At 42.0% G+C, this 144179-nt stretch overlaps 2 protein-coding genes across 10 annotated transcripts in view; one reads left to right on the forward strand and one right to left on the reverse strand.

Moving 5' to 3' along the window:
* LOC109721452 (GLABROUS1 enhancer-binding protein-like) overlaps positions 1 to 175 on the forward strand; it is a 16292-nt gene extending 16117 nt beyond the window's left edge. The window contains exon 2 of the mRNA XM_020249100.1: positions 1 to 175. This exon is cut by the window's left edge and continues 197 nt beyond it. The gene's annotated coding sequence lies outside the window, so the exon portion shown is untranslated.
* LOC109721232 (phosphatidylinositol 4-phosphate 5-kinase 1-like) lies at positions 30215 to 119503 on the reverse strand. 9 transcript variants are annotated; one of them, XM_020248708.1, is made up of 12 exons: positions 118990 to 119499; positions 117444 to 117513; positions 115953 to 116079; positions 103788 to 103911; positions 102614 to 103711; positions 97446 to 97613; positions 96047 to 96212; positions 76683 to 76793; positions 76411 to 76598; positions 59851 to 60005; positions 33670 to 33841; positions 30215 to 30823 (listed from the first exon to the last, which is right to left on the reverse strand). In XM_020248708.1, the coding sequence occupies exons 4-12, from the start codon at positions 103808 to 103810 to the stop codon at positions 30535 to 30537; spliced, it is 2370 nt and encodes a 789-aa protein (XP_020104297.1). In that variant the 5' UTR covers positions 103811 to 103911; positions 115953 to 116079; positions 117444 to 117513; positions 118990 to 119499; the 3' UTR covers positions 30215 to 30534. The 9 variants fall into 9 exon arrangements, 6 of the variants coding, with proteins under 6 accessions (XP_020104297.1, XP_020104296.1, XP_020104299.1 ...); XM_020248707.1 differs by having other exon boundaries at positions 103788 to 103918; XM_020248710.1 differs by having other exon boundaries at positions 102614 to 103681; positions 118990 to 119498.

Consider the following 144179-nt stretch of genomic DNA (forward strand, 5'->3'; position numbering starts at 1 on the left):
ATGAGGATAAAACTAATTTGGATAAGAATAGACCAACTTTGGATAAGGATAAGGAGGTTATGTGGTTCTTTTTGAAGTATTTTGTTTTTATTTTTTTGTAAGTTTGAAAGGTTATTAATAAGAGTCCTATTGGCTCTTGTAGAGGTAAAAATATACATTTTAATGTAACAAAGTTTTTCCACCAAGTGCTCTTTGTATGTTTTTTTTTTTTTTTTTTTTTTTTAATCTTTTAATAAAATCTGGTTTCAGATATCCAACAAGGAGGCACTGAGACATTGCTTCCTCTTTCGATGAATTAAGTAGTATTAAAGCGTATGGCCTTGGTGCATGATAGGAACCAGAAGCGTTTACAAAGCTAATGGCGAAAAGCTCTCCATCCTCGACATCTTTCGTAGGCCATCGACGAGGAAAACAAAGAGTACAATGTCAGCAAACGAGCAGACAGCGATGCTGTCTGACCTTGCCGCTCAGGTCGCCGCGCTATTTGATGATATGAAGACCGTTTTCGATTAGGTCAAGGCCTAATCTGCAGCATCATCGACAATGCCGGCGGAGAAAAGCGGTAGGTTCTTAGGAATCCCTCATCTGAAGGCGCGCGTGAAGCCAATGAAGGGTATTGCCGAGGATACCTTGGGTGCGCTAGACGACGATGACTTCGATGATGACATGAGTATGGTGGTTCTGTCACTTGCAAAGGGAGGACACTACTGTTCAAGGTTGAGGCCAAGGTTGAGATCCCCAGCTAAAACGGCACTGTTGACGCTGAAAAGCTGGACGCTTGGCTTGACCAGCTAGAAACGTACTTCGACCTCTATATTATAACAACGTGGATAATGTGATTTTCGAGCAGCTAAAGCTGGTGGGTTACGCATTGACCTGGTGGAAAGCTACTCTCTAAACTTCCGCCGATGAGAATTGAAGGTGTCCGTAAACCGTGCCGGGTCTGATAATTAATATACTGTACTTATACCCTAAAAAGAAATAGTTAGAAAAAAGAATATATATCCTACCTATTTAATTTCGGGTCGGGTTCAGGTCAGGATACTTAAGTTACTCCCATCGGGTTTATTTGTGCGGGTCTAGATAGTGACTACCCGTATATTATCCGTTCAAGACGGGATATGGATCGGGTCTAGATCGGGTATAGATACCCGTATAAATATACTTTTTTATAGACTTTATTAAGTAGTCTATGGACAAACTATAAGACTTCCCATAAAAAACTCGCGTTCTAATAGGTTGTAACATCCAATAAAATTCATTCAAAAGAAAAAAAAAATTCCAATACATTGGTCCAAAATATATGCATCTACTATTATATAGTTAAATTGCATACATGAAACATTACAGTGGAAAAATAAGTTTCTAGTTTTTTAATTTCATGAGTGAACAATAACATAATAGTTAGAATAACTAATAAAATAGTTATCAAAATTTTTCTCTTTGTCGATTTATTTTTTTTGCAAGATTTCTAGCAACAAAAATATTGAACCTGTCAAATAAACTATATTAGAATGTACTATAAAAGTACTCAATAAAGAAATTTTAAAAGTTTACCTTTAAAAATTGCTCATATCAACCAAAAGAAAAATTTTGATAACTATTTTAGAATGTACTATAAAAGTACTCAATAAAGAAATTTTAAAAGTTTACCTTTAAAAATTGCTCATATCAACCAAAAGAAATGAATAAAAGAGACGGTTAGAGTTTCATTAGGATGAAAATACGTAGTGACCCCCCATCTATAAGTTATATTAAAATGGGTTTTTTTTGCATCTAGCACTCTAGAAAAAATTTATTTTAAAACTAGTCCCATCAAATTTATATTTGCACTTTTGGCCATAATCCTGCCACGTAAATGCCACGTCAGCGCCACGCGAGCGGGGCTGGACTAGGGTGTTAAGTTGAACATGGTGAATCATTTACCGTGTCCAAATACGGTAAATGGTTTACCGTGTCTAGAGAAATAGTATTTTTCGCAATATCTATTAAATATAATGAATCCACAATGTTTCTTGCCACGTGGCAAGAAACCCTTCATTCTTTAGTTAATAGATAGAAAATTTTGTTTTAGTTTTTTTTAATAATTCTCTCTCCTTTAATTCCCACCCCTTCCCCTCCCTTCTCCATTATATGATCTATTAACGTTTCATGAATTAATGGTAATCTACATTAACATTTAATCAATTAATGGCAATTATAATCATAATTGATTACTCTACCAACTTTGAATATCTATTAAACTTTTCATAGCCACCATTTCATTCTTTCATTTTTTTAATAATTCTCTCTCCTTTAATTCCCACCCTTTCCCCTCCCCTCTCCTCTACGTTATATGATCTATTAACGTTTCATGAATTAATGGTAATCTACATTAACGTTTAATCAATTAATGACAATTATAATCATAATTGATTACTCTACCAACTTTGAATATCTATTAAACTTTTCATAGCAACCATTTTATTTTTTCATTTTGCTTTTTTTTTATTTTTTTTATTTTATAGACAAGGCGTCACCATGAGGAGAAGTATTGAAAGGTAATTCGTGTAAAAATTTGTAATTCATTGAATGATTGAGATCGAACTTTCAGATGAATCGATTACTTATTGCGAAAGCAAAAAGAGACTTTTTTATGAATTCATTCTTTTTTTTTTTATATATGTACCTTTTGGTTTTTCTATTTTGGGTGTTAATTAGGTGGGGTTTATGTGATTTGCAAGCCTGAGCTGAGAATCTTAGATCATTTCCTTCTCCTAAATGAGTTTGAAGGTATTTTGGTTTATCGGAAAGATGTGAAAACCTTTTTTTTCTGATTTGGATAAAAAATTTAAAATTTTTATCATTAAATTCTTCCAAATTTTGCTTGATTTTGCTCAACTGTTCCTTCTTTTTTAAGTTGGTTTTTTTTTTCTTTTTTTCACTTGAATTACAATTTGTTTTGTTGCAGTTTCTTCTCCCGCTGGGTTTCCTGATTACCCTCATAGAGGTTGGTTTGGAAAAATGGCAACTTATTATTGATGGTCTTATATTATAGGGTATTTGTTTCTGTTCAGGTGTTGTTGTATTTAATTATGTTTTTTTTTTTCACGATTTGATACTGTTACATACATACTAGAAGTAACTCAAGTTACACATATCTGTTATAATTCAGATTGGTTTGTAGTAGATGCTTATAAGGTGTTCACTGAATTATTTCTGTGGGGTTTCAGGGCTCATTCACTCATCAAAATTTTGCTGGACATAAGGGCATAATTAGGCCCGGAGAAGTGCAGGTTTAGATTTGTTTGGCTTTTTTTTTTTTTAATACTAAAAAAAGATTGGTAAAAATGTTTACTGAGAGATCCTCTCTAGCCCATTTGAAATAGGCCCTCAATTTTATTTAATTTTCAATTAACACTCGCTTGAACTTTAACAATTCCTTTTATTTGAATTGTTATGTGTAATCAATTGTAAATTTTGTATTTATCCTTACTTATAATTTTATTATTTTTTTGACTGAAATATTGAGTTTAATTATATAGATTGTTGAGTTAATAAGTATAAAAATGTAATCTTTAATAGTATTTTACCGATTTTTACAGCCCATTTAAACTAATATTTTTTATTTTATACAAATAATGATTGTTTCGATAATATCTATCCGCCGCATCGCGCGGGTGACTACACTAGTAAATATTGAAAAGACGAATATGGAGTAGGGATGTCAATGGGTATGGATACCCGAAATATTATCCGAACCTAAACCCGAATAAATTATTTATATACATAATTTATTTTTATTTATTTATACAATATATAAAATATTTAATAATTTATATAAAATCCGTTCGGTTCGAGTCCCGATTTGGGTTTCGGGTTTTTGATCGGGTATGGATATGGGTATGGATTTTTAAAACCCGCCGGGTTCGGATTCGGGTTCGGGTTTTAATTTGATTTTCGGATTCGGTCTCAGGTTTTTTAAAATCCGATCCAAACCTGACCCGTTGACATTCCTAATAGGAAGAATATAAGTACGGAATACAGTGAATCATTCACCGTGTTTGAACACGGTGAATCATTCACCGTGTTTGATAGTTTACCGTGTCTAGAAAAAATATTGTGAAGAATATAAATATTGAAAAAGAGAAAAAAAAAAAAGAGGAGAGTGAAACACGGTGAACCATTCATCGTGTTCAACTTGCCAAGCAGGCTCCCAGTCCGCCCATGTGGCGTCTGCGTGGCGTCTGCATGGCAGGGATATGGTCATTTTTATAATTATAAATTTGTTTGGGCTAGTTTAAAAATAAAATTTTTTCAGGGGGGCATTTGCAAAAAAAGCCCTATTAAAACTGATCCTTCAACTTCAAAAGTTTATTTTTTTTATTTATATTGGATATTTTATTGGGTCCGGGTCCGGGTCCGGGTCCGGATTTGAAAACTATTTCAGACCCTACCCATTTAAAAGTTGAGTTCTGGTCGGATTCAAATCGGGTATGGACATAAAATATCTGGACCCATATCCGAAATTTTAATGGATAATTTTTTTTATTCGTATACTATTCATTTTTTATCGGGTCCGGATCGGGTATAAGATATCGAATATTTTGAACAGCTTTAACCAGAATTTCATGTAGATCAAGTGACTGATCCGTCAGGAATTGCACCCCATGGGGTATGAAAAGGAAATTATAACGTAGCATATGTTCAAATTAGTGAAAAAACAGTAGCTGAATTATACAAATTTTGATTTCAGTAGGTCTCTGCATCTTGAAAAATTATTGCTTGCACTTGGTACATCCATAGGTACATGCACCATGATTTCACTTGTTCTTGATGCACCTTATAATAGTCAATACAAAAATTTCGTCTTAAGGAAAAAGCTACAATTTATTGGTTTTAGGAGACTGATCAATATAAAAAAATTTTCTTACGGAAAAAGCTATAATTTTGTGGTAGTCCAGGCCTCCGATACTTTGTTGGAGCCCTGGTCTCCAATGGCCCTGCAAAATTTAGGTTTTTATTTATTTATTTTTAATTATATATTTATTTTTTAAAAGAAATATAAGTACCAAAAAAAAAAGAGAGTAAATTGTTGGCATGGGCAAGGTAACAACATATTACGTTTTTCTCTTCTGGCATTTTAATCCAAAATGAAAATTTCAATAATAAATTAATAAAAAATAAATTACGTTTTTCTGTTACCTTCTTGTTTTGGATAATGTATAAATTTTTAAAAAATTATAACGGAGCATATGTTCGTGTAAAATAGCTTATATTTATTTATTATATATTATATATAATAATAATAAATTGAGTACGTATTTGTAGTACACTTTATTAATTTTTTTTTTTGTATTTTACAACTTGTTTTATTTAAAAGAATACAAAATTATACTATATTCCTTTTGATTTTTAAAACTAAAATAGTTTCATCTTTCTCCAAAAATAATAGTTAATTTTTTTTCTTTAGATTGTAATCAAGCCATTTTTTGATATTTTGTTCCGTTATTAGCCAAACTCCTAATCCGTTGACTAAATCAAGTGTCCTTAGAAAAATGCGCAAGGAAGTAAATCGGCTTCAGACAGTGACTTTCGAAGTTTGCGCCTACAATTGAATCAAGCGATTCGACTGATAAGGGATATGACTAGTCAAGTTCAAATGCTATACTGTTTATTCAGCTTGGCTGAAATGAGTTGAATAATGCTAATATATATTATTAAAAAAATATTTATCGAAAGGTAGATGCCGCTAAGGTGTAAAGGAACAACTAACTTAGAACTCCTAGGAAAACAAAAAATGTAAAGGAAAAAGAGATTATAAATAGCCTACTTCTAGAAAGCAAAAAAATACACGAAAATAAATTGGTCTTCTTATTCTTAGGAAAAAAAAGACCTTTATGTCAGGCGTCTTCTGTCTATTTATGGTACCACATGTTGTTTATTCAGTTATTCCCCACTATCGGCCACGTCCCAAATTCTACGGACCCCTTTCAGCCGATCCTAACTGCATCAATTTTAACCGCTTTTCGATTTTTAGGTGCGTTATTCTCAAATCCTAGCGCACCACATGTTACCTATTTCAAGCCTTAGGAGCTATTTCCGTGTTGCATCTCGGTTCACCACATGGCACAACTTTTATAGCACCAACAATTGCTCCCTTGGTAGCTCCCGAACGATCGATTGTTCGGGTGATTGACGTCATCTTTTTTAAGGGCTCGGATTATAAGGTCATCATTTCAAACTCTAAAATTGCCTTACACCATCCATTCTCCTCAGTTGTCCCTTCTTTTCGTCATTTTGACGGCTACGATTTTTCACATTCTTTTTCTCTTCTGAGACATTAATTAGGTCATTTACGGTCGATGTCATCTCATCACCAAATCCATCTTTTAGAAATTCCTTTCGACGGCTTCGTTTCTCTCATGCTTTTTCGTTTCCCCCACTTTTTCATTTTCTTTTCTCTCAATCTGAAATTTCTCCTCTCAAGCCTCTTCATTTTTTCCTCCATTCTTTCTCTTTTCTTAGCTTCTAAGCTTTCTGTCACACCCGAGACCCAGCGGAAGCTCGTCCGGTGGGTGTCCAGAGCCAAAAGTCGCACTTCTTCAGCTTGGTATAAAGCTTTTCTTTTCGGAGAATTTGCATCACAGTCCTCAAATGCTCCTCGTGCTCTTGATCACTCCGAGAATAGACCAATAGGTCGTCAATGAATACCACGACACATCGATCCAACAATGGCCGGAAGACCCGATTCATCAAGTCCATTAATGCTGTAGGGGCATTTGTTAGTCCAAACGGCATTACCGTAAACTCATAATGGTCATAATGCGTACGAAATGCCGTCTTATGCACATCCTCTGGCTTGATCTTCAACTGGTGGTACCCCGACTGAAGATCGATTTTCGAATATATCCGGGACCCTTGCAACTGGTCGAACAGATCATCAATTCTAGGCAACAGGTATTTGTTCTTGATTATCACCTTGTTTAGCTCACGATAATCCACACACAGCCGAAGCGTTCCATCTTTTTTTTTTTTCCACAAATAGCACCGGTGCTCCCCTTGGCAACACACTCGGCTTCACAAAGCTTTTGTCAAGTAGGTCTTGTAGTTGAGTTTTTAACTCTCTTAACTCCGCTGGTGCCATTTTATACGGGGCCTTCGAAATTTGCGCCGTCCCGGGAACCAAGTCAATGACGAACTCGATCTCCCGGTCCGATAGCAATCCCGGTAACTCCGCCGGAAACACGTCCGAAAATTCACATGCTATCGGAATATTCCCAAGTGCTGGGGGCTCCTTTTGAGTCTCCACCACTGATGCCAAGTAGGTTATACACTCACTATTGATTAGCTTCCTCGCTTTTGACGCCGACACCGTCACCGCAAAACACGAGCTCTTGTATGCACGATAAATCACTTCCTCCTGACTGGGCTCACGAAAAGTCATTATCTTGCTTTCACAATCAATGACGGCATAATACTTCGAGAGCCAATCAATCCCAAGAATTATGTCGAAGCCTTCCATTCGGCTCAACACAAGTAAGTTCGTCGGCATAATCCAATCACCAATTTGCACTGGAAAAGCCGCACATTCCTCGTTTACACTAAAGGTGTGTTGGGGTGCATAAACCCACCAAGCGTCCGGACTCTCCGAAATCTCAATATCAGGAGCCAAGCTAATGAATGAATGAGATACGCCAGTGTCAAACAATGCTTTAGTTCTGGTGCCATTAATTAAAACAATAACTGCCACAACATCGTCGGCTACGACAGGCTCCTCCACTCGAGTAGCAAAAACTCGACCACTCGGTGCCGCCCGAGATCCCTCTGGCTGATGCGGTACTGATGAGCATCCAGCTGACATAGTAGATGGCAGTCCCGCGAGCTGTCTTGGGGTGAACTAAACTGATGCAGCCATCGGGGCAGGCGATGCTCTATCCGGACACTCCCGGCTAATGTGTCCAACCTGGCCACACCTAAAACACCTCCCTTCACGTTGTGGGTAGAACGGCGGCCGATGGTCCCCGCCGCAAGTAATACATCGAGTAGGTCCCCAATTCCTCGACTGCTGTCGTGGATACCGAGGGTGCTTCTTAGGACTCGACTGATAAACTATACCGTAAATTCTGGAAAATAAGTAAATGTCGAATTTAGTCAAATGCACCAAAGTGCCCTGAGTGTGGTACACTTGGAAATTACCGAAGGTGTTAAAATGTATGAAAAAGTGCAGTTGTGTAAGGTTTTCGAGAGCTACAAGAATCAAATTCTGCCAAAACTGCAGATTTTCAGCTCTCGGGGGACGGCCCTGGTGGATGGAGAGGTTCCCCGACGCGTATGAAATGAGACAGCGAAAAAATCGGCTAACGTCCTGGAAATTAGGTCTCAGGGACCCGGTCCCTGCCTGAAGATACCGGTCCCGAGAGACGGTTCCCAAGGTGAGACCGTTGCATGCCGCGCACGCAGCTCGGGCTGCGCTGGGACGCCTTCGGGAACGGTTCCCTGAAGGAAGAGACCGGTCCCTGCACTGCCGCAGATCAGCCAGTTCGTGGCGTGTAATAAGAGAAAGTGAGGGGTTTAGCTGCAAATTTTGCACACCCATAGAGTTATAGTAAGGGGACAAATGAGACATTCCTCTCATTCTCACCCTCTCACACTCTCTTTCTCTTCCCTCTTTCTAGAAGACAACGAAGGGCGAGAAGAAGACAAGCAAAAGAAGGAAAATGTCACGCCCCGAGACCGCTGCCAATTTGTTCGGCCACCACGCGCGCATCGAACAGACGCCGACCACGCGACAGAGTCTCCCCTGTCCGCCCTAAGGCTAAGCAAACGATCATGTAACAGAAATTTACCAGGAATCAATTTCATAGTATATAATCAAGAGCACAACAAGTGCTACAAGTAAGAGCAAGGCAACAAGTATAAGCATACAAGTAACGATAAGAGAGAAGAGCTATCTATTACATTCATTTGATTTACTACATTTAAAAATCCTTTTACATTCTTCCAAACACATAAATTCAAGACTCAACCCTCACCCTATTACATACGTCTACTTCTCAAATACAAGAAGGGGTGACGGGCTTTGCCAGAAAAAGGAGGTAGTTAGTGCCTATAGAACGCCGGGCTCTTTTACCGCGATCTCACGCTCACGGGGATACCCGAAACTGAACCGTGGTTAAATGGCGAGTGATGAACTACCTGTCCTTAGTTGCCCAGTGGTTCTGGCCGCCAACGTCCGACCGATCTCCCCACGTAAGGTCCAAGCTGGGCACAAGTACGATATCGATTAGATAGATAGATAAGGAGCTGTAAATGGACGGAACCATGAAGAATATTCTACTTGCCAATCACTAGATATATGAATGCATGTCCAATTGAATTTGGTAAGCAACTTAACCTGTCTGCATGTCCAAAGCGTGAAGCTATGTCACTCGTTCGATTAACGATCATTTACTTGTTCATTAATCTCATGGCTTGACCCGAAGGCTTCGCCGTACAGCTCACTAGCATTCTCGACACGTAGGGGAGATCACTCACACTGCGGACTCGAGACCGTCATGCGGGCCATATAGGCAATCCTGGGTGACAACTTCCGCGAGGCACACTGTGTGGGCTTCCATCACAAGATTTAACAGACCGGTGAGCATATCATCCTCTAAGCTCAGGAGATACCCGTCCTCTAGCGGTCACAATATCATATGTCCATAGGTGTGCCCGATACACTATTACTAGACTGGTCCGTTTGCTTTGCTATCGACTAGATGCCACAGGTCGTTCATGGCTTTGGATTTTCTATTGACTAGATGCAGGCTCGTTCATTGTTCATCATTTTCATTACATTTATAGGTTATATCTGCACCCAAACCCTTAATCATCCCCTATATCAAATACTCAATGTTCTTGGCTACGATAATCACAAGGAAGGCATAAGAAGGCAATACAATACTAATCCTATAATGCAATAATACAAGATGCACAGACTCGAAATGTATTAAGACATAAGGAGGGAGCCCGATTGCTTCGGATGGACCCACACCTTTGGCGATGCGCGTAGTAGGAGAAGCTCTGACGTTGCGTTCTTGACGCCGCCTGAAAACTCCTCGTGGCAAAGCGAAGCCTCGAGTACCCGAGATTCGGCCGATAACTCCGCACTCGACTCTCGAGATCGGTAAACCGTCTTCCGCCGACGCGCTCAGAGACCCAACTAATTAAGCATCAAAACCCTAGATTTCAAAAAATTCCCATTTCCGTGCACTAGAATGGCGACGGTAAGAAATCGGGGTGGGTTGCGAGGCTGTCGAATTGCGAGCTCGAACTTCTATTTATTCTTCCTCTAGGTTCCATTTGAACATTCTAAGCACAAACCCATTACACCGTAAAAATTGTACCATGAGTGGAGTTGAGCTCACCTCTAAGGCAAGCCTCAAGCTTGCGCCTAGCTTGAAGGATGAGATGGGAAGAAGACCTTCTTCCTCTTCTTTTGGATTCTCCTTCCTCTTCTTTTCTTTTCTTTCCTTTCTTTCGTTCCTTCTTCTTCTTCTTCCCCTTCGTTTCTTTTAGAGCGAGAGAGAGGGAAAGACGTGTGGTGATAAGCAGAGAGAGAGAATGCCCAGCTGAGAGGAAAGGAGAGGGTCCCCCACCTCTAATAAGGCCATTTTGTAACTAGCCCCCTCAACTTTTCATCTTTTGATTCAGCCCTCTCTGGGCATTTTCGCAGTGAGAGACCGGTCCCAGCTCGGGGAGCGGTCCCGAAGGCTGCCATTTCGAGCAGAAGGATTTTCTGCCGTTCGGGAACCGTTTTTGCTTGAGAGACCGGTCCCCGGAGACCTTCCTTGTCCGAGAGACCGGTTCCGAAGAGCTGCATTCTCGGACTTAGCCAAATTTGGCTAAGTCTCGCCAGGCCAACGTTCGGGAACCGGTCCCTGCCCACCAGGATCGCGTTCACAGAGACCTCCGCACCAGCATGGAACCGGTCCCTCCCTGCAGGGACCGGTCCCGAGAGCAATTCTGCTCCAGTGCAAGTTTTGCACTTGGTGCTCTCGCGGGCCTTCCTTAATGCACTTTATGCATTATAAACACCTTCGGACTTTCCGAGCCTACGCACTCGACAACTAGTCGATTCTGGTCGAAGTCTAATCTTGAGTTTCGGAATTCATTTTACTTACAAGAAAAGAAGAAAAGAAGGTGAAGAGAAGTTTTGGAGCAAGAGAGCTTCATCTCCTTCTTCTCTAGTGCCAAGAAAAGGAAGTCTACAAGTAAGCTTTGGCCCTAATGTAGTAAAAACCTAGAAATGGGTGTTGAATGAACCTAGAAATGGTTTCTAATGGAATATCTTAGTAGTTTGAAGCTTTCTTTTTGCTTCTTTAAAGATTCAAAAACCATGTTGAGCTCAAGGTGAGCTTCAACCCACCTCTAATGGTGATAATCTAATCTAGGGTTTGGAGTGAGCTAGGAATGGTTTAGATGAGCTTTTTAGAGTATAATGAAGCTACTTTTGCTTCCCTTTTAGATCAAACCCTAGGTTTGATATGATGTTATGAGCTAGGGGCACCCAATTGGGGCTTTGCTCATGAGGGTTTCTAAGTGCAATTGACCCTCTAGAACCTAATTGGGGGTATTTCGACGCGTGGTGTGCTCGGATTAATGCACGAAAAGCCCATATAAAGTTATGGCCAAAATAAGCTCTAATTTGGCTTCGTTATGCGCAGGTAAAGAACGAGGGTCTAAAAATCCCAAGAAGATCATCTGGAGCACCTTTGAAGCCTACGAGTGTGGTTGGTGCTTCTCAAACTTATTGAACTTCTCTCTTATGCTAACGTGTCATTCAATTGAGCATATGTTATATACTTGTGCATGCATCTGTAGGGTAAAGTGATGATGAAATGTGATGTTGCATGATTGTGAGTACAACTTGCATAATATGATGAATAAGAACTAGTGGTGAATGTCGAAAGCCCTATGTGTAATATGCATGGAAAAAGTAGCACCCAAAGTGAGCAAAAGAACGAGTGACACAATGACATAGATCGATGGCATTTGATAAAGTTAAAGTGAAAGGACACTAGAGATAGTGTGAAGTAAAAGAACCAATGTAATGTAAAGAATGATGAAAATGACAATATTTAAAGTTAAAGTAATGTGGCGGAGTAAAGAACACGAAGTGCTAGAGGTAGCCAAAAGTAACGGATGTAAAGAATATAATTGCTAGAGTTAGCAAAGTAAAAGAAAAGTAGGAGACAATGATTGCTAGAGTGCAACATAAAGTGAAATAAAGAACACTAGAGTAGTGTTAAGTCAAGATTGAACATACATCCTTTGAGTTAAGGATTCGATCACACTTGCTTATGAGTTCCGTGCTCGAGGCGGTCGTCCCCCTTCGGGCGATGCGCTCCGGAGTATGCATCCGGGGTTGGAGTAAACCCGTAAGGCGGTCCTAGCGGCGTCAGTTCTTGATGATGCGCTTAATGTGAAGCAAGATTAATGTGGCGAAACCCCCGGGTTAGCCTTGAGATTAAAGAATAAAGAATAAAGAACAAAGAGCAAAGAACAAAGAACAAAGTGTAAAGATAAAGAACGAAAGAACTTGCATAATCTGCATATGTTAATGTTGAGCATATTCCTTGCTTTATTGTTCAGGCATATTAGTATCATGTTATAGGTTGGTTACTATATTTCAGCTTATCCTTTCTATTATGCCTGAGTTAGTCCTAGTGGGAAAGTCGGTGATGTTGAGGCCGAACCCACTGGGAACTTTGTTGTAGTTCTCACCCCACTATTTCCACAGAGCCGGGACCGAGCGAGCCGGCGAGCGACCGAGGTAAAGGTATCGCGCCTTAGTCAGAGGCCACCCGAGTTGGGTTTACATTTTGTTAGTGGACACCCTTTTATCATCTTTTGTACATGATGGTAAATGATGTAAAGAAAAGAATGTAAAATGTATTTTGAGGTAAATGTGATGTAAGAAAGACATGATGAAATGGTGTAATGAATGTAAGAAATCGATAAATTGTAAGTTGAATGTAATGTACATGATCTAAACTGAATCATAGTACTTGTGAATGTTTAGTTTCCTTTTCTTTCACTAATGGCTATTGCTTACCCTCGTGTTAGCCGTTTGTGTATGTTTCCGATAGTGCTTTTCTCTATTTATGAAAATGTGCATGTGATGAGCCGTAGGCGGATAGAGGAAACTCTGTCCGTTCGGCGTCTGTTTGACGTGCTCGGGTCGGGCCAAATTGGCATCGGTCCCGGGGCGTGACACGATCGACCCCCGACACCACTCGCAGTCCGCTTCTTTTCTTTGTCCCTTTTCTTTTCCAGAGACTCACGTTCCACATGCGCATAGGCATTACCGTGCTCCGTCTACAACGCTCGATGCAACACCTCCGCAAAGGTCGTGAGCTCGAGAATATGCACCACCTTGTAAATTTTCGGCCGAAATCTATGTTCAAACCAATCGGCCCTATCCTTATCATCCCGAACTATATCAGAGACACCGTCGATGATGTGAGAAAACTCCCGCTCATATTCTCCCACCGAGCGGTTTCTTTGTCTTAACTTCTGAAATTGATTATAAAGATTCTTCTTTTCACTATCAGGGAAATAATTTGTAAACATTAATCCCCGGAACTCCTCCCAAATCATAGGCGGAAGGTTGGAAGGTCGATCCTGCTTCACCTTCTTCCACCACACGTTCACCGTCTTCTCCAAACAGTGCGTGGCGAGATGCATCTTAACTTTCTCCAAGGTGTAAAGATTCTCGAAGAGTGTTTCTATCGAGTCGATCCATGACTCCACCATCCGCGGTTCCACTTTTTTCCCGTCAAACACTGGCAAGTTAAACTTCTTAAACATCACGAGGGCCGCGAGTGCACGCTCCCTCTCCGCCTCCATTGCAGCACCCTGGAGATTTTAGGTACTCGAGCCGGTTGCCACCACCGATGGTGCAGGTCGCACCACTATAACACACTGGACTTTTGCAATTGCGAGGTTCGAGTGTTTGATTTGGATTTTGAGCCTTTCCACGTTTTCTGGAGGGTCGTTGACAATGTTCCGACCCACAGCTCGCATTCCAAGATTTTCGGTTTTGTCCTGGGAGTTTTAGCTCTCGGGGACCGATCCCTGGAAGGGAGAGACCGGTCCCTCGTAGCTGGTCGCGGCTGGCAGCTGATGCAATCGGTCCCTGGCCACGAAGACCGGTTTCTGTAAGCATGTTTGCGGGAGGGTCCTGAGGGACCGGTCCCTGGGAGGGAGAGACTGGTCCTTCTGCCCGAAAACTGCTCAGACCAGGCTGTGCTTTGGTTTTTGAGTTGAAGGGTGTTTTTGCATTGTTGCAACACCTATATAACTCACCCTAGCCCCTTGGAGAGCTCTCTTGAGCTCAAACCAGTGGAGAATAAGGTGAGTTCTTCTCCCTTTGATTTCTTCTTCATTTTTGATGATTTTTGTTGGTTATGATCTCTCCTTTCTTCTCCTCCTTGCATTTTGTTGGGTTTCCTTCATTGTTGAAGACTTGGAGCTTGGAGAGGAGCTTGTTTGAGAGGAGATCTTCAACCCTACTTGGTTTGGAATTTGATTTGAAGCATCTTGAGAGGTGAGTAGCACTTTTCTACTCCTTAACCTTTTTTTTGCATGAGTTTTTGAGATGAAACCCTAGATTTGGAACTTATGGTTTATTTTGAGAATTTTTTTGATTAGAGGCTTTTGAAACCTAATTGATGGGTTTAGAAACCTTGTTTAGGTTGGATTTGAAGGCCTTTAACTCTCTTTTGGAGATCGAGAGAGCTTTCTTCGCATCCGGTGAATTTTCTTCACCATAATTTGGGTTGTTTAATGTTTGAACATATGATTGTTCGCAACGTTCGTGTATCCCTCCTTTTGTTACCTTTAGGGTATTAGAAAAGTGGTGGACACCTTCGTCGGAGCAAACGAAGGGTTTCGAATAGTTTCGGTGGGTTTGACTTCATGAAACCGGGGCAAAATACCCCCTATGGGTGTTATACTCGTCGTAACGTTAAAATTCATACATATTCATGTTAGATAGAATTTTTATGAATTTTAGAATACTTAAAATGCATGCTTTAAGTATTATAAAAATTTTACTCTATATAGTAGAGTATTCTCGGGGTTTTGCATGCATGTGAGAAGTATTCATGTTAGCAATTGGGGAACTTGTCTTCTATATTCAAAATGACTTAAATTATGTATTCATAAACACCAAAATCATGCTTAGACTTGTTGAACAAAAATGCCATAAAGGGGCACTTTACCTAGTAAATTATGAAACTGCAACATAGAGATATAGTGATAGGCCATTGGACATCGACTATATTCCGTGTTTTGGACATGATGACATAGTGATAAGCCATCAACATAGTTGCTATATTCAATGTTTTAGACATGATGATTTGAGACTTGAGACAGACATATATGCTTACTTGCCTTTGTGCTCATTTGCACATACTTGTGAGGGTTGCTCTCTACAAGCCGGCACTCTGAAGATAGCCGTCGCGATACATACTCGCCGTACGGGATTGGGCGCCGAAGTGGATTGCCGTGGGCAAGGCTCATTCCTAGAGTGGGGATGTTTACTACCATGGGGCCATTAGGCACGGCACCGGCAAGACAGCCTACAGGTGGGTCTTCAGGCTAGACAGCCTTCAGGTGGGTCTTCCCAGATTGAAACTTTAAATAGTTAACATGCCAAGTGGACATTGACTAGAATAGTAAACATTGACATTTTACTATTTCGTTGTAGACATCATGGTATATTGTATATTACGGCCTATTCATATATAGAATAGCTTTCTTACTTATGCAATTTCATGCTAAGTATAGATATCATGTTGTAGTAAGTTTATATGTTTATTCAAATGTCGTTTATATTGCTTTTACTTATCTACCTACCCCTTTTTGCTTTGGACCTAATGGCGCATTTCACTGAAGTCAGTAATTGCCCACTTTCACTGAAGTCAGTAATTGCCCACTGGGAACAATTATTTAATAGTTCTCATGCCCCCTGTTTTGTAGTTTTCTTTCAGAGCCCTCTACACTGGTGGAGGCACGGGATCGCGGCAAGGGGATCGCTTAGTTAGCTAGCGAGGAGCGTTTCTTTTGCTTACTAGGTGGTTCTCTCTTTATTTTGTATCTTGTAGAGAGAGATACCATGTATAGAGACCACCTTTGTACCACTTATAGCACTTGTACTCGAATTTTTGTTGTTCTACTTTATGTTTTATCTTAGTGGATATTTACTTTTGTTGTACCCTTCTGTTGTAGAATTTAGCAGTACTTTGCTCTGATATCGCTAGATCTCTTTGTATTATTATTTTTATTTATTGTTTTATCGTAGACGCCTTATATGTATTAGACATATGGCGGGTCTGGACACGTGCCGGGCGGGCTTCCGCTGGGCCCCGGGGCGTGACATCCACGACTGGTATAGCCGCCACGGCCACACCTTCGGTTGCACTCAGTATCACGACAGGGGTCGCAGGTCGCTTGACGCCCGTTTGAGCCATCGCCGCCTGCTACTGCGCGCTTTCTGGAGTCGTTTAATTTGCTCCTCCTCGCGTTGCACAGACTCCACTTATTGTCGAACTATTCCCACAAGTGCAAATAATTGCTCTTGGAGCTCCCTATCACCGCTCGCTCCGGATTGGTCGGGGGCCGAACTCGGCTCCTCCATCCCCGACTTTGTTCGAGGTCTACCACGTGGAATCGCTTTCTGAAACGTAACAACCACATTAATTATCTGACCTACAACGCTAACATGTTGTTACGACACAGCCAACAAAACCAAATCAAGCAAAGCATTCAAGTGAATCCATTCTCAGCTCTAGGCATTATGTTGTCAATCGCCATCTTAACCCCTGGAGTTGAGAACAAATATCAACTTGGATCAGTCCCTAATTACCGTTAGAGACATACTAACAACCAACCCAATCCGCATAGCTTTTGCTATAACTTATTCCATGTCGCTCATGTCCTTACATCCTTAAGGTTTTCATCCTAAGGTTTTCTAGGTCCATCCTAAACTTTCACTTTTTCTAGGCTCTGATACTATCTTATCTGTCACGCCCCGCGACCGCCAATTTGGTCGGTTCGGGTACGTCCACAGACGTCGAATGGACAGCACCTCCCCTATCCGCCCAAGGCTCTACACAAATATCAATACGTATAACAATTTACGCAAGCGAAAATTCAGATAGACATGACTTGCACGAGAGAAAGCAACAACCAACAAGTGAAAGTACTACTACTATTATCACATCCACATATGTATCTTGATTACATTTAACCAAATACAAGTATACTATAATTTACATCTATTTTTTCAAAAATATGTGCCATTTACATCATTTATACATTTTTCATCCCATTACACTTTACATCATAACCCAAAAGATTAAACAAGGGTACCATTAATGCACGGGTGTCTACTACCTAGGGCGCTATGCCCTTGCCGCGATCCTCAACCGGCTCGCTCGGTCCGGATCTGAAAAATGATGGGGTGAGAACTATAAGAAGTTTTCAGTGGGTTCGTCCGCCGAGCCCGCCGACTTTTCCATTAGGTCTAACTAGACATAAGTAAAGAGAACATATAGATAGATAGCCATTTTTAATCAAATGCAGTTACTATGCCCGAACAAGAATAATAAACCCATATATATATAATGCTCATGATGCATACCAATTGCCATTATCGATATCCAATCCTCTTGGCAAACCCATAGGTTTAGCCCCAAAACTCACCAACCAAATTTCTACAATCAGGGAGATACTCGCTATGACCCGACGGGACCGTCTTCTAGGGAGATACTCACTATGACCCAGTGATGACCACGTCGGAGCTCATCGCTCGAAGGGAGCGACCGCCCTTAAACATAAAACTATAGGTGAGTATGATCCAATCCACAATCATGAGGATACCATATCCACTAATGCCACAACACACAAGGTGTTTCATTTACTAGCATTCAATGCCATAAGGTGCTATTTCAATCATTTGTCACAATGTAACTATGTTTTCTAGCTTGGCTAGGTTTATGTCTCAATTCATATATCTATAGGATTCACAAGTGTCCAATGTTCCATTACCAACTCATATGCATCTTTATACTAAAAGTATGCAAGAAGTACTAATATATTACCATTCAACCCTATAATGCATGAATTCTACATATACACATATATGCTCAAATGGTGACTTACACATAAAGAGAAATCCAACTATTTCCGATAGCACCACCCACCTCGTAAGGATGCTAGGGTGCTAAAATTCGAGTTTTCCAATTTATGATTGCCGCTTTCCCCCGACCCACGACAAACGAAACCGAAACAAAATTTTTCCTCAATATCTTGACGTAGACTTATCGGAATTCCAATCCGAGTCTCCCAACGCGTCGGTTTATACTCCAATTAGGGCTACGAGAGATCAAACCCAAGTTAGATCTCAAACTTAACAAAATTTCATTTTTGACCCTAGGGTTTGTTAGATGTATGCTCTATAAGCCAACCAGGCCGACACATGTATTCTTTCTAGGACATAATTTTGTATTTGATTTTAAAATATTATGAATAACTTTGGGTTTTTATTTCCATTCATGTTGTGTATGTGTCCATGAATCGTCCAAGGAATTAATAAGATGATGACATATATTTTCAAGTGTTGAGAATTTGAGACATGTGTCATTGGTGATTAATTCCNTTCAAGAGAACCCGATTCCACGATCATCAAATCGAGGCAAGGATTTATCCGCGAAAAAGGTAATGATTCGATCTTACTTTTCTCCTTTAATCTTAAAGAACATGAGGGATCCTAATTGCGTGGTTTTTGAGATTAGATCTCGAGAGTTTTTCAAAATCAAATTTGTTTGATTTTTTTTTTCCGCTGCGTTTTACCGTACGCAATTTTCTAACAGGGTTTCCATAATCCACGAGTACCCAATTTTCTGAAGATTTTTAGTTTAACCTAACATATCATCTTCTAGAAACCACAACTAGAAGAGATTTAGCCAAACCCTAACTCATATTCACATGTACTCACCTCAAGTTCAAGCTTCCTCCTCAACTCCTTGCACAAGAGCCAAGCCTCACTCCCAATAAGTCTTCTTCTCCTCTAAACTCCACCCTTTGAGCAAACCCTAGAGAGAGGAAGAGAGAAAGAGAGAAAAGAGTGTGAGCTCCTGGAGAGAGAGTTTCCACTCTTGTGTTCTCATATGAGGGGAATGGGACCTAAGGCATAAGACCCATATACCTAAAGTATATAAGGCGTCTATTAAAACCATACTACAAAAATAACAATCAACAGAAGTATCTAACATGGTATCAGAGCATAAAATGTACAAAATGTATTAGAAGTACTAAAAGTAAGAGTATAAAACTGTAAAGTACAACTCTCCAACAACACATATACATCACACGGACACCAAAATAGCTAAATATATACATGTGGTAGTCTCTGTACACGGGTAGAACATCACACTCGTCCACACAACCAAAACAGCGAGATGATCACCTAGTGGGACTCCAAACTATGCCTAGCTAGATGCGATTCCCTTGCCGCGTGTAAGGAAGTGAATTCTCGAAATGCGAGAGTTGAACTTCGTTTAGAATCGATTGATTGTCGGTTGGGTATGCTTCGGAAAGACCGAAGAAGTCGGAAATGCGAAAAGTACATTGTAGAGGGTCTAGGAGAGCAAGTTGGAGCCATTTTGCATAATTGCAGAATTTGCTCTCGGGTACCGGTTCCTGGTGGGAGGGACTGGTTCCCGTAAGCTTAGTGTGTGATAGAAAATTGCTGCGCACAACTTTTGCTCTCAGGGTCCGGTCCCTCAGGGGGAGGGGACCGGTCCTCGTACTTGTAGAATCGGCAGAAAAGCTCTGCCCGTAGAAGTTGCTCTCGGGGACCGGTCCCTCTAGGGACAGACCAGTCCCAGTAGCCGAAAAATGCCCTGAAAGGGCATTGCATAACTTGCAAAGTTGAAGGGGTTTCTAACATTTGGGTATGTGTGGGGTTAAGTGGAGGGTGACCTTTCTCTTCTCTCTCACTTTCTTCACACCTAGTCCTAAACCTAACTCCCTCTCATTCTAAACTCTCTTTCTCTCTCTCTAGAAGGTAAAGAATGAGGAAAAGTTGGTGGAGATCAAGATCAAGATAAGGGTTTTCTTCTTCTTCTTCTTCTTCTTCTTCCTCCTTGGCTAGGAGCAAGATTAGAGAGGTAAGCTTCTAAGCTCAACCACGGTAGTTCTCTAGGGTTAGCCTTATCTGTTCTAGAAATGGGTTAGATGGTACTCTAACATGCCTAATAGATGATTAATGCAAGAATCCAGCGTTTTGTTGGAGTATTTTGTAATAGTTCCAAACCTAGGGCTTCAAAATAGGGTTTTGCCTTGTGGTAGGGTTTGATCTAATTGGAGCATGTGTAAACCTAATTGCTAGGTGTTTAAACGCGTTGGCGAAGATGGTTCGGCGATCCGTCGAGCCTGTGCAGAGTTCTTGGTTAAGAAGACCGTCCGAGCTTCGTTTCCACTTGAAAGGCCGAGACGACGTCGTAAAGTTCGCTGAATCACATTCCTAGAGTTGTGACATCACCAAGAGGTGGGGGGTGTCATCCCGAAGCAACCGGATTCCTCTTTATGTCTTAGTGCATTTTGATCTTACATCTCTTACATATATGCATTGTAGGATTGTGTTGCATTTCCATTTCCTTATGCTTTTCTAGTTGATATCATAGTATGAGTGGAACACATGATATAGTGGATAGATAAGGATTGGGTCTTGATGTTGAAATCTTATAGTGCCAAGACGAGAGATGAACTTGATGGTTGTGTAATGACATAACGAGTGGCATATAATAGTGTAAATAACATGATGAGTGGTATGAAAACTTAGTGTAGAAAACACTTGTGAACCGAGGGATAGGTGGATTTCCTAGTTGTGAGATATTGCATGAGACACTATGATGTTGAACATAGGGGATAGTTGGATTCCCGTGTGGATGTTAATCCTAATTGACAGAGTATTCTCAGTTGACGAGGATTGGATCATACTCACATAGCCTGTTTTATGCTTATGGTGGTCCACATAAGCCGTGCACTCCGGAGTTAGTCACACGAGGGGGCAGTAGTTAGCTGTCCGGGCAGTAGTTAGCTGTCCTCAGGCGGTCTCGGGTGAGTGAAGGGTTAGGGACTCCTCACTTATGAGATTTGAGATGTAAGTTGAGGGCGAACCTTCGGGCTAGTCAAAAGATTGAATAAAAAAGAGAATGGCATCACTTTTGGACATAGTAGCATGTTAGTGGATTACTTACTATGTAGTGCATGCATCCATTATACTTGATTGGGCATGGTAGCGTAGTTTCTTACTATGTCTTTACCGATTTCATATCTATCTATCTATCTATCTATCTATCTGCTTATGCCCACTTGGATCTAGTGGGGAGACCGGCGGAGTAGGCGGCCGAACCTACTGAAAATTATGGACGATAGTTCCTACCCCACTGTGTTGTAGGGCCGAGTACGAGCGCTCTGGGCGAGAATTGCGGTAAGGGCGTAACGCCCTAGTAGTAGAGCTTTCCTATTGCATTAGTAGCATCCTATGTATATGAGAGTAGATGTTGTATAGGTTGTGAGAGGCTTTTGGAGAGTTGTGGATGTACTTGTATTTATGTTTTGGAAGATATAAATGTAATCGTATAAATGAAGTGAATGTGATGTAATAGTTTAGAATTCTCTCTTTTTGCACTTGTATGTATACTTGTGTCACTTGCTCTTATTGTATAGCACTTGTGGTGCTTCTCTTGTTGTTGCATGGATCATGTATGTGCTTGAATTGTTCTTGGGCAAATTCTTGTACGTGATCTCCTTGTTGAGCCTTGGGCGGACAGGGGAGGTGCTGTCCGTTCGGCCTTCGTTCGATGTGCCTGTACCGGACCAAATTGGTAGCGGTCTCGGGACGTGACACCTTGATCCCTAACCTCTCCCGCAGTGGATGGCTCTGTAAATAAAACAACAACAACAACAAATAGGGCGTGAGAACTATTAGACAATAGTTCCCATTGGGTAAGCCGCAAACCTCAGCAAATTACACCACTAGTTTCATGATGAATAGAAAGAAAGCATGTACAGCTACAACATGATAGGAATAACAATGATAATAAGCAACTAATGAGTAGTAGAACTATTATATTTCTAATGCAACAACTATAATGCAACAGGTAAAATAACTACTCTACACAAGTAAGCATGCTATATCATCTCATAAATGCACACTATCTAGTAGTAACCGTTATATCAATACAATTTAGCATCTTTGTTCAATTCATAAGTATCTACACAAGATAGTCGCGCTTGCGCCGCGCCTAATGGCCCCGTGGTAATATACACTCCCCATGGCAATTCACTTCGACACTCAATCCCGCACGGGCGAGCACAATGTCGCTTAGACTAACTCCGGAGTGCCGGCTTGTGGGGAACGACCTTCATAAGCATGTGCGAATGAGCACAATGGCAAGCAAGTATGATTCACAGTACAAGACTCTCAATCGTCATGTCTCAAACATAATATGTCCCCTACCGACCTATAGGTCGGGATCTAAGTACAATATCAGGTGCTAGTTATCAACTAGATCATAGCTAGTAACATGAAATTCATGCTAGTTTATCAATTAAATGCCAAGTTTAACTTGTCTACTCAAGTATTCTAACCATTCTATAGTACATGTTTCATATGTTCAATGCATATACAACAACCATTAGGTTATAAAAACAACATGCCATTCTTGCTAGTCTAAGTATAGCATATTCACTTACGACTTGTCTACACAAGTATACTAGTTATTATGCAAGAAGTTTAACATCTTTACCTCTCTACTATATAGAGTATAACTTTGGCATATGAGGTAAATGTCTTTATCACAGCCAACAACTTATTTATACCGTCGCTAATAACCATATACACAATCTAAACATGTATATAATTTTATATGTCAAGAATAAGAATATAGGGGGAATTCATCTATTTCGGTGAGGTCAAACCCACCAAATACACGTCGACTCTTGTCGATCTCGCGAGCGAAGGTATTCTTTAGCCTCCAAGCACCCTAACAATCATACTAATTAAGTTAGAAGCTTTAACCAAGCATCACATAAGAACTTCACATAATTCCTCCACTTAGGTAGAATCTTATCTAATATAGAATTCAAACTTAATCTCCACGTCAATTCAGGCTGGAGCATATCAAAACCAACCTACAAGAGTCACTAAAACTCAGCCAAAGTGGTTCAAACAAACCTGCTGTGAGGTAACACAAAGAACTTCACCAAAACATCTACTACAACATCAAAACTAGTGAAAATAGTGGCTAGCTCACCTTCCAAAGCTCCAACTCAATTCCTACATAGTTAGGATCGAAGAACCATAGCCAAAATACTTCTTCTACAGCTGCTACAAGCCTCTCCAAACCAGCTAGCAGCAAAGAAGTAAAGAACAAGTTCAAATCCACTACTACATCTACTAATACCTCAAAACTAGTGATTAGTTGAGTTACTCACCTTGCGAGACTTCAACTCAGTTACTTGCTGAGTTAGAACAGAGAAATACCACCAAAACTCCTCTTTCCACCTTTCTATAGCAGCTCCAAACCCTCCAAACCAGCTAACAACAAAAGGAGAAGAAAACAAACTCAAATCACTAGTTTTCCACTTTAAAATGAAAAAATCCTAGAGAGAGAGAGAGGAAAGCTCTTACCCTGCTTCTCCAGCTCAAACATGGTCTAAGCAGCTGTGGAAATCGAGCTGGGGGGTTAAATGGATAACCATTAGGGTGAAATTACCAAAAACTCCTTATCTACGCAGCTGCTGCATTGGGTACCGGTACTCAAGCTATGAGGTACCGGTACTCAATACAAAAATCAGCATTTCGCATTTTCAATGCTATTTCACTTCTCTGGCCACTTAATCATTCAGGTGACATGTCGAAAACCTCTCGACAATCCCTCACAAGATTTAGAATAGTTTCAATTACTATTCTAACACTAGAACTTCGCAATTTGTTAAAGTTCAGTGTACTACACTCACCCGTCCTAAAAAAGAGTTTCTTTCGCGAAACGAAGAAAACAAATACTGTAAGTTTCCAACTGAAAGAGATGGGGATAGTGCTCTTGCATTGCATTTTTCAGCTCCCAAGTGGCTTCGCGTTTGTCGTGATTGCTCCAAAGCACTTTCACATAGGGTATGTCGCGATTTCGCAACTTTTTCACCTCACGAGCTAAAATTTTCACTGGTTACTCTTCAAAACTCAATTCTTCTTATAATTCCACTGGGGTAATAACCAAAATGTGGCTCGGATCAAAAATATATTTCTGAAGTGCGGACACATGGAATACATTATGCACCCCTAATAGGTTCGGCGGCAAAGGAAGCCGATACGCTAGCGGGCATATCTACTCCAATACTTCATAGGGTCCAATAAATTGAGAACTTAATTTTTCTTGAATACCAAATCTTTTAACTCCCTTTGTTGGCGAGACTTTTAAAAATATATGGTCTCCAACTTGAAATTCCAACTGTCGTCGGCGCTTATCAGTATAACTCTTTTGTCGACTTTGTGCTGTCACCAGACGTTCTCGTGCAAGTTGAACTTTAGATTCAGCTTCCTGCAACACATCCGGACCCAAAACTAGTCTCTCACCTACTTCACTCCAATGAAGTGGTGATCTACACTTTCTATCATAAAGAGCTTCAAACGGTGCCATTTTAATACTTGCTTAATAATTGTTGTTATAAGTAAATTCTGCCATAGGTAAATACTGTGGCCATTCACCCTGAAAATCAATAACACATGCTGGTAGCATATTCTCAACAGTCTCGATAGTACGTTCGGACTGCACATCACTCTGGGGGTTTAAAGCAGTACTAAAATCTAATCAAGTGCCTAAACCATCGTGTAAGCTCCTCTAAAAATGTGATATGAATTGGGGATCCCGATCTGATACAATAAAAGCAGGTACTCCATGTAGTCGCACAATTTTATTAAGGTATACTTGTGCGAGCCTCTCTTCTGACCAAACAGTATGAATTGGAATGAAGTGGGCAGATTTTGTCAATCTATCCATAATTACCCAAATCGCGTCGTGACCAGCCTGTGGCGAGGCAAATCCACAATAAAATCTATAGTAATCCTTTCCCACTTCCATATTGGTATAGGCAAAATTTGAAGCTTTCTTGCTGGAAGTCGATGTTCAGCTTTTACCTGCTGGCATGTCAAACATCGTGCTACAAACTCTGCAACCTCCTTTTTCATCCCAGGCACCAATAAGTCAATTTCAAATTCTTATACATCTTTATACTTTCAGGATGTAAAGCATATGGTGCCCGATGAGCTTATGTTAGGATTTCCTCTCTAATACTTGATTCTGCCGGTACACAAAGTCTGTTGCGAAATTTGAACAATCCCTGATCATCCACTTGAAAGTCACCAACATAATCGGCGGTGATTTTCAATCAAATGCTTTGCAATGATTCATTCTGAGCTTGTTTTTCTTTAATTTTATCCATCAAGATAGGATGCACTATTAATGACATTAGCCGCCAGGGCGTGTCAGGAGTTATAATTTCTAAATCCAACTGTCTCATTTCCTTTACTAATGGTGGTTGCGAGGTTATAAGCATCGCCAAATTTTCAGTCGACTTACGATTTAAAGTATCTGCTACAACATTTGTTTTTTTCGCGTGATAAAGGATTGTCAAATCATAATTCTTGAGCAACTCCAACTATCTGCGTTGTCTCAAGTTTAATTTCTTCTGAGTAAACAGATACTTTAAACTCTTATGATCAGTATATACCTCGCACGTACCATTTGCCGTTCGCACCGTTCGCCGTATATTCCCGCTCGTATTCCCTCACCGAGTGGTCTTCTTGCTACAGCTTCCTGAACCTATCTTGAAACTTTCTTTTTTTACTGTTGGAAAGATGAGCAGAAAATATCAATCACTGAAACTCTTCCCAAGTCAAAGGAGAAAGACTACGCGATCGGTTTCGCCTAACGCCTTTCCACCACACCTTTACCGACTATTTCAAATAATGCACGGCTAGGTGCACCTTGTCCCGCTTCAAAGTGTACAGATCCTCAAAGAGAGTTTTCATGGAGTCGATCCACATCTCCACGATCCACGGATCTACATTCTCTCCATTAAAGGTAGCCGGATCAAATTCCTTGAAGGTCATGAGGGCCGCCAAAGCTCGCTCCCTCTCCGCCTCCACCTCTGTACTATCAGGAGTCGGATTGCCCAACCCCGACGGAAAAGTCTCCGCTGCAACTCCCGGTCGTACACGACGGGCCGCAACTGGTATAGTTACCAGCTGATCCACCGTATTTTGGAGTCTCTTGATCCACTCCTCCTTGCGCATGGCAGCTTCCTGCTCATGCTGCACCACATCATCTTGTTGCCTAACTATTCTCACGAGTGTGGCCAACTGATCGTGAAGTTCGAAGTCTCCGCTCGCCTCGGATTGCTCAGGCACATCACTTATCCCATCCTGCGCCGATCTGGTTGAAGATCGTCTACGCGGTGTAATCGTTTCCTGAAACATGACAACTCGGTCAATTCTCGACCCTCTAGATCAAGTACACAACGATTAACATAAATCCAAACTCAAATAAGGTGAAAGTCATACAAGAAAGCCTATTGTCATCACTCGGTTTCATGTTGTGCGCGTTCAACATGAACATACTTGGTTGAGAATAAACCACACCTTAAATCTACCTCTAATATCCTTTTTAGAGGTGTACTAAACTTGATCCAATCGATTCATTTTTCGCTACAAATCATAAGTTCTCGTCTCTCGCGAGCCTAAGTTCCATATGGTTTACTATCGTAAGGTCTTCTAGATCCATTTAAACCATTTTTATACTCTGATACCATCTTATCTGTCACGCCCCGAGACCCGTCTCTTTAGTCGGATTTAAGCGCGCCGACAGACCGCTGAACGGTCAGAGTTTTCCCTGTACGTCCAAGGCGTCGCAACAGTACAAGTCAAGAGATTCCAAACAGGAACAAATTTCCCATATTGAATGAATAAGAAAGGTACCGAAAATATAAAGTACTAAGCTATTACAAGCATTCAGCTCATTTACGTCCAATTTACATTTTACATTTCTTTTTACTTCCAAATACAACCAATTATTACAAATTATTACAATTTGATTTTTTCTTTTCATTTGCACTCCCCTATGCTAGACTAACTCGGGGTACTGCTATCTCTGGTCACAGTGGTAGGGCGCTATTTACGGAGCTACTCCCTTTTCTCGCGCCGCCGCGTCGCTCGCGTGTGGATCTGAAAAACATGGGGTGAGAACTATATAAATAGTTTCCAATGGGTACGGCCACCCAAGGGAAGAGTTTGACCCACCAGGTCCAAAGGAGGCAACAGAGCAAGTTAGTCCGACATATATGTATAATCATATAATTTCATGCAACTAACCACTATCATATTTTTGCCTCACAAATGCAACAATGCAAACCATGCAACCATGCAAGTAGATCAACTGATTATACTCTCTATCATTTGCCATTCTCTCCTAAAATTACTTTTATCTTAGCCAACTATGCCACCCGACTCAGTCTTGAGTAAATCATCCGCGGAATACCACGCATAGCCAGGCTCGAGGTGAAGGACGTCTCACATGCACATCAGTCTTAAATCCACTCGACTATAGGTCATTCATCGGGTAAGGAAATACCGTCGAACCCTTGACCATAAGTCGCACACCGGGTGAGGAAAACCACACATACCTGTGTCCACAAATGTCATACCGGGCGAGGAGAACCGCACATACCCGTTGAATCACTGCCGGGCGAGGAGAACCACACATACCCGTAGTTATGATTCACTTGCGCTCATCCGCAAGTATCATCTGCTGCCGAGCGAGGAGAACCACATGTACTCGCAGCTACCAATCCTAGGGATTGCGGAATCCACTTTTCAACTCTCAAGGGTTAATCATATTGCCTACAATGTCGACCTCTCTAAGTTCGACTCATGCATATCCTAGTGGCCACTTTACCACTATAATCCACAATTTAGGTTTAACCACATTAGGTTCCATACCACTACATCTCATAACCTAGATTCAACCACACTACGTTGTCATTCCCATCTAGATTTACTTTATTCTAGGTTCAATGTTCAAACTATGTTCAATGACACTAGGTTCAATGCCACTTATGCTATTTGTTATCCTAGTTGTCCACACCTAGGATTCATAGTTTACATGCCATAAACTCCAAAACCCCCAATTTCAAACCCTAGTTTTTCTCATTTCTCCGAATACCCTAAAACTATGGAGAAACATGCTTAGAATAGTTTAGGAATCTCTAGAATACCATTCATAAAGGATTTAACAAAAATCCCAAACTTTTAACCAAATGCGAATCTCGAGTCGGAAGCACGGAGAGTCACCAAGCGCTCGAGGGCTTGAACCACCGCTCCCAACGCGTTCCCGAGTTCGCCCTTCGCCAAAACCCAAGTTTGGGAGAGATCAAGAGAGGAAAGAGGAGAGCTTGTGAGAAGAATTTTTCCTGTTCTTCTCCTGTGTGTGAAGGAGGAAATGAGAGAGGAGGGTTGGGAGGCTCACTTTATAAAAGAGGAGAAGCTACAATTGCCAAAAACCCCTTGAACTGGGCAATTTTCGTGCGCAGGGTCCGAATCTTGATTGTAGGGTACGGACCTCGTAGGCTATTTTTTGGTGGTGCAGTCTCAGAGTCCGGATCGTGGGTGCAGGTTCCGGACCTCGAAAGTTTTAAACTTAAAAATGCTATTTTAAAAAATTCTCATTTTTGGTTCTTGAGTCTCTTGTTCACTTCTAATAATCCCAAAACCCTCAAATCTCATTTTTGAGTATTTTCTTTAAATTATTTCTCTATTATGTTTTGCGGATTTGGTTAAAGTCGAAATTGCAGAAGTTCAGTATGTTATATATTCGCTTCACTATCCCCACATTGTTGACTCGAGACTCGTCTACCCAAAAGGGAAGCGACCTATGTACCAATATCACTAGATCAATCACCGTCCCCGTGATGATCCATCGATCGAGAGCATTTAGGAATTAACAACCAATGACAAATGTCTCAAATTCTCAACTCTTGAAAATATATGTCATCATCTTATTAATTTTTTGGACGATTCATGAACACATACAAAACATGAATGAAAATAAAAATCCAAATTTATTCATAATGTTTTAAAGTCAAATACAAATTTATATCCTAGAAAGAATACATGTGTCGGCCTAGTTGGCTTCTAGAGCATACTTCTAACAAAAGACATTGAGGGAAAAGTTATTGCAAGCCCAGAATCGCATGAAACAAATGCCGATAAGTGCAGAATCGATAAGGGGTGTTAGTTGGGAGAGTCTGTATACCTGAAACTGCAACCTTACCAACAAACTAGTGTCGCGGTGCGGCACAATCTTAAGCTTACGACGCGCTACTTTGAGCCATTCAAAATCATGGAGATGATCAGCAAAGTAGCCTACCTGTTCAACTACCAGAAGGGTCACGGATCCATCCAGTGTTCCACTTATCACAATTAAAAAGTAGTCCGCCAATCGGATCCCTGACCACACCGACTGTGCCCCTGGTAGGAGATGAGGCCAACTACTCGCATGACTAGAGAAGATACTGGACAGACGCATGGTAACAAAGGGAAACCAAACCACAAGCCACAAGCCAAGTCCTGGTGAAATGGGAGAACTTGGGAGAAGATGCAGCAAGCTGGGAGGGTTATTGGTTCCTTTAAAATCACGATTTTCGAAATTTGATCCTTGAAGACAAGGAACTTTTGAAGATGGGGGAGTTGTCATGCCTGAGCATAAATAATACCAAAAATAGTTTTACAAGCATCAGTAAAATAGCTCTAGCAACATAGTAACAGTAGTATACATGGGAAATAATGGAGTAACTCCCTGCGTGAGGCAACTTCCTAGAAAACATATAGGCTGAAAGGAACCCATCAGACCTTGAGCAGAGCCGGGGCCTGCGTTGGAGAGAGAAAGAGAGGCGACAGGATCTGGGAGCAATTACAGTACCCCAAGGAGTGGAGAAGTACTTATATCCAAGTTAACGAGTTGAGGTAAGAATAACGTGTTTACCTGAAACAAATAACTTTCAGCTGCATGCTCTCATTTGTTGCAATTTCTCAAAAGATAAAGTAAAATAAAATGGATGGCGATAATTATCTAAATTATTTTTTGGCTTGTTAACGAGGGCATACATACTATAGTATCATCAATGACAACACAACATATACAACTAGTAATACATCACCAGATAACACCCATGCCATCAAATTGGTGCGAAAATAAACCAACCAACATTAAAAAAAAAAAAAAAAAAAAAAAAAAAAACCTGAAGTCCATATAGTCTAGGGGAGGGGGGAAAAAACAAACCAACATGCCAGAACCCTTTTTTCATGCCTTTTAGAGCACTAAAAGTAATGAATGTTGCTCAACCGACATTTTTTCAACTAATGCATTTAGCTCTCTTAAGACCTCAGGGTTGTTCAGGAAAAACTTTCTCCAAGAATTTAATAAAACGAGTCGAGTACAAATGTGGATCAACAGCAGATATCGTTAGGGGATCAAATTTGAGCGATTTGCAGGCATGCTCGATCTTCTTAGTCATGTTGTACTCCTGAAGGATGTCTATGATACCCAGATAGAGAACGACATCATAGACCTCGAATGGGTCCGTCTCTTCTTCTGAATCCAAATGTACTTCATCATGAAGAATTTTCCGATCAGCTTGAGCTGGCATGTTCACTCCAAGTTGCACTTGCAGCCTGTCGATAGAGCAAAACGCACCAAGGAAACAAACGATGATAAGAATCTTATTGTTGCTTTTGACTGATGTGGATTCTGCATCTGTCTCTGAACTGATGACTACATATAGTGTCTTGTTAGAGTAATGCACGTTCCATGAAGAAAACACAACCGTTTCTTTCAATTGATATTTTTCTACATTCCAATTGACATTAAAAGGTCGTTGCTACTTTTTAACACATGATCTAAAAGAGGTCCAAAACAAACAAGAACAGATCAGCATTATAGTTTGGTAATGAAAAGATGATAATCTATACCTATACCTATACATTATTTCCCATAAAGTTTGTCACGTAATGAAAAGATGATAATCTATACCTATACCTATACATTATTTCCCATAAAGTTTGTCACGTAATGAAAAGATGATAATCTATACCTATACCTATACATTATTTCCCATAAAGTTTGTCACGTGGTAGTCCCTCTTTCATCCTTACATTCTCCTCTCTTCTAACTTTTTGATGCTTCGTCTTCTCACCCAATTTCTACACAATGCTTCGTCTTCCCACCTCACACGGTCCAATTTCATTCATATAAACAAATTGCTTTCATGAGAAAAAATAAGTAAAATAAGATTTCTGCGTACTCTTTTTTCTCATTTTTTTTGGCGCATAAGAAAGGTTCATACTTTATAATATTTTTAATTTTTTTCTCTTCCTGTTTTCAAATTGTATGTGGAGTGAAATTAGGGTTCTGCCGATTGCGGCGCGGCATCGCGGGGGAAAGCAGAGATAGATTTGGAGTCAATGTGGGGAAAGAAGTGGTAGATCTGGAGAGATCTGTAAGGGTCAACGTGATTGTGACGAAAAAGGAGCTCGATGTCGACATGGCGGCAAAGGTGATGTAGAGATGGAGATTCGTCTTTCCGATGTCGACAGTGCGATCAAGATGCGTATGGAGTAATAATTTTATTGCTGCTTCTATCATTGCTATTTTTTATAATTTATTATTTACTGAAATTGTAAGTTTTGTTACATTATTGCTCCTTCTATTTATATATATGTTAATATATATTATCTTTATTTATTAATGTTTTATGGCAATTCAAAAAAAATTTAATTTTTTTACTTTGTGAATCTTCTGTCTTCTATAGTATCAGCCCGCCGCAATGCGCGGGTAACTTCACTAGTGTAGCTTTATTTGCAGAGTTCGTGAGAGTCTGGTTATAGAGCATGAGTCATGATAGGTACAGGGTAGTATCTATAGAATCCCAGGATGAAATTGTTGCAGCTTTATTTTTGTGTCGTAGTTTTGGATCTAGGGTTGAGTGTTTACTGATTGATCGAACCATATAAACTTAGTCAGTCAACCATTGTGACATGATATTCCCTACATTGGCCCTTAAAATTTTTTTTAAAAAAAAACACTTGTTATTTGTTTGAAGTAGTTGTATCAGACTAGGAACTCCGAAGAGGATATCGTATGTACATAAGTTCACCCTGCCGTTGTTTACCAATTTTGGAGAAAATAACAGAACGGTATCTGAACAGTTCATCATACCAAACTCAAAGCCTTCCCTTTTGAAGGAAATGAAGGGCATCTCCCATGTTTGAAGAGAGATGTCAAGAAGATGGCCAGATCATAATTTTTTTTTTAAAAAATAAATAGAACATATGAAAAGATTCATATGAAGCAAGACGGACTTTTTTCAAAAATAATCCTTCACCAAAATTTTATTTTGCCAACTAACCCTCTTCTTGCTAATTTAATGCCATATTGAAAAAAAAGAGAGAGAGAGAGAAAGGCGGTGAATCATTTACCGTCTTTAGAAAGCGATGAATTATTCTCTGTTTTCAGATTGTTATCGTTGTTTATAATTTTTTTTGTATCTGTTGTTAGGATTTTTGTGAGGTTTTAGGATAATAAGTAGATTACTAAAATTTCTATTTAATTATTAGGATTGTATGTGTGACATCCCAAGACTTGAGAATAGTCCCACATCGATTAGTTATGGCTAGCTGTAAAGGTATATACGCCTGAATAGGCTAAACAAATTAATTGGACTATAGCATTTTGGGCTAGTGGACTAGGCCCAACAAGTTATTAGGTCTAGTGTAGTATCCAGTTAATCGAGCCGCGGGCTAAGTGATGGGTGATCCCTTGGGAAGCAGGTCTTGATAGTATGGGTATATCGTTAGGATTTTTCGAGCCGTTAAGATTGTATGTGCTTTATTAAAATTTTTATGTAGTTATTAGGATTGTATATAGAAAATAGAAGATGGTAAATGATTTACCGTCTTTTAAATTTTATTAAAGACGGTGAACGATTTACCTTTTCCTAATTGTTCTTTCACCCTAGCCCTGAGTTGGACGAAATAAAGTTATTTGGCTAAATAAAAATTTAGATAGGGTACAAAAACTTTGGCAAATTATAAATTTTTTAGGGTTTATTTGAAAACAAAATCCTAAGACGGCAATGGTTCTAGAAGGGAACGAATGGTAGTGAGAATAATGAAAGTAGAGAAAAGTAGTATGGGAAAGATAAACTCTTACGGGAGACAGCGTTCAAGCTCCAAGGAAGGAAAGGACTAGCCCATGTTAGGTTGAGTTAATTTATTTGGATCAAAATTGTCAGCCTAATGAGTACTAACAAATCTGACCTGTACAGTTAACAGAATATTGATAAATTTTTCTCCTACTTGCGGAGTTTGCGAAAGAAAAAGGGAAGATCACTAATGTTGCTTCTGCTTTGGTAGTCAAACATGCAGCTTTATATATGCACTATTGGCACAGAGATCGAAGGGATGCAACAATTAAAGATGAGCTCAAACACCAAAATGTAAAACATAGAAGCTGTAGTTACCTTCTGGTGCCAGGTAAAACAAGATCCACTTCCTCACCACCAGCTTCCGATGCTCTTAGCATGCTACCTCTAATGTGCGAACCCGGCATGGTACTCATTGAACCTGGTTCATGAGCAACCAGGCGAAAACCCTTTGGAGGAAACATGACCTCATCTCGTAGTTCACTAGAATCTGATAAGGGAAAAGAAGTACATATTAAATACTACTTGTGAAGAATATAAAAGTAAAACCAGAGAACTGAGGGCTAGTCGCAAATATATCAGCATGCAATATAGGTTGGTGATAATCAGATGATTTTCTCTGACTGTTTACTGTCAGATACTCTCCATGAAACAAGCTTTCAGGACTATTGAACTCCTCAAAATTCGCCATGAGACTACACATCGAAGGCATTCACATCAAATTTAAAGAAATAGAGGCAGGCCAACATAACTGACTTCGAGGACAAAACGGACAAGCATGCAAACTTTACTTTTCAACGATGTTCGATAATCCTCACTTATATATTGCATTCTATGCCCTAAGTTTCAGGAAACAACATGTTTTTTTCACATTTTAAGAATATTACATCTTCCCAGTAAATAAAATAAAAAAAATAAAAAGGAAAGAAAGAAAGAATTTTACATGTGAACCACAAATAGCGGACAATATATTCACTATCCATCTTAAGGGCTGATCAATAATCTCCATGAATGTTTGGCCCAGACCTATGTTACACAGACGAATAAAAGACAACATGACAGGAATGATGGCGACTCAAAGACTTCGACAAAATTAGGACACATACGGCAGTGATACGGCTAATAAAATATAAAGTTTAATATAATAATAAATAAGTTAATATAAATACAATATTATAATATTATATAAGATAATAAATAAATTCTAATTCCAAAAGTTATGGGAGTCTCTCTTAGTGCAGTACTGTGGTAGGGTGTTCATATCATGCAGAATCCGATGTTCTTTACGGTAATTTTCGTAAAGATGAAGGATCACTGTAATTGGGCTTTTTTCCAACGAAACAAAAAATTGTCACTTTCGAGATCTGTCAGTACTATAAATCATGAGAAGAATTATAGTTTTCGCGTGATAAGATGATGTTTCGGAGATAAAAAATCAGGTGAGAGAAAAACAGGTGAAACGGATTTTTATTCAAAAAGTGCGACATTTCATGTGTCGAATTGCGTGATCTTGGAGATGAAGAAACTTATGAGCAAAACACACCTATAGGTGAGTTTTGATTAAGAAACTGTGAAAGAGGGGCTAAACTGTGATTTTTACAAAATGAGGAAAAGGGGCAATGCGAAAAAGTTACCGTTATGTGAAAAATTTTGGAGTTCTGGCAAGCGAGAGTACTCATATAAAAGCAGACTCAGAGAGGGACACTAGATTCAAGTTTCACAAAATTTGGAGATTTTTGTGCAATAGAGCACAGAGTTGAAGATTGAGAGGTTAAAATCGATCAGGGGATTTTCTTGCAAAAGGTAAGGCAGCTTATGTGTGAAATTACAAAATTTGTAATTTCACTGTTGGAGGGACTCCAGTGCAAAATGTGCTGTGTTGTGAACTTACGGATGAAAGAGCAACAGCTGAGGATCTAGACTACAAATGTTACAAAAATGAAATGATATATATCCATATATATATATATATATATATATATGTATATATATACATATACGTATGTATATATATATGTATATGTATATATATATATATATATAGAGTCCGCCTACTATACTCGTATGAGTACGATTGCAATTGTACTCATAAGTCACTTTCGATGATAAACTTCTGAATCTACTATTCAAACCTGTAACGCACTAGACCTTTGCAAATTGCGAGGTTCGAGTGTTTGATGAGTGTTCTGAATTTTTTCAGGCATTCTGGAGGGTCGTTGACAGTGTTCCGACCTATGGCTCATATTCCGAGATTTATGATAATTTAAGTAGCGCTAAGGCCACCAAAGAGGGAGGCTTAGGCTGCTCTCGGGTAGCCTTTGCAGGGCTGTGTACTGGTACAGCCTTAATGGTTGTACCGGTACAGATGTGGTAAATTGCCAACCCGAGGCTCGGGTTTGCGCGTAGAGGGTTTTGTACCGGTATACTTTCCCGTGTACCGGTACACAATGCAGAATCTGATCTGGTCGAACTGCAGGGGTGTTTTTGCGATTGTTGCTATCTTATATAGCACCCCACGCCCCTAGGGCCTTCCCTGAGCTTGGCACCAGCAGGGAAAGAGGTAAGGGAGCCCTCTTCACCATCCCATTTGGATTTGACCCCCTTTTAGCTTGGATTTTGGTGGATTTACTTCTCTCTTTGCCTTTTGCAGCAATTTCCACCTTGGTAGAGGCTTGGAGCTTGGGCTTGGAGCTTGGTTGAGGGAAAATCTTGGGAGCTTGTGGACTTTGGGCTTGGATTGAAGCTTCCAAGAGGTTTGTAACAAGTTTCTTTCATTTAGATCCATATTTTGATGGTTTCTTTGAGATGAAATCCTAGAATGGGAACCTAGAGTTGATTTTGGGCATTTGGATTTAGGGCTTTTGGGGCTCAATCTCTTGGATTAGAACCCTCCTTTAGGTTGGATTGGAAGAGTTCTAGCTCTCCTTTGGAGCTTGAGAAGGGATTTCTATACTAGAGGTGAGTTTTGTCCTTTTCTTGAGACGGTTAAAGTTTAAGCTTAGTGTTGTTCGTAAGGTTCGTTTAACTCTGTTAGTATTACCTCTAGGGTGCTAGGAGAGTGGCGGTAACCTTCGTCGGCTCGATCGAAGAGCAGCGTTGAAGCTCGGTGGGTTTGACTTCATGAAACCGGGGCAAAATGCCCCTATGGGTGTTATACTCGTTGTAACGTTAAAATTCATGCATATTCATGCTAGATGGAATTTCTATGAATTTTAGAATGCTTAAAATACATGCCTTATGTATCATGAAAATTTCACTCTATATAGTAGAGCATTCTGGGTGTTTTGCATGCACGTGAGAAGTATTCATGCTAGCAGGTTGGAAACATGTCTACTCTTTTAAAAATGTCTCAAATTATGTATTCATGAACACCAAAATCATGCTTGGATTTTAGGGGACAAAAGTGCCATAAAGGGACACTTGAACTAGTAAACTATGAAACTGCAACATAGAGACAGAGATAGGCCTGAACATCGACTATATTCCGTGTTTTAGACATGATGAGACAGAGATAGGCCTGAACATCGACTATATTCCGTGTTTTAGATATGATGACATAGTGATAGGCCATCGACACAGTTGCTATATTCCATATTTTAGACATGATGACTTGAGACTTGAGACGGACATATATGCTTACTTGCCTTTGTGCTCATTTGCACATGCTTGTGAGGGTCGCTCCCTACAAGCCGGCACTTCGGATAGCCATCGCGATATATACTCGCCGTGCGGGATTGGGCGCCGAAGTGGATTGCCGTGGGCAAGGCTCATTCCTAGACTGGGGATGTTGACTACCACGGGGTCATTAGGCACGGCAACGGCCAGACAGCCTACGGGTGGGTCTTCAGGCCAGACAGCCTTCGGGTAGGTCTTACAAGATTTAACTTTAAGTAGTTAACATGACAAGTGAACATTGACTAGAACAATGACATTTTACTATTACATTGTGAATATTATGATGGTTGTATACTCGTGCATTTTCATGATAGTATAGCTTTCTTACTTATGCAATTCCATGCTAAGTAAAGACCTCATGTGGTAGCAAGTACTCATGTTTATTTACTTGTCGTTTATATCGCTTTTGCTTATTCTCGNTATGTATATATATATGTATATGTGTATATATATATATAGAGTCCGCCTACTATACTCGTATGAGTACGATTGCAATCGTACTCATAAGTCATTTTCGATGATAAACTTCTGAATCTACTATCCAAACCTGTAACGCACTGGACTTTTGTAAATTGTGAGGTTCGAGTGTTTGATGAGTGTTCTGAATTTTTCCAGGTATTCTGGAGGGTCGTTGACAGTGTTCCGACCTATGGCTCGTATCCCGAGATTTATGGTATTTTAAGTAGCGCTAAGGCCACCAAAGAGGGAGGCTTAGGCTGCTCTCGGGTAGCCTTTGCAGGGCTGTGTACTGGTACAGCCTTGATGGTTGTACCGGTACACCTTGATGGTTGTAACGGTACAGATGTGGTAAATTGCCAACCCGAGGCTCGGGTTTGCGCGTATAGGGTTTTGTACCGGTATATTTTCCCGTGTACCGTACACAATGCAGAATCTGATCTGGTCGAACTGCAGGGGTGTTTTTGCGATTGTTGCTATCTTATATAGCACCCCACGCCCCTAGGGCCTTCCCTGAGCTTGGCACCAGCAGGGAAAGAGGTAAGGGAGCCCTCTTCACCATCCTATTTGGATTTGACCCCCTTTTAGCTTGGATTTTGGTGGATTTACTTCTCTCTTTGCCTTTTGCAGCAATTTCCACCTTGGTAGAGGCTTGGAGCTTGGGCTTGGAGCTTGGTTGAGGGAAAATCTTGGGAGCTTGTGGACTTTGGGCTTGGATTGAAGCTTCCAAGAGGTTTGTAACAAGTTTCTTTCATTTAGATCCATATTTTGATGGTTTCTCTGAGATGAAACCCTAGAATGGGAACCTAGGGTTGATTTTGGGCATTTTGGATTTAGGGCTTTTGGGGCTCAATCTCTTGGATTAGAACCCTTCTTTAGGTTGGATTGGAAGAGTTCTAGCTCTCCTTTGGAGCTTAAGAAGGGATTTCCACACTAGAGGTGAGTTTTGTCATTTTCTTGAGACGGTTAAAGTTTAAGCTTAGTGTTGTTCGTAAGGTTCGTTTAACTCTGTTAGTATTACCTCTAGGGTGCTAGGAGAGTGGCAGTAACCTTCGTCGGCTCGATCGAAGAGCAGCGTTGAAGCTTGGTGGGTTTGACTTCATGAAACCGGGGCAAAATGCCCCTATGGGTGTTATACTCGTCGTAACGTTAAAATTCATGCATATTCATGCTAGATGGAATTTCTATGAATTTTAGAATGCTTAAAATGCATGCCTTATGTATCATGAAAATTTCACTCTATATAGTAGAGCATTCTGGGTGTTTTGCATGCACGTGAGAAGTATTCATGCTAGCAGGTTGGAAACATGTCTCCTATGTTTAAAAATGTCTCAAATTATGTATTCATGAACACCAAAATCATGCTTGAATTTTAGGGGACAAAAGTGCCATAAAGGGGCACTTGAACTAGTAAACTATGAAACTGCAACATAGAGACAGAGATAGGCCATTGAACATCGAATATATTCCGTGTTTTAGACATGATGACATAGTGATAGGCCATCGACACAGTCGCTATATTCCATATTTTAGACATGATGACTTGAGACTTGAGACTGACATATATGCTTACTTGCCTTTGTGCTCATTTGCACATGCTTGTGAGGGTCGCTCCCTACAAGCCGGCACTTCGGAGATAGCCATCGCGATATATACTCGCCGTGCGGGATTGGACGCCGAAGTGGATTGCCGTGGGCAAGGCTCATTCCTAGAGTGGGGATGTTGACTACCACGGGGTCATTAGGCACGGCACCGGCCAGACAGCGTACGGGTGGGTCTTCAGGCCAGACAGCCTTCGGATGGGTCTTACAAGATTTAACTTTAAGTAGTTAACATGACAAGTGAATATTGACTAGAATAGTAAACAATGACATTTTACTATTACATTGTGGATATTATGATGGTTGTATACTCGTGCATTTTCATAATAGTATAGCTTTCTTACTTATGCAATTCCATGCTAAGCAGAGACCTCATGTGGTAGCAAGTACTCATGTTTATTTACTTGTCGTTTATATCGCTTTTGCTTATTCTCGTACTTATCCTTTTTGGTAGCTTTTGGGCCTAGTGGCGCATTTCACTGAAGTCAGTAATTCCCCACTGGGAACTATTATTTAATAGTTCTCACGCCCCTTGTTTTATGGTTTTATTTCAGAGCCTTCGGCACCGGCGGAGCCACGGGATAGCGGCAAGGGTGTCGTCTAGTTAGATAGCGGGGAGCTACTTGCTCTTAGGTGGTTACTCTCTTTTTGTATTTTTGGTGAGAGAGAGATTTTTGTACCATGTATAGAGACCACCTATGTACTCTTTTAGCTCTTGTTTTGGAATATCTATTGTATTACCTATGACTTTTATTTAGTGGTTTGAACTTCTCTTACCTTATCATGTTGTAGAAATCTAGTTATACTATGCTCTGATATCGCTAGATCTCTTTGTATTATTGCTTTAGTTATCGCTTTGTTATAGACGCCTTGTATGTTTTAGACATATGGCGGGTCTGGGCACGCGCCGTGCGGGCTTCCGCTGGGCCCCGGGGCGTGACAAAACCATTGAACATTATCTAGATCATTTAAAACTTCTAGAAATCAAATTTTATAATTTTTTGATATCATTTACCTTACAATCAAAAGGTCACAAAATTGACAGTTTTTAATGGCCGGTATGGGATACTTGGTAGTTTAACGGTGTAAAAGAATCAGAATCAGCTGAATTTTTGATAGAAAATTCTATTCACTACCTAGATAAAGATCAATAACTCCGATCTTAAATTGAAGGATCCGATCATCGATTTTTAGGACGTCGTTCGATTTCGACCGTTCATTTTATACCTACTTTATGGACTTTATAATGATTTCGAAAAATTACGAAATTTATTTTCTAGAAGTTTCAAATACTCTAGATCATATTTAACGGAGTGGATCGTCGATTTGGAAGCTCCATCATCGAAAACAACTTATGAGTACGAAGGACTCTATACTCATAAGAAGCCCTACTCTATATATATATATACATATGTATATGTACATATATGCATATACATATGTATATGTATATGTATATATATGCATGCATATACATATATACACATATATATATAAACAAAAGCCTAACCCTGACCCTCTCCTTTCTCCCTCTCTTCTTCTCCTAACCCCAGCTACTACCCCTCTCTCTGTGCCTCGTCGGCGCCAACATGCTTCGACGAGCAACCCCCCGACTCCTCTCTCAAATCTCTCTTTAAATGTAAAGATCTTTCTCTCTCTCTTCCTCCCTCTCGAGTACTTCTGTCGCCACCTGTGTCGCCGCCGACTGGGGAACCTTCGGCGACCCTATCTCGGCCGGCACGGAGCCTCCTCCCCTCCTTGGCCGACCAACAACTTCCCAAGGTCGTTGTTGCTGCTACTACTTGAACCACCTCGGTGGCCGTTGTCCCCCCTCCCGGCAGCCGCTGCCATTGCTGGCCAGGGCCTTTGGCCGACAAGAAACCCTCCCTAGCGGCCCTCAACTTTCCCTGGGCCGGGCAACAACTTCCCTAGGCTGCTACTATTGCTGTGGTTCCTTGATCTCTTTGGTTGGCCAAGCTTCCGTTTCGGTTGGCTGCCGCCTCTAGCGACACTCCTCTAGCGAGCACGGCACTCTTTCATACATGTACATGCCCGTGCTCCCCTGTGTTGTGGTCGATAGTGCCCCAAATTGCTTGTTTTAGTGCTGCCAACCGGTGCTCGAAGAAATGACCTATTTTTAACGTTAACTTTTTAAGTAAACCCGACTGCCTGAAATCATTGTTCTTGGGAGCACAGCGATCATCTGTCCTTCCCCTACACCATGCTCACCTTGTTGGTGCAATCCAGATGACTTGTAGTAGTGCGTACCGCTCCGCGCGGCCTTTTCTTTGCTTCCCGATCATTGATGATCGTCGGTAAGGGCTTGGTTGCTGGTCTATTGCAGCTAGAGGCACGTCATCAACCTCGTTGCGCTGTCGGTTGGATTCCGAATCGCGGAAGATCGATAAAACACTTGAAAACTCCTTTTTATTACTATTACAGAGGTTAAATGCAATTATGGTATGAATACGGCGTTTCAATGCTTTTCGCAGCATGGGATGTGCTAGGTTAGCTTTATTGGTCGTTGTTTGACGTTTGAACTTGTTGTCCGATGTTCGGAAACCTTTTGTGGCTGATTTGGTGCAAATTAACACAAGTTCAGCCGAAATCGAATCGAATAGCAAATTTTGATTTCGTTTTCATGGAATCAGCGTTGTTGCTGTCTGAATTAGTTGTCGAGCCTTGTTGGCTGGCCTAGCCTCGCTATTTGAGCACTTGTGGCAGCGAGCGTATTGTGGATTGGATCCAATAACAAAAAGAGTCTTTTATGAGGATCGAAATGGCAACATACAAAGGGGGTGAATTAGGGTTTTAAAATAAAAATGCAATAAAAACAAATTGATAAAACCGCAATAAAATAAATAAGAAGAGTTGGAGAAAATCAAACTCAAAGAAGCACGCGATCGATTTGTTTTGAGGTTCGACACTCCCTACGTTCCCACCAACTTTTCAACACAAGAGAACGTTGTGTGACACCCCAATAGTCCCACATCGGGTAGTTATGGCTAGATGTGGGAGAGTATAAGCTTGATTGGGCTAGACATAATAACTGGGCTTAAGCATTTTGGACCGGTGGTTGGGCCCAATGGATTATTATTGCTAGCGGGTTGGGTCGTTATATTTGGTATCTGAGCCAGTTCACCAGCCAAAAATGTGAGATGAGTCTTGGCTGAGCCAGGGTCCGAATGACAGACTAAGTCAAGGTCGGTGATTGACAGACTAAGTCAGGGTCGGTGATTGACAGGCTAAGTCAGGGTCGGAATGACAAAGACTAGTGAGACAAGTCTTACATCGCCTGGTGATGTGTGTGTGTTTAGGGCCAACGAGAACATCGATAGCTAGGGTCCTTTGAGGACGACAATGACAGGGTCTCGTAGAGACAGATGTTGGACAGTTTGGTGAAGACTTAGCGGTCTAGTGCGATGTCTCACAGTTTGAATTGGGGTGCGTGCTCATGCAGTAGGATCAGATCACAGCCTATGCGTTATGACAGCTGATTGACTATGTGAAGATTTACTCGATGCATGACTTCGAGCTCACGGCAATGGTGTTGGCCCCCAAGTCATGGAGGCGCTATCTCTTTGGGGCACACTGCGAGGTGTTCATGGATTACCAGAGCCAGAAGCAGGCTTCAGCTGAGGTGTCCTTCATAATTGCTGGATAGAATTACTTAGTGGAGGAGTTTCGTCACTTGGAGATAGAGTTGTCCGCACCGGGGCCACTGCCCAGTTGATGATCTTGATAGTGCAACCCACCTTGACAGAGAGGATCGCGCTCACACAATCGACGAATCCGTACATGTAGAATATGCTGGCGAATGTCGAGTAGGCCAGGGGGGACTTCTTTATCTACTTTGATGGCTTTTTGTGCTTTTAGGGGCTGGTGGTGTGTGCCTGGCGACTCGGAGTTGAGAAGAGACATACGATCTGAGGCACAATAGTCCCCGTACACCGTTCATCCTAGCGGAACCAAAATGTGTCGCAACCTAAAGTTATGATGGCTCGAGATGAAGTTGGATGTAGCACAGCACGTGGCCTAGTGCTTAGTCTGTCAGGAGGTGAAGGTCGAGCATCAGCGACCGACGGGGAAGCTGCAACCACTTCTAGTGCCTATGTGGAAGTGGGAGCAGACTATAAGTGATTTCGTCATAGGATTACCCCGATCACTTAGGGGTCACAATGCGATCTCTCACGTCTTGCCGATTCACACTGCGTGATCCCGAGATTGACTAGGACAGCTGTACATTGATGAGATCGTCCTATTGCATTGGGTGTCGGTGTCGATCGTGTTAGATCGGGACACTCGCTTTATATCCCAGCTTTGGGAGGAGCTTGCAGCAGGCAATGGGAACGAAGCTGAAGTTCTGTACGACCTTCCACCCTCAGAAGGTCGGTCGGTGCGAGTCATTCAGACCCTTGAGGACATACTTCGTGCGTGTGTTCTAGATTACGGCGGAGGGTGGTTCAAGTACCTACTGCCGGGGAGTTCGCCTACAACAAATTATCAGGCGAGCATCGAGACGGCGCCATATGAAACATTGTATGGGCGTCGATGTCGGTCCCCTATATGTTGGGACCACGTCGGTGAACGCCGCCTAATTGGACCAGACTTGTTGGAGGATGCTGAGGCAAAGATTCATATCGCCAAGGAGCGGTTGTTGACCGCGCCGAGCTGGCAGCGGATCTACGCGGACCAGCGATGACGTGACCTAGAGTTTCAGGTCGGCGAGCATGTGCTGCTCAAGGTGTCGCCGTCTAAGGGGATCAAGTGGTTTAGTTTGCGAAACAAGCTTAGTCTGTGGTTAGTTGGACTGTTCGAGAGCCTAGAGCGTGTTGGTTCGGTGGCGTACAAATTGACTCTACCTTTGAGTCTCGCCTGGGCGCACTTGTGTTCTACGTGTCCAAGCTTCGAAAGTGTATTCCAGATCCGTCCCACGTCATCAGCGCTGCAACCATTCAGCTGCGAGAGGATCTGAGTTATGATGAAAGCTCCGATGCGGATTTTGGCACGTGAGGTGAAGCAACTATGAAATCGGGGCATTCCGTACGTGAAGGTTCAATAGGAGAACCACGAAGAGTGCGACGCTATATGGAAGCTTGAGTTGGGTACGCGGGAGCGGTACTCAGTCGTTTACGACAGATATGTAATTAAATTTCGAAGACGAAACTTCTTGTAAGGGGGGAATGATATAATACCTGGAATTTTAAATTTGAGGAAAATTCAAATTTAAATTTTGAATCTGAATTCAACTATATATATATATATAGTGTAGGAATGAGAGAGGACATTTTTGCGAATTCGAGACCAATTCAGGCAAAACAATATCGTGGATTCCAGGGTCTGGCAGTGTTGAACCCGCCGGCGCAATCCATTCGCAAATCTGACAGAAAGATCGCGCGAAATTAGGGTAATTCGAATTCCGGAAAAACCCTCAACATTTTATATGCCAAATCGCGCGATTTCGCACGTGAGGGTGCTTCTATGCAATTTACACGTGCCGTGAGAGACGGGTAAAAATTTTGGGTTGTAGTGGGGTTTTCTGCAGTTTTTCTATTTGTTCAAAGAGAAAACCCTAGGTTCTCTCCTTTCTCTCCCGAAAACCTAACTCCTCACCCTCTCTCCCTCCCACAGCTGCCTCCACCCTTCTTCCTGGGTGGGCCGTGCGAAACTTGGCCGCCAGCGACCCTCCTTCGGCCGAGGCACCATCTCTCTCCTTCTCTCAATCTTCTATATATCCTCTCGTTCTCCCTCTTCTCTCTCTGTGTAGATCGAGCCCTACGAGAGGCCTGCACCACCCTTGAACCTCTTGTGTTGCTCGGACCACCAGCGGCCTCCCTGGCTATCTTCTACTCCGCCAAGCACAGCCGCACCCGCAGGAGCTCATCTCGGGTGCGTCTTGGACTGAGGTGATCCACACCTCCGTTGTAATATACCGGAAACTTCGGTAAATAAATATCGAACTTTAGTCAAATTGACCAAAATGCGAGGTTGGTACCCTTCGGAAAGTCCGAAGGTGTTAAAATGAGTAAAAGTGCGTTTAAAGGGATCTTCGAGAGCTAAAGGAACAAAAAAAAAATCTGCAAACTGCAGCTTTTGTGCTCTCGGGGACCGGTCCCTGGTGGAAGAGACCGGTCCCTGAACGCGTGAGAAACCAAGCAGAGGAAAAAATTGGCTAAGTCCCAGAAAACCAGCTCTCGGGAATCGGTCCCTGCGGGGAGAGACCGGTCCCCGAGAGACCGGTCCCTCTGGGAGAGACCGGTTGCCTCGTGCGAAAGCCCCGTTGAGCTACGGGAGGGCTCTTTGGGACCGGTTCCAGGTCGGGGAGACCGGTCCCTGAGCGCGGAAAATGCCCAGTCCGGGCTGTGTAATGGAATAAAAGTTGAGGGGCTTATTTGCATTTATGCAATATATGGGTTATGTTGAGGGGTTATGAGGGCTCTATCTCTCATTCTCTCACCCTCTCACCCTCTAAACTCTCTCTCTCTCTCTAGAAGACAAAGAGAAGATGAAAGAAAGGAAAAGAAGGAGAAAGAGAAAGAAGAAGAAAAGAAAAGAAAGGAAAAGAAAGAGAAGGAAGGTGGTGAAGAAGCTAAAGGAGTGAAGCAACTTCCTCATCTTCTTCCCTAGCTTGAAAAAAGGAGAGCTTACAAGGTAAGCTTCTTCCCCTTTCATTGTAGAAACTAAACTAGGGTTTGGGTTGAGCTAAGAATGGGTTTTATAGAACCTTTAGAGTATTTGAAGCTTTCTTTTGCTTCCTAATGAGATCAAAACCCTAGGTTTCGATATAGGTGAAGCTTGGGCACCCAAATTTAGGGCTTTTGCTTGTGAGGGTTTCAAAGTGAAATTGACTCTCTATAAACCTAATTGGGGACCAAACGAACGCGTTGGTGCGCTCGGTACGTCGAAACGAAAAGTCTTTATGAAGTTATGAGCAAAATGGCCTAATTTGGCTTCGTTTTGCCGCAGGTAGCAAATTAGGCGGCTAAAAATTCTGAGAAAATCACCGTAGCACCTAAGCAAGCCTACGAGGTGGGTGGTGCTATTCAAACTCATTAAAATTCTTTCTATGCCTAACGTGTCATTCAGTTGAGCATATCAATATATATTGTTGCATGCATTGTAGGGTAGATGTGATGATATCTATGTGAATGTTGCATGATGTGAGTACACGAGCATTTCGGAATGATTGAGAACCTATAAAACCCTATACATGCATGAGATGAAATGAAGAAATCTAGTTGAGAGGAAAGAACAAAGTGACACAATGAACATAGATCGAGTGATATTCAAAAATGTAAAGTGGACACTAGAGTTAGTGTGTGTGACAACAATGATTTGCTAGAGTTAGCAACTAATGTGACGTAAAGAATAAACGCTAGAGTTAGCATCAGTGTGGCATAAAGAATAAATAAAGTATAAAGAATAACGACAATGGCTAGAGTTAGCAACTAAGGTGATGTAAAGAACACTAGAGTTGGTGTAATGACATGATTGAACTAATTATCCTGAACTAATTATCCTTTGAGTTAAGGATTTGATCATACTTGCTATAAGTCCGTGCTCGAGGACGGTAGCTCCCCCTCGAGCGATGCGCTCCGGAGTTTATCATCACTGGGTTGGTGCTGTTCCCCAGAGGACGATCCTAGCGGGAGGAAGCTGAGGGCCCGCGATTATGGATTTGAGTTGGCGAGTTAATGTGGCGAAGCCTCCGGGTTAGCCATGAGATTGAACGAAAGAACAAAGATCAAAGAACAAAGAATAAAGAACTTGCATATTGCATGAGTTTTATGTTGAGCATCCTTATTGCTATATTGTTCAGGCATATTAGTATCACGTGTATAGTTTGGTTACTATATTTCAGCTTATCCTTTCTATTATGCCTGAGTTAAGTCCTAGTGGAAAAGTCGGTGAGATTGGGGCCGAACCCATTGGGAACTTCGTTGTAGTTCTCACCCCATTATTTCCACAGAGCCGCGACCGAGCGAGCCGGCGAGCGACCGCGGTAAGGATATCGCGCCGTAAACAGAGGCCACCCGAGTCGGGTCATATTTTATATTTTGCTAGTAGATTACCTTCATATTATCTTTTGTCTTTGATGAATTAGGGGTGTAAAGAAAAGAATGTAAAGCTTTATTTTGAGTAAATGTGACGTAAAAAGAAATGATGAAAAGACTATGTAAAGAATTGTGAATGAAAATGTTGGTTGCAATGTATGTGATCCAAAATGAATCATAGTACTTGTGTAGTTGTTTAGTTTCCTATCTTTCACTCATGGCTATTGCTTACCTTCGTGTAAGCCGTATTTGTATGTTTCCGCTAGTGCTTTTTTTTACTTGAAAATGTACAGGTGATGAGCCTTGAGCGGACAAGGAAAACTCTGTCCGTTCGGCGTCTGTTCGACGTGCCCGGACCGGCCCAAATTGGTNATCATAGTACTTGTGTAGTTGTTTAGTTTCCTATCTTTCACTCATGGCTATTGCTTACCTTCGTGTAAGCCGTATTTGTATGTTTCCGCTAGTGCATTTTTTTACTTGAAAATGTACAGGTGATGAGCCTTAGGCGGACAAGGGAAACTCTGTCTGTTCGGCGTCTGTTCGACGTGCCCGGACCGGCCCAAATTGGTATCGGTCGCGGGGCGTGACACATATAGTGGTATCAGAGCTAAAGTGAAAGATAGGAATGGACCTAGAGACCCTTAGGATTGGGAAAGGACTTACGGATTTAGGAAACGTGAGTAACGCGAGATCAAAGTTAGCGAAAGCATGTGATTTGGTCAAGTTGGGATGTCTCTAATGTGATTAGAGGCTAAGTTTAAATTAATCGTTTGTTCTCTACTCTGTGTGTTGTGTTGGGCGGCGGACGACATAACGCTTGGGATGAGGATGAATGTATGTTTGCTTTCGCCGGATTGGGTATGGTTGAGTAATGTTGGACAAGTAGCTAACAAGTATTGCTTCATTTCAGGAAGCAATGGTTCACGGTGGACCTCGAACAAGGTCAATTCCCGAGGAACCGAATGCGAAGCTCGAGCGATCTGGAGCGGTGGCGACGGAGAGCTTATGGAGCAAAAGGCCGCGCTTATCAAAGTGGTGCGGCAACAAGCGCAGTCTGTTCAATGCCAAGGGGAGCAGATTCAACGGCTCCAGGAGGCCTTGGAGTGTCAGCAGGCGGCGGCGGCCCAGGCGGGTGCCGAGCATGTCGCACCCCCTGTGGTAGTGCCGAGCGTAGACGAGGGAGCGGCGGCAGCAGCAGCTGTGCCCGTCACGATGGTGCCGGCCGGATCGGGAACTTCGAATCCCGGCGGTGCGGCAGTTGAGGCGGAGCGAGAGCGTTCGTTAGCGGCTCTCATTCAGTTCAAGAAGTTCGATCCACCTATCTTTGAAGGTGGTATGGTAGAGCCCGCGGTAGTGGAGTTGTGGATCGACTCGATGGAGACGCTCTTCGAGGATCTAAATACCTCGGAGAAGGACAAAGTGTACCTCGCCACCCATTGTCTCGAGAAGGCGGCGAAAGTGTGGTGGAAACGAGTCAAGCGGGATCGTTCTACCGATCTTCCGCTTATGCTGTGGGAGGAGTTCAAGCGAGCGGTATTCGCGAACTACTTCCCCGACACGGTGAAGCGGAGGCTACAAGAGAAGTTCCGCAAGTTGAGACAGGGCGATCGATTGGTGGGAGAATATGAGCAAGAATTCTCTCACATCATTGACTGCGTTCCCGATGTTGTTCGTGATGATCGGGATCGGGCTGACTGGTTCTTGCGAGGACTCCAGCCAAGGATTTATGAAAAAGTGCAGATCTTGAAGCTTACAACCTTTGCGGAGGTCTTTGATCAAGCCTTGTGGGCCGAGCACGGTAGCGCCCATGTACGAGAGGAATGGGAGGCTATGGCCGAAAGCAAGGATAAAGGTAAGAAGCGAACTGCGGGCAGTGCCGGAGGCCGGCCAAATGCAAAGAAACCCCCTCGGTATCCCCGACAACAGGCGAGGAGCTGGAGACTGCTCCGGTGCGTCATTTGTGGTGAAGAGCACCGAGTGTCGACTTGCCCGCAGCGAGACGACAAATGTTTCAAGTGTGGCCAACCGGGACATCTTATCCGGGAGTGCCCAAGCTGGACGTCGTCTGCGCCGTCAGCGGCATCAGCACCGACGATCCCGAGACAGCTTATGGGGTTGCCATCAGCAATGTCGGCGGGACGCTCATCAGCACCGCGTCAGCCGGAAGGATCGAGAGCACCTAGCGGACGGGTTTTTGCCGCTCAGGTGGAGGAGCAGCCTGCAGCAACCGACGACATTGTGGCACGTATAATTATGATTGATGGCACTAGAGTTAGAACGCTGTTCGATACTGGTGCATCACGTTCATTTGTAGGCTCGTCATTTGCAAAGACGCATGGCATAGAAATGACAAATAATGAGGACTATTGGTGGATAATGGTCCCGAGCACTCGTTTCGCGTTTATGATGAGTGCTTGGAGGTTTCGGTGCAGATTGGCGACTGGATCATGCCGATAGATCTGCTAGTTCTAGACCGGATGTGGGGATTCGACGTTATCTTGGGGACCAATTGACTCTCCAAGTACTATGCGGTCATAGATTGCAAAAGAAAGGTAATCACTTTTTGTGAACCGAATCAGGAAGAGTTCGTGTATCAGGCGTGCAAAGGCGCGCGTTTTGCGGCGACCATATCGACGGTGAGGGCTAAGAAAATGATAAAGGGTGGCTGTAAGGCCTACTTGGCAACTATGGTGGATGACCGTAGGAAGCACCCCGAACTTGAGGGTATAAGAGTAGCATGCGAATTTCCAGATGTATTTCCGGCGGAGTTACCGGGATTGCCACCAGACCGAGAAGTTGAGTTCGTTATTGACTTGATTCCCGGGGCGGCGCCAGTTTCGAAGGCTCCGTATAGAATGGCACCGGTGGAGTTAGTGGAGCTAAAAGCACAACTATAGGACTTGCTCGATAAAGGCTTCGTAAAGCCAAGCGTGTCACCGTGGGGAGCTCCGGTGCTATTCGTGAAGAAAAAGGACGGCACACTTCGACTCTGCGTGGATTATCGCGAGTTGAACAAAGTAACGATCAAGAACAGGTACCCGTTGTCAAGGATTGACGATTTGTTCGATCAGTTGCAAGAGTCAAAGGTGTATTCAAAAATTGATCTCCAATCGGGATATCATCAATTAAAGATTAGACCGAAGGATGTGCACAAAACGGCGTACCGTACGCGGTATGGCCATTATGAATTCACGGTAATGCCGTTTGGGCTTACTAATGCCCCGGCAGCATTTTTGGACTTGATGAATCGGGTTTTCAGACCACTGTTAGATCGGTGCATCGTGGTGTTTATAGACGACGTATTGGTTTACTCGAAGAGCGAGGAGGAGCATGAGGAGCATTTGAGAGCTGTGCTGCAAATACTCAAACAAGAGAAGCTCTATGCGAAGTTGAAGAAGTGTGACTTTTGGTTGACGGAGGTCACATTCTTGAGTCACGTGGTATCGGCCGTCGGAGTTTCAGTAGATCCGAAGAAGGTTGAGGCAATAAAGGATTGGCCTCGCCCGACAAATATAGCGGAGGTCCGTAGTTTTCTCGGATGTGCGGGCTACTATCGGCGGTTCATGGTTAACTACACTAACGCGCCTCACCCACAAAGAAGTAAAGTATGTATGGAGCGACGATTGCGATCGGAGCTTTGAGGAGTTAAAGAACAGGTTGACGTCGACCCCGGTGCTTGCCTTGCCAACTCCGGGGGAGACCTTTGTAGTATACAGTGATGCCTCGTATGTTGGTCTCGGGTGTGTACTAATGCAAAATGGCTGAGTCATTGCGTATGCTTCGCGCCAATTGAAGAGTTATGAGAAGAACTACCCGATTCACGACCTCGAGTCAGCCGCGGTAATCTTCGCGCTAAAGCTTTGGAGGCATTACTTATATGGTGAACATTGTGAGATCTACACCGATCACAAGAGTCTTAAGTACTTGTTCACCCAGAAAGAGTTGAACATGCGACAGCGGCGGTGGTTAGAGTTATTAAAGGATTTCGACGTCACTATACTATACCACCCGGGGAAAGCCAATGTCGTGGCCGATGCTTTGAGTCGAAAATCGGCGGATAATTTAGCGACGGCAATTACGCCTCAACCGCTTTTGCACAAGGAGATGCAACGACTTGGGTTGGAGGTAGTAGCGCCGGGAGTGCCGGCTATTCTTGCCGCATTAGTTGTGCAACCGACCCTATTCGAAAAGATCAAGAAGTTGTAAGCTTCGGATCCTTATCTCCAAATGGTACATAGTAAAGTTGAAAGCGGTAGTGCCGAGGATTTTGGCATTGGAGCCGATGGCGCACTTCGATTTCGAAATCGTTGGTGCGTGCCTAAAGATGACAATGTTCGAAGGGCGATTATGCAAGAAGCGCATCAATCTCCCTATAGCATACACCCGGGCGGCACTAAGATGTACCAAGATTTGAAAGTGCATTATTGGTGACCGGGCATGAAGAAAGATATTGGAAAATTCGTGGCGCAATGTCTCATATGCCAACAAGTAAAAGCAAAGCGCCGGTTTCCAGCGGGAAAGCTTCAGAGTCTATCAATACCCGTTTGAAAATGGGAAGATATAGCGATGAATTTCATTACCGGTTTGCCTCGATCACAAGGCGGACACGATGCAATATAGGTGATAGTGGATCGATTGACAAAATCGGCACACTTCTTGTCGATACACACTACGTGGTCGGGAGACAAGCTAGCTCAAGTTTATCTCGACAAGGTTGTGAGACTTCATGGGGTTCCGGTGTCGATTGTGTCAGGTCGAGACCCCAGATTCACATCCCACTTTTGGAAGAGCTTACAGGATGCATTGGGCACACGGCTCGACTTCAGTACAGCATTTCATCCTCAAACTGATGGTCAGTCGGAGCGGACGATACAAATCCTTAAGGACTTGCTTCGAGCGTGTGTACTCGATTATAAAGGAGGGTGGAATGATTTCTTACCGATGGCGGAGTTCGCATATAATAACAGCTATCAGGAGAGTATCGCGATGGCGCCATTTGAGGCATTGTATGGACGAAAATGTTGTTCTCCTATCCATTGGAGCGACGTGGGCGAGAGAGCGGCTCTCGGCCCGGATGTAGTACGGGAGGCGAAAGAAAAAGTTCGCCTTGCCCGTCAACGGTTAGCGACGGCGCAATCAAGACAAAAGAGTTATGCCGACAAGCGAAGGAAAGACTTAGAGTTCGCGGTTGGAGACCGCGTATTTTTGAATATCGCCGATGCGAGGAGTCAAACGTTTTGGGGTCCGCGGGAAGCTAAGTCCCCGTTATGTCGGACCATTCGAGATATTGGAGCGCGTGTGCGGTGGCATACAAGCTCGCACTACCACCGAGACTCGTGGGAGTTCACAATGTGTTTCATGTGTCAAACCTTCGAAAGTATATTCGAAACTCGACACATGTATTAGAATATGAGCCCGTGGAGTTACGTGAGGATGTCTTATGAGTACCCGGTGTGCATCCTCGATAGAGAAGAAAGAAAGCTGCGGAGTCGCAGAATTCCATATGTAAAGGTTCAATGGAGCAACCATGCTGTGCAAGAAGCCACTTGGGAGCTCGAGGAGACCATGCGGAGAGAGTATCCGCATCTATTTGAGTCGACGAGTTAAGGTATGTGTAATTTCGCGGACGAAGTTATTTTAAGGGGTGGAGAATGTAATATACCGAAACTTCGGTAAATAAATATCGAACTTTAGTCAAATTGACGAAAGTGCGAGGTTGGTACCCTTCGGAAAGTCCGAAGGTGTTAAAATGAGTAAAAGTGCGTTTAAAGGGATCTTCGAGAGCTAAAGAAACAAAAAAAATCTGCAAACTGCAGCTTGTGCTCTCGGAGACCGATCCCTGGTGGGAGAGACCGGTCCCCGAACGCGTAAGAAACCCAGCAGAGGAAAAAATTGGCTAAGTCCCAGAAAACCAGCTCTCGGGAACCGGTCCCTGCGAGGAGAGACCGGTCCCTCTGGGAGAGACCGGTTGCCTCGTGCGAAAGCCCCGCTGAGCTGGGGGAGGGCTCTCTGGAATCGGTCCCAGATCGGGGAGACCGGTCCTCGAGCGCAGAAAATGCCCAGTCCGGGTTGTGTAATGGAATAAAAGTTGGGGTCTTATTTGCATTTATGCAATAAATGGGTTATGTTGAGGGGTTATGAGGGCTCTATCTCTCATTCTCTCACCCTCTCGCCCTCTAAACTCTCTCTCTCTCTCTCTAGAAGATAAGAAGGAGAAGAAAAAAAAGAAAAGAAGGAGAAAGATGAGGAAGAAGAAAGGAAAAGAAAGGAAAGGAAAGAGAAGGAAGGTGGTGAAGAAGCTAAAGGAGTGAAGCAACTCCCTCATCTTCTTCCCTAGATTGAAGAAAGGAAAGCTTACAAGGTAAGCTTCTTCCCCTCTCATGGTAGAACCTAAACTAGGGTTTGGATTGAGCTAAGAATGGTTTTTATAGAACCTTTAGAGTATTTGAAGCTTTCTTTTGCTTCCTAATGAGATCAAAACCCTAGGTTTCGATATAGGTGAAGCTAGGGCACCCAAATTTGGAGCTTTTGCTTGTGAGGGTTTCAAAGTGAAATTGACCCTCTAGAAACCTAATTGGGGACCAAACGAACGCGTTGGTGCACTCGGTTCGTCGAAACGAAAAGTCTTTGCTAAGTTATGAGCAAAATGGCCTAATTTGGCTTCGTTTTGCCGCAGGTAGCGAATTAGGCGGCTAAAAATTCCGAGAAAATCACCGTAGCACCTAAGCAAGCCTACGAGGTGGGTGGTGCTATCCAAACTCATTAAAATTCTTTCTATGCCTAATGTGTCATTCAGTTGAGCATATCAATATATATTGTTGCATGCATTGTAGGGTAGATGTGATGATATTTATGTGAATGTTACATGATGTGAGTACACGTGCATTTCGGAATGATTGAGAACCTATAAAACCCTATACATGCATGAGATGAAATGAAGAAACCTAGTTGAGAGGAAAGAACAAAGTGACACAATGAACATAGATCGAGTGGCATTCAAAAATGTAAAGTGGACACTAGAGTTAGTGTGTGTGACAACAATGATTTGCTAGAGTTAGCAACTAATGTGACGTAAAGAATAAACGCTAGAGTTAGCATCAGTGTGGCATAAAGAATAAATAAAGTATAAAGAATAACGACAATGGCTAGAGTTAGCAACTAAGGTGATGTAAAGAACACTAGAGTTGGTGTAATGACATGATTGAACTAATTATCCTGAACTAATTATCCTTTGAGTTAAGGATTTGATCATACTTGCTATAAGTCCGTGCTCGAGGACGGTAGCTCCCCCTCGAGCGATGCGCTCCGGAGTTTATCATCACTGGGTTGGTGCTGTTCCCCAGAGGACGATCCTAGCGGGAGGAAGCTGAGGGCCCGCGATTATGGATTTGAGTTGGCGAGTTAATGTGGCGAAGCCTCCGGGTTAGCCATGAGATTGAACGAAAGAACAAAGATCAAAGAACAAAGAATAAAGAACTTGCATATTGCATGAGTTTTATGTTGAGCATCCTTATTGCTATATTGTTCAGGCATATTAGTATCACGTGTATAGTTTGGTTACTATATTTCAGCTTATCCTTTCTATTATGCCTGAGTTAGGTCCTAGTGGAAAAGTCGGTGAGATTGGGGCCGAACCCATTGGGAACTTCGTTGTAGTTCTCACCCCATTATTTCCACAGAGCCGCGACCGAGCGAGCCGGCGAGCGACCGCGGTAAGGATATCGCGCCGTAAACAGAGGCCACCCGAGTCGGGTCATATTTTATATTTTGCTAGTAGATTACCTTCATATTATCTTTTGTCTTTGATGAATTAGGGGTGTAAAGAAAAGAATGTAAAGCTTTATTTTGAGTAAATGTGACGTAAAAAGAAATGATGAAAAGACTATGTAAAGAATTGTGAATGAAAATGTTGGTTGCAATGTATGTGATCCAAAATGAATCATAGTACTTGTGTAGTTGTTTAGTTTCCTATCTTTCACTCATGGCTATTGCTTACCTTCGTGTAAGCCGTATTTGTATGTTTCCGCTAGTGCTTTTTTTTACTTGAAAATGTACAGGTGATGAGCCTTGAGCGGACAAGGAAAACTCTGTCCGTTCGGCGTCTGTTCGACGTGCCCGGACCGGCCCAAATTGGTATCGGTCGCGGGGCGTGACATCCGTTGCACCGCTGCCGCAACCTCGGGCCTTTGCCGTCGCCTCTCTCTGGCCTTAAGCGACTCATCGTCGCCGCCCCGTGGCTTCTCCGGCCGCTGCCGCCACCGGCACCCGAGCCCTGCGGGCCTTACCATCCTGAGGCGCCGCCGCAGCCATTTCCCGCAGCCAGCTTAGGGGAGCATGAGGCTCCCCTACCCTTCCGAACCCAACCTTGGCGAGCGCGCGCACCGCCTAGCCGCCGACAGCCAGCCGAAGCTAGGGTGCTCCCTGCACCTTGAACCTATGTCATTTTTGGCGTTTTGTGCTTTTTCCGGCCACCCGAACCCTCCCCAAACCTCTGGAAAGGGAGCACGGTGATCCCTGACCCTCGTTGATCACCGTGCTCACCTCGGATCCTACCGGAGAGGCTCTAGTTTGCTGCGGTGCCATCGTCGCTCCCGGTGCACCTACTTCGCACCATTTGATGTCACTCTGGCGCGCTCCCCGACCGTTGTTCGTGCTCCGAACAAAGAGCATGGTGTCCGGCACGTCGAGACCTATCCGCTGATGCTCTTGCATCGTCCTGGAGGCACACGGTTGTCGGTAACGGCCCTAAACACCTTGATTACACATATTTGGTGAATATTGGAATGTATAGCGGTATATTTATTTGCAAATATAGTTGTGTGGGCTGTCGTGGATAGCATGTGATCACTGTGTGTGGCCCTCTAGACTAGTCCAGGTTTCGAAACCCTCATGAAAATGAAAAGGGGGCTTTCAAAGCGTTCTCGGCGAAATCGCTGGTGTAACGCGGTTTCACCTCGTGATGGGTATCCAACTGTGGTTGCCCCGAATATCATCAGCTATCCTTGTTGGCTGGCCGCCGTGGGCCCCTCGTGTGCTTGGAGGTGACCGAAGAGCGGCGGAGGCTTCTGATGCCAAAAGTGGACACTTCCGAAAGCCGGGTAGTGATCGGTCGATCGATGATGATTGAGTCGACCTAGAGACTTGTGTTTGTTGTTCAAACACCCAAATAGGTGTGTTTTGAGACGGTGGGTGACTCCCGGTTTGAGTCGGTGCATTTAGGGATGTTTCGTGGATCTCAGGGGCATATCGGTGCGTTTTCAAAATTCACGACGAGTTCAGGGTTCGGTTTTGGGAAATTGATTCCGCGAGTGGCTTGGGGTTTGTGAGCGATGTGTTGTTAGTCTATAGGATAGGACCCTGATTCGGTGGATCTATCGTAGGTCCGGTCGACAATCCCACGCACCTCGGGAGCTAGGTGCGACTGTTGATACAGGTGGGTACTTCAATCCCAAGTCGGTTCAGCAGCTCATGCGCGGTGACTTCTTATCTTTTCCTCATTTTGATTGCATAGCTCATCATGATTTCATGCTCAGTATTTTGCATACTACTTGATGGTCATTGGTCTACTCTATGGTTGTTTCGTCTTGTAGTATCATGATTGATCTAGTGGTAGAGTAGCACCCCAGTGATTGATTATCATTGCATGATTTCATCATTGATGACATTTCGTACTTAGTGATACGGTTATATAGACCTGATAGGTTAGTGACATGGAGACACTCCTTCGAGAGTATTAGACCGGACTTGGTCGAATATGGTTGCGGATTATTCTATAGACTTGTTGCCGTTGTTGACCATTGAGCATATTGCATCGACAGCCACAGCTCATGTGCATTTCATGTACACCAGCGGTCTAATTCACCACAAGAGGGTGTTTTTTTTCCAGAAAAGTAATCGTACATCCGACCAATGAGCTCAGCGGCCCTTTGCTGGGTTATATGCCAGGGATACCCTAGCGGTCCTTTGCTCGAGTCACATCCCTAATAGAGTAGGAGTGGCATAACCTAAGGTCTTTAGACCAATATGGCAGTTGATTGGGTATATTTGAAATATCTGTTTCAGTTGATGCATAGTTGTCTTCTTGTTTCGTATCATGATAGCGATTACTCATATTGTCATTTACAGCTGTTTCATTACAATTATTACTACTACTGTACATGTATGTTTGCTGACTATTGTTGTTCCCACTTTATTTTGTATTAGTAGTATCCTTGGTGATTATGGATAGCTGTTATTTTATTGTCGCTATACCTGATATACTTATCCTTATCCTCGTTTATCCTTTTAGTCTGCCGGTGTGTACAACTCGCCTTCGTCGGCTTGCGGTACCCACTAGGTGAGGGAGACTTGTTTATATGTTCTCACCCCCCACTATTTTTCAAGTGTCATGCGTGATGATGATCAGAACGATGCGTGAGGACGATACTAGATAGCGTGAGATAGAGATCCTGACCTGACGATTTCAGTTCTGGTTTGATGTTTATTGTGTACATGAGATAGTATAGCTTACCCCCTATACCTATTAGTAGTTGTTCTTATATGGTTTAGTTGATGGTTTTATTCGCCGATTCTTGGATGGCGTATTTATAAGTTTTGGTTACTCATGGTTTTTGGAATATTCGTGGTTTTTGCAAATAATGGATTTCTACCCCTCGTGGTAGCTTGTTTACTTTAAAACAAAGGTTCCCAGCGAGAAATGGTTTTCAAAGTGGTTTTTCGAATTTTTTCTGGATTTTCAAAAAACTAAAGTTTCAAAGTGAAGCCTTCGGGTGGGAGGCGCTTTTAACTAACAGGAATGAATGCGAAACTTGAGAAATGATAATCTGTATGAATCGTGAATGTTGTTAGCATGAGTGGTATGTCATGGTTGTCACTTGTACTATGTGCTACGCCGTGCAAATACAGGAGACACTCTGTCCGTTTGAACAGAGAATTCCTTATATTTGTGGCGGGTCTATTGCACGTCTTTGAGGTTAAAAAAGAAAATTATACGTTACGCTGGTTTCCCTTAAAAAGGAATGGCAAGAAGACCCCGGGGCGTGACATTGGCTCTCATTTACAGTAATAGCAATAAATTGTATTTCATTTCATGACTCTTACCCATTTATCTTTATGCTACTGTAGTTGATTATTTCAATTATCACTTTATCATTGCAGTTATCTCCTTATTGTACTCTCTGTTGACTAGTGGGTGCAAGTTGCCTTCGGCGGCTAGTTGCTCCCACTAGAAAACATTTATATATTTCCCACTCCATTGTTTTTATAGATGTTGCTGACAATGTAGGTTGACAATGTAGGTCGAAGCGCTGCTTGAGGACGTGGTTAGTTAGAATCTAGATAGTTTGTGCCATGGATATGATTGTTAGCTCTTGATTTACTTTTCTGTTTTTGTGACCTTCGTCATGTTGGGTTTATGTATCGTAACTTGTAACCATGAGATTCGAACTGTTAATGGGTTTTCTTATTCTCGTGGTTTTCAGATAGATGTTTAACTAGCAGTATTAATCAATGTTGCTGGAATTCCCCAACCGGAATTGTGATCCAGATCGTGCTTTCCGATTCGTAGCGGGTTCCCAATCCAGATTGCAAAAAGTTCGGAAGAGAGATTAGTAAATAACTATTTAAATTTTTTTGAAGTGGTTTGTTTGGTTACCTTAAAAAAATGTGTTTTACAAAATCGAATAATACAAAAGAATCATACTCCTACCAAAAAAAGGAGAGCTGGATTTGATAAGAAGAGAGGATAATATAATCCAACCTAAATCCGTACTTTCAAACGAACCACGTTCCAGATTAACAATCCAACTAATCCTAAACCCACATATAGTGTTCCTAGGAAACTAGCATATCACATCCCCATACCCACACCACATGCCACAACCAACGTCATTCTAGGTATCGTTGCTATCAATACTGAATTCAGCCACACATCCAGAAGTGGGACTTCATTTTCAATAATTGGATTCAACACAGCGGACTCCAAGGAGTAAATAATACTTTATTCAAATTGACACTTTCCTGATGTTGACATATATCTAGAAATTATTACTCCATATATGTCCGTAATCAAGAATCATATCAAAACCTGGAAGCCAATTTCCTATTCTTGAGTCCTGGCAAAGAAGTGATTTCATCAGAAACATTATTAGTAAGGATTTGGATCTTCACGTCAAAATTGAAATAGTCCAATCACATCCTGTTTAGCGGGCATTCTATTCAACATTTGGTCAATACACTGTATACAACTGGTTTTATGACATAAATTAAAAGCTGCTCCAAGCTCATAATTCTGATGTTCTGTCTAACATTTTCTCAACTTCCACACTTTCTCATCTTTCTCTTTGGCACTAGTTTTCGCCTCTCTTTCCATTCCTATGTCATAACTACTACTTATCCAGTATACAGGATTATGTCCATTAAACTACTACATCTTTATAAAGAAAATTGATGAAACTTTTGCTAATCAAATCATATAAGATTATATCAGTATCTCAAGATGATTCAAAATTGAATGATAAAATAGAGAAGAACAATTATCTGGACAAGTTAATATTTCTGCAAAATTAGACTGGAAAAATATTGACAATCCAACAAGAAATACTAGCAGAGCAGAAGCTTCATTCCTCAGATAGCAGCAGCTGGAAAACACAATAAAGGGACAGGCTCACAGGCATAATCTTCAATAAATTGTGAAAGTGAAACGAGATACTCACATTCTTTGGCTGACAAACTTTCATCATTTTGAACAGTTCTTTGATTTTCCAGCTGAGCCTTCAATTGTTCAGGAGGTCTAAAATGCAGTCCCAAAAGCATGCTATAATCAATTATACATTGTGATTCCAGAAACATGCAGTCAAGAGAGATTTGCCTGAGCAATCGAGAGGAAAGGGAAAAAACAAAAGAAATTTGATTCAGATGAATGATACTTGTATGCAAAAAGAAACAAAGATGAAGTATAAAAACTTTCATTAGCACTAATTTATATAAAGTTGCAACAGTTAGGGAATTATGGACTCGTAAATATTGCATTTGCTTCACCACTTCAATTATTTTAATGCCAAACATGCAAATTTATCTAGGCTAAAAGGTAGAAAATCCTGAATTTATCATAATTTCACTTTGGTTCCTTGAAATATCAAAATCTATATATCGGCTGTTTTCAATTCTAACATTTTCCCTTCCGTGAAGAACTTGTTATACATATACCAATTAATTGGACAAGAGTACCAAAATACCGAAGTTGCCCTTTATTTTCTTCTATTTGACCAATTCTTTTCCATTCTTCCCTCACCCAATTTCACTCAACATTTAGAACAAAATGAGTAGAACGGAGGTGGTAGTTACAGAAATGAGGCTATAAAGGAGGTTGGAAGATGGGATATAGGAGTTGGTCGCCATGGTGAAAGAAGGGTAAAAGAGTATACCTTCACGAATTCTATTGATGATGTTATATAGTACAAGAGATGAGTCTAATATAGTAACAATATAACTAGGTATCTCATATCATATCCTACTCTAAATATGTCGTAATATATAGCATCCTCATATAGCATGAGATACTAAATATGCCGTAACATCCCCCCGCAAGCTAAGCATTCTGTGGTCGGATGCGAAGATTGAGCGGCAACACCGAAAACCGAGAAGGCGACAAAGGCTTGGTGAAAATATCAGCAAGTTGCTTATTAAAAGAGATGTGCACCAAGTCCAAATCACCAGACTGAACTTTCTCACGTAGGAACTGATGGTCGAGCTCAATATGCTTCGTCCGAGCATGGAGAACCGGATTAGCCGCAAGATAAGTCGTGCTAAGATTATCACAATAGATGCTGATGCAGCGCCACAAGAAAACACCACGGTCACGGAGTAAACGGCGAATCTAAACTATTTCAGCGAGCGTATATGCCACAGCGCGATACTCCGCTTCAGAATTGGAGCGAGAAATGGTGGGCTGTTTCTTAGCAGACCAGGAGATAAGATTGAGCCCAAGAAAGACACAATAGCCAGAAGTAGAGCGACGTGTATCGGGACAACCAGCCCAATCAGCATCGGCAAATGCCACAAGAGAAGGATTGACACAGCGAGAGAGTGGAAGACCATAAGATAGGGTCCCTCGAATATAACGCAGAATATGCTTGATGGCTTGCATATGTTGTAAGGTACCGGACTTCTAAAATCATGAGGTTACGGTGTCCATTTGGTTGGAGAGCCATTTGAATGGTTCCGGTAAGGTTGCGGTGTAATGTAATATACCGGATTTAAATATAAAAATAAAAAATAAATAAAAATAGTATGAGATACTATTTTTATTGGATTTAGAGAAGTGAAATATAGGTTGGGAATGACCTGTGCTGAAATCGGAGCGAAAACAGAAGATNGGTAGCTCTTTACCTACGAGCGGGGTAGCTCTTGACCTATGAGTTTGAGTTAGAGTCGGGGCGAAGAGCGGGGTAGCTCTTGCCCTTAGGCATTTGAGTCATGAGTTGGGCGAGGAGCGGGGTAGCTCTTCACCTATAGGACTTGAGATCTGAGTCGGGTAAGAGCGGGGTAGCTCTTTACCTATAGTGTTAGAGTTGTGGGACGGGTGAAACAAGGGCGGGGTAGTCCTTCACCTATGTGATTTGAGACAAGGGCGGGGTAGCCTAGTGGATTGGTTAAAGACATGAATTGCATAAGTGGATCCGCATTCATACCATGATTAGACATAGTACACTGCATAACTATGTTGTAGTTGTATATATTTCATTGTTAAAGCATACTAGCAGGATAAATGATGTTGCATGCATTCCTTGCATTTGGTGGCATAGTAGATATAGTAGCAGCTTATTTTTATATATCTCTCTATCTATCTATCTGTGCCAGCTTGGACCTAGTGGGAAGATCGGCGGAGTCGGCGGCCGAACCCACTGGGAACTATATTTTTATAGTTCTCACCCCGTGTGGTTTTGGGGTACAGGTACACACGTGAGCGGACCGGCAGGTGATCGCGGTAAGGGCGTAGCGCCCTAGCTAGCTAGTAGAGCTTTCCTATTGTACTAGAGCACCCTCGTGTGCATGGTTATAGATGACATGTTGTATTTTGAATAGCTAGCATTATGTATATGTGATATGATTATGTATTCATTTTGGAAGCTTAAATGTAATCAAGTTGTATTAAAGGTTGAATGGATGTAAATGTTGAAGGTCAAATGTGATGTAATAGATAGTTATATCTCTCTTTTATTCACTTGTTTATACTTGTGATGCTTGCTCTTGTAATGTTCGGCACTGGTTGTGCCCTCGCTATTGTTTTGATCATGTATGTATTCAAGTTGATTTCCTGGGCACTTGTTGTACATGATCCTGTTGTTTAGCCTTGGGCGGACAGGGGAGGTGCTGTCCGTCCGGCGTCTGTTCGACGCGCCCGGATCGGACCAAATTGGTAGCGGTCTCGGGGCGTGACATATGTGGTTCACGAGGCGTCTGCAAATACTGAGCAACAGAGTTGACAGCATACGAAATTTTCAGTCTCGTGAGGGTGAGATACTGGAGAGCATCGACAAGCTGACGATAGACATAAGGATCGTCAAGAAGACGGCCCTCATGAGACGAGAGGCAAAAGGCCGGAGAAAGAGGACTAGAGACAGGCTTACAATCAAGAAAGCCATGGCGTTGAAGTAGTTGATGCGCATATTTATGCGGAGTCAGATGAAGACTAGAAGAAGACGGAGTAACCTCAATGCCCAAGAAATAATGGAGCGGCCCGAGATTCTTCATAGCAAATTCACATTGTAGGGTGACAATAAGAGCCTCCAAAAGAGAGGAGCTGCCAGTGATAATAATATCATCAACGTATAAAAGAAGAACGAGAGTGCCAGAAGAGGAATGAGAAATAAACATCGAGGGATCTGCAGTACTGCTGACAAAACCAAGTTTAGAAAGAAATAAAGTGAACCGCTGAAACCAAGCCCGAGGGGCCTGCTTAAGACCATAGATTGCCTTGCGGAGACAACAAACGTGATGAGGAAGAGAGAGGTCCACAAAACCCAGTGGTTGTGCCATATAAACCTCTTCAGAGAGAATTCCATGAAGAAACGCATTCTTCACATCAAGTTGTCGAAGAGACCAACCAGAGGATAAAGCCACGGAGAGAACAGTACGAATAGTGGTCGCCTGGACAACGGGAGAAAAAGTCTTATCAAAATCAACACCTCGTTGTTGTTTGTAATCCTGAGCAACAAGTCGAGCCTTGAGACACTCAAGAGAACCATCCGCCTTATGCTTACCTTGTATACCCATTTACATCCAATGAGATTAACGGAAGAAGGAGGAACGAGATCCCAAGTAGCATTAGTCAGTAAGGCATCAAATTCCTCAGCAATGGCAACACGCCAACCTACATCCTGAAAAGCCTCATGAAAAGAAGTAGGCTCAGTAGGAAGAGTAGAATGGACAGAAGCGAGTAAGGAAGTAAACCCTGTGGAATCCTTAGTCAGGGAGTGAGTGAGCATAAAATGGGTACGGGCAGGTAGCGGAGCCACAGAAGATGAAGGAGATGAGACAGTAGCAGGCTGAGGAGGTGGATTATCAGAGAAGGTAGTTGGCACATCAGTAGCGGATGGAGAAGCAGCAGCAGGCCGGCTGGCGTGTCGTCTAGTACAGGCCCGGAGCTCAGATGGACCAACAACAGTGGCAACATTCTCAGGACCAACCTGTGGAGCATCAGAATGCAAGCTAGAAGGAAATATTGATAAGTCCTCAGACGTTGAAACCGATGTGTGTGAACCAATATCAGGAGGAATGCAACTAGGCTTTACCTGTCTGAGTAATATCAAGTAAATTTCCATTACCAACAAGAACTTTTTCATACTCTTTATAAGGTTTAGAGGTTGAGAGAATACCAAAAGTTGCGGTCATATGATTAAATGCTCCGGTGTCAGGATACCACACTTCCTCACCAGGTTCATGAAGGTTTATAGCAGCAAAGGTTTGAGGAAGATCATCTGCAACAAAGGAATGATTGAAGCGTTGTCTGCACTTAAGAGCCGAATGATTAAACTTGCCGCAGATCTAATATTGTTTGTCAGATTTCGAAATGTAAGGTTGATAGGTCGGAGTATAGGGTTCAGAATTATTAGGTTGAGAATGCGAATGGGCTCCAGGGGATCCACGACCAGGATATGAATTGAATCTACCGCGTTGTCCCCGACCATCGCGATATCTACCTCCACGACCCCCACGGCTTCAGCGTCACGATTTGCATAAAGAGCTTCGCCATCGATAGTGGGAGTGGCTGGTGATGTCGTCAAACTAGTACGACGTTGAACTTCAGTTTCTTCTTGCATTAGAAGTGGACGAAGTTGTTCAAAAATAGGCTTATGTCGATGTGTATTAAGGGCACTGACAAACCCCTATATGCTTCTAGGAACCCAAGAAGAACTGTCATGACCAAGTTATGATCTGATTCAGATTCACTGATCGCTTGTAGAGCATCACCAATTGATTTAATCTTTTGCATGTAATCGCTCATGTTCATTGAACCTTTCTTGATGTTTCGCAATTCGGACTTTAGAGAAAAAGCCGTGGAAGCAGTTTTATCAAGAAAATATGCTTCAATAGTTTTCCAAGCATCATATGCAGTTTTAGGAGAACTAGAAAAGACCATCTGTAATATGCTAAGAGAAAGGGTGGCATTAGTCCATGAGAGTACAGTGGTGTCTTTCTTTTTCCAATTTTGATATTCTGGATTTGCACTTGTTTTCTTATCAGAAGTTTCAATAGTTTGAAGCGGTATAGTACCAGTACCGTCCACATGCGATGTAACACCAAAACTCTCCAAAACATTAAGAAAAATTTATTTCCACACCAAATATGTGGAATCCACAAGTTCAAGTGGTATGAGAGTTTTGATGTTAACCACTGGCAGGTTTGAAGAGGAAGACACGTTACCACCAAAAAAAAAAAGAAAAAGAAAAAAAGATCCACCACGAGAGAGACAAATCCGAAAAATAGACCAAGTAATCACAGATCTAGAGGAGAGAGGAAAGAGAGTCAGAGTTGAACCCGGGATGAACTGACGGTACTTGAGATCAATCAGGCGACACCAGTAAGCAGCACCAACGAGATAAGAAGAAACTCCAAGAGGCTGAAATTACTGCAGTAAAACACTGTAGCATTGATACTGTAGCGGCAGTACTGTAGCGCCGGTGCCGTAGTAGTACTGTAGCGCAGTACTGTAGCAGTACCGGGGAGATAAACATTCAGGTATCGTTTGGTTCGGGGATAAGCAAAAAGTGGGTATTCCAGGGATAGGTATAAATTGAGGTATAAGCGGGGATTAGATCAATTTTGCGTTTGGATGAAAATTGGATTATTCCTAGGAATAAGAAAAATAACGTTTGGTTAGGTAAGATAGAATAAGATTTAAAGTGGGTAGTTATAAATAAAAATTAATAATATTATCACTTTTTTTATTTATATTAGAATTTAAATTTTTATATTTTATATTTATATTTTAAAATTTAAATTTTAACTTTTAAATTTCAAATTTTGAAATTAAAATTTAAAATTTAAAATCTCAAATTTTAAATTCAAAATTTAAATTTTAAATTTCTAACTTTAAATTTAAGATCAAATTTAAATTTGAAAAAAAATAAATTCAAATTTAAAATTTCAAAAATTTAAAATTTTAAAATTTAAATTTAAAATTTAAAATGTGGAATTTAAAATTATAAACTTTAATTTTGAGATTACAAATTTTAAATTTTAAATATAATTTATTATAATATTTTAAATTTTAAATTTATTTAAATTTTAAATTTTAATTTATTTTAATATTTAAATATAATTTATTATAAAATTTATTATAATATTTAAATATAAATAATATGTATTAATATAGCACAATTAATAATTTTATAATAAAAATAATGTATTATAATATATAATATATTATATTTATATAATTTAGTTTTAATTTATTTTATAATTTTAATTAAGTTTGAAATTAAGCATGGGAATAGCACTATTCCACCAAAATGGTGGAATAGTAAAAAGCTTGCTATTCCGGAATAACCGGGAATAGCAAGCTTTGACCGGAATAAAATATTCCGGTAAAAAATGATCCCGTTTGGCGGAATAGTGGGGATAACTTTCGTTATCCCCGCTTATCCCCCTAACCAAACGGGGCCTCAAGGATTATAGGAGATAGAACACCAAAAGAAAAAGGCACCTATGGAAGAATGTGAGATTTGTGGTGGATGGTGGCTATGGATCGATATCCCCAAATTAGGGTTCCCGCTCTAATACCATGAAAGAAGGGTAAAAGAGTATACCCTCATGAATTCTATTGATGATGTTATATAGTACAAGAGATGAGTCTAATATAGTAACAATGCCTAATATAGTAACAATATAACTAGGCATCTCATATCATGTAATCCTACTCTAAATATGTCGAGATATATAGCATCCTCATATAGCATGAGATACTAAATATGTCGTAACACATGGAGGCAATGGTAAGGCATGAGCTAGTTAAGGTTGGAAAGATGAAGAAAGATTACAACAATGCCGTAGAATGGAGATGGAAAAGAACAAGAAGGTTGTGGTGGTGAAGGTTTAAAGAAAAAGGTAATGTTGTTATCCTCGCCTCATAACTCATGGTGTATTCTCTTGAAGAGTGTTCATAATATATTGCAGATAAAAAGTAGAATTTGACAGCTCAGTGGTGAAGTAGAAATTGTGATACATACAAGAATTTATTCTGTATTTTAGGGCCTGTTTCGTTCCTCAGAAATTTCCCTAGAAAACTTTTTTCAAGTTGGAAAAAGTTTTTTCTGTGTTTGGTTCACAGGAAGAACAGATTTTTTAGAAAATTATTTTCCATATTTCACGGAAAACTTTCCTTTTTGTTCTCCAAATTTTTTTAGAAAAATGAAAAAAATTTTCTTACGAACATTTTAAGGATTTAAAAAGGGAAAATCTCTTTGCTAATACAGTATACATTTACTACCCAATCGTCATCTCAACCATCTCCCACTGTCAGCTCTATCTCCCCAAATTATATATATATACACGGTATAATTATCTCCATCTCCTATCGGTCATATCAATCACCTCCATCTCTTTTGTTAAACTATTTATTTACACCAAAATATACTTAAAATTTATTTTTATTTAATTATTTATTATTTATATTGTAAACAATTTGTGAGTATTATGTTAAATTTAAAAATAAAAGGTTGGTAATCTCACCATCCTTTTATAGAAGGTATTTATATACCAAAATTTTCAACCAAAAAAACAAGTGAAATCGAAATAAAAAAATTATTTTTTATTTTTTTCTTACCACCCAAACACGCATACATGGAAAACTAATTTTCTTTTCCGTCGAACCAAATGATAGAAACTAAAAAAAAAATTTTCACAAAAAACTTTTTTCCTCAAAAAATAGTTTTCTACTATTTTCCAAGGAATCAATCAGGCCCTTAGCCTAAAATAGAAATGTAAAAATGCCTTATATATGTTAATATATATTCCTAGGCCCATATCTTACAAGACAATCTTTTGGGTAACATGGTATCTGAGCCAAATTCTAAACTCCTGTCTGTGAGATCAAAGGTTTGATCACCACCTTCAATTTCTAGCGGATTAAATTTCCACATCATATTTCCCTCACCTATCAAATCCATATGGCTTTCATACCTGTCATGCACATTAAGTATGGGGTGTTAATATATATTCTTGGGCCTATATCTTACTAGATTGATCTCTTGGATAACAATATAATTTTAAGATACTTGTTTGTTACTTCAAAAGAGGGGGCTCTGACATTAATTTGTGACAAACAAGGTTGTAAATAGCGGATAGCAAGTACATAGCAGTTGGAGGGTCCCATAGCGGACAGTAGATAACGGGTGCTATAGTGGGCGCGCTATGAACCCATAGCAGGTTTCATAAAAACTTGCCTAATATGTTCATGTTCCTCGTAAAAGATACATATAATATTGAAGATAAGACAACTAATCATTTCTGTTTTTAGCATTGCAAGCCTATACAAATTTAATGTCATTATCTATTAAGATTAACTTTAAAATATTACAATTTAGCAAACCAAAAAAGCCAAAAAACTCGAAAAATCTATAATCCATTAACAATCTAAATTTACAATTTGTAAATGAATGTCAAAAAGGATATCTTGGGTAAATGAATAAAATATTATTCATCAGGAAGACATTCTTCTTCTTCTTCTTATTCACTAGAGGTATTCTGGTCATCCATCTCAACATTTGTTTCTTCATCTCCTTCCGATTCCGACGACTCATACTCCATATCATCAACAGTTCTAGTATTTGCTCTCTATGTCTATGTTGTGGCTTTCCTTCTTGCATTCCTCCTTGTCTGTGACTCAAACTTTTTAAGTTTTAGGCTCATAGCGCCCGCTTTCCGGCAGCTTTATAGTGGCCGCATTAGCGGGCCCTATGCCGTTAAAGCAGCCACTATGAACCCAATCCACTAAATTCCATTTTAGAGAATATAGCATAGCGATACCACATAAAAGCTGCTATAGCGGCCTGTCACGGACTTAAGCTAAATCGCTCGTTTAGCCCGTGCGGCGCTCACCTTCCTTCGCGAAGTGAGCAAGTCTACCTCTCTACTTGCTAAGTTAGGACCTACTCGCAGAGAGAGAGTTTGAGTAATGTTGAGTGTTGATAAAAGTTGAGAATACAACTGATTTCCTAAGAAGGGGGTGGAGGCACAACCTTATATAGGCCACTCGCCACCCAGACTACAAATGAAAAGACGCCAAGTGGTGCATACTTAAAAGGCAAAAAGGGAGGCTACAAGCTCCCAAGAGACTACAATTATTGCCTACCTAGAAATCCTAAAGGACTGTTGACCCTTCAGCATCCGTACCATCAGTCCTGAGATCCATGTAGAAGCTTCTAGAACGTCCCAGCAAAACCTCCAACAAAACGCTCCTTCGGAGATTGGGCCACTGTCAAGGAGAAGTCAGTAGAAAACATTTTGTCCGTGACAACCTCCCCCACCTAACGCGCAGACGCCCTCGTCGCGCGCCGAGCTGCTCACGGTCCGCGTAGCCTTCAAGGCAGTCTGTCGTACCTTCGCGCCCGATCGGCCCCGTGCCTTGTTACCACAGTCTACCCGCACCAGCTCCTAGTGCCTTGCCTCTCTGAGCATGTACACCAGCGAACCCGCTGTGCGAAGAATCCACCAAGTGTGTACACACGCACACTCCGCCAAGCCGCAAAACGCCTCTTGGTCCCCTCGGACTCCTGCTAGACAGAATGAGTTGAACCTTGATTGGGCGCTAGCTGCTTCAACGCCTCATAAGACTTGACAAGCTCGCTGCTGCTCAGGTCCTCGAGTTCCTCAACCTTCCCGCACTTCACCTCCTCGTAAAGTTGCAGGGCTGTCAGAGTTCGGTCATTCGTCGGCTCGCCCCAACACATCGGAACCATGCATGATGCTGACTCGTCCAGGAAACTCAGCACCCACAAGTGTGCCATGGGTGCTGCCGCCTTCGACGAAATAAGGAAGTCTATCCCGAGAATCACTCCAAAGTCATCGAGTGGCCCAACAGTGAGATTAGCCTTGCCCCTTCACGGGCCGATGGCTATCTCCACACCTTTGGCAACTCTCACGATCGGCCACGACTCAAAGTTGACCACCTTGATGCGGCTCGCATCCTTCTCGAGTGTGAGGCCCAACCGCTTGGCCTCCGCCTCCGCAACAAAGTTGTGCGTCGTCGATGTCGATCATCGCTCACGTGGTCCTCCCGTTGAGGATCAAATCGACGAACATGAGCTCCCTCCTGTGGAGCTTGGTGCTGCTTGGTTGACCGCAAATTGCGCTGACGAGCCTTAGCGCACCCATCCTCGACAGCTTGACCACGTCTTCGCCCTCAGTTTGGACCCCAGCAACTTGCTTTCCTTCATGGTTGCCCCTTTTTAGGCAGTCCCGCGGCCAATGATTCTCATCGCAAACATAGCAAAAGATCTTTGCAGGCGGTGAGGCGGGATTCTGTTGTCGCCTCCTCATTCATGGTTTGGCTTGTGCCCCCTCGCGCCCCCTGGCTCATAGTGCCCTCCCCCACCTTTGGCCTCGCTCCCGTTTGGTGGTTCACCTCGATCGCCCTCGATTCGCTCCCGCTCGAGCAACTTCTCTGCTAAAGCGATCACGGAGTTCAAGTCCTTCATGTCTCGCGCCACAAGCTCCTTGTTCGCCCACGGCTCAAGGCCATCTAGGAAGAAGAATAGTCGATCCTTATTGGCAATGTTGGAGATCGCCAACATGAGTTTTGAATACTCTTGGTCATACTCCTTGAGTGTACCCCGATGTTTGAGCCGTCGAAGCTGCCTCCACACAAGATATTCGACATGCGCGGGATGGAACTATGCCTTCAACTCGCGCACGAAGCCCTCCCAAGTCTTTAGCTCGCATTGGCCCCTCACGGCCTCTACAGAACACCGTCACCACCATAGCATTGCGTTGTCGGCGAGGTACATGGAAGCGGTTTTGACCATGTCGTCCCCGTCCTCCAACCACAGCACCTTCAGATAGGACTCTATGTGCCATACGAAATTGCCTATCTCCTTCTCATCACACATGCCCTTGAAGCATTGGGGTTCAAGGATGCAAATCTTTGAGGTGTACTTCTTTCGCACATCGACGCCGCGAGGCACCTTCTCAAGAATGGTCACCTGCATCTTGAGGTCCTCAACCTCGTCGACCGTGGTGACATAAGTCCTCCACCAGCACCTTCCACTCGTCCTCGCGATAAGCGAGGTCTATCGCGAGGTCCCTGCAAAACTCCTCGAGCTAATGGCCAAAAATCGTCATAGCAGTCGCGATGCTGTCCTCGATAGCATCATGTAACATATCACTTCCCCGTAAATCGTGCCGAGTTCCGTCTAAATGTGCGGAACGCGGAGTGGAACAAGTCGGTATGGGTCCTAAGTGTATTGGAACCCATATATATAGTAAAGGGACCCGAGAGAGTGAAAATTGCAATTCTGGCTAAGTTCCAGAATTTTAGACTCTCGGGGACCGATCCCTGCAGGGAGAGACCGGTCCCAGTATGCGTAGCCTGCCCAGAAAGCTGAAAAATCGGCTAAGTCCTGGAAGACTAGGCTACGGGAACTGGTCCCTGCGAGGAGAGACCGGTCCCCGTAGGTGAAAAAGTTAGGAAATGGCTAAGTCAGGAAATATTGCTCTCGGGAACAGGTCCCTGCGGGGAGAGACCGGTCCCTGTGCGCTCAGTCAACCCGAAAAGAGTGAAAATTTGGCTAAGTCCTGAGAGGTGTACTCTCAGGGACCAGTCCCTGTAGGGAGAGACCGGTCCCCGTATGCGAAAATTGCCCAGTTAGGCTGAAGTGAAAAATAGAAAGTTGAGGGACTTGTGGGCAATTGTGACATGAGATGGGTGTATATGTGAGAGAGCATAGTGTTAGGGCTCATTTGCTCCCACACCAAGCATAATATCTCTTTCTCTCTCTCTCTAAAACCTTCTCTTCTCTCCTTCTCTCTCTCTAGGGTTGATCAAGAGAGGCTTTTGGAGAGGTCTTGGTGGAGAAGAAGATCAAGATAGAGGTGTTGCTTGCTATTGAGCAAGTGTACAAGGAAGAGCTTGAACCAAAGGTGAGGTTTCTTGGTTTTAAGCTAGGTTTTGGGTTCGTTTCCGTCTAGCATGCTAGAGGTTTTTCCCCCATAGTATCCATGCTAGGGACTAGTTTTGGGGAAGATGACATTATATAAGGACCTATACTTAGGGTTTTGTAATAATGAGGTCGAAGCTTGGGTTTGATCTCATTTTAACCTAATTGGTTGGTCAACGAACGCGTTGGTGCGCTCGGTTCGGCGATACGACGAGCATGCGCGGAGATATTGAAGAAACTGGTTAAATCGGTACAGATCGCCGTAGCTCCCGGCGAAAGCATCTGAAAATCATGAAAATTGGACCACGGCATCCTAGTAGCACTGAAAGGTGGGGGGTGTTGTCCGGAAACACCGGATCTCTTTCTATATCTATGTCACTTCATTTGAGCATATTGATGTTAGCATTTATGCATGTAGGGTAGCTTACTATGTGTTCTTGGTCGAATTGCATTTAGATGCTTAAGGAATATGTGAAATGATAAAGAACCAGGTGAACCAGGTATGAAAGAACCCTATGTGTATGTGAATGCGAGAACGGACTATGACAATAGTGAACAAAGGTGACATTGACATTAGTGACCAGATTGGCACCGAGAAGGTAAATGACTAAACAAGGTTTAGCTTATTATTGGCATCCGGACCATTGTGGCTTTGTGTATTGAGACAGGTTTGGCAAGACTTCCTCAAATTGAGGATTGGATCGTACTCACACTAGCTATGGCTTGAGGACGGTAGCTCCTCCTCAAGTGGTGTACTCCGGAGTGTAGACACCACGGGGAGAGGCCCCGTCATCGTTCTCTCGGGTGGTAGTGCTAGTAGCCTCCCCCGGTAGACGGGAATCGTGGTTTGTGAGTTTCGGGTGAACCAAGAGTACCCCAGGGTGATTGGGTAAGGGCCAAAAGAAAAGAAAATAAACGAGAAAGGACATACATGCATAATTATCATGTACTGGTATATCTATCTATCTGTGGATTGCTTTCTTGCAGGCATTGTAATAGTTTTGCATTAGTTGGTTTGCAATCTATCGTTTCTTGAATTACATATGCCTGAAATAGGCCTAGTGGGCGAATCGGCGCGGTCGGCGGGCGAACCCATTGGGAACTTCGTTCTAGTTCTCATTACCACTAACCCTGCAGATCCGTGTGCGAGCGGGGCGGCGAAGGATCGAGGCAAGGGTATTGCACCGTAGCTAGCGGCCTCGGAGTATAGGCATACCCTACATTTTGAGTATTCAACTTTTGTATGTTGAACCAGTAAGGATAATGATGTAATTCATGTATTTTGGGTTAAAGACCAATGTGATGTAAATGAATGAATGTAAATATAATAGTTTACTTGTGTTTGATTCAAAGGTAATCAAATGACATGTAGGTGGATGAATGATTAATTAGTATCGATGCTTTCACGTGTATGTTGTTGTTTGCTCTCGTGCAAACCTTGTATATCTTGCAATCTCTTTGTTGACTTGTTTGTAATATACATGTTGATTGAGCCTTGGGCGGACAGGGGAGGTGTTGTCCGTTCGGCGTCTGTTCGCGTGCCCGAACTGACCAAATTGGCGGCCCCGGAGCATGACAATGCAGCCTATCCTCTATTATCCCCACATATTGGGAGAAGACGGAATAGTGCTCCTCCGCTTTCACGGCAGAGTCCTCCAGCATGCTCATGCAGTGCTCGAGCAAGACAGACTCTCTTGCCAGAGTCCGCGGCTCCTTGCTCTTGCCGCACTAGGTCGCCCTGGGCTCAGTCACAACGTCACCGATGGCAGCTTCCAACGTAGACATGGCTTCCCAGCAACAAACTCTCTCTGATATCAATCGTCACAGACTTAAGCTAAATTGCTTGTTTAGCCCGTGCGGCGCTCACCTTCCTTCATAAAGTGAGCAAGCCTACCTCTCTACTTGTAACGTATCGTATCCCCGTCGAGCTGTACCGAACTTTCGTCAAAACGACCGAAGTGCGGAGTCGGACGAGTTGGAACGGTCCGCAATGTATTCCAAATGCTTTGGAATTGCTTGTGAAGGGTCTATGGACATAGGAGAGCAAGCTGGGAAAGTTGCAGCTCGAAAACTCCAATTTTTGCTCTCGGGGTCCGGACCCTGCACACGGTCCGGACCTCGTAGCCGAAAACGGCTAGGGCTGAGTTGCCCTGTTTTGTGTATTCGAGAGGGGGTTATGTGTGATTGTGTTTGTGTGTATATATGGGATGGTTAGGGTTTTGGCCTCATTTCTTCACACTCAACACCAAAAGGAGTCCCCTTTCTCTCTCTAAAAACCTCTCTCTCTCTCCTTCTCACTCTCTCACTAGGGTTGTGCAAGAGAGGCTTTGGGTGGAGAAGAAGCTTGCTTGAGGTGGAAGATAGCTAGTGCAAGGGGCTTAGAGGAAAGCTTGGAAACCTAAGGTAGGTTTTCATGATTATTAGCTAGGGTTTAATTACTTCCTTCTAGTATATGTTTCTAGGAGTTGAAATGGTGGATTTGGTCATGCTTCTCCATGTTTAGAGGACTTATTTGGAGAACATGATAAAATCTAGGGTTATATTAGGGTTATGCAGAATATGGGATCTAAGTTGGAATTGATCTCTTGTAGCCCTAATTGGCGGATAATCTGACGCGTTGGTGGACTCGGTTCGGAATTCCGACAAGTCTACGCGACGATTTTGGGGAAAAAGCCTATTTTGGCTTCGTTTCGCCGCAGTCGAGAGAAATCGGCGTCTATAAATCCGAGACTTGAACTGTAGCTTCTCGACATCCCTACAAGGTGGGTGGTGCTATCCGAAATCACTGAATTTCTCATTATGTCTATGTCGCCTTTTTTTGAGCATGTATGTGTTGTAGCATTCATGCATGATAGGGTAGTGTGATATGTGATTATGATTGGGATTCAATTGTATGGTTCTATGTAGGTGAACATATAAATTGATAAGGAACCATGTATGTTGGAACCCTATACTTGTATGAATGAGATGTTGGACTATGACAATAGTAAACAAAGGTGACATTGACATTAGCGGGCATGAATTGGCACCAAGGAAATGATTTGCTAGACGAGGTATAAACCTTTGAGCATTGTGGCAAGTGTGGCCAAGTATATGATATACTAGACAAGGTAACATCCTTTTGAGCATTGTGGCAAGTGTGGCCTTGGGCATTGTGGCTTATAGCAAGTTTGGCTATGCGTCCTCAAAATTGAGGGGGATCATACTCACATAGGGTCTTGGCTTGAGGGCGGTAGCTCCCCCTCAAGCGGTGTGCTTCGGAGTTGTCACCACTGGGTGTAGCAGAATTCTCCCCAGAAGACAGTCCCTCACGTTGTAGCAGCAGAGTCTCCCCGATCGACAGGGATTATGGTTGTGAGTTATTGGGGTTAACCAAGTGTTAACCGAGTTAATTGGGTGAAAGCCAAGGTGAATGAAAAGGGGTCTGCGGCCGAACCCACTGGAAACTTCTTTTAGTTCTCACACCACTAACCCTGCAGATCCTAGTGCGAGCGGGGCAGACGAGGATCGAGGCAAGGGTATTGCGCCGTAGATAGCGGCCACCGGAGTTTAGTCGTACCTGTGTATACTCAACTTTTGTATGTTGAACAAATGATGTATAAATGTATAAAGAGATGTAATCCATATGTTTTGGTTGGATGAATCATGTGATGTAAGTACATGTATGAAAAGAAAGGAAATGGATATAATAGGTATAGTTCACTTGTATTTGGTTTACATGTAATCAAATGACATGTGTGGATGAATGGTTTAGTTTAGTACTTATTGTTGTTGTTTGCCCTCGTGCAAACCGTGTATACTTGCATTCTTCTTGTATTGAATTGCTATTGTTATACATTAGTTGGTCGAGCCTAGGGCGGACAGGGGAGGTGCTGTCCGTTCGGCGTCTATTGACGTGCCCGAACCGACCAAATTGGCGGTCGCGGAGCGTGACACTACTTACTTAGGACCTACTCTCCTAGATTAAGAACGAAAGAGAGAGCGTTTGAGGAATGTTGTGTATTGATAAAAGTTGACAGTACAGCTGATTTCCTAAGGAGAGGGGGTAGAGGCCACAACCTTATAGAGGCTACTCGTCACCTAGGCTACAAATGAAAAGATGCCAAGTGGCGCATAATGACAAGGCAAAGAGAAAGGCTACAAGGTCCCAGGAGACTACAATTATTGCCCACCTAGAAACTCTAAGGACTCTTGACCCTTCGGCATCCGCACCATTAGTCTTGAGATCCGCGTAGAAGCTTCTAGAATGCCCCAGCAAAACCTCTGACAGAATGCTCCTTCGGAGATTGGGCCACTGTCAAGGAGAAAGTAACATCTAGTTCTTCTTAGAGATGCTTAGTGATTTACAATTGTAGATTGCAATAGCAATTCATGAATTAAATGAAGACAAGCATGTAAAATTGTATTAGCTCACATAGGCACGCAAATATAAATAAATATGTTATTTATTTGTTTATTCATGAAAAAAAAAGGAATTACTATTTGGATAAAATTTAATAAATGCTACACAATTTCCAAATTCAAGTCCAACTAGCAATACGTTTATCTCCTAACAAAATAGATCAGAAGATAAAGACTTCAATGTTCTCAAATTGAATAAGATGAAATCCAATTGACCTAAAAAGTGATTCTCGCCATGACTTCTTCAAATACAAAGCATATGACAGATCAAGATCCTTCAGAGTGGTACTTTCACAAATGTTCTCCTTGTTTGTTGACCTTCCTTGAAGAGATCCCTTCAAGTCATACCTGTGGTGAATGCGCAACTCAGTGCAGAACATATTTCCCATCACCACAAAACGGACCTGCATAGGGGAAGTGTAGAATAGCAGACAGCATCAAGTATTTACAAAGTCAGAGGAACATATTGACATATATTAAAAAGTTACCTTCTGTCCACGTCTTATTGTTATCCTATGCAGACCAAAGAACTTTGTTATAAGGGTGTTGTCATGAGCTCCTACATGATTGTAATACCGAGGAAGCATTTTCAAAAGAATCTGCAGCAAAAAGTTACATAATTGCAAGAAATAATGTCATATCCAATGTTACTGCTGAACAAAATATTAATAATCATTAGTTATTATGAGATATGCAGTAGGTGGAAAATGTTCTTGAAGCTTGAGCGGTGGACCCATCGTGTTACCTCAGACTAGATTGATGCTCACTTTGTACGTTGTACATGACATTCATTTTCACTATATACATGACTTGATTTCAATGTGGCGGTCTGACCTACTAATTATACATTCATTTTCACTATATACATATATACATGACTTGATTTCACTATACACTACTTTAATCTTGGCATTACATTCACTATCATGCTTGCTATAATTGCTTAATATGTTACTAACTTACTACGAACGTTCACTCTAACAACTGGGCACTGTTGTGTTAATTACATTATTCTCCACAAAAGAGTGTTTTAGTGAACAATTTAATATAAGAAACTGCCCTAGACTATGACCTGGGAGCAAAGATTTAAGTGCCCATCGGCACGGGCCATATCAATTATGCCATATCGTGCCAACAAGATATCGGCACCATATAGCCCCCCGTGCCAATGGCACATCTCAAAACCCCTTATTCTTTAAATTAACAAGTAATTTTTTCAATGAAGTTCAAAAGATTTGATAAAAAAATATAATAAATAGTTAGAATATTTTGTTGCTAAAGAAAATAAATATTTCATGCCATTATGTGTCGGCACACATATTTTTTGTGATCGGCACGCATTGGCACCGCCCAAAAAAGCACGGACGATGTCGTACCGTGCCAACAAATTTCCAACACAACCCTGTGCCACGGCACTTAAATCCTTGCCTGGGAGTAGGGATGTCAATGATTATAGATACTCGAACCCGAATGGGGCTGGTTTACCCAATGCTAAACCAATATTGTATGGGTTATGAATATAAAAAATAAAAACCAATCGGATTCAAGTTTGGGTAGATATTGTCTGTACACGACCTGGTCCTAAACACTTGTTTAAACCTAATTACAACATTTGGTATTCATGTTCACACGCCTGTACACTTGTTTTATCTCAAACTTATGAATTTGTTTCATTTCTGTGTAAAACCTCTTTGTTCATTTTCAATCATTTAGTTTTCTCTCTGATGCACACGATACTTTGCCTCACTTTACAAGTGATGCAAACCGGGAGGTTGCCAAAATTGAATTTTCAAGTTTGCTTTTGTTTAAAGGTATTTCTTGAAATAAACTACATTCAATTTATCGATTCCGACAAACTTCCTATAATTAAAGCAAGGAAGCAAAAATTTCAGCAAGACAAATTAAAATCGAATTGAAGCAATACAAAGAGGATAATAAACTTTCAATATATGAGTTAATAACAACCAACTGATAATACATATAATAGTTCCAAAAGGTAAATTCGGCTTTATCGGACTTAAAAAGTTCTTACATTTGGTTGTTTGGCAAATATGATTGGTAATGGTGGAGGGCTAGATTGAAAGGGATAATAGAATATCAGGGGATGAGAGATACAAAAAGTGCATCGTTCACACGATTGCGGGGGATCCACGATCGACGAGGGCAGTACACCATGGATAGAACTTCGGCAACGGGGAAGAAGAAGAAGAGGCACGAATCCGAAAGAAGATGAGGGGTAGAAATAAAAGCCGATCTTGTCATGAGGAAGAAGCGACAAAGATCAAGTTAAAGAAGAAGACGATCTCGGCGTGAGGAAGAAGTGTCAATGATCTCACAAGTAGAACATCGAGGATAAAGAAAAAGAGTAGAAACTTCTATTCATCAAAATATGTCCCTTAAGGCATCAAGAACTATGTATTTATAATGTTGAGAGCCCTCCTATGATAAATTATTGTCCTTCTATTTTCAACACAACACAGCCACCCAAGGATCATGCACAGAAGACGAAGCAATTTTGGAAATTCCAAAGGTCCTTTTGAAGAATGCCAAAGGTCTTTTTGGAATTGTTTCTTTGTTTATTGGCTAAATTACTGAAAACTCCCCCGTCAAAACGCGATTTTTCACTTTCCCCCCCTGTCATTTAAAAACCTACACTTTGCCTCCTTGTAAAATAAAAAATGTGCACTTTGCCCCCTACCGTTAGTGATCCGTTAGGGTTCCGTTATAAAATATTTTTTTATACCAAAAATACCTCTCCGCCTCCTTCCCTGTTGCTTCGCCGCCTCGCCTCCTCCACTGCTTTACCTTCACCCACGCCCACATCCCCGTCCGCGCCCGCAAACATCCCTTCGCCCTCCTCCGCCGCCTCGCCTTCGCCCTCGTTGCCGTTACCCACCTCTCCATCCACCCCGACCTCGATTTCCACCCTACTGTCGCCGAAATCGAGGGGCGGCGAGGGTGCAAGAGAAAAGGGGAGCAAGTGGATAAGAAAATGGAGAGAAACTGCAGTTGATTGAGGCGTAAACCGTGGCCGATCGAGGCTGCTGTTGAGGAAGATGAGGGAGGAGACGACAATGGTGAGAGGGGCAAAATGGTCATTTTACCATCACAATACACACCGTACCCCTCCTGTGAACATTTTTTATTTTACAAGGGGGCAAAGTGTAGGTTTTTAAATGACAGGAGGGGAAAGTGAAAAATCGCGTTTTGACAGGAGGGTTTTATGTAATTTAGCCTTGTTTATTGGAGAAAAGCGTTAGGGTTAGCCAAATCAACTAAAACTAAATGATTTAAGTCCGAATCAAACACGAACCTACAAAATAAAAGAAATTGCATCAGAAAATAAAATGAGGTTTATTTGTTGCATCAATTGTAAGGACTGAGAATTTGACTGTACAGCTATACTCTCTGTTGACAATATTTTTGTGTGTATTTTAATTACAAAAGCACCCGTCAAGTTTCGGGAGAAAACGAGCTAGAATGGAGATTTTACGCGATCTTTACTTTTCACTTAAAGTGAATACTAACTCGGGTTTCCGAAGAGGCCAATGAGTAGAGATGGCTTCTGGCGCGTATCGGACTCCGTTCATAGCAATCCAATAGCTCGTTTTCAATGGTCCGACTCAAGGTATTAGGTACCGCCTCGTGTCGTACGGCACGGGGCGTGCCGTACCTTGCCCCCAAGAAGGGGGCACAGTACAGGGGGGGTATCGCACCCCCCCGAGTCTCGCGGCACGCCTTTGGGTGCCGCTCGAGACAAAGCGGCACGCTGGTGCGTGCCGCCCTTTTTTTTTTTGGCTTTTTGGTTTTTTTTTTTTTTTTTGTTCTCTAGGATCCCCCCTCCCAAGGCCATCTATATTGCATTTTTTTTTCACTTTTCTTTTGTTTTTTTGACATCGTGATGTCTTTTTGTCAACTTTTTTTTTTGCTTTTTATCTGATGCCTTTTTTTTTCCTTTTTTTTTCTTTTATTAAATTAAAATTTTATAATTTAACTTCTTATTTATCAATATAGAAACAAATTTTTAGTTGACATATCAGATCCATACCATAGGCTCGGGCCGACTTCCACCACAAACATTCATTTTTTCTTCACAAAATATTTTGTCAAAATTTGTCGCACCGCGAAACTTTCTGTGAATCAGGGGAACAATAATCGATCTCCTAAACAAATTTTGATCAAAATTTTTTTAAAAGAATAAAAAAGAAAAAAAAATGAATATAATTGCGGTACTATTCTGGTTGTTCTAGTCATTATAGACTTCCTAATTGAATCAATATATAGATCTTGAAATGTTTTTAGAAAAAATAAAAATTTCTATCATTTTATCTGTAATAATTTTTTAATTCTAAAAAAATAAAAACACAAGAATTTTCAAATGTTACAGTATGTATAGTTGTATTTTTCAAATAAAAACAAAAATATAAAAACAAAAGAATTTTAACTTCTATTCTACATCAGGTATAGTTGTACTTTATATTCAAAATAATTACATGCATGTTAATTGATGAGTATATTGTAAGCTATACCTAGCAAATATTAATAATTATGTCTAAATCTTTCAAAATAACATAATAAAAACTTATTGGAATAAAAAAAACTTAAATAAGTCCTTGCCAAAGCGTGCCAGTAGGAGGTCATGTGTATCCATCGGCACGCACGCGTACCACATGTCGGCACGGAAGCGTGCCCGTGCCGTACCGTGCCAGGGAAAGAGCGGCACGCCCCCATGCCACGGCACTTTAAACCTTGGTCAAACTATTCTAAAGCCATTGGCGCTAACGGATTTCAAATCTGATGCACGGTTTTCGAGGAAACTGTAGATACATGTATTCTATGTATTTGTGTGCGGATTTTGCCTATTGTTGAGAGGATGAGTTTCGTCGCAAATCGGTGATCAAATCTGACAAAACAAAATTATAGATTCGATGCCTCAGTCGTGCTGAACGCACTGGCGCGATCCGATCAAAAATCCGACGGACGGATCTCCAGGAATCGCATAATATTCGCTGAGGGCTCGAAATTGGCAAAACAGAAAATCTGTGAAAAGCCCAATATTTTATGTACCATTTTGAGTGATTTCGAACGTCGAGCTGCGCACGCGCGAAACACGCACTGCAAGGGACTGGGCTGAAAATAGTCAGTTTTGGAGGACTTTTCTGCAATATTACATCATATACATATGTTGGTGCCCTAACCCTAGCGGACCAGCTACCTCAGCTGTGCCCCAACCGTCACCAGCCACCTCCCAGCCCCTCGCCGCTTGCACCCCGACCGCCGGCGATCGTTTCCGACCGCCGGAAAGGCCGGCATTGCCTTTCTCTCTACCTTGTCTCCACCATATCGGCCGTCGACCTCGAGGAATCAACCACACACGCCGGGCCCTCTCCCTCGGCCGAGACCCGACATCCGGCGTCGTCCCCGCCTGCCCGTGCGCGCCGTCCCCACCGGCCCCCGCCGTCCGCGCGCGCCGTGTGCGCCGCCTCGGCGATCCACGGCCACCCGCAGGCAGCTCAAGCCGAGCTTGAGCCAGCTCGTCGGGGTTGGCCGTGCCGCGCCGCCCTCCTGGGCCTCCGGAAAAACCCCCGTCGCCGTCGCCACCGTCCCTGCAGGCCCCCGGACGCCGCATGAACTCCCTGCGGCCACCCTGTGCAGGTTCAGGCCGAGCCAGGGCCATCCTGGTCCCTGCGCGCCGCTAGCGCCCACCCTCGGCCTCCAGCGACTGGTCGCCGTCGCCCCGGCACTCCCCCCGCCGCCGCCCGGCCGTCGTTGCCCGAGCTGCGTGGGCTCGTACCGCTCCACCGGCCTCCTCCTACCGCCGGCCAGCGCGTGCTCGTACCCCCTCCGACCGGCCGCAACCGCCTCCTGTCGGCACGCCCGCCGTCTGACCGCCGCCGGCCAGCCCATGCTCCTATTGGTTCCGGTAAGTTTACTTGCATGTTTCTGCGCACTATTTCGGGTTCGGGTTGCTGTTCCGGCGATCCGATGGCACCCTGACGCTCTCGGAAGTGAGCATGACGATCCCTGATCTGTGCCGATCATCGTGCTCACCTTCTTTGGGGTCAGCGAAGCCTCGGTTTGTGTGCTAAACACTGTTTAGGCACTGCGCGCTATTTGCAGAATTTCGCGTCGCTCCCGCGCTCTCCACAGTGCTCGGCCATGCTCCGAAGCATGAGCACAGTTTCCGGCACGTCGAGACCTATCAGCGGGTGTCTCGAGCAGGGTCGAAAGTTCTCGGTTCGTGTTGTCGGGCAGTAAAACCCCAAAAATTACATAAAATGATGTGATTTTATATAGTCGCGGGGGCTTATAAGCAAATTTACATTTCGTGGTTGCTGTAGGCAGCGTGCGGGCTGCAGGTGACATCTGGACTGGTTGTCCAAGGCCCCAGGCCTTTTCGAAAATCGGATGTCGATTTTTCGTGTGCTTTTCAGCGAAATCCGCCGACGGAACGCGATTTCAGTTTGGAATTCTTCCGACGGTGCCTCATGGTAAATTATGTCGTCGCTGAGTCTTGTTGGCTGGTCACTCGCGTCATTTCGAAGGTTCGGAAATGACGGGTGAGCGACGATGGGTTCCTGTGTCGAAATTGACACTTCTGGGAACTCGGATCGACGATAATCGTTTCGATGTGGGGAGATGTGTTTGCTGCCAGGTCACACAAATTATTGTGTTTAGTGGCAGCAGGTGACTCGTGGTACGAGTCAGTGAGTTCCGGGACAGTTCGTCAGTCCCGGCGAAGTCCCAGTGCGATTTTTGGGACTTCCGGCGAGTTACAATAATCGATTTTGGGAAACCAACTTCCATGGGTTTACAGGTGGGGATTGTGAATTAGTGGTTCTCATTAGTGGGTTGAATTCTAACCCGATGGACCCTTCGTAGATCCGATTGATATTCTTCCGCAGTCGGGAGACTAGTTCTAAGTACGTACAGGTGGGTATTTCGACCGGAAGTCGGTACAGTGGTGCATGCTCGGTGACATCTTCTTCCTCCCTCTTTTCTTTTATTACCCGGCATATATATGTTGAGCCTAGCACCCTTATTATCTATTTATCGCTCTACCTGGTTGTTTACATATCTAGCATCATGAGTAGAAGTAGAGAAGGTTTGTGATTACATGTGAGATCTGTGACCAAGTCGGTCGATTCTTGTATCTCGTACTGTGACCTATTCGGTCGGTTCACTGCATCTGTTATTGTGATCTACTTGGTCGGTTGGACTACTTGGTGACCTACACGATCAGTACACCCTAAGGGGTAGGGTTGTCGGCTAGTTGCTGATGGTTGTTTATTGAGCATATTAGCATCGATCGCCACTACTCGTACGCATTTCACGAACACCAGCGGTCTGATCCACCGCAAAGGGTGTTCTTTAACGAAAAAGTGGTTGAAAATGCTAGTCCGTGAGCCCAAGAGCTTATGCTGGGGTTATATGCTTTCAGACCCAAGAGCTTATGTTGGGATCATATACCTTTCCGACCCAATAGCTTATGCTGGGGTCATATACAGGTTAGAGCACTTCTGGCACAGGTCTGAGGTGTGCGAACCAACATGGCAGGTTTCTGATTGTGTTACTTTTGGACTTGTCGTCCGGTTGATGCATGCATACAGTAGCAGTAGTGATTCATACATATATATCTCGTCTCTTGTTTATCATTGCTATTGTATTACCATTATCTATACTTTTGTTTATCCTCCTTGACTGGTGAGTACCTCTCGCCCTCGTGGGCTTGCGATACCCACTGGGAGGGGAGACATGTGTACATGTTCTCACCTCCCCACCCCCCTTTCAGGTGACATCGCTGGTTCGAGTCGGGACGGTATGTGAGGTGCGCATCTTAGCGAGCGATAGAGCTATCGGCCCGCCGTTTTGGTTAAACTCCTAAACCTATCTGTTTAAATAATTGACTTAGTATTTATAGTTCAGTTGGTTTAACATTATTTGGATAAATGAGGTTTTGTGAATGGAATAAAGAACTTATGGTTTTCGTTTGAGATGAAAACGGCTTTCTACCCCTCGTGGTAACGTGTTTTAAAAGAAAAAGGTTTCTGTGTGAGAAACGGTTTTAAAAAAAAGTTTTTCTTGGTTTCATGACTTAGTGTTTCAAAATGAGTTTCAGAGTAGGAAACATTTTTAAACTAATAGTTGTGGATTTACGGATATCTCTGATGAAATGAATGTAAATGTGAATGGTGAATGTATGTGTAAGGAATTGAATTCTCGATACGTGAATCCGAAATTCGATCGAAATTGATCGAAGGCGAGTTCGGGACGCTTCGGAAAGGCCGAACGCGTCGAAAACGGCTTTTAGAGGGTTGTAGAGGACCTTGGAGAGTTGGTAGTGCAAATCTACACTTTTGCAGAAATTACCTCTCTCGGGGTCCGAACCATAGCTTCTGGGTCCGGACCCGATAGCCCGATTTCGCCCAGTGCGGGCTGTGCAGAAAACTGATAGTTAAGGGGGTTTCTTGCAATTTTGCTATGAGAGGAGTTAAAGGCTTTTAGAGGCTGATCTCCTATACACTGGAGTGATGTTGGCGAACGTGCGGTATTAGGCCCCGATGTCTTGCGGGAGGCGGAAGAGAAGGTCCACCTTGCTCGCCAAAGATTGGTTACGGCGAAATCAAGACAAAAGAACTATGCGAACAAGCGCCATCGAGATTTGGAGTTCGCGGTGGGAGACCGCGTCTTTTTGAAGGTTTCACCCATGAGGGATGTGAAGCGGTTTAGAGTGCGGGGAAAGTTGAGCCCCCGGTACATTGGACCTTACGAGGTGTTAGAGTGGATTGGTGCGGTAGCCTATCGGCTTGCGTTGCCGCCCAAGCTCGCGGACGTTCACAACGTGTTTTACGTTTCCAACCTTCGCAAGTATATCCATAATCCCGAGCACGCTTTGTTGTATGAGCTACCGAAACTTTAAGAAGATATGTCTTATGAAGAGTTCCCGGTGTCAATTATTGCTCGGGAAGTGCGAAAGTTGAGAAACCGCGATATCCCCTACGTCAAGGTTCGGTGGAGCAATCACGACAATCGCGAAACCACGTGGGAACTCGAGGACATGATGAAAGCGCATCATCCTCATCTCTTCGAGGAGTTGAGTTGAAGTATGAGTTTATGTTTAGGTTGAGTTAGTTTCGAGGACGAAACTCCTTTTAAGGAGGAAAGGATGTAAGGAATTAAATTCTCGATACGTGAATCCGAAATTCAATTGAAATTGATGGAAGGCGAGTTCGGGACGCTTCGGAAAGGCCGAACGCGTCGAAAACAGCTTTTAGAGGGTTGTAGAGGACCTTGGAGAGTTGGCAGTGCAAATCTGCACTTTTGCAGAAATTACCATTCTCGGGGTACGAACCCTAGCTTCAAGGTTCGGACCCCGTAGGCTGTGCAGAAAACTGATAGTTAAGAGGGTTTCTTGCAATTCTGCCATGAGGGGAGTTAAATGAGGGATTGTCTCGCTCATTTCTCTTATTTACTCCCAAACCTAACCCTAAACACACTCCCTCTCTCTCTAAAGCTCTCTTTCTCTCTCTCTTCAAGGTGGGATTCAAGAGGAGAGATTGGTGGAGAAGCAAGCTTGGAAGTTGATCTTCATCTTCTTCATCTTCTTCCTCACCATTGGAGCAAGCTTTGGAGGTAAGCTTGATGCCGTTTAATGGTAGATCTTTAGGACTTGAATCTTTTGCTCTAAGAATGGTTTTAGATGAACCCTAGGATGCTAAGAAAAAGGTTATTGCTTGAATCATGGGGTCATATGATGATTTTTGCAATAGTAGCATATTAGGGCTCCAAATAGGGTTTTGTAAGATATAAGAGTTTGATCTAAATTGGACCTATGTAAACCTAATTGCTAGGTATTCTAACGCGCTGGTGAAGTCGGTTCGGCGATTCGTCGAGCCTACGCGAAGATATTGGGAAAAAGGACCATTTGAGCTTCGTTTTCGCCTGGAAGGCCAAGGCAACGTCCAAAAATCACGAAACCGGATTCCTAGCATCGTGACGTCATTTAGAGGTAGGGGGTGTCACCCGAAGCAACTGAGCTCCCTTCTGTGTCTAAGATTGCATTGTGACCTTGCATTTCTCATATTGTAAAGCATAGTAGGATTGTAGTTTGTTGCATTTCCATTCCTTATATGATTTCCTAGTCGATATCGTATTGTGGGACGAACACATGACATAGTGGATATGTAAGGAAATGGGACTTGACATTGAAATCCTATGATGCTAAAACAGGTAGAGAACTTGATATGTGTAGTGGCATAACGAGTGGCATTTAAATAATGTTTGATGACATAGATATTAAGTGGCATGATGAATATAGTGTAGATGAAACACTTGAACATTAGGGATAGAGGAATTTCCCAAGTAATGATATGTTGCATGTGAACTTAGTGTAGTGGGAACACTTAAACACGAACATTAGGGATAGTCGAGTTCCCGCATTGTTGATTAGCCCTAGATGGTAGGGTATCCTCAGTTGGCGAGGATTGGATCATACTCATATAGTCTATTTTCGCTAGGCGTGGTCGCTCCACCCAAATAGTGAGCTCCGGAGTCATCACGTGATGAACTAACGTACATGTCCAGCAGACGGTCTCGGGTTTGCGAGCAGGAGGGTCACCTTACCTATGGGATTGCACTGTGAGTCATGGGCAAACCTTCGGGTTAGCCAAGTGATTGGGTGAACATATGAATGACAAGTTTATTGAACATAGTAGCATGATAGTTGACATCATTACTATATAGTTCTTGCATGCATTCATAATGATTGAGGCATAGTAGTTCATTTGTGGATTTCGTTATTATATAGCAGTTGATTGCAAATTTATCTATCTACTTATGCCTGCTTAGACCTAGTGGGCAGATCGGCGGAGTCGGTGGCCGAACCCACTGGGAACTATTCGTAGTTCTCACCCCACTTTGTTGCAGGGCCGAGTTCGAGTACACCGGGCGAGGATCGCGGTAAGGGCATAGCGCCCTAGTAGCTAGCAGCTTCCATTTTGCATTAGAGTACCCTCGTGTACACGGTTGACATGTGATGTAGATGTATTTTGGGAGTTACTTAGGTATCTAGATGATGAACTTGTAAATCTTATGTATACATTTTGGGAGATGGAAATGAAAACTGATGTAAATGGTTGAATGAAATATAATAGTTAGTACACTCTCTCTCTTTTGCTCTCTTGTATGCTTGTTTAGCTACTTGCTTGGATCATGTACATTGTTTAAGTTTTCTGGGCAACTTATTGTACTTGATTGTCATTGTTAGCCTTGGGCGGACAGGGGAGGTGCTGTCCGTCCGGCGTCTGTTCGACGTGCCCGAACCGACCAAATTGTCGGTTGCGGGGTGTGACAGTATGTGTATGCTTATACGGTTGTGGTTGTATATTGTACTTGTGCGACGCCGTGCAAATAGAGAGGAGACTCTGTCCGTGTGAACAGTGAACATCCTGTATTTGTGGCTGATCTGACATACTTTGGGGTCAAGGTTTTCAAAAAAAAAAAAAATTGGGCACGGGCATTTCCGCATTGGCTTTTAAACCCAATAGGGAGCCCGGGGCGTAACATCTCGATTCCGTCGAGATGTCATCATGATAGCTCTGGTATAAGTTCTCTCGAAGTTGGCGCGACTCCGCCTCAGAAATCCAACTACTATCGGGCAATGGTCATCCACGCCAACACACCAAGTATCAGCGATGAGTACTACCTCGCGTCGCAGACTCGCGCACATCCAGAATATCCTCCACGCTATCTGATGGAGTTTCAATGTCGGAGCGAGATGTCAAGCCGTCAATATCAACAGTAGATAGGGTTTCTCCAGTCCATAGTACTCGTACTGTCGTACAGCTCGCTGACACTGAAGATCGGGAAGGTCAGTACTTCCTAGGGTCGATCAATTAGATAATCGTTTTTCCCCAATTTTTTCAGAATTTTGAATGGCTCATACTTTTTCCTGTTCAACTTGCTATAGCCTCCAGCTGGGGAACCTTTCTTTCCTAAAATAGATTAAGACATTATCTCCTTCATTAAAAGTCATACCTCAGCGATGTTTATCAGCTGACTTCTTATACTTGACAGTGGAATCCCGCAACATCCAATGAACCTGTTGTTGCACCTCTTGAATCTGTTTTAGGTAATAGTCGGCATCTGCACTAACTCTACCAGGGTAAGGTATTGGTGCTCGGTCAAGAACGTGGGCTATAGCTGGCCATATAAAGCTTCAAAAGGAGATTTTCCAATGCTTCGGTTTATGGAATTGTTATCCGCAAATTTAGCTTGAGGTAAAATTAAATCTCACTATGTTGGCTTTTCTCAAGCTAAACATCTTAAGAGATTACCCGAAGATTGATTAACTATTTCCGTCTGCCCGTTAGTTTGTGGATGGTATGGGCTACTGAAATTCAATTTGCTTATTGCTTTTGACATTAAAGTCCTCCAAAAATGACTAACAAATTTTGTATCTCAATTAGAGGTAATTGATTTAGGAATGCCATGTAAACGTACAATTTCATTAAAAAATAATTTTTGCAATATGTGATGCATCAGAAGTTTTCTCACAAGGAATAAAATAAGCCATTTTCGTAAAACGATCAACCACAAAAACTAAATCAACTTGGCGTGCAGTCTTGGGTAGGCCTAGGACAAAGTCCATGGTAATATCCTCCTAGGGCATAGTGGGAATGTGCAGGGGAGTATACAAGCCAGTATTTTGAGTTTGTCTTTTAAATGATTGACAAGTTTTACACCGCTGAACAAACCTTACAAAGTCCTTACTTATTTTAGGCCAATAATACCGCTCTTGAACTAATCCCAAAGTCTTGTCTCTCCCGAAATGTCCCCCTAGCCCACTACTATGCAGATTCTGAATCAAGGACTCTCTTAACGATCCTCAGGGAATGCACAACTTGGACTTTCTAAAAAGATACCCGTCGTCCAAACAGTAATCAAAAGATGAATCATTGTCAGAAGATAGGCACTTTTCTAGGATAGTACTGAATTTAGGGTCATTTTGATATTGGTCCTTAACTACCTCAAATTCTACCATCTGTAAGAAGTGATAAGCAAATGGTTTCAACGGTTGAGTGGATCAGCGACTCGATTAGCAATGCCTTGTTTATGCCGCAAATGAAAAGTGTATTCTTGCAGGAATGCAGTCCACTTGGCATGTCTTTTGTTCAAGTTCTTATGAGAATTTAAATATCGCAATGCTTCATGATCCGAATTAAAAATAAACTCTCGATGAATAAGTAGGGCCGCCAATGTTTCAAAGCCTGCACAATCGCGTAAAATTCAAGATCATAAGTGGAGTAACGCGCTCGTGCATCGTTCAATTTTTCATTAAAGAAGGCTATAGGACGTTCCTCTTGAGACAGTACACCTCCAATTCCGATGTGTGAAGCATCACAATCAATCTCAAACACTTTTTCTATAGTGTACTGGATTTTAATATGAAAGTAAGTGTAAATAAAAATGGTGGGAGGTACTATTTTTATTGGACTTAGAAAAATAAAGTATAAGTCGGAAATGACTTGTGCTGAAATTGAAATGAAAACAGAAAATTTAGAATTTTCTGTAAAAAACGGAGCTTATTTTTTAGCAAAAAATTCACAGTGCCAGAAAATTATGAAAATTTGAGAATATGTCGGAATTATTTTTCTGAGGCTAGATTTAAAGTTTCATATCATTCCGACACCCAGAAAGTGGAAACGGAACATAATAGCAATTTGATAGAGATTTTATTTGGTAGACTTTTCGGTGACCAAAAATGGTTCGAAACTGAAAAATTAAAATAACGTTATTCTGATTGATTTTAACAGAGCCTGACTGTCAAATTTGAATGCAAATGGACATTCAGAAGGGCTCCGACGAAAAGTATCAGATTTAAACTGAGCTGGAGATGTAATTTCTAATAAGTGCAGGGGGTTCCTGCGAATTTGGCTAGCCTTCTTCTTCTTCTTCTCCAACTTGAAGATTTTGGTGGAGATTGAGCTCGGGATGCTTGGAGGAATGGAGTGGAGAATCGAGCTCTCGGGCACTTGGTGAATCAGAGCGCTTTCGACTTGAGGTTCGTTTTTGGGTTAAGAGATTAAGGATTTGGATTTTAATTTGGAAAGTAGATTTTGGTGAACCCTAGGCTAGTCTAAGCTCCGAATTGGTAGAGATTAGTATGAGATTGGAGGATTTTCTTGAATTGTGAGAATCTAGGGTTTAGAAAGGAGCTTTTGCAATTATAGGATTTTGATCTAAATTGATCCTGTAATCCTTTAATTAAAGGTTATGGATGGATGCCTAGTAGCTTCGATTCAAATAATAACAATATTTCGGCGATCAATTGGAGGAAACGAGCCGATTCATGAAGATTTGGGTTTGTTGGGCTTAAAGCGCGGCAAATCGTCATTGGGAGCCTAATTGCAAGTGTCTACAAGCAATTAGGAAGCGTGTGAGGTGCGTTGTGCTTCACCGAAGTGATTAGATCACTTCCACGTCGAAAAAGTAAAGTTTAATATTGTTTTACTTGATGCATGTATTAGTAGTTTAATTGGTAATTGTGCATTTATAGAGCATGTGATTCTAAATGAGGAACTACTATTGTACAAGATTTAATTATGTGCATAGACCAAGATATACATAATTGTAATTATGCATGTTAGGGTTCAAGTTATGTATTGTTATTATTATTTGCATGTTTCCTAAATTAGAAGTAGACAACTATTGTTGAGAACTCTAAAACTCAGGATGCACGAATATAGTGCCATGTGAACCCTAGAGATGCAATGAACTAGTAGAGTAAACTAGTTGTATGGACATAGGTTGAAAAACATAGTGGTAGGATGACCACTTGGATTGGAATGTCATTGAACCTATAGTCGAGTGAACCTATGTGGGAAAGACATAGGACCTAGTGTTGTTAAACCTAGGTATGAAAATATAGTGGTAGGATGACCACTTAGACAAGAGAACATAAACCTAGAGAGGTTGACAATTTAGGGTAAATGATGAACCCTTGAGACTTGGAATGGAAAATGATGTGCACATCTAATGAGTTTGGTATGTGAGTCATCGTTCGGCGTGTGCAGCGATTTCGCCGCCAGATGGATTTTGGTGCGACGATTTCGCCGCGGAAGGCTGGATACCCGAGGTGTGTGCGACGATTTCACTGCCTAGGGACTTGAGCCATTGTTCGACGTATGAGACGATTTCGCCACCAGATGGCTAAGTCAAGTAAAGGATTACACCACCCGGCGACTTAAGCCATTGTTCGGCGTGTGCGACGATTTCACTATCATATGGCTAAGTCAAGTAAATGCGGTAAGCTGTGGATGATTGAGTTAAGACCGAGTCGGGTGATATAGCTTGGCTAAGGTAAGAGAACCTTAGGAACGGATTGGAACTGAGATAGATAGTGAAATAGAAAAGTAGAAAAGGAATACCTTTTTGCATGGATTTCATTATTGCATTTAGTTGAGGCATAAGCATGTTTTATTACTTGCATATAGTTGAGTTATATGTTTATATACTGGACTAACTTATGTTGCCTCCTTTGGACCTGGTGGGTCGAGTTCTTTCCTTGGGTGGCCGTACCCACTGGGAACGATGTTTATTGTTCTCACCCCCATGTTTTTTGGGTCCTCATGTGAGCGGTGCGGCGACGCAGGGAAAGGTCGTAGCTCAGTAGATAGTGCCCTACCACTTGTGACCAGAGATAGATGTACCCTCGGTCAGCATAGCGTAGGGTATGGAAAGAAAAGAAAGAAACAAAATTGTAATAAAGTTGATTGCATTTGGAAAAATGTAAATGTAATGTAAAGTGAATGCTTGTAATAGCGTAGTTGTTTATGTTTTTGATACCTCTTTATGCAATCTATGTATGCATTCTGTTCTTGGTCGGAACATCGTGAATTGTACTGATTGTGACAACTTGGACGTACAAGAAAAACTCTGTCCGTTCGGCGATCTGTGTGAGTGCCCGAACCGACCAAAGAGGCGGTCTCGAGGCGTCACATTTTCAACGTCAGGCAAGGCAAGTACTGGAGCCTTTGCAAGTTTGTCCTTAACCAATTGAAAACTTATTTCAGCTTCAAATGTCCAAGTAAATTTACCCCCTTTTAGGCAATCAGTTATTGGCGCAATTAATGAACTGAAATTTCGAATGAAACGCCGATAAAACGACGCAAGTCCATGGAAACTTCGGATTTCAGTTATGGTCTTTGGGGTTGGCTAACTTTGAATTGCTTCTATCTTAACAGGATCAACTTTAATTCCCTCGATGGACACGACATAGCCTAAGAAGGTAAGGCTATCGGTCAGGAATGTACACTTCTTAAGATTCAGGGATAAGCTGTTATCTCTTAAAGTTTGAAGCAATTGTCTTAAATCATCTACATGAGTTTCAATACTTGTGTTATGAATCAGAATGTCGTTGAAGTAAACTACAACAAATTTTCCAATGAATGGTCGTAAGACTTGGTTCACAGAGCGCATTAAAGTATTAGGGGCATTGGATAACCCAAACAGCATAACCAGCCACTTGTATAATCCTTCTTTGGTTTTAAATGCTATTTTCCATTCATCTCCAGGTCGAATATGATATCCGCTCTTAAGGTCAATCTTAGGCTACATTTGGTTGGAGGGATATCCCAAAACAAGGTGGGATATCCCCCCATCAATACCCAAACAGAAAAAAAAAGAGAGGGGGATTTGTTGTTCCGGGCTTAATAGGTTGTTCTAAGAAATAATTCCAAGAACAACCCGTTAAGCCTGTTCTCCCCAGATGAGAGAATTAGGGGGAACAACTTGGGGGCTATGTTTGTTTACCATTTTGCCCTTTAACCCTTCAGGATGTGTTTAGGAATTTTTTTGGAAATTTTTTTAATTTATAAGAGCCACACTATTTTGACTTATTAATATTTAATTTAGTAAATTAAAAGAAATAGATTGAATGATTAATTTAATTTAATAAGTGCTATTCCATTTTAGATATTTATATTTTAAATTAGTTTTGAAAAAAATAAAAAAATATTTAAATTGAATAGTACTAAATTAATATTTTCAAATTAATATACAAATATACTTAGTTTGTAAATTAATTTATTTTAATACTTAATTTATTAAATCATATTTGATTATTATATTCAAGGGCAAATTTGTCATTTTATTTAATTTTTATCTTTCCAACACCTTATTTCAACATAAACATCCAAACACTATCAAGAATATTCTCTAGGAACAAACAAACAACATCCAAACGTAATTTACAATTTGTTCTAGCTTATACCGGAATATCCCCTGTTCTCGGGAACAACAAAAGTTGTTCTCCAAATTTAGTTCTTTAGCCAAACGCAGCCTTAGAGAATATCTTCAGACCTCATAACATGTCAAGCATATCATCAATCCTAGGAATAGGAAACCGATACTTGATGGTAATTTTGTTAACTGCTCGACTGTCAACACATTCGCCACGTTCCGTCCTTTTTGGTGTAAGGAGGGCAGGCATCGCGACAAGGCTCATACTTTCTTTAATGTAACCTTTTTGCAGAAGTTTAAAAACCTGCCTGTGTAACTCTTCATGTTTTGTGGGACTCATCCTGTAATAGGCTAAGTGTAGAAGACTAGCACAAAGTACAAAATCAATGCAGTGTTGGATGTCTCTTATAGATGGAAGGCCATCATGGAGTTCCTCAGGCATGACATCAGAAAATTCATTCAACAATGGTTGAACAGCTTGAGAAACTCTAGTGTTCTTCAATATTTCTTTTGCCAAAAGAATATATACCACTGGAGACTTTGCTAGATCTTTCGAGAATTGGTTTTTGTTCAAAACCATAATTTTCTATTCATTATTGGAGGGTTGCTTTTGGGACTCACTCGATTTAGACTTTAGTTCGGGTAAGTAATTTATGGGAACCAATCTAACTTTCTTAATTGTCTTTTGTGACAATGTAAGTGTTCTCCCTACCATCATGTATAGTACTACGATCAAACTGGCAAGGTCTACCCCACAATAAGTGACTCACATCCATAGGAATAACATCACACCAGAGTACCAGACTTTATATGTTATTCCAACTGAAAATTCAACAAAACATCTTTCGGTTATAGGAAACTCATCCTTATCCTTAAACCAAGCTATTTTGTAAGGTTGAACAAGTTTTTCAGTTTTCGGTTTAAGTTTATCAACCATTTCTCTAGAAACAAAGTTTTCAGTACTTTCACTATCAATGACCAAAGAGCAAAACTTGCCTCCCACGCTACAGATGGTTCTGAAAAGGCTACGACGCTTCTAATCATCTTGGGTAGACTTAGAGGCTGATAGGACTCGATGGATCATACTATTTAGTCTGAAAAGGCTACGACGCTTCTAATTGGTTTCGATTAGATTTATGTAAGAAATCTGAACCCTATGTAATTTAACCCGATTTTATTTATTCTAGTAAATATAATACAAAAACAACCATACTATTTAGTCTAATTTAATCTAATCTACTATATTGTAGTATATTTATATCCTCCGCCTCTTATGTGACAAAAGGGTCATCGTAACGCCAAATGGTCTCCAAAGCTAAATGCTAGACCTACATTTCCTTGATGGTGAAATGAGTAAGTTGGGTACCATTTTTCAACTGAAGCAAATGTATACTTTGTTAACATAACTACTGCTTTCTAATAGAAATGTTTCTCTGTATTGTTCATCTATGTAGTAACTGTTACATCCTCAGGCTGCAGTCAACATCTTTCAAAAAACGTTTCTAACTGTCAATGTGCTTGATGTAAATGTTGAAGAAGTATATCCCTGTTTTCAATTTGCCAAGTCATTACGATAATCATGGTACTAATCATGTATAGGGTTCACTAAACAAGTTCCATGAGAAATATACTTTAAATAAGAGAGTAAGAAAAGTATATCAACCAACATCCTAGTTCTAGGGTAAAATAATTATCTTCATCTTTTTTAGACGCTTAGATTGCCAATTCTCCTACATTTTACGGAGATGATTTAAACAAGAATAATTTAATCTTCATTTTAACAATTTATATCTTAGCATGCACGTGCAATTCATAGATGACATGAAATTTTTATTTTCTTTTGCACCAATATATTCTAATTGTTTATTACATAACTAATGCCAAATCTTTCACACTTTATTGAAGTAACTACATACTAATTTCCAAAAAAAAAAAAAAAGCCGTTTGAGTCATGCCATCAACATGGAGGTCGTATCATGCCAATACCTTGTCGACATGGTACGGCTTGATGGACAGAGTCTGTGCCAATGGACACTTAAATCCTTAGTGGATACTCTTTCTACCAAATCAATACCATGTTGGCAAAGCAATATAGTGCGGCACTCAAAACACAATGAACCATTTCCTGTGTTCACATGTACGTAGGGAAAGGGATTTCTAGTTTTCTACACATAAAGAGATTTTGAAGGCGGGCCAAGGATTTATATGGACATTGAGCATTTCTCAACACAATCAATTATCACCATGTTTTTAACATCGTGAGTGATTCACCATTTTCAGCAGATATTCAATACCTCCCTTTCAGTGCCAACATAGTTTGGATGTGGTAAAAGACTAAAAGCGAGTTCCACAAGCAGTTTTTATGTGGGATTATTTTATGAAAGAACAATAAACTACATACGAGCACCATATATCTGACTTGATATGGTATCTTTTAAGTTATAACTAAATAATAGAAGAGAAAATTGACTACTTAAGTACAAAAATAGAAATACATGGTGAAATTCAATTGTGCATAAAACAAATATTATTGCTAAAATCAAGTGCTAAATTCATTTAAAAACCATAAATCAACTTACTGAAAACAAAGAATCTAGGATAGAAGGTAAACCTTGAGTTCATATTTTCTCAATGTCTTAATGACAAATCTTTCATCCTGTGAAAGATAGAATATGCTCCCACTTTTCCCTGGAGAAGAAAGCTCCTTTAAACCATCACCCCCACATATGGACATCATGTAATCTGCAGCATCAATCTTAAACATTTCCCGAAGGTTCCTGAAAATATAGTTTGATAGAAAGATCAATTAGATGAAGATATTGTCAAATGTCACTTGATCCAGAAACTTGTAGTGAAGAGTTGGGTGCCATCGCAGTATATCAAGTTACTTCTACCGTCCAACAGGTAGAGATCAGCTGTATAAGCAGAGTAGAAATCCCTTGCAATAGTTGTAGAATCTTATTGCAATTGTCCATTTTCAGAAAGCTGGCATATCATTGATCAATAGATGAAAAATAGCATAAAATGTATGGATAGACCATGTACTATCCTGCTATTGCAATTTAGTCCTTGGAACTTTTTATTCAGACACTTCAGCACTGCACTTTCTCATATACTCCTGGCCATTAATGCCTTTGTGCTATGAAACGACCTTTTATGGGTACACAGAAACCAAAGAAGTCATTTTATAAAAGGAGAATTCATTGGAAAAAAGAAAAAGCTAAATTACATAAAACCCTCCCGTCAAAACCCAATTTTTTACTTTCCCCCCCTGTCATTTAAAGACCTACACTTTGCCCCCTTATAAAATAAAAAACGTTCACTGGGGGGTACAGTGTGAAATGTGATGACAAAATGACCATTTTAACCCTCACTATTTTCGTCTCCTCCTCATCTTGCTCATTCACTGCCTTGATCGGCCGCGATTCCTCTCCATTTTTTTTTCCACCTACTCCCCTTCCCCTCCTGCACTCTCGTCACCTCTCCATTTTGGCGACAGTAGGGAGGAAATCGAGATGAGCGTGGATGGAAAGGTGGGCAAAGGCAACGAAGGCGAAGGTGAGGCGGCGGAGGAGGGCGAGAGGGTGTTTATGGGCGCAGACGGAGACGTGGGCGAGGGAGAGGCAGTGAAGAAGGGCGAGGTGGCGAGGCGGATGACGACAAAGCACAGTAGAGGGCGGAGGGTATTTTTGGCATAAAAAATATTTTATAACGGAGCCCTAACAGATCACTAACGGTAGGAGGTGAAGTGAACATTTTTCATTTTACAAGGAGGCAAAGTGTAGGTTTTTAAATAATAGGGAGGGAAAGTGAAAAATGGGGTTTTGACAGGGAGGTTTTCTGTAATTTAGCCAAAAGAAAATGATATTTTTAATGTTTATAGATGAATTAGAATATTTTAAAACACTCAGCGAATAGTGTTTAAATACAGGAACTAAGTCGCAATATTGGGATAGTATAGGAACTATCTAAACATTTTATGCCAACGAATATAACATATTAAAACATACCTAAAGACCATAGGGCAGTAGTCCTTCCAAAAGAAACTGATAGAGTTATGTGAAGGTGTATATTGCGAACCATCCTTAGGGAAATACATTCTTATTCTTGCTCGAGGACCAAAATCAGAAGAACGAACCTCGCGCACAGGGACAGGTGTAATTTTTCCAACTGTATACCTGAACAATCACATCAATTACATAGTTACTCTAATCATGTAATTGCACAAAGCTAATAGCACAACATAATATTTACATTCATACAGAGACCATTGAGCAGGAAATATAACTACACTATGAAAACTCAATAACTAACAGATATGTTCATCATTGAGATTCTCATCATCTAAAGGGTTGTTTGATTGGTAGCATTTCAATGTACATTGCGAGTGCAACTACAAACAAGAACAAAAGATTTGTTTGTTTTCTTGTAGTTGCGACTGCAAATTGTAAAACGGACCTACAAACATCCAACTACAGCATTTCGACCAATACCCAATCAGATATAGTTGAAAACGTAGAAATCGGAGAGAGAAATTTTACAATCCAAACAAGAGTAATCTTACATTACCACTCACCTGTTAAATAACCAAAAAAACAAAGACCAATTTCTATCATTAGATAGTAATCTCACCATCTCACATAAAATAACCAAATTTATAAATGCAGCTTTGAATTACAGGTAACCAATCAAAGAAAATATGTAGATGCATAACTCTCAACCACATACCGCCAAAGGGCCTAGATGCAAATATAACTACTGCATCTCCAACTACATGCATCAATAATTACACTGTATCCAAAATATCAAGCCATATTTCAACTCAGAGTAAGACTACAATTAAGGCTTGTATATAAAAACACAAAACAGTCAAACTATAACTTCAGAATTTTTATTTCTCCTTTTTCTTCTGAAGAACCTAGTAAACACATGCCAAGAATAGAAGAGCATAAGTAATCCCACTGAACCAGTCCTTGCCATAAATAATTATTTATAGCAAAATTTCCATTAACTTAATGCAATTTAGTTACTCATTCAGATTTTTATTTCATTAACCAAAATCTGAATTAGGGGGGAAAAAACATGAGGATTCAACCAAGATACTGTGGCATAGGGTCGTGCCGGAAACTTGCCGGCACGGTACGGTACAATGCGTGCCGGGTCGTGCCGATGCGTGCCGATCATAAAAAATTCATGTGTGCCAACACATAATAGCATGAAATATTTATTTTCATTAGCAACAAAATATTCTAATTGTTCATTATGTATTTTTTATCAAATCTTTTGAACTTTATTGAGAAAATTACTTACTAATTTAAAGAATAGAAAGTATTGAGCTATGTCGTTGGCATGGGACTGTCTCATGCCGATATCTTATTGGCATGATATGGTACGATAGATAGGGCCCATGCCGATTGGCACTTAAATCCTTGGATTCAACCTTAACCTGTCAAATTTTGACTAACCAAAACCTGAATTGAAAACCAGCCCTTACGGTTTTATTTGAAGAAAAGAAAAGCCCTACATCCTAATCATAATAAGATTTAATCCATGCAAACCCAATACTTGCACACTCAAATCAACTAGAATAAAGGGTATTTGGCCCTACTTCTGAAAAGTGATTCTGAGCCCTTTTGGGCTCAGTAGAGTGTTTGGTAACAAGTGCTCAAAAATCTGATTCTGCTTTTTACAATCAGAAAAATGATTTTGAAGGCCCCAAAATTAGAAACAAAAAAAAAATGCTTCTTAAAATCTTATTCTGATTTTGTACTCAATTCAATTTTTATTTTAATTTTATATTCAAACTTTGAATTTAAATTTAATTCTAATTTTTAAATTTTAAATTCATATTTGAATTTTTAAATTTCAACTTTTGTATAATTTCAGTTTTAAGTTTTAAATCTCAAATCTCAAATTTTAAATATCAAATATCAAATCTCAAATCTCAAATTTTAAATTTCAAAAATTTCAAATTTCAAATTTCAAATTTAAGATAAAATTTAAAATTTGACATTTTAGATTTTAAAATTTAAATATAAAAATTTAAAATTTTAAAATTTAAAATTACAAGTTTTAATATTCAAGTTATAAATTTCAAATTTCAAAATTAAAATTTTAAATTTTTAAAATTCAAATTCTAAATTTTTAAAATTCAAATTTTAACATTCAAATTTGAAAATTTATATTTAAAATTTAAATTTTAAAATTTGATTTTTTTTTAAATTTGATTTAAAAAGTCAAATTTTAAATTTTAAATTTTCCAATTTTAAATTTATTTTTTAAATTAAAATATCAAATTTTAAATTAATTTACAAATTTTAAATTTTAATTTTAATTTTAAATTATTTAAAATAAAATTTAGTTAAAATATTAATATATGTAAACAACAAAAAAATTTTGCCAAACAGCTTTACAAAATCACTTCAGAAAAATCACTTTTATCTAAACTCAGCCAAACGCTTTACAGCTCTTAACCAAAATCAATTCTCCAAACCAAAATCAATTCTGCAGAAATCACTTTTCAAGAATCTAGGCTCAACGGGCCCTAAAATCATAATAGGACTCAAATCCATCAATAGCCCAAAGACTCAATTAATTACTAGTAAAGACACCGGCACATTGCAGTGGTTCATTTCCATACAAATAAATAAAGCTAAAAAAATAAGAAACAAAAAAAAGAGTCAAAGAACAAAAAAGAATACAAATAAAAAAAAAAAATTGAAGAAGAAGTAGCAGCAGTTGTAGTAAAGTATAAGAATAAAAATATAATGAGGATAAAAAAAATAAGAGAAAATTTATAAGAATAATAAATTATATTTATAACAGCAGTGAAAGTTGAGGATTTAAAATGTCATATCCCTCGTAGTTCAAGCCAAAAATTGCAACTAATTAAAGTATGAGCTCTAAATTGTCATGTGCCTCATAGTTTAAGCTAAGAAAATATAATCCATTAAAATTCGAGGACTAAAGTGTTACGCGTCTTATAGTTTGAGGACCAAAAGTGTAATTTACCCTTTTTATATTTTAATTTTATTTCAGATGAATTCAGAGTTTATCATCGATTAGTTTTGTTCAATCAGTAATTTTATTCGAGGAAAGAATACGTTAAACTATCTAATAAATTTTAAAATGCCTAATCGTTAAAATTAAAAGTCGACCAATTATATTTTGAATATTCCAAAATATTTTAAATGTGAGATTGATCACTTATCAAATTATAAATATCGCATTAAAGTTTGATATTAAGATCAAAATAAAATCGTATTAAATTTTTCTGAAATACAAACCATTTTGAATCAGCTATACGACCTTTTAAAATTTTTTTTTTTACTATCCAACTTTTTTATATATTAGATTTGAGTCAGTCCACAATACTTTGACTTCAAAATTTGAATGCATCATTTAGCTTTACTGATTTATACTTCATGTAATTTTTGCAACTAAATTTATTAAAATAACTAATTAATTTAAACTTCATCAATCTCTCTTTTACTTTTTGTTGTACAATCTATATCTAATTGATTAATATTATAAAACTAAAATTTATATTTAATACACACAATCTTAACTATTTAAAAGTCATGTATAAATAATTATATATTTTAAATTTTTATAATGAGAGAGAAAAATTAGATTACATTAAAAAAATGAGCCCATTTCAGTCTCAATCAGTGGAGAGAAAAAAATTAAATAAAAAACTTTTTAAAAAAAAAGAACTTGGCCACCCGTACCCCCACCCCCCTCAGGTGGGCCCTACACCAACCCCCAACCCCAGCCCTCCCGCTTCCCCTCCCTGCGACCTGGATCCCAACTCCGGATTCATATATTTATATGGATATGATTAAGCCCAAATTAATTAATAATCTTGTAGACTCTCAATTTGCACCATTGACGACCTCCCTTGATGCCAAAGGAGAGAATTTTGAATCCTTACACCGATATGAATGATCCCCTTAAACCCACTCTCCTCAAACTATCCAATGAAACTGGTTTAGAATAAAACATATCAAAGCCCTATGCATACAAAAATCAACACATCTGTTGCATGTATCTTTGAGCAGTTTATATCTTACTGCTGCTATGAATATGCACAAAAGCACGCAGCATATGCATAACAGTTAGGAGGGCATGGTGTATCGCGGACTTTATGAACCCAATGCGGATTTCAAACATTTGTTATTATCTAGGTGGCCAGAAACTCAATCTACAAGTCATGAAATTCATGCAGAAAGTAAATTTTCCTAACTAAAAATCATAAAAAATAAACTATATATAATTGGGATAATCAAAATATCAATAAAGAAAGAATTCATAATCTCATAAATCATCAAAAACCCTTAAACATATACTGCTTCACTCTATTCCGTTTTTCTCTCTTTCTACTTGTGACATCATTTCCCTCTCTTGTATTCTAACACAGAAAGAGTGCAAACCAGTACCTTCTATGATGAAACACCTATATACCCAAATTCAAAATCTGGGTTCAAAGTACTTGCGATACTACCAGCCATATTAGCAAACAAAGTGAACTAAGAATCGCACTATTACCTGTCATTATCCTAAACTCATATGTCTCCAACACTCATGGCATGACAATTAGACTGAATAATGAATATCCATCAACGACGGATGCTTTCTACTTTTCTAGACCACACTGTTGCTAACTTGCTATTAACCATCATTAAATCATAGATATACATTTTAACTACTGCAAGAAGCTGCACGCACTAAATCACAAAAAGTAAATTCTTCTAATCTATTTCTTGTAGCTGTTAATATCATGGCTGCTATTATCAGCAATTTCAATGAATAATTTCTTGGCTCTCATCAACAATTTGTAATTTATATTCTCTGACATGTTACATGGGATTGCTCCTAGGAATACACAAAATATTTTGTCAAGAAGGTTACTCAAATTGGTCATTTCGTTATTTCAAATTGATAGCTACATAGAATATTTACTTCCAATAGGAAAACAAAATAAGTGATCGAGGAGGAATAGTTATAATTGAAAAACTTCACCATACATTGTGGCATAAGAAGTCCCATAGCAACAACACAGAAAACAAATAGAGAGCAATACACCATTCAAAGCAATATTAAAGACAAAAGGTAAAATAAAGTGCTTCATGATACTAGGACAATTTAGCCAACTCTGATATAAAAACTGAAAATATACCTGATTCCTAGTTGCAAGTTTAGCATGAGATAGTAGCTCTTGTGACCTTTGTAAATTGTTTCACCTGGGCTTCTTACTCGTTTCTTTCGGAGTTTATGTTGCCACATACTTCTCGTTGATGCCTTTGAATCATAGTGCCTTCTTCTTTCCTTTATCAAGACACCTTGAACATATTCTCTTTCATAGACAAAAAATTGGTCATCTTGAAATTCATTTGAACCATCACATGAACTGGACGTGTAGTTACTCTCCTGTGACAAAGTACTTCGAGAATTATCGTCAAGGTCTGAAACCCCCTCAACTGAGACAGTTGTATTTGATATCCGCCCACGCCCTCGAAGAAACCTCCCTATATTCCACCTACCCAAGATGTTTCTTTCTGAAATCAATGTATTCTGCTTAATCTCTCCAGAATTCATTAATGACGCAAGAAGAGGACTCTGAGAGCTATTATCATATGCAGAATATTCAGAGAACTTGTGGTACTGAGGAAGTTTGGTCCCAACAGGAGAGAAAGTTCCTTGGCCATCCTTTAGCCCCTTACTCCATGTCCCAAAGTAATATGACCCATCAGCATACTTCAAACAACCTGCGCCATGTATTAATCCATCTAACCAAGACCCCTCAAACAAATCACCATTTGCCCACTTCATAATTCCTCTCCCACTCATTTTACCAGCCTTCCAGCTTCCAACATAAGTGTTCCCATTGATCCATGTATACTTACCAACCCCTTCTTGCAATCCTTCTTTCCAAAAGCCATCATAAATATCTGAATTAGAATATGTTTTTATTCCCATCCCATGTTGCATACTCATCCTCCAAGAGCCTTTATAACTTGAACCATCAATCCTACAGAAAGTGCCCGACCCATGAAGGAAGCCCCCGCTGAAATCACCTTCATATGTAGCTCCTGATGACCAACGAACCTGTCCGTGGCCAGTCATTTGGCTTTTGTCCCACTTACCAATGTAAATTGTCCCATCAGACCACATATATTTTCCTTCTCCGTGAGGAATCAATCCATCAAAGTCTCCAATATAGACGTCTCCATTGGAGAGGACTTCTCTGCTCCAGGCAATCAAATCAATCACTACCCTAATTAAGAGAAGAGTTTGGAGACAAATATACAAAAGAGAAGAAGCATGTAGGGAAAAAAAATGTAGAAGTTCACCTTACACTACCCTCATAGCTCATCTCTCATACCAGCCTTTTTAATTTATTCTCTGACTTCCTTTTGTAACTTTAAAGGGAAAAGAAGAGAAGAAACTCTTTGGTCACAGAGAACAAACGCAGAACTGCAAGCTTCAACAATACAAAACATAAGAATCATGAGCGATGTAAATATAAAGAGATAGGCAAATATCAAACTATAATCTTACCAAATCTTAATCCATTTGCATTTTTTTCATAAAACTATGAATTTCATTATCCATGACCATGTAGATTGGTTTTTTTTGTTGTCTAAAAGTGAAACATAGGAAAGTGGTATTGTAAGAACAAGAGCTTCAAAAAGTAGGTACATCAAATCAAGACGAAAAACCAATGAAGGAACAAAAGGAGCCAACATTAGTCTTACATAATTAGATAATATTTATTAGTTATGACTTCCCCGTGCGAAGTTCCCACAACGAAATTTGAAACAAGATAAACAAAGAACCAAAATGTACTAAACGTTATAACAATTTCACATATAGCATCAAGCTACTTAACTAGTCATTGCATGGGGTGGCCGATATGTTTCATGAAAGCTCTTCTACAAATTCTATAGCCTTTTAAGCTGTCCTGATGAGAATAACCATTTCACCTTGTCAGTTTTCAATTCAATTGATGCTTCATTCAAGGATTTAAGCGTCATGCCACAGGGTCGTGCCGGAAACTTGTCGGGACGGTACGGCACGGTGCGTGCCAGGTTGTACCTATGCGTGTCGGTCACAAAAAATACATATGTGCCGACCATAATGGTATGAAATATTTATTTTCTTTAGCAACAAATATTCTAACTGTTTATTATGTATCTTTATCAAATCTTTTGAATTTTATTGAGAAATATTACATACTAATTTAAAGAATAAAGCGTTTTGAGTTGTACCATCGGCATGGGGCCTGTATCGTGCCGATATCTTGTTGACACGATACGGCATAGTGGACACGGCCCGTGCCGATGGGCACTTAAATCCTTGGCTTCATTCCATTCATTAAGAAAAAAAGAAAAAGGTATTACTTAAGCAACTGCACTAAGGTAGGTAAGATACCGCTTGTTAATTTCGATACCCTGAAATTAACTTACATTGATTAGCATACCATAGTCTGCATCAATGAAGACAAAAGAGATCTAGCCCTATGTCCCAAAACGCAAATACTCACTATTAATCTAAACTTCAATTATTTTAGCTTGCTTCAATCTAATTTTTGAAATTGATACATAGGTTCCTGAATTTGTGATTAAAGATGTACGGGGTGTTTGGCCAAGCTTTTTAAAAGTGATTCTAAGCCCAAAAGTGATTTTGATTTTTGGGCTCAATAGAGCGTTTGGCAATGGAAATTTTAAAATCTGATACTGCTTCTCAAAATCAGAAAACTGATTTTTCAACCTCCAGAAGCAGAAGCAAAAAAAAGCTGCTTCTCAAAACTGATTCCCGCAAAAGCAGTTTTCTGATTTAAAAAATTTTATAAAAATACCGAAACTACTCCTAAACAAACAATATAATTCTACTCTAACCTTTTATTCAATTACTACTTCCAACAACCCTCCTCTCTCTCCCATTTACCATAGCCAATCTCTCTCTCCAACAGAAAAAAAAATTTCCACTTTCCACTCTTCTCTCCTCCATCTCCCTCCCTTCTTCCTCTCCGGCGACACCTTTCTCTCCGGCGAAACCTTTCTCTCCGGCGAATCTTTTCTTACCGGCGAACCTTCTCTCCGGCGAACCTCCAAAGAAGATACTTTATTCTCTCTTTTTTTTTACAGCTTTCTCTCTCTCCCTCTCTATCTTCCCTCATCACTCGCAGGTCCGACTGGATCAGCGCCGGCAGGATCCATATTTGTCGGATCCAGCAAGATCTACGATCGTATGGATCACTATTTGCCGGATTCAACCCCAGATCCGGCAAGTAAAATATCTTTTTTTTCTAAGCATAAAAGTTTCAGTTATATGCAACAAATCCGATGTGGGTCCGGCTAGCCGGGGCTGGATCCGGCAAAGACGGATCCCGCCGGATCCAAGCCGACGGGATCTGTCCTTGTTAGATCCGGGATCCGCACTGGATCCACGTCAGCAAATCCAGCAAAGACGCCTTGCCGGATCCAGCCGAATCCGCGCTGGTTACATCAAGGATGGATCTATTTAGTTTTTATCTCCTCATGGAAGCCATGAGCACAAAATACCACTAGCCTGAGTTCAATTTATCTTTTCAATTACTTTCATAAAAATCAAGTTGCAAGAAGACCAAGCATTGTTGTAACCTTTTTTGATGTTTAAACTTAGCATGTGTGTTTGATTGTTTGATTAGTTTGTAGTGTGAAATTTTTTAAAATTTTATTCAATTTGTAGTATTGTGTAGTTTGTATGCAATGTTTCGATTATTTGTTTAGCATGTGTGTTGCTTGTATTTTTTAACACATAATTTGTTTACTAGAAAGTTGAAAGATGAATCCATCACAAGGAAAACCATCTACCCAGAAAGAAAGAAAAATTAAAGCTACGTGGGATGCACAATTGCTCAAAATTTTTTGCGAAATATGTGTTGAAGAGGTTAATGTCGAGAACGGACCTAATACTCATTTTAATAGAACTGGATGGCAAAGAAGAAGAAGAAGATCATCTTCTTCCCTCTCTCCTTCAAGCTAGAGCAAGCTTGGAGCTTGGTTTAGAGGTAAACCTCAAACCCATCCATGGTAGATTTCTTGAGATTGGGTTTTATTGCTTAGAAATGGTTTGAATGGAACCTATGGAAGCTAGGGTGATGGTTCGGGCTCGCAATTGAAGCTCGCACCACGGATTTCCTCACCGTTGCTAACCTAGGGCACGGAATCGGGATTTTTGGAAATCTAGGGTTTTGATCTATTTTAATAGGTCGTAAACCAAATTGCTAGGTCACGGAACGCGTCGGCGAAGACGGTTCGTCGATACGACGAGCGGGTGCGAAGATATCGCCGAATCAAGTGTTTAAAGGTTCGGATCGACCCGAGAAGTCGAGGCGTCGACCAAGGACTACGAAGTTGAGTTTTCTACTAGCGCGGCATCACCAAGAGGTGGGTGGTGATCATCCCGAAGCAATCGGGCTCCCTTTTATGTCTTAGTATTTTGAGGCCTTGCATCCTGTGTTCACATGCATTGTAGGATAATTGTGCATTGCCTTTCCTTATGCTTGCCTAGCTGATATCATATTATGCATTAGTTGCTGGATATAGGGGATTGATGAGGATTGGGTTGAGACTTGTAATCTTATAGTGTAGTGGTGAAAGAATGATGCAATAGTTGAAATCAAAGAACGAGTGGCATCTAGCTGTTAATTAAACAAGAACGAGTGGCACATGTGAGTTGTAGCGTATATGAAACCAATTGACTATGGTGGCAGTAACCCTAGTGAACAGGATACCCTTGAGGTGGGAGAATTGGATCATACTCATTGTCTGTTCACGACTTGTGGTGGTCGCTCCACACAAGTCGTGCGCTTCGGAGTCAGTCGCGAGGGATGGCCTATTTGGGGTCCCGTGGGATAGAGATGGCCTATTTGGGGTCCCGAGGGATGGCCTATGTGGAGTCCCGCAGACGGTCTCGGATTCGAAGTATCGAGATGGCTATGTGAGTAGTAGGTGGATCCTTGAATGAACCACGAGATTAATGAATAAGTAAACAGCCTTACTTCTTGGACATATGAAGAGCTAGTTGAGTATCCATTTCATTGCGCATGCATCTTCATATATATGATTCGGGCACGGTAGCGTAGCTTGCTATTCTGTTATTACAGCTTTCCATATCTATCTATCTGTTTATCTACTTGTGCCCACTTGGACCTAGTGGGGAGACCGGCGGAGTCGGCGGCCGAACCCACTGGAAACTATGGAAGATAGTTCTCACCCCACTCTTTTCAGGTTCGAGCTCAGGTGTCCCCGGCGAGCGCGAGGATCGTGGTAAGGGCTTAGCGCCCTAGTTGCATTAGCTGTCCACCCATTTTGCATTAGCTCTACCCTGTATTTATGTTTGAGAGTAGATGTTGTATAGGGTAAGGTTTGAGAGTGCTTGTACACATGTTTTGGATGAATGTAAAAGATGGAATTAAATGTATTAAGTTGAATGAATGTAATAGATAGAACTTTCTCTCTTTATTTACTTGTATGTCTCATACTTGTATCTTGCTCTTGTTTTGGTTGGCACTGGTGGTGCTACTCGTGATCGTGTATTCATGAATTGATTCCTGGGTAAATTCTTATACATGATCAGTTGGTTAGCCTTGGGCGGACATGGGAGATCCTGTCCGTTCGGCGTCTGTTCGACGCGCCCGGACCGGACCAAATTGGTAGCGGTCTCGGGGCGTGACACCAAGCCTAATATGCCGCATTACAAGGGAGCATGCAAGAATAGTAAAAGTAACTACTAGACACCCTATCATGCACAATACTACACAAGGACTATGATCAACATTAAGATACTTAGACATAGGAAGAAGCCCAGTTGCTTCGGGATGGACACCCCCCACCTCTTGGGTAATGTCGCGATGCTAGGTACTCGATCTCGCGATCCTTGATCGCCGCTTTTGCTCTTCAGGTCAACACGAAGCCCCGAACACTTGTTTCGGCTATATCTTCGCACCCGCTCGACGAATGCTCAATCCGTCGCTTCCTACGCGTTTAGACACCTAGCAATTAGGTTAATACATGATCAATTTAGATCAAAACCTTCCTTTTCCAAAAACCTCAATTTTGGAGCTCTAGGTTTGCCCAATGCAAAAATCCCCTTCTAGCTTCAAGGTTCAAGCATAAAGCTTTTCTTTGGCATCAAAAAGATCCAATGAAACCAATTCTAGAAGATAAAAACCCATCTAGAAGGATCTACCATGAAAGCTCTCATGAGCTTACCTCTATAGCAAGCTCCAAGGGTGGAGAGGAAGAAGAAGATCCTACTAATCCTTTCCTTGGTCTTAATCTCCACCAAAATCTCCTCCTTCTTCGCCTTCTAGAGAGAAAGAAAAAGAGTTTAAAGAGAGAGAGGGAGCTAGGGTTTGTGTTTGGGAGAGAAATAAAGGAGAGAGAGCTCATTCCTCTCTATATCCCTCAACTCACGTAACAATTGCTAATAAACCCCTCCACTTTGCCTCTCTTGGCATGCCCAAACTGGGCATTTTTCGTGCTCGGGGACTGGTCTGTCCCTATAGGGACCGGTCCCCGTAAGCACCTCTCGCGGATAGAAGCTATCTGCTAATTTCCACGCGCACGGGGACCGATCTGTCCACCAAAGACCGGTCCCCGAGAGCAAATATCGCACGCAGAGACTTCTCTGCCGCAACCAAGCTTACGGGAACCGTCCCTCACACCAGGGACCGGTCCCCGAGAGCAAAACCTGCAACTTAGCAGATTTTCACAATCTTGCTCTCCGAGGTCCGTTGCAATGCACTTTTCGCATTTTTAACTTCTTCGGCTTCTCCGAAGCACATCCACTCGACAATCAGTCGATTCTGAACGAAGTCCAACTCTCGGATTTTGAGAATTCACTTCCTTACAACTTTAATGTCAAAGGCAGGAAGCAAATTGAATTTCAGCAGCCCATACCATCCACAAACTGACGGGCAGACGAAAATAGTAAATCGATCTTTGGGTAATCTCTAAGATGTTTAGCTGGAGAAACACCAACACAATGGGATTTAATTTTACCTCAAGTTGAATTTGCTTATAACAGTTCCATAAACGGAACCATTGGAAAATCTTCTTTTGAAGCTTTATATGGCCGTCCTATTGCCCACTTTCTTGACCGAGCACCAATACCTTACCCTGGTAGAGTTAGTGTAGATGCCGACTATTACCTAAAACAGATTCAAAAGGTGCAACAACAGGTTCATCAGAGGTTGCGGGATCCACTGTCAAGTACAAGGAGTCAGCGAATAAACATCGCCGAGGTATGACATTTAATGAAGGAGATAATGTCTTGATCTATTTTAGGAAAGAAAGGTTCCCAGCTGGAGGCTATAGCAAGTTGAACAGGAAAAAGTACGGACCATTCAAAATTCTGAAGAAGTTAGGGGAAAATGCTTATCTAATTGATCTACCTCCGGAAGTATCGACGTCCCCGATCTTCAATGTTAGCGAGCTGTACGAGTATCATGGAGAGGCTACCTCTACTGTCAATATTGATGGCTTGACATCTCACTCCGACATTGAAACTCCAGTAGATGGTGTGGAGGATATTCTGGATGTGCGCGAGTCTGCGACGCGACGTGGTACTCATTACCGATACTTGGTGCGTTGGCGTGGACGACCATTGTCCAATAGTAGTTGGATTTCTGAGGCAGAGTTGTGCCAACTTCGAGAGGACTTATACCAGAGCTATCAGGATGCCATCTCGACGGAGTCGAGATTTCCCCAACTCGAGGGGAACTAATGCAACAAATAAACCTCATTTTATTTTTGAATGCAATTTTCTTTTATTTTGTAGGTTCGTGTTTGATTCGGACTTAAATCATTTAGTTTTAGTTGATTTGGCTAATCCAAACACTTTTCTCCAATAAATAAGGAAACAATCCCAAAAAAGACCTTTGGAATTCCCCAAAATAAGACCTTTGAAGTTCCCAAAATTGCTTCGTTTTCTATGCATGACTCTTAGGTGACCGTATTATGTTGAAAACGAAAAGACAATAATTTATTATAGAAGGGCACTCAACACTATAAATACATGGTTCTTGAAGCCTTAAGGAAGATATATTTGGATGAATAGAAAATTCTACTCTCACTCTTTATCCTTGGTGTTCTACTTCCTGGTGAGATCATCGACGCTTCTTCCTCGTGACAAAATCGGCTTCTACTTCTACCCCTCCTCTTCTTCCGAGTCACTACCTCATCTTCTTCTTCCCCGTTGCCGAAGTTCTACCCGTGGTGTACCGCCCTCTCGTCGATCGTGGATCCCCCGCAATCGTGTGAACGGTGCACTTTTTGTATCTCTCATCTCCTGATACCCTATTATCCCCTTTTAATCTAGCCTTCCACCATTACCAACAATATTTGCCAAACAACGAAACCTAAAGTATTAAGTCCGATAAAGCCGAATTTACCTTTTGGAACTATTATATGTATTTTCAGTTGGTTGTTATTATCTCATATATTGAAGGTTTATCATCATCTTAGTATTACTTCAATTCGATTTTAATTTTTGTCTTGCTGAAATTTTTGCTTCCTTGCTTAAAGTTCATCGGAATTGATAAATTGAACCTAGTTTTATCTTTAAACAAAAGCAAACTTGAAAATTCAATTTTGGCAACCTCTCGGTTTGCATCAGCATGTGTAGTCATAGTGAACATGATACAAAAGGGTGTACAAATTTAGTAGTTGCCAGATAGACACTTTCGAGAGCTTAGTACCAGTAGCATAACATTATCTATACCTTGTGAATTACACTGTACGGTGAAAACTTGAGATTACTGGACATGGGCCAGTATAACTTGTAAACTTGTATTGCCATGTGGCAAGTGACACGTAAGAAAATGTGAAAGTGCCAACGGGCATGTAAACTATGAAAAAGACAACGAAATGTGATATGGAAGTGCCAAAGTGCAATTAAACAGTGTGAGTTATGAAAAGGTAATGTGAGTTGTCTTATTTCTCATTGCATTTGACTCCATGGTCCCAAGCCGTTTTCGATGATGGAGTTTCTGAATCGACGATCAGCTCCGTTAGACTTGATCTAGCATATTTAAACTATTTAGAAAATAAATTTTGCGATTTTTCGGTATCATTTACCTACCGATCGAAAGGGTTCAAAATCAACAATTTTTAATGGTTGATGTATAGCGTTTATAAGTTTAACAGTGTAGAAGTATTCAAATTAGATGAAATTTTGATAGAAAATTCTTTACACTATTGACAGCAAGATCAATTTCTCTGATCGAAAATTTTAATGCTATATCACCACTTTTTGTGAGATTTTTATTTTCGGCATTGATTTTGAACCCTTTGGATCGCTAGGTAAATGATATCGAAAAATCGCAAAATTTATTTTCTAGATACTTACAAATACGCTAGATAAGTCTAACGAAACCGATCGCCAATTTAGAAGCTCCATCATCGAAAATGGCTTAAGAGCACTGAGGCCTTCATGCTCCTAATAGCATACAAGACCTACTCATATATATAAATTTATTATATATATATATATATATATAGTATATATATATATATATATATATATATATTATATATATAATTTGGGCTGGAATACTATAAATAGCATTTGGGCTCTTTTGCTATCGGTTTTAACTCTTAGATGAAAAATTGTAGGGTTATGATGATAGTGGTCCCTAGGGTTTAGTGGTGGTCCACCTAGGGTTTAGTGGTGGTCCCCCTAGGGTTGAGTGGATGGTTGGTTAAATAGTATGATCTAAAGAGTGAAATTGATTACGGCTAAAATTGATAGCAAAAGTGTAAGGTACCGAACTTCTGTTGTAAGGTACCGAACTTCTAAAATTATTGCAGTTACGGTGGATGTAGTATGCTGGGATTTTTAATATAAAAATAATATAAATAAAAATAGTGTGAGATACTATTTTTATTGGATTTAGGGTGTAAAGTATAAGTTGGAAATGACATGTGCTGAAATCGGAGCGAAAACAGAAGATTTAGAATTTTCTGTGGAGACGGGCAGATAAATTAGCGAAAATGCAGTGTCAGAAAATTCTGAAAACTGGAGGATAAGCCAGAATTATTTTTATAGGCTAGATTTAAAGTTTCATATCATTCTGATACTCAAAAGGTGAAAATAAATCGATAGTGATCTGATAAAGATTACAAGTTCGGTACAGCTTTCGGTGACAACGGGGTCGAAACTGAAGATTAAAATTTCTTTCGTTAAGTTAAGCAAAACCAACATAACTGTCAAATTTGAACTTAAACGGATATTCAGAGGGCTCCGGCGAAAAGATATTAGATTTCGTACTACCTGAAGGAATAGTGTATGCTACTATTGGGATGTTGACTATAAGTAGAAGCTTCTAGTCTTCTTCTTCTTCACAGCCACCACCACCCCACAACACCACAGCTTCATGGTGGTGGTGAAGAGAAATCCTCACTTTCTCTCTCTAAATAACTCTCTCATCTCTCTAGATCTTTCGCCCAAATTCACGGCGTTGGCGGAGAACGAGCTTGCGAACGCGTTGGGAGCGACGGATCGAGCTTTCGTGCGCCCGTTGGAGCGGCGTGCTTCCGTCTCGGCGTTCACATTTTGGTAAACTTTTGGGATTTTTGACTTAATCCTTAACCTTAGGTGTTCTAGTAGCCTCTAATGAGCATTCGTAGCATGTTGCTCCATTTAATTTGGATTATTTGGAGGTAATTGCATGTTAGGGCTCAAAAATAGGATTTTGCAATATGTGAGGGTTTGATCTAAATTGATCATGTATAAACCTAATTGCTAGGTTTTCTGACGCGTCGGCGAAGTCGGTTTGGCGATACGACGAGGCTGCGTGAAGATATTAAAGAACGAAGCCATTAAGGTACAGATTGCCGCAGCTCGTGGCGAAAGCTTCCAAAAATCACGAAATCGGAACCCTAGCCTCATGATAGCGATAAAAGGTGGGGGGTGTCCATCCGAAGAAATCGGGCTTCCTTCTATGTCCGAGTTAGATTTTTGGTCATATTGCACATATGGTTCTTATGCATTATAGGATGTATGTATAGTTGCATTTCTATTTCCTTGCATGCATGTCTAGTTGTGTAGCATTATGGACTTGACACTTAAATCTAGAATGCATGAGGATTAGGGTTTGTGACATGAGATCCTATAGTGATAAGAAAATAGTGAACTCGGACTTGATGATGAAAACTAGTGACATGCGAACTAGTGTATAGAAAACACTATGACTTGGACGAGTGGCATGTAAACAATGTTAGTTAACAACATGACGAGTGGCATTGGAATTTAGTGTAATAAAAACACTTGTGGCATTGAGCATTAGGGAATAGGTGAGTTTCCCTAGTCATGGCATATTGCATGAGAATTAGCGTACTTGAGACACTATGGCATCAAACATAGGGATAGTTCAATTCCCTAGTGTAAGTTGATTAGTGTGGTTGAGACACTTGACATGGACCTAGGGATAGGTGGATTTTCGAGTATTTGTTAACCTAGTTGACAGGGTATCCTCAGTTGGCGAGGATTGGATCATACTCACATAGTCTGTTTTGAGCTTGTGGTGGTCGCTCCACACAAGCAGTGCACTCCGGAGTTGTCACACGAGCTGGGTAGCTCACGAGCTGGGTAGCTCACGAGCGGGGTAGCTCACCGGGTGGGATACGAGCGGGGTAACTCCTCACCCATTGGACTGGGAAGTGAGTTCGGGCGAATGGCGGGGTAGCCCTTCCCCTATGAGGATTGAGCGGGGTAGCTCATTACTTATGAGAATTGAGCGGGGTAGCTCATTACCTATGAGATTAGAGCGGGGTAGCTCTTCATCTATGACCTTTGAGATATGAGACGGGTGAGAAAAGAGCGGGGTAGCTCCTCACCTATGAGATTTGAGATATCAGTCAGGGCGAAAAGCGGGGTAGCTCTTCACCTCTTCACCTACTAGATTGTGGTGTGAGTACCTATGAGATTTGAGATCTTAAGCGGGGTAGCCTAGTGGATTGGGTAATGATATGAATAGCATAAGTGGATTGCATAACTATGTTGTATTTGTATTCATTACATTGTTGAACATATTATCATGATAGTAGGCTTATTGCTAGACAATATTTCATGAATTGCTTGCATTTGATGGCACAATAGATCATAGTTGCAATTCAATATCTATCTATCTCTCTATCTATCTATTTGTGCCAGCTTAGGCCTAGTGGGAAGATCGGCGGAGTCGGCGGCCGAACCCACTGGGAACTATATTTATATAGTTCTCACCCCGTGTGGTTTTGGGGTACAGGTACACATGTGAGCGGACCGGCAGGTGATCGCGGTAAGGGCATAGCGCCCTAGCTAGCTAGTAGAGCTTTCCTATTGTACTAGAGCACCCTCGTGTGCATGGTTATAGATGACATGATGTATTTTGGATAGCTAGCATTATATATATGTGAGATGATTATGTATTCATTTTGGGTGATGATGAAAATGTAAATGTAATCAAAGATGTAAAAGTGGAATGTGATGTAATAGCTAGATGTATCTCTCTTTTTGCACTTGTATGTATACTTGTGTTACTTGCTCTTGTTGTATTGCACTCTTTGTGCTTCCCTCCTCGTTGGATCGTGTATGTATTGAATTATCCCTGGGCAAATTCTTTGTACATGATCCTGTGTTGAGCCTTGGGCGGACAGGGGAGGTGCTGTCCATTCGGCGTCCGTCCGGCGCGCTCGAACCGGACCAAGTTGGTAGCGGTCTCGGGGCGGGGCGTGACAAAAAGGGCCCAAATACTATTAATAGTATTCCAGTTCAACTCTCTCTCTCTTGCCCCCCAACAAATTTGAGTTTTAGTTGCGATTATTTTAAAATTTCCGGCAATTATAATTGTCACCAAATAGTTTCATGGCAATTATGACAATTGCCACTATTGGTAGGGTCCGTAAAAATTATTGTGGCATTTGTTCCAGCTGTTGATAAAAGTCTAAATAAATACGGCTAAATACTACACAATAGCAACTATTATAAATGCCACTATAATTAATTATAACGGCCACAAAAAGCATCTAAATGATTGCTAAATAAAACTTATAGCGGCAATTATAATTAATATTAAAATAGTTGAACCGCAACTAAATACTCAAATGAATTAAAATATTAAAAAATAGTAATAACCAAAGAGCATTAATAATTTGTACAACTAATAGTCTTTACTCTCAAATTACAATCTCAATATTCAAATTAAATTTTGGGCATGAGTTCTAATAATAAAATACTTGTTCAAAATTTAGCTTTGAACTCGATTCCACAACTAACTCAAACTACTAGACTTTATATTTAATCATCTCCACTACAAGAGAAATTATACAATACCATATATTAATTTTCGAGTTTCTGCGATTCAGGTGAAAGAAAAAAAAGAAAATTGTCTATGTTCAGCAAAAGCCAAATTAGAAAATATGCCAAAGCAAAATAGCAGGTGCTGATGTGAAAATGACTTGTTGTAGAAAAGGAGGAGAAATTACCATCAAAAGCATCATTGGAAGTTGCTGTTTGAGTGCTGCAATCGATCCAAAATTGAAGCCTCTCTTCGGCAATATCCTCCTCCACACCGTGATTTTTGGCTCTTCTCCAGAAATATATCAGCCATGCCTAAAGAAGATTAGATAAAGTTAGCAAAATTGTGCAACAGGAACATAGTCCCCGAAATCTTTGATCTGAAAAAAAAAGTGGCTGCTTGACAATACCATATATTGCACTTTCACGAAGCAAAAGACAAATCAAAGCTGTACAAGAAAGATAAAAGGCAGCCTTGAGGTAGTCTTCCCTAAATTTAGAGCTCCAAAATGTTAGCAGTTCGGTCTGTATACTTTGCTTTGCGAAAATATTAATAATGGAAAATAAAATACCTTTTTGTTTTTCTTTTACCATTTTGGTTAGTGGCAATATTCATGCTAAGAGTATCCATATCATGATGGAATGAGACTAGTTGTTACTAAAAGAATCAGAGAGTAACCAAAACCAACAATCATGATTCCTTTATCTGAATATGATATATTGTCCTAACCTAAGAATGAAATTTTAGATGGTCTTTCATGTATAAAAGAACAATAAGGAAATAGTATTCTAACAAAATGGAGAAGTTAGGGGTAAAATGGATGGGATCTATGCTGAAATGGTCATTGAAGAAAGAAAGATGTTAAGCTACTCCCAAAATTGTTCATTAGTTACATACAGTTAACATCATAGCGCATAGCAAGCTTAGAGCGCTTTCACCAAATTTACAAAACCAATCCTTCTAATTCCAGTCTAACAAACTTAAGCTAGAAGCAACTAACTACAACGGTATGTTTACAAAACCATAGTGACGAGGTGAAATGCATAAAAAGAAGTAGAATTGAAAGTCCCTCACAAAACATGAAAACAATGCATGTTTTGGAAAGAAAATCTTGGCTTGAAAACTACAAAGGGAAATTGTTCCAAAGCTTGAAAATAGCAAATATGATTAAGTCATAAGAGTCAGAATAAAAGAGTGAGAACACCAATTTAGAGTGCAAGGTACAATTAAAAGAAATTGCACAAATAAGACTCTGATTCTCTAGCATATATGAAGGTGTTCAATTAAATGTACATTAATTGTGTAAATATCTAGTATGTCCATTAGCATCATATTTATGTTTATGTCTTAAATAACTGGCAACTAGTGCACAAAATGAATTAACAAAAATATTAAGTTCATAGTTCATGTGAATGAGAACTAAGAACTGAAATTAATCAGTCGAACACAATCGAATATACGGAAAAACCATATAGATAAATACAAAAATATAAACTTAGCAACCGAACATCAGTAAAATACAGGCAAATACATCAGACTTCATTGTTCTTTTTTTTTGTCTTTTTTAATCTTTTTTTTTTCCTTCTCTATTTTTGAAGCTCATATTTTGTTTTCTGTTGATATGAACATGGGAACTACTGTATACTTCAAATTTAATAGGCAAAAGCAAACTACTTACAGTAAATGAACAATGCGTCTTCTGATGTAAGCTTGGAGCAGCTTCCTAGATCCAGGACTTCTTCAGGAACCTAGACCACAAGAACCAAGTAAGGTGCTCCATTGGAAATTTAGAAAACAAAGTAAAATAAAGACATGGCACACAATAAGTTATAACTACAATAGGTAGTGATGAGAATTACTTACGAGACTTGTTTGTATCTGCTATAGTGCTACTACAAACTAGGGGTGTCAACGAGCCGAACACGAGCTGGCTCATGAACAACAAGTTTAAAAAAATTATGAGGAATACGTATAGAAAATAAATTTATAAGATCTTACCTATTTGACTTTAATCTAATAGTTGAAACTTTACATATAAATGACTTCTATATATTTGAGTTGGCCTTTATATTTAGGTTAAGCTAAAAATCAATTATTTATATATATAAATATAAAATATATGTATTCGAGCTGTTATCGAGCCGAACACGAGTGAACTGACCCCAGCTTGTGTTCGGCTCATTTATTAAACGAGCTGAAAAATTCAGCTCGTGTTTGGCTCATTTATTAAATGAGCAATTCGATCTCGAGCTCATTTCGAGCCGAACACGAGCTAGCTCGGGAACAACGAGCTAGATTGCCACCCCTACTACAAACATCATTAACCTTTAGCAAAAAGCAACTAGTATGTGTGAATGGCTAAAAAGTGCATATATATCTTTCAGTGGAGAATAACAACAAGAACGTAACTACAAACATCACGGTAAAATATTTATTCATTTTCTGTGATTCCTAGAAGAATGGGACTCCCCAAGTCAAAGTTATCACTTCGCTCTCCAAAACTTTTGGCTAATGAGCTGCTTGAGCACAAGCTGCAAAACTTGCATATATTTCCAATTCACAAAATTCAACTCAAGTGGTCTTAGCTTCCATGCCCTTTTCATGGCTTTTGCATTTAGAGTTTAAGTTGCCTTCTTATCTTAAGCATTTTCTTTTTTGTAACACACAAAGTTCCTCGGAGCTCTCTAGTGCCAAACATTCCAAAGAACTCATTATGACATCATGTTTTAGCAACAATAAATTATTTCGTAGGTTGTAAAATGACTTATAAATTACTTTATCTAGACAATAAGAATTAAAACAACACAACCGAGCTTGACTATGCTAGATAAACAGGACAAAGAATCTCCAAGTAATCAAGCGAACTTAATCACATCACTTCACTTCCATGTTCCGTTGCAGAAAGCTTGCCCTTAACACGCCAAAGTCATAGATGATTAGTTATGCATACCAACTAGTATAGAAAAAGCTTCATTTGCACAGAGAATAAAGCACTTTCTTCTATTGTCGGCTTCGCCGAAAAAGAATGCAATCCACATATATATCATATAGCGTGAGTAATCTTGCAACAAAAGATCGCAAAAAAGGGAGATCGTTTCTCCAATCAATTTATCAGGACGAGCCCAGAAAACGCCATTAGAGACCACCGTTTGAGGAATCGGCTTCCTCAAAAAAGGATTATCTGCTGACCTACCGCCATAATTCTAAATCGAGCTTTTTGGTACCTGTTGGAGTGGAGTATATCCTTGGCGAGGGCGATGATAGGCTCGATGACGCTGAGGATCTCGGCTTCCTTATCCTTCCACCGGCGAAACCCGGGCTTGTCAGCCCAGGCCCTGGAGAGGGAGGGGGGAGCGGGGAGCGGGGAGCGGGAAGCGGGGCCCTTGGCGCCGAGAGGAGCGCCTACCCCACCGTTGGCGTGTGGCGGCGGCGGAGGGAGGTCGTCGGCGGTGGAGAGCACCGAAAGGTGACGGCGCGCCTCCACGAGCACGGCTGCACCGGCGGCGGCGCGGGGGAGCGCGCCCTCCGAAGGAGGAGGCCAAGGGCGATGCCGGCGGCGGCGGATATCCTCAAAGCACGTGTTGCCGAGAAGGTCGGGGAGAAGTGAGGGCGATTTGGGGATGAGATCGGAGCTCGCAAAGGATGCGGAGGAAAAGGAAGGAGGGGATGAGTAGAGGTGAAAGAGAGGGGGAGTGCTCAAGCTCGGACTCACGGAGAGGGTCGGGTGGTCCTGGGATCGGGGGAGGGGAGAGAGATAGGGGTGTAACGTGGGACTTGCTGGTTGTCATGGCCCACATTAGTCGGGCAGAAACGGGTCACAGGGTGGCCGGGCCCGGCCAGTCGTCAAATCCGGGTCGGGCCATACTATGCCAGAGCTAATCAGTTCCCAGCCCAGCACGGCCCTTCGGCCTGGAAGTCACAGGCCGTCCCATGCCGAGCCGGGCCGTGCTCCGGGCCGGTCCTTTATTTGTTTTAATTTTTAAAAAAAACATAAAATTTAAAAATAATAATAATAAATTATTTTTATTTAAATTAGTATTTTGATTAAAAAAATTAAAATTTTTTATTTTAAATATTGTTTATTAATTGTGATTTATCTGGTATATTATAAGTATTTGCTTTTGTATTATCATTTAACCGTTTATAATTTATTATTATTCTAGTTTTTTCTCTTACTATCTCAGAATGTTTCATTACTATAAAAGCAGCAAACCTATGTTTTGAGTTTTACCATTTTATTACTTCTAAATTTAATAGTTCGTTTATATGCATCTTAAATTATTCTTTTTCCTCGTTAGAGACTTCTAGCGAGGCTGTCTTAATTATGTATTCAGGATTAATAGTATCTACTTTACAATATAACTTATTTTTATCCCAGTACTTAACAGGATTTTGTCTAATTTCTCTAGTATCTTATCTATATCTGCTTGATCTCTAATAAATCCTATATTTAATAGCATTTTTTTCCAATTCATATAGTCTGGTTCGTAATCAAATGCTAAATAATTTTGTTCTAAAAGTTTTTCATAATTATAATTAAAATCAAAATCATCTAATTCTATTAAATCTAATTCGTTTTCAACTTCTTGTTTCTCAATTATTTTATCGTAATCTATTAGTCCATTAGTTTGTAAGTTTTGGCAACATACTTTCCCCTGTGTACAATTATCACAACATTTTTTTCTTTTAGGTTCTGATTCTGTTCTAGTTTTTATATGGTTAATATGTACTGGAGTTTGAGTAATCTTTTTATAAAAGTGAACAGTCCTTATTTAGACTTAAATCTCCTAATTGATTTAGGATAAAGTTTAATCATAAAACAAAATCAGTGTTGATATTTAGTAGTCTTAACCATATTTTTGGCAAGGCATTGTGGTATCCCTGGTGTTCACCAGTTGAGACTTGCCGACAGCTCTGGAGAGTGTCGAGACAAGTCCGAGTCGCGTTGGTATGAAATACACGCAAAACGGACTCAGCAGGGACGCGAGAGTAGGACTTGGCATTGGAATCTGCAAACAGCAGATTTTCTGCTTGTTGTACCGGTACAACCATTAAGGCGTACCGGTACACTTTCTGTACCGGTACAACATTGGGGGTGTACCGGTACACTTCGACAGATTTTGCGCAGCTGCTCTCGGGTTGCCATTTGTACCAGTACACTTGCTCGTGTACCGGTACACCAGGGTAGGTGAGATGGCATTTTGGTAATTTCTCACCTCGTTCGTGTCACCCACTCCTCTCTATCGCTTATATGTACGTAGAGGGTTAGAGAGATAGATTTTTACTGCATTCCTCCTCTCTTTCCCTAGCATTGGTCGAGCAAGAAGGAGTTCGGGTGGAGTTGCCGTGGAGCTCGGACCGACGTCGACGTCACACCGCGGTGCCGTTCGAGCGAGTGTTTGTTGTCGTAGCATTGCGAGGAGACCGGCCGAGGGTGCGATTCAGCCGTTCTCGACGTCGCGCCGAATTGGATTTAGTGTTTGAGGTGGGTTAATAATCGGTTTGTCTTCTAAGTATATAAATATGGTCGGCATGTGTAGTTCTAGCTTGTTGCATATCCGGTTTGCTCAATTCATGGAGTTTAGACATATGTATATGTAGAATATGAATTTGGAGCTTAATGTTGTGACTAGATATTGACACATGTTGGACTTGGATTTGACTTAGGAGAAAACCGCAAATATAACTTGTCATATACTTACACTACCTGATTTAGCTCTAGGAGTCGTTATCATTTTGTATCGCTGCAGTATCGGTGTGGTGGATACTCCAGGTAGTGTAGTGTACTATTACGCTCGTGCTGGGATGCCGAACCTTTTTTTACAGTAGCTTTCAAATTGTTCCGGACTATTGGGTGCCGTTGGGACTGACGGTGGACCCGGATTGCCGTTTTGACATTAGATTGTGCTGAGGGCACGTGACTATTTGGTTGGTAGACCAGTTAGACCCAGTGTACTTGACTATAGCCTGCGAGAGCCTGATTGAGCTCGACAGAGATACGCTTGCATACTCGGTTGGGTAGCGCCCACGAGTGCCACTCTGGAGTCGGGCCTAGTGCTGTTGCATTGGTGTTGTTGTGTCCTGGTTGGACTTGCTCTCCACTAACTACCTTGCGGGGGTGGTTGTTAATGTTGCTTCGACATGCAGGACGGGTGTATCACAGTCCCTGAATAGATTGGGTCAGCATTGATATTTTTTACTGCAGATGATTAGAGTATAGCATGATAGTGTAGTGATATTTAGCTATAGATGTTTTCCAGCTTTCCTACTATCCCAGCTCCTTTCTGTAGACTTAGTGGGTAGACCGATGATTGTTGAGGGCGACACCCACCGAGGACTACTTATTTTTACAATAGTTCTCACGCCCAGTTGTTACCCCTCTTTTGTAGAGCTTGCTGTTCCGGTTGCTGCTTCCTCTGAGACCGATCGTGGCAAGGGCGTTGCCGGTTAGAGCCCTTCCCAGTTGTGGCAGTTCGAGAGGATACCAGATTCAGGTAGTGGTTTTGTTTCCTTTACAGTTCATGTACATGCATCTTTCGTAACTCGCCGGAGCGAGTCTTTTGTATCAGGATGTTTCGTATGTATACAGAACTGGCTTTTGTTTACCAGCTTTATTTATGCAGCTCTATACTACTATTTGTAGTATTGTATGTTTATACAGGTACAGCTATCGCTTCGTATACAGAGAAAATTTCTTTGTACACGGCGGATTTGTTGGCGTGCCCGGGGAACGAGACATCCGGGGTGTGATAGATTAAGTTGGTATCAGAGCTCAGTTGTAGGTCGTTGGGACCTAGGTAACCTAAGTGGACAAACCTTAGAAAGGCAAAACGCGAGAGCCGTGATTAATGCGAAAGTCAATGATTAATTGTTCTAACTCATCCTAGAGCGGAGTGAGTGATTGAAGGAGTTTCTGTTTTGGCCTGAGAAATTATGTTGGCTGCAGACGACATAATTTTGGAGGAAAATAGGGACTGCCTTCCAGACTTTCATTGATTGGGTCGAGAGTGTTTGTATTGTATCTGACCCCGTTCCGTTTTCTACAGTTATGTATCGTCGCCGAGGTCGACCGTCCTTGCGGGAGCGTGCCCAGTTGACGCAGGATCATGCGGGACCTTCCGAGATGCCAGAGCAGACGGAGCGCAGTACGCGACAGGAGGCGAGTGCACCCCCTGTTGTGGAGCCGAGTGCGCGACCTGAGGTGTAATACACTGGACTTTCGCAAATGGCAGAGTTCGAGTGTGTGGAAGGAAGTGTGGAACTATCCTACATGTTCTAAATGACTTGGACAAGTTTTTGAACAAGTTAGAGAGTGATTGGAGGGTTAAAAGTAAGAAATTGCATCAAACTGGCGAAAATCAGCATTTTCTGCTTGCTGTACCGGTACAGCCATCACCTTGTACCGGTACAAGCTGGCAGATTCGTGGCAGCAAGGCTAGTTTGGTAATTTCACACTTGATCCCTACCTATTTGATCCCAGCACGACTCTGGGACTTCAGTAGAGTATGCAAGAGCTCTGAGAAAGCTTCTTTTCCCTTCTTCTCTCTCTCTCTCTAGGNCTCGGGCTACGGCCGAGGGTGATGTCCCTTTGTATAGAGAGACTACCATTGTACCTATTTTGGTATACCCCGTGATGTATATGTACTCTTTGGACAGTCACTATAGTCATGTTACTTTCTCTTTTAGTTGAGATTTTGGTTTATGTACTCTTTGCCCTCTTGTTGATAGTCTTTGTGACTTGTACTTTGCTCTGATATCAGGATAGAATTTTCTATGATCTCCTTCCTATCGACTTGCTTGTTTGTAGACGCCTTATATACTGCAGGTGTATGGCGGGTCTGTTCACGTACCGGATATGCTTCCGCTGGTACCCGGGGGTGACATGAGGCTAGCGCGTCCCCTGATCTGAGTGCACAGTTAGCTGCCTTGACTGAGGTGACAAGGCGGCAGGGGGAGTTGTTGGAGAGGATGTGTGAGAGGCTAGTTCCACCCCCGAGTTCAACACCGAGGGCACCAGAGGCATCAGCTCCACCTCCTACTACTTCAGCAGCAGTACGAGTCGCAGCTGTACCCCCACCAGTGGAGGTTCCGGTGGCGCTAGTTGTGCCTTCTAGAGGGCCAGTGCAGATGACTGAGGCCGAGCAGGAGTGGATGACAGAGAGGTTTGCTCGTTTTCGCCGTTTTGACCCGCCGATCTTTGATGGCAGCTGCACAGAGGCGTGGATTGTTGAGGGCTGGGTCAGTGCGCTGGAGAAGCTCTTTGAGGATCTGTTCAATCCAGAGAGGGAGCAGGTACATCTTGGAGTTTACTGTTTGTCGGGTGATGCTCACGCCTGGTGGAGGAGGGTGAAGCAAGACTATGGGCTAGTGGCACTAGAGATGCGGTGGGACGAGTTCTGTAGAATGCTGTTTGGGATGTATTTTTCCAACAGTGTGAAACAGAAGCTCGAGGAGGACCTAAAGAAGATCGAGCAGGGGGATCGAACAGTTCAGGAGTACATCCAGGAGTTCACTCGGCTCCTGAACTGCGTCTCTTTTGTAGCTCGAGACGAGGCACACCAGGTATACCTTTTTGAGTAGGGTTTGAGGCCCGAGATCTTCAGATTTGTCCATGCGCAGAGGTTGAGGACCTTGGATGCGTCTATGGAGCAGGCACTTTAGGTTGAGAGAGGTGATGCTTTGATCCGGGAGAGGACCCAGTTGCAGGGGCAGAGTTAGGACAGGAAGCGCCCAGCCACAGATGACGGAGGACGGTCAAGCAGCAGGCGTCCGCCGAGGCCTACACGAGCACGTTCTCAGGGTCGTGGGTTTTCGGGGCATCAGCGTTCTAGGGGACTTCGTCAGCAGAGGCAGTTTCAGGGGCCACAGTAGTGTGTGATTTGTGTGGGACCACACGGGGCCCGGCAGTGTGAGCAGCGTGAGGGCCGGTGTTTTGGGTATGGGCAGCCAGGACATATGAGGTCAGCGTGTTCCCGAGCAGCATCACCAGCACCATCGACAGCTTCAGCCCGACCAGCAACTCAGAAGTCGTATGGAGCAGCACCGAGTTACCGCCAGGAGGATAGGTCGTCTGTGCCGCGGCAGAGTGAGCGGCAACAGCAGGCTTCAAGTGGCAGGGTGTATGTAGCCCAGGTGGAGGACTCTACAGAAGCCGACAGGGTGGTAGCAGGTATCACTTTGATTTCTGGCATTAGAGGTCGGACTCTTTTTGATACCGGAGCATCTCATTCTTTTGTTAGCCGAGTATTTGCATTATTGCATGGTCTAGAGTTAGAGACATTATCACAAGCACGAGAGGTGCAGATCCCAGACCATGTTTTGCAGGTTGTCGAGTGTTGCTAGTCGTGTTCGGTGCAGTTGGATTCATGGATCATGCCCGCAGACCTGTTGGTGTTAGGGCAGCTGCAGGACTTCAACGTTATGCTCGGTATGGATTGGCTGGCGCGCTACTATCGATTGTGGAGTGAGGACGGTGACGTTCCGCGAGCCAGGCCAGGAGGAGTTCACTTTTAGAGGCTGCAGGAGTACGTTGTTCGCCACTTGGATATCTTCGGCGAGGGCTCGACAGATGATGAGCAGAGGATGTGTTGCTTTTCTGGCCACAATTGTAGAGGTACCTATGGCGGCGCCGGGACTCGAGGATATCCCTGTAGTCTGCGAGTTTCCGAATGTGTTTCCCCCGGAGTTGACGACTATGCCGCCGGAGAGAGAGATTGAGTTTGTAATTGATATAGTTCCTGGAACTGCACCAATCTCGAATGTACCTTATCGGATGGCACCGGCTGAGCTTAGAGAGCTAAAGGCACAGCTTTAGGATTTGATGGATAAGGGGTTTGTGAGACCCATTGTGTCGCCTTGGGGAGCGCCGGTGTTATTTGTAAAGAAAATGATGGTTCACTTAGGTTGTGCGTGGATTACCGGAAGCCGAATAAAGTGACCATCAAGAACAAGTATCCTTTGCCGCGCATTGATGATTTGTTTGATCAGCTGCAGGGATCTTGTGTCTTCTCGAAGATTGATCTCCAGTCAGGTTACCACCAGTTGAGGGTGAGAGCCGAGGATGTTCCTAAGACGGCTTTTCGGACTCGGTACGGGCATTATGAGTTCACAGTGATGCCTTTTGGATTGACGAATGCCCCTGCCGCATTCATGGAACTGATGAACAGAGTGTTCAAGCCGTTCTTGGATAAATTTGTAGTAGTCTTCATCGATGACATTTTGATATACTCCCGGAGCGATGTCGAGCGCGAGGCGCACTTGAGGATTGTGCTACAGCTTCTGCGAGAGAAAAAGTTGTATGCCAAGTTAAAGAAGTGCAAGTTCTGGTTACGAGAGGTTGCTTTCTTGGACCATGTGATTTCTGCAGAGGGAGTAGCAATGGACCCGAAGAAGATTGATTCTATTCGGGATTGGCCCAGACCGACGACGGTGACTGAGGTGAGGAGTTTTCTGGGACTGGCAGGATATCACCGTCGGTTTGTGGAAGGTTTTGCGAAGCTTACCACACCCCTCACCCACTTGACGTGGAAGGGGATTCGCTTTGTCTGGAGTGACGACTGTCAGAGAAGCTTTGATCAGTTGAGACAGAGGTTGACGTCAGCTCCTATCCTTGCCCTTCCTGTGATGGGGGAAGGATTTGTGATCTATAGTGATGCATCGCACAGTGGAGTGGGTTGTGTGCTGATGCAGCATGGTAGGATAATTGCTTATGCTTAACGGTAGTTAAAGGATTATGAGAAAAATTACCCTATGCATGACTTGGAGCTTGCCGCGGTAGTCTTTGCCTTGAAGCTGTGGCGGCATTACTTGTATGGTGAGCACTGTGAGATTTTTACTGATCACAAGAGTCTCAAGTATCTGTTCACTCAAAAGGAATTGAATATGAGGCAGCGTCGGTGGTTGGAGTTACTGAAGGACTATGATCTTAGTATTCAGTATCATCCCGGCAAGGCGAATGTAGTGGCAGATGCGTTGAGCAGGAAGGTAGTGCAGAGTTGGAGTATGTTGATTACTCAGCAGAGGCCGTTGCTCAAGGAGTTGCAGCGGCTGAGAATTGAGATAGTGTCCCCTAGGTCTACTGCGAGACTGATGTTTCTGGTTTTGCAGCCCACTCTATTGGATAGGATCCGAGAGAAACAGAGTGGAGATCCGTATCTGTTGAGGATTCGAGAGCAATTAGACAGGGGACAGGCTGAGGGTTTTGCTGTGGACAGCTCGGGAGTACTACTGTACAGGGACCGACAGTGTGTGCCTGTGGATTCAGGGATCCGAGAGGATATTTTGAGAGAGGCTTATTGTTCTTCTTATAAGGTTCACCCAGGTGGAACCAAGATGTATAAGGACTTAAAGGTACAGTTTTGGTTGAATGGAATGAAAAGGGACATTAGCAGGTGTAAGGAAGTGAATTCTCGAAATCCGAGGATTGTACCTCATCCAGGATCGACTAACTGTCGAGAGTATACCCTTTGTGGGAGTTGGAGATGTCCAAAACACCAAAAAGTGCTTTGGAGTTGAGTCCGCGAGAGCAAATAGGCAAAATCTGGATTCAGCAGATTTTTGCTCTCGGGGACCGGTCCCTGGAGGGAAGGACCGATCCCCGTAGCTGATGGTCGCGGGGGAGGTTGATGCGACCGGTCCCTGGCTGAGGGGACCGGTCCTCGTGCGCGACACCCGCGGGAGAAAGCCAAAATTTGGCTAAGTCCTGAAGGTTCCCCGTTTGGAAACCGGTCTCTTAGGAGAGACCGGTTTCCCAGGGACCGGTCCCTCAGGTGAGGACCGGTTCCCGAACGCGAAAACTCCCCAGACAGCAGGGAGAGCTCTCGGGGACCGGTCTCCCCGATCAGGGACCGGTTCCTCTGGGCGAAAACTGCTCAGTGAGGGCTGTGCAATGGATGAAAAGTTGAGGGGCTAAAGTGGATTTTGTTACAATAGAAGGGCTCAACAGCCCACTCCCCCTATCATTCTCTCATTTCACCCTCTCTCTCTCTTTCTCTCTCTCTCTCTAAGAAAGAAAGAACAAAAGAGAAGGAGAAGAAGAAAGAGAAGAAGAAGAAGGAGGAGAAGAAGAAGAAGAAGGAGGAGAACAAGCTAGAGAGGGCTTGGAGCATCTTCCTCTCTTTCTCTCCTTTCCATTGGTGTAGCTCAAGAGGTAAGCTACAAACCCTAGCTTGTAGAACTTGGGGTTTTTGGGTTTTGATGCTTTGGAATGGGTCAAATGGACCCTAAACTTGCTTCTAAATAGATCAATCCCAAGAATCTAGGGATTTATTGGTGGTTTGCTATAGGTGCAAACCTAGGGCTCCAAAATGGGGTTTTTGTGAAAGTATGAGATTGATCTCATTTGAAGCCCTGGAAATCCTATTGGTAGGTTACAAAACGTGGGGGCGAAGTCGATTTGCATTCGGCGAGCAGGCGTGAAGTTCTCGGCAAAATAGGGCCGGGATAGCTTGGATTTGGGCAAAAAAGGCTAAAGCCTTTTGGTAGCGTTCGCCGCGGACCATTTATTAAGCCTCGACATCGGTAAAAGGTGGGGGGTGCTATCCCGAAGCTTTCGAACTCCTTTCTATGTCTTAGATTGCATTTAATCTCATCTCTTCATGTTCCATTGTAGGATTGCATAGTAGCTCCGTTCCTTATGCTTTCTAATTGATAACCTAGTGTACTTGGAACGCTTGGTGACTTAGATAGGTGAGGATTGGGTTGGAACGTGGATCCTATGATGCAAGAGAAAAGAGATGAACCCGATGGGGGTGTTGATGACATAGAAAGTAGTATTAATGTCAAAGAACTAACGAGTGGCATCCAAGCGTTAAATGATGACGAGTGGCATTAATGTAGTGTAAATAACACTAGAGGTTTGAGAACCTAGGGATAGGTGGATCCCTTAGAAAATGCCTTGTGGACAAGAACTTAGTAAACCTAAGTAACCTCACATGGAGAGGTCGTCGATGAGTCGATTGAGACAGTGACCCTAGTTGTAGGGCATCCTCACTTGGAGAGGATTTGATTGAGTTGTGGACCCTAGTGGTAGTGCTCCCTCACTTGGAGAGGATTTGATTGGGTATTGACCCTAGATGTAGGGCATCCTCACTTGGAGAGGATAGATCTAGCTCACAGCCTGCGTTTGGGATGGTATAGCCATCCAATCCCCACATGGAGGGGATTGTCGTCGAGTACTCCGGAGTGTCGCGCGACTAGGACCACTTGGAGGTCTGGACCACATTGAGGTCCGCAGATGGTCCCGGGCTTGGGTGCACTTGGAGCTCCCTCCCTACTTTGGGATTGAAGGGTGAGTTATAGGCGAGCCCTAGGGCCTCTCCACAGATTGGGTAAATGGAAAGTTAAAGGTTTAATAATGTCATTGAACATTGCTATTCGAACATGGATCGAATTCGTTAGCATGGTAGCAAATCTTTATTATATGATGCATACATTCATATTCATGATTATGGGCATAGTAGCATAGTTTTCCTACTATCGCATTTACAGTTTTCAGATACATATCTATCTATCTATCTGTTGTTACTTGTGCCCACTTGGACCTATTGGGGAGATCGGCAGAGTCGGCGGCCGAGCCCACTGGGAACTATGGAAGATAGTTCTCACCCCACTCTAATTCCAGTGGTAGGTACAGGACTGCCCAGGGACGACCGCGGCAAGGGCATCGCACCAGATCAGTGAGACCGTGGTAGTATAGCAGCTTTCCTTTTTGCATTAGCACACCTATGTATTGAGAGAGATTCATTGTAGGTGAGGATTTGGAGAGCTATGTATTTTGGATGAAAAATGTATTCGTTTAAAGAAAATGAAAATGAGGGAACTATTGTAATAGTTAGTAAAGTACTCTCTTTATTTCACATGCTTTATCTTGTGGATTGCTTGCTCTTTGTATTGTTGGCACTGTTTGTGCCCTTGTGAATGTGTATATTTAGAATTTAATTTTCTGGGTAAATTCTTGTACACATTCCTGTTGTTGAGCCTTGGGCGGACAGAGGAGGTGCTGTCCGTTCGGCGGCCCGCCGCCGCTGCCGAACCGTGCCAAATTGGTAGTGGTTTCGGGGCGGGACGTGACAGCAGGTATGTGGCTAAGTGTTTCACTTGCCAACAGGTAAAGGCCAAGCATCAAGTGCCTGCTGGCAAGCTTCAGAATCTGCTAGTCCCCGAGTGGAAGTGGGAGCAGATTCCCATGGACTTTGTTGTGGGATTGTCTAGTGCACAGGGTGGTTTTGATGCGATTTGGGTGATAGTGGACAGACTGACCAAGTCTGCTCACTTCCTACCGGTTCAGACCACCTGGTCCAGAGAGTGGCTCGCGCAGCTATACCTGGATGAGATTCTCAGGCTACACGGCGTGCCAGTGTCGATTGTATCAGACAGAGACCCTAGGTTTGTGTCCCAGTTTTGGAGGAGTCTTCAGACAGCCTTGGGCACTCAGCTACATTTCAGCACGGCGTTCCACCTACAGACAGATGGTCAGTCAGAGAGGACCATTTAGACTCTAGAGGATATGCTGAGGGCATGCGTCCTGGATTTTGGAGGAGGGTGGTATTGACATTTCAGACTGGTTGAGTTTGCGTACAACAACAGCTATCAAATGAGTATCCAGATGGCTCCGTTTGAGGCGTTGTATGGACGCAGATGTCGATCCCCTTTATTTTGGAGCGATGTGGGTTAGAGGAGGACACTAGGGCCTGAGATCTTGCTAGAGGCTGAGGAAAATGTGAGAGTTGTTCGACGTCACCTTTTAACAGCTCAGAGCCGCCAGAAGAGCTATGCTGATATCCGGAAGCGAGACTTAGAGTTTCAGGTTGGAGATCATGTATTTCTCAAAGTCTCGCCGTCTAGAGGGATTCGCCGATTTGGAGTACGTGGAAAGCTTAGTCCACGTTTCGTTGGCCCTTTTGAGGTATTGGGACGAGTGGTACTAGTTGCATACGGGATTGCTCTACCCCCGCGACTAGCTCGCATTCACGATGTCTTCCACGTCTCAGCATTGAGGAGATATGTTTTCGATCCTTCTCACGTGATTGACTTCACTCCACTTGACATTAGCGAGGATCTAGGATACGAGGAGCGACCGTTGCGGATTCTTGCTCGGGAGTCGAAAGAATTGCACAACCGGGTCATCCCGTATGTAAAGGTGTAGTGGAGTAATCACGAGGAGCGGGAGGCGACTTCGGAGCCTGAGGCGGTGATGAGGGAGACCTATTCCTATCTGTTCGATGCCTAGAGCTGAGGTATGTTTAAGTTTCGAGGACAAAACTTTTCGTAGTGGGGGAGGATGTGGTATCCCTGGTGTTCATCAGTTGAGGCTTACCGACAGCTTTGGCGAGTGTCGGGACAAGTCCGAGCCGCGTTGGTGTGAAATACACGCAAAACGGACTCAGCAGGGATGCGAGAGCAGGACTTGGCATTGGAATATGCAAACAACAGATTTTCTACTTGTTGTACCGGTAGAACCATCAAGGCGTACTGGTAAACTTTCTGTACCGGTACAACATCGGGGGTGTACCGGTACACTTCGACAGATTTTGTGCAGCTGCTCTCGGGTTGCCATTTGTACCGGTACACTTGCTCGTGTACCGGTACACCAGGGTAGGTGAGATGGCATTTTGGTAATTTCTAACCTCATTTGTGTCACCCACTCCTCTCCACCGCTTATATGTACGTAGAGGGTTAGAGAGAGATGGATTTTTACTGCTTTCCTCCTCTCTTTCCCTAGCATCGACCGAACAAGAAAGAGCTCGGGTGGAGTTGCCGTGGAGCTCGGACCGACGTCGACGTCGCGCCGCGGTGCCGTTCGAGCGGGTGTTTGTCGTCGTAGCATCGCGAGGAGGCCGGGCGAGGGTGCGATTCCGCCGTTCTCGACGTCGTGCCGGATTGGATTTAGCGTTCGAGGTTGGTTAATCATCGGTTTGTCTTCTAAGTATATAAATATGGTCGGCATGTGTAGTTCTAGCTTGTTGCATATCCGGTTTGCTCAATTCATGGAGTTTAGACATATGTATATGTAGAATATGAATTTGGAGCTTAATGTTGTGACTAGATATTGACACATGTTGGACTTAGATTTGAGAAAACCGCAAATATAACTTGTCATATGCTTACACTACCTGCTTTAGCTTTAGGAGCCGTTATCATTTTGTATCGCCGCAGTATCGGTGTGGTGGATACCCCAGGTAGTATAGTGTACTGTTACGCTCGTGCTAGGATGCTGAGCCTATTTTTACAGTAGCTTTCAGACTGTTCCGGACTGTTGGGTGCCGTTGGGACTTACGGTGTTCCCGGATTGCCGTTTTGGCATTAGATTGTGCTGAGGGCACGTGACTGTTTGGTTGGTAGACCAGTTAGACCCAGTGTACTTGACTATAGCCTGCGAGAGCCTGATTGAGCTCGACAGAGATACGCTTGCATACTCGGTTGGGTAGCGCCCGAGTGCCACTCCGGAGTTGGGCCTAGTGCTGTTGTGTTGGTGTCGTTGTGTCCTCATTGGACTTGCTCTCCACTAACTACCCTGCGGGGGTGGTTGTTAGTGTTGCTTCGGCAGGCGGGACGGGTGTATCACAGTCCCTGGATAGATTGGGTCAGCATTGATATTTTTTACTACAGATGATTAGAGCATGATAGTGTCATGATATTTAGCTGTAGATGTTTTTCCAGCTTTCCTACTATCCCAGCTCCTTTCTGTAGACTTAGTGGGTGGACCGATGATTGTTGAGGGCGGCACCCACTGAGAACTACTTGTTTTTACAGTAGTTCTCACACCTAGTTGTTACCCCTCTTTTGCAATGCTTGCTGTTCCGGTTGCTGCTTCCTCTGAGACCGATCGTGGCAAGGCGTTGTCGGTTAGTGCCCTTTCTAGTTGCGGCAGTTCGAGAGGTACCAGATTCAGGTAGTGGTTTTGTTTCCTTTGCAGTTCATGTACATACAGCTTTCGTAACTCGCCGGAGCGAGTCTTTTGTATCAGGATATTTCGCATGTATATAGAACCGGCTTTCGTTTACCAGCTTTATTTAAGCAGCTCTATACTACTATTTGTAGTATTGTATGTTTATACAGGTACGGCTATCGCTTCGTATACAGAAAAAATTTCTTTGTACATGGCGGATTTGTCGGCGTGCCCGGGGAACGAGACATCTGGGGCGTGACAGGCATAGTATTCACTATGAGCGACACATGTGTCTAAGAAACTAATTTTACAATTTTCAATATAATGTGTATATAAATGCACGGTTTCAGAGCCTTCCGCGGCGGGGGAGGCTAGGGTTCGTGGCAAGGGGTTAGCGACTAGCTAGACCCTCCTCGATGTTGCTGTAGATGGATCCGTAGAATTCCTTCTTTCATTTTAGTTCAAGAATGTATAATTGTACTTTATTTGAGATTTCGAGTATTCATGTTGTACCCCTTGATTAGATTATTGTAATCTTGAGATGTATTAGTTTTGGAATTTTGTATCTAGTAGATTTAAGATCTTGTTCTGACTACAATGTTTAGAAATGTTTTACACTTCTTCCTTTATGATTGTTGTTGTAAGATACTAGATCCTCGGTACGTGCGAATCCGAACTTTAGTTGGAATTGACCAAAGTGCGGAGTTGTTAGCTTCGAAATGCTTCGGAAGAGCCCGAACGCGTTGAAACGGCTTTTAGAGGATTGTAGGACCTTGGTGAGCACTTGAGGTGTGAAGCTAGAATTTTTCGTAGTTGAAGTGCTTACGGGGTCCGGACCCTATGAAGGGTTCGGATCCCATAGCCGAAAACTGCCCAACCCGGGTAGTGAGCAACTTGCATTGTTTGAGGGGTTTTATGCAATTTGGCCATGAGTTGAGTGTATATAAGAGGTTAGGGCTTATTTCTTCTCATCTCTCTCACACATGCAACCCAAGTGACCTCCCTCTCTCTGTAGCACACTGCAAATTGTGAGGTTCGAGTGCTTGATGTGTACTCCGAACTTTTTCACACTTGGTGGAAGGCCGTAGATGGTATTCTGGCCTAAAAGTTCGATCTCTAGAGTTTTGGCGAGTCCTGAGAGTTTTCACTCTCGGGGATCGGTCCCTGATATGAGAGACCGGTCCCCTCAGAACAGTGCTGCGGCAGGGCTTGAGGCAACCGGTCCCTGGCTGGGAGAAACCGGTTCCCGAACGCGTGTTTTGCGTGAAGAGTCCGAGAGATCGGTTCCTGGCGGGGAGAGACCAGTTCCCGAATGTTGGTTTTGCGGGACGAACTGAGAGACCGGTCCCAGGTGTCGGGGAGATCGGTCCCTCAACGCGAAAACTGCCCAGACCGGGTAATGCACAGGGTAATTCTTTGAGGGGCTTATATGGATTTTGTTGCTCCTAAGGGCCTTAAGGCCATTTCCACCCTCTCACTCTCTCATTTCTCACCCTCCTTACACTTCTAGAGAGAGAAGAAGGAGGAGAAGAAGAAGAAGAAATTGGAGGAGAGCAAGATCTTGAGGCTTGGAGCATCTTCCGCTCCCTTTTGCTCACAATTGGAGGCTTGGGGCTTAGGCTAGGAGCTCAATAGAGGATCAATCTACAACCCTAGAGCATTTGGAGCTTGGTTTGGATCTCCTTTTAAGGTTAGTTGCTTATTTCTCCCATCTAGACCTATTTTTGGTAGATTTTGGGAGATGAAACCCTAGATTTGAATTTTAGGGTTTATTTTGGGAATTTTTGATTTGAGGGCTTGGAGACCTAATTGATCGGTTTAGAACCTTCCTCTAGGTTGGGTTGGAAAGGTTATTGCTCTCTTTGGAAGCTTGGGAAGGAATTTCATCACAAGAGGTGAGTTATGCCCTCTATGCTTAGATGGTTAAGATTAAGCTTTCCGATGTTCGTTTCGATTGTGTAACTCTTGTTCCTACATCTTTAGTGTGCTACGAGACTTGTGGACACCTCCGTTCGGCGAAACGAAGTGTTTTGATTCTTGGTGGGTTTCACTTCATAAAATTGGGGCAAAATGGCCCCTATGCATTACATACTCGTTGTAAAGTCTGTTTGAATGTAAATTCCTGCTAAATAGGATTTATAAGAATTTTAGAATCCTTGAAATGCATGTGCTATGTGTAAGATGAATATCACTCTATATAGTAGAGCTATATGTGTAGACTGCATGCATGTGAAAGGTGTGCATCTTTTCAAGTTGAGAACATGTCTCTTATGCTAGAAATGGTTAGAATTATGTATTCATGAACATAATTATCATGCTTGGACTCGTTGAACAAAAGTGTTATAAAGGGGCACTTGAAACTAATAAACTATGAAAATGCAACATAGAGACATAGTGATAGGCCATTGGATATCGACTATATTCCATGTTAGAGACATGATGACATAGTGATAGGCCTTTGTGACATTCGATATATTCCATGTTCTTAGGCATGAGGACTTGAGACTTGAGACTTGAGACAGACTTATACACATGCTTGCCATTGTGCTCATTCACACATGCTTGTGAGGGTCGCTCCCTACAAGCCGGCACTCCGGAGTTAACCGTCGCGATACATATTCGTCGTGCGGAATTGGGCGCCGAAGTGGATTGCCGTGGGAAAGGCTCATCCCTAAGAGTGGGGATGTTGACTACCATGGAGACATTAGGCACGGCACCGGCCAGACAGCCTACGGGTGGGTCTTACAGGCCAGACAGCCTTCGGGTAGGTCTTCATGCTAGACAGCCTTCGGGTGGGTCTTATAAGATTAAACTTTTAACAGTTAAGTGACAAGTGGACATTGACTAGAATAATAAATAATGACATCGTTACTATTTGCATCAAGGACATCGTGTTGGTTGCATACTCATGCTTATACAGGTTAATCACATTCATGACCATACTCGTTGTAGTTGCTTTATTTCTCATGCAGTTCATACTAAGTAGAGATATCATGGTAGAATAGTACTCATGGTTCCATACTTGTTCATTATTTAGCTTTCGTTTATACTTGTACTGACCCTCTTTTGTAGCTTTTGGGCCTAGTGGCGCATTTCACTGAAGTCAGTAATTGCCCACTGGGAACTATTATTTAATAGTTCTCACGCCCTCTGTTTTATGATTTTATTTCAGAGCCTTCGGTACCGGCGGAGGCACAGCATCGCGGCAAAGAAGTCACGTAGCTAGTTAGCGGGGAGCTACTTTTGAGCTTAGGTGGTTTACTCTTTCTTTTATTGTATTAAAGAGTAAGAGAGACTTTGAGTACCATGTGTAGAGACCACCTGTGTATTTGTTTGGCTTTTGTTTTGGGATTCTTATTGTATTACTTTGTGTTTCTTCTAGTGAATTTTGGTATATGGTTCGTTCCCTCTTTTGTAGCAACTAGATATACTTGCTCTGATACTCCTAGTTGTTCCCTTTTTATTGCTTCATTTATCGCTTTATTTAGACGACTTGTATGTTTTAGACATATGGCGGGTCTCGGCACGCATCGGGCGGGCTTCCGCTCGGTCCCGGGGCGTGACAGATTAGTTTGATATCAGAGCCTAGGGTTGAGTCTTAGTGGACCTAACAAACCTTAGGTCGGTTGGACTATAGGAAATAGGCTCGTGAGAGACGAGGTCTATTTGACTTGTAAGCGAAAGTATCGTGATTCGGTATCTTGATAACTCTAGAAAGTGGAGTTAAATTGAAGTGTACAGCTCCTAACTTTGCGGAGGGTTACGTTGGCAGTCGACAACGTAACATCGGTAGTTAGTAGTGATGCACACTTCATTACTTTCGCATGATTTGGGGCATTACCTTCTTGAGTGGGGATTCGATGGCGTGAGTTTACCAACTTACGCTTTTATGATATTGTAGTGTGATGCCGATTACACACTCTCAATCTGCCGAAGCGGATAACGCGGCAAATCTGGAGGAGGTTGAGACTTCCGCTACCGCCGGATCCGGCGAGGTCCGAGAGTTGAGAGGCTAGCTTGCGGCTCTCACTGATATGGTGGCACAGCAGACTGAGGCGGCTCGCCGACAGGAGGCGCGGATGAAGCATCTGGAGGATCTCCTACTGCAGCAGGCGGAGGCTCGGGAGGCTCAGGTTCCTACACCACCCGCGCCAGTGGAGGTAGTTGCACCCCGAGGATCGTCCCCTACACTCGACACATCTCGGACGATGCCTGCGGTAGCGCCCCGGGAGGAGGTGATTGCGGCACCACCTGTGCAGAGGCCTCCGGTTGGAGCGATTTTCCCCGTGATAGCCGAGGGAGCAGAGCAGGACAGGCTGATGGAGCGCCTCAATGAGTTCAGAAGGTGCAGCCCCAGGATTTTCAACGAAGAGAGGGTCGACCACTGGATTGTGGAAAAGTGGTTGATGCATATGGAGAAGCTCTTCCCGGACATCTTCGTGGAGAAGAAAGATCGAGTTTGGCTCGCCACTCACCATCTGGACGGTGAGGCTTATCGCTGGTGGTTGGATCTTCAGGAGAACCCCAATACCGACTTTGCGGCTATTACATGGAAGAAGTTCAAGGAGCTTCTACTGGCGCACTACTTCCCGCTGAGCGTCAAGAGGAAGATGGAGCAGGATCTGCACAACTTGCACCAAGGTGATCGGACTGTGGCCGAGTACGAGTGGGAGTTTTTTCGGCTTCTTCACTGCGTGCCTTTCGTCGTGCGGGACGACGAGGACAAGGCCCGCATCTTCGAGCGAGCGTTGCGATCGTCGATCTTCCGGTTTGTGCAATCCTCTAACCTCCAAACCTACCGGGAGGTGGTGGATCGCGTGCTCATAGTGGAGAGCGGCGCGGCCGACGTTCAGGAGCGACGAGAGGCGATGGACAAAGGTAAGGCCAAGAGGCCTGCAGCAGAGGGTGCGAGCCAGACGCACTCTAGGAGGCCGCCGAAGCATCCTAGGAGCCAGCAACGAGGACGCGGCTCAGCGGCGCATCGAGGAGGACCTGATCGTCGCCGGCCCTCCAAGTGTGTGATTTGCTGTGGCCCTCATCACCCACCGCAGTGTTTGCAGCGGGTGGGCAGGTGCTACTAGTGTGGCCAGCAGGGCCACATCCGTACTGAGTGCCCGAGAGGTTCTTCACCGGCACCGTCGACTGCATCGGCACCGGCTCTACCAGCCGTCAGCCACGGGACTCCATTGACACAGTACCAGCCTGGGCGGCCACCCGTCCAGCGTCAGAGCGAGGGATCTCGACAGGCCCTGAGTGGGCGTTTGTATGCCGCTCAGACTAAGGAGGCGGTAGCAGCCGAGGATGTGGTTGCAGATATCATTTTACTTGATGGCATTAGAGTTCGTGCTTTATTTGATACCGGTGCATCGCATTCATTTATAGATCGGCTGTTTGCCGAGTTGCATGTCATCCCTTTGGTTTTTTTGTTGCATCCGGGACTTGTTGTAGTACTCGACCAGCTAGTTTCTTGCTAAGCCTAAGGGCAGTCCCTCCTGACCTTAACACACTCTGGATATTAGAGAGTATTGCCCTAGTTGCCCTATTCGGGTAGGAGATTGGATCATGCCCGTAGATTTGCTAGCTCTGCGCAAGCTAGGAAATTTCGATGTGGTCTTGGATATGGATTGGCTAACCAAGTATTATGTCATGATTGATTGTAAGAATTGCACGGTTACATTTAGAGAACCGGGACAGACTGAGGTTGTGTTTAGAGGATGCCGGAGTTCGCTTTTTGCGATGTCAATCAGCTCGTCTCGAGCTAGGCAGCTGATCAGCCGAGGATGTGTAGCCTACTTGGCTAGTGTTGTGTTAAGGGGCGAGGATGACACCCCTAGGATTGAGGATATCCCGATGGTACGGGAGTTCCAGGACGTGTTTCCAGCTGAGCTACCGGGTATGCCACCCGATAGGGAGATCGAGTTTGTGGTAGATCTCGTCCCTGGGACTACTCCAATCTCGAAGGCACCCTATAGGATGGCACATAAGCAGAAAACATTCTAAGCAGAAACAAGCAAACCATATTAGCAAACGATTTTCCGTCTTGGATGGTATCAAGCAGTTGACTAACTTTTGAGACTTGTAACTTTTTTTTTCCATTCATTCTTTATAACTTTGTCCTTTCATTCTGAGAGGTGACTGGGTAGAAACCTAGTTGCCACATTATATACTTGCATATTGGAAGATGATATGGCTGTGCTTGGCATGTGAGAATGAGAATTCCTAAAGATCAGTAGCTTGAACCCAGCATCTAGACCTTCAAGGCCCTTACATTATGATTTTTGAGCTATACAATCATGTCAGAACCTGTGAATCCTTGGGAATGCCAGTAATAAATTGGGGTTATGCATTGTCACGCCCTGGATTCAGCGGAAGCTCACTAGTCGCGTGCACAGACCCGCCGTGTACACCACAACTCAAGTATACACCAGGCGCCTACAATCAATATAGTAAAAGCATTTGCTTTTAACAAGGTAATCAGAACAAAACTTAAAAGTTTAAACTTATACAACTCAACATCTTATTACAACAGGTAAGAACAACTATAATTTACATAATCTCACTATAAAATACAGTACTGAACTAGAAAAGCTGAAGTGGTTCCATCTATCTAACATCGAGGAAGCTCTAGCTAGCCGCTGACCCCTCGCCAAGAACCCTAGCCTTTCCCGCTGTGGAAGGCTCTGTAAAAACAATAACAAAGAGGGTGTGAGAACTATTAAACAATAGTTCCCAGTGGATAAGTCGCCGGGAGTGGCGAAGTACACCACTAGGTCAACTGTGGCAAGAGTAAACAGTAGTAAATAAGCAAGTAAATACAACAGGTATTGAAATAAATCAATCATGCTATTTACTCAAAATAAATATATAAACGCACCAATCAACAGGTTGTAGGTACTCGTTTATCATGATATGTTCTATTATTCATATTAGTTGACAATTTAACTAGCCATATGCCCAATGGTATGTAAGACAATTCATTATTGCTGAAATAACTGATGATATCATGGAAATACTTCCTACACCAGTAAAAGTGTAACACATTGTCACTATGTCACTATCGTCAAGATGTCAACTTTCTAGCTTGTTCATCAATAAGTTCACTTGTCATTTAACTACTCGATGTTTAAATCTTGTAAGACCCACCCAAAGGCTGTCTGGCATGAAGACCCACCCGAAGGCTGTCTGGCATGAAGACCCACCTGAAGGCTGTCTGACATGTGCTTGACCTAATGGCCCCGTGGCAGTTAACACTACCCACGGCAATCTATTTTGGCGCTCACTTCGTACATAAAGGAGCAATCTGTCGCTAAGCCACTCTTGAGTGCTGGCTCGGGGGGCGTGACCCCCACAAGCATGTGCAAAAGAGCATAATGGCATGCAAGCTGTAATCCATAGCACAAGTATCACAACGTCATCATGTCTCTGACAAGTGAACTTGTGGTTCTCTAAGATTATGTCCAATGACTTGTGGCGCATATTCTATAGTTCAACATCATCCTTTACTACTTGGGGTAAATAATAACATGCTATTACTTTTACTTGATCATACAAGTAAATCATTACATCCATTTCTAGTCATTTACTAGACTATCTTTAACAAAATAACAGTCATGTTATATTACAATGCCCAATTCCAATTGCTAACTAAATCATATATATATATATATATATATATATATATATACATATATTATTATTATATTATATATATAATATATATCTACCAAACAATGCTATCACTATTTGGTGAAAACAATGACCATTTGATAACACACGTATGCGTAGCATTCTCAATTGTACTCTTGGCATGATTTCATAAAATTACATAAGCAGGTACTTCACTATACTTGATATGCTAAGAGTTCTATTAACCTGTCTACAACCTAAACTGTAGAAATTTAACTCAAAGATACATCATTCACTTTATTGTCCAACTAACCAAAAGTCATGTTCTAGGCGTTACCGCAATCCCGTATTGAATGATGTTCTACTCAAATTGTTCACACAATTATACGAAGAATGTCTGTAATATATCGAAAATTCGAAAAATAAATATCGAACTTTAGTCAAATTGACCAAAGTACGAGGACGGTACACTTCGAAAAGTCCGAAGGTGCTAAAATGATCGAAAGTGAGTTGTGGAAGGTTTTCGAGAGCTAAAGAATCAAATTCTGCAAAACTGCAGATTTTCAGCTCTCGGGGACCGGTCCCTAAAGGGAGAGACCGGTCCCCGAACACGTATGAAATGAGACAGCCGAAAAATCGGCTAAGTCCTGGAAGGATAGCTCTCGGGAACCGGTCTCTGCCTGAGAGACCGGTCCCCCAGAGACCGGTCCCATAAGGAGAGACCGGTTGCACTGCGTGCAGCAGCTCTGGCTGCGCAGGGTGGACGTTCGGGAACCGGTCCCTGCTCGGGGAGACCGGTCTCTGCCTGCGCGGAATGCCCAGTTCGGGCAGTGTATTAAAGTGAAAGTTGAGGGGTTTATTTGCATTTTGGCAACCCATTGAGCTATGTTAGGGGGGCTGAGGGGTTTTTCTCTCATTTCTCACCCTCTCACACTCTCTTCTCTCCCTCTCTCTCTCTAGAAGACAAAGGAGAAGAAGAAGAAAGGAAGAAAAGAAGGAAAAGAAGGAGAAGAAAGTGAAGAAGAAGATCAAGGAGCAAAGGAGCCTCATCTTCTTCCTCTCTAGGGCAAGAAAGGAAAGCTTACAAGGTAAGCTTTGATCTATATTGTAGAAAAACCCTAGAATGAGTTTTGAATAACCTAGAAATGAGTTTTAAAGGGATATTTGAAGAGTTTTGAAGCTTTCTTTTGCTTCTTTAGAGATCAAGTCCATGGTTGAGCTCAAGGTGAGCTTCAACCCACCTCTAATGGTGAAATCCAAACTAGGGTTTGGAGTGAGTTAAGAATGGTTCTTATGGACTAATTAGAGTGTAATGAAGCTACTTTTGCTTCTCTTTGAGATCAAACCCTAGGTTTGATACATGTGTTGGAGCTAGGGCACCAAATTGGGGCTTTTGCTCATGAGGATTGCTAAGTGCAATTGACCCTCTAAAAACCTAATTGGGGGTATTTCCGACGCGTTGGTGCGCTCGGAATAGCATTTCGAAAAGTGTATGAAAGGTTATGGGCAAAATGGCCTAATAAGGGTTCGTTTTGCCGCAGGTAAAGAACGAAGCATCTAAAAATCCCAAGGAAAATCATCGGAGCACCTTTGGAAGCCTACGAGGTGGGTGGTGCTTCTCAAACTCATTGAAATTCTCTCTATGCCTAATGTGTCATTCTTTGAGCATATGTTATATGCATTGTTGCATGCATTTTAGGGTAAAGTAATGAAAGGAATGTAATGATGCATGATTGTGAGTACAACTTGCATAATGTGATGGTTAAGAACCTTATGAAAGTTAAAACCCTATATGTATGCATGAGAGAAAAGTGAGCACCCAAAGTGAGCAAAAGAACAGAGTGGCACAATGACATAGATCGAGTGGCATTCGATAAAGCTAATGTGAAATGACACTAGAGTTAGTGTGATGTAAAGAATTAAAGTGATGTAAAGAATGATGAAAATGACGACGAGTAAAGCTAAAGTAAAGTGGGCAATAAGAACAAGAATGCTAGAGTTAGCAAAAGTAAAAGAAATGCAAAGAACAATGATTGCTAGAGTTAGCAAGAGTAATGAGAATGTAAAGAATGTGATTGCATGAGTTTGCAACATAAAGTGATGTAAAGAACACTAGAGCTAGTGTAAAGTCAAGATTGAACTTATAATCCTTTGAGTTAAGGATATGATCATACTTGCTATTGAGTTCCGTGCTCGAGGGCGGTCGCTCCCCCTCGGGCGATGCGCTCCGGAGTTATGCATCCGGGTTGGAGTAGACCCGTAAGGACGGTCCTAGCTGGTGAGTACCTGCGATGATGGACTTAACGTGAGGCAAGTTAATGTGGCGAAACCCCCGGGTTAGCCTTAATGATTAAAGAGCAAAGAACAAAGAATAAAGAACAAAGAGTAAAGTGAAAAGAACTAAAGAACATGCATAATCTGCATCTATTAATGTTGAGCATATTCCTTGCTTTTGTTCAGGCATATTAGCATCATGTTATAGATTGGTTACCATATTTCAGCTTATCCTTTCTATTATGCCTGAGTTAGTCCTAGTGGGAAAGTCGGTGATGTTGAGGCCGAACCCACTGGGAACTTTGTTGTAGTTCTCACCCCACTATTTCCACAGAGCCGGGACCGAGCGAGCCGGCGAGCGACCGAGGTAAAGGTATCGCGCCTTAGTCAGAGGCCACCAGAGTTGGGTTACATTTTGTTAGTAGACACCCTTTTATCATCTTTTGTACTTGATGATTAGTGATGTAAAGAAAAGAATGCAAAGCTTATTTTGAGGTAAATGTGTTGTAAGAAAGAAATGATGAGATTATGTAAGAACAGCAAAGAATCTTAAATGTAAAAGATGGATGCAATGTATATGATCTAAAATGAATCATATTACTTGTGAATGTTTAGTTTTCCTTTCTTTCACTGATGGCTATTGCTTACCCTCGCGTAAGCCGTTTGTGTATGTTTCCGCTAGTGCTTTTCTCTATTGATGAAAATGTACATGTGATGAGCCTTGGGCGGATAGGGGAAACTCTGTCCGTCCGGCGTCTGTTTGACGTGCTCGGGTCGGGCCAAGTTGGCAGCGGTCCCGGGGCGTGACAATGTCAATACATGTTAACCAAGCAAGCAGTTATATAATCCAGGCAATTTCATAACCCTTCCTCTGCCATATAGATGTTCCCTTATGTATGAACTAATATGCATTTGATGCATGTTTCAGTTTACTCAAATATCCATATCTACAAGTGAACATGCCACTATTCCAATTCATAATGTCAAAGAAGATATAGAGGGAATTCACCCATTTCGGGAAGGTCCAACCCACCAGTTAATCGACGACTTTCGTTAATTCTGCAACCGAGAGCAATCCAAATTCTCCAAGTTCCCTAATACACATTCTAAAATCAGCTTGAAGTTGAATTCAAACTTTCACATATAACCCTCATGTAAGCATCGAATTTGGGCGAGAATCTTACCTAACATGTATCTAAGCTCAATTCCCCTCTTTAGTTCAGTTTAGAACATCAAAACCAGTCTCCGCAAGCTCCCAAAGCTTAGCCAAAAAGGTCTCATACCCTGCTGAAATTCTGTTGTGAACAATATCAAAACTGCATTAATATCACTACCTACACATCCAACTCGAAAGGAGTTAGGTTACTCACCTTGTACAGCTTTAGCTGAAGTTAAAGCACACTAAACCAGTCCAGCTGATCTCAAAGGAGCAAGAAACAAGCTCAATTCACTACTATAGTATCAATTGGAAAGAAAAATTTAGTTAATCATCTTGTATAGCTCCAATTCAAGTGGAAGCATCTCAAATCCACTCTAGCAGGTTCTTATAACTCTTCCAAGAGAGTTTCCTAACCCTGCTGTGAGCCAATCTCAAAAATACCACTAATACCACTAATACCACTATTT

The sequence above is a fragment of the Ananas comosus genome, linkage group 15, assembly GCF_001540865.1.
Source record: "Ananas comosus cultivar F153 linkage group 15, ASM154086v1, whole genome shotgun sequence".
Taxonomy (NCBI): Eukaryota; Viridiplantae; Streptophyta; class Magnoliopsida; order Poales; family Bromeliaceae; genus Ananas; species Ananas comosus.

Bases quoted from the DNA above. Each gene is read 5' to 3' on its own strand.
- LOC109721232 (XM_020248708.1), bottom strand. From the start codon at position 103,810: ATGAGCTATGAGGGTAGTGTAAG. The intron at 103,712-103,787 runs GTGAACTTCTAC...TCTCTTAATTAG, and splicing joins AGCTATGAGGGTAGTGTAAG to GGTAGTGATTGATTTGATTG. The intron at 97,614-102,613 runs GTATATTTTCAG...GTGATTGTTCAG, and splicing joins AACTTGCAACTAGGAATCAG to GTATACAGTTGGAAAAATTA.